The 102,573-nt window shown below is 46.7% G+C and overlaps 2 protein-coding genes and 1 long non-coding RNA gene across 4 annotated transcripts; 1 reads left to right on the top strand and 2 right to left on the bottom strand.

The window, feature by feature from the left end:
• Positions 1 to 13,847: 13,847 nt before the first annotated feature.
• Positions 13,848 to 81,837, top strand: LOC112120556 (acyl-coenzyme A thioesterase 11). The gene is made up of 16 exons (XM_024219680.3): positions 13,848 to 13,925; positions 38,557 to 38,746; positions 42,537 to 42,606; positions 51,924 to 51,984; positions 52,572 to 52,673; positions 55,274 to 55,409; positions 56,568 to 56,724; positions 59,181 to 59,300; positions 60,781 to 60,925; positions 64,079 to 64,134; positions 71,098 to 71,164; positions 71,510 to 71,593; positions 72,297 to 72,430; positions 77,186 to 77,317; positions 79,139 to 79,265; positions 80,444 to 81,837. Exons 2-16 carry the CDS (start codon positions 38,608 to 38,610, stop codon positions 80,597 to 80,599), a joined length of 1,686 nt encoding a protein of 561 aa, XP_024075448.1. The 5' UTR covers positions 13,848 to 13,925; positions 38,557 to 38,607; the 3' UTR covers positions 80,600 to 81,837.
• Positions 18,670 to 21,840, bottom strand: LOC113406545. The gene is made up of 3 exons (XR_003369792.2): positions 21,754 to 21,840; positions 19,494 to 19,623; positions 18,670 to 18,898 (listed from the first exon to the last, which is right to left on the bottom strand). It is a non-coding gene; the product is annotated as an uncharacterized LOC113406545 (long non-coding RNA).
• On the bottom strand, positions 48,825 to 95,802 carry LOC113406544 (protein FAM151A-like). 2 transcript variants are annotated; one of them, XM_026651831.1, is made up of 9 exons: positions 95,664 to 95,802; positions 92,517 to 92,663; positions 90,549 to 90,701; positions 90,071 to 90,230; positions 88,008 to 88,232; positions 86,957 to 87,096; positions 85,226 to 85,369; positions 82,999 to 83,684; positions 48,825 to 49,016 (listed from the first exon to the last, which is right to left on the bottom strand). In XM_026651831.1, exons 1-8 carry the CDS (start codon positions 95,797 to 95,799, stop codon positions 83,017 to 83,019), a joined length of 1,773 nt encoding a protein of 590 aa, XP_026507616.1. In that variant the 5' UTR covers positions 95,800 to 95,802; the 3' UTR covers positions 48,825 to 49,016; positions 82,999 to 83,016. The 2 variants fall into 2 exon arrangements, with proteins under 2 accessions (XP_026507616.1, XP_026507615.1); XM_026651830.1 differs by lacking the exon at positions 48,825 to 49,016 and having other exon boundaries at positions 82,440 to 83,684.
• Positions 95,803 to 102,573: the final 6,771 nt, after the last annotated feature.

The raw sequence follows: 102,573 nt of genomic DNA, 5'->3' as shown, positions 1-102,573 counted from the left end.
GGGGGGGGGGGGGGGGGGGGGGGGGGGGGGGGGGGGGGAGGCGCAAGCACCCACCGGGAACTGAGGAAGTTGGCGCCCATGCTCACTGGTGCACAGAAAACAGGAAGGCTCCCAGCACACAGGAGGGGAGCGGGACTGGCACTAGGACCCAGGAGGCGGTGTTCAGCTGCAGCAGAGCTGAGACTAGCCTCCTTCAGGGGGGCAGCTCTGCACTTTCAGATATGCGGGTGGGGGGGCGGGTGGGTAGTGGCAGGTAACCCTGTGTACCCCCCACCATGCCTCACCTCTGGGGAGCAGTCCCCCCACAAACTGAGCCATGGTCGTCCCCCCACCTCTTGTGGCTTTCCTTTGCTTCCCTGCCGTTTTCTGCAGGGAAGCACAGGAATTCTGCAGGGGGTGGGGGGCATTTTCTGCAGGCACGCAGTCCCGCAGAATTTCCCCAGGAGTATCCCTAGGAGAAACAGTGTGTTCAGAACTCGCGTTGGCTTAGCTAACACGAGGGAAAATCCTTGTGAAGACAAGGCCGCTTGCAACTTTTGAATGGGTTAGCAAGTCGAGTTAGGCTAGACTCCTCATAGTCACCTTAACTCTGTTTGTAGTGGGGGAGCCTAGTCCTGCTGGTAGCGAACTCACGTTACGAGCACACCCTCTTCTGGCTTTTCTCAGATGTACTGAGGACCCTGGCTCCTATTGGAACAAGTGGGCTACCTTCAGCATTATGCAAAGAATCAGCTAAATGAAACTTCTCTGTGAATCCCATTGTTTCCTGACCTTGCAGCATCTAGGCACACAAGCCAGTGGCTTCAGTGCGTTGTATCTCTGCAAATCAGGCCACTTAGTGAGATGCTACAGGTGGAGTTAGTTGCGTGTTTTGAGTACTCACAATTGAAATGCTTTGGCCTGGCTGGCTCCTGCAGTTCTGGTCAGCTTCCAGTGAGCGTATCTGAGTAGATTCCATCCAATGAACGCAGATGTGCCTTGATTCTAAACTGTGCTGAAAAGGCCAACTTGTGTTTCTCTTGATGGGACCTTTTCCCGAGGCTGCAGCTCTGTGTGAAGGATGAGGATGGCTGCGCTTGGTTCTGCTGCATATAACCTATGCTAGTTCCGGAAGAGTGTCTTTTGGCCTGGTCTACACTGGGCGGGGGGGAGATCGACCTAAGATGCTCAACTTCAGCTACGAGAATAGCGTAGCTGAAGTCGACGTATTTTAGGTCGATTTGCCTCGCATCCTCATGGCGCAGGGTCGACTGCCACCGCTCCCCATAGACTCCGCTTCCGCCTCTCGCCGCGGTGGAGTACAGGAGTCGACAGCAGAGCGTTCGGGGATCAATTTATCGCATCTACGTAAATCGATCACTACCCACGGATCCGGCGGGTAGTGTAGACATACCCTTTGTCTGCCTCTAGTGGCTGATCCATATAAAAGTTTTGTGTGTGTTGCTGCTTCCAGCTGATGGACTTAGTTTAGCCTAAGCCGTAAAGGCTCACACTTTTCGGTCCTGGGTTCAAAGCCTGCAGTCAGCCCATGTGGGTTAGGTAACGTGTATATAGTTGGGATGATGAGTGCAGGCAGCAATCAGTGTGGTGCTTGGCTGGGTGGGGAGTTGAGAATGGAGAGAATTTACTTTGTCTTGCTTGCTGAAGGTTATGTTGAGATTTTCATTAAAGATCTGAATGTCTGTTCAACTATGTTCACCTTCTACTGAGCCAATGAACGTGACTTAAAACAAAAAAAAGTTCTTGTTTAACATACTCTAAGAAGCAATGAAACTGCCGATCGGTCAGAGTCTTCGCTCAAAAGTAATTAATAATTTTAATCAGTAGTGTCATGACATCATTAAATTTCGATTTCTTTGCACGAGAAGCCCACTGACGAATGATACCATGGAAGAACCAGCACATCTGGGAAGTAATGATCATTTTTCACAAGAGCACAAAATCCAATATTTTGCCCTGTAGTTAGTACCGCGCCAACACTTGCAATGAAGGAGTTTTAATTTATGCAGAGTAATCGGCTTTAGTCACAAGTAACTTGTGAGTATCAGAGATCCTGACCTTTTTGGGTATTTTTCAAATAAAGTTGTTCAGTCAGCTCTTCCCTCTTGCAAAAAGAGAGAACAAAACAAGCTGTGGCTTGTATAGACCCATCAGTGGCTGGAGGAGTAATGCCACATACAGTGGTTCTGATGTAGGGGGTCAGAAACATTTGCAGGCAGCTTTTTAAAAGGGTAATCTAACAGTAGTTGTGCCTGGTTGGAAGTAGAGATGTTCTGGACAAGACTTAAATTTTGGCTTTTTTTAATCTTAAAAAAAAATCTTGGTATAAAGTGCTGGATTAACGACACCAGAGACTTTTATTATGAGCATTGCTGCGGGGGCAGCGTGTGGAGCCCCTTGGTTGCCCCTACGCGTAGGAGCCGGAGGGGGGACGTGCTGCTGATTCCAAGAGCCGTGCAGAGTGGGGCAAACCCCCGAGCCCGCTCCCCGGCGGGAGCTCAAGGGCCAGATTAAAATGTCCGAAGGGCCAGATGCGGCCCCCGGGCTGTGGTTTGCCCACCCCTGCTCTAGGTCACTTGGACTAGGTGCCCTTTCCACTATACCATGCTGCTTCGCGGAGGCTCCAGTGTTCCCTCTTCATCTGCAGAATGGAGGCAGCAGCACAAGCTTCTTGTGTTATCCTACTAAAAACTCAAGTAAGCCTAGTTCTGCAGAGACTAGTGGTGGCTAGTTCTTTGGCCTCTCTACTGAGACTGCCAACGCAGGCCAGTGGGATATGGACATGTGTTCACGAGACAGTCTCACTTCGCAGACACCAGGGACAGCCACCTGATAGCAATGGCCTTTGTTCATGATATAGCTTCACGCTGGTGACTCTGGGGCTTGGAATCCTACTGCATGTCCTGGAGCCAGCTGCTCTTTTGTAGCGTTCATCACTAAACAGTCCTTGAGCTGCTCCTGGCTCCACAGATTCCCTCTGTGAGAGTCTTTCCATGCTTGGTTCCAGAGAGCAATACGAAGCTTCCGTTGTAAAGTCACCTTGCCCCATGGGCTGGTTTCACACAACTCCATGCTCAAAAGGAAATGAGAAGCCAGTTGGTGCCCCTTCCTGCACCTTCTAGTGTCTGGCAATGGCCTCAGCAATTAAAAACAGTTAGCTGCTTTTAGATCAGAAATATCCCACTCTCTCCTCTTTCTTTTCCCGGAGTGACTCAGTTCCAGGATTCATTCTCTCCTCCTCCCTCACTCCGGGCCAGCAGAGCTGGAGCTCATGTTTCCATCTGCAAAGTCATGATCACAACCCTCCAAAAGTCTTGCCAAAGCTACCCAATCAGGACCTGCAAATTGCGAATGTAAAAACCCAAACACAACTTGGAGTTGTTTTTTACTATTCCTCTGGGATGTATAAAGAGCTCTAAGAAAACATTTTTGGATTTTTGTTTGTTCTTTGCAGTTCATATTTTTTTTTCCAAGTCAAAGACCTTCTAATGTGAGAGCTCATTCCCACTTGGGGAAACGTTCTTACTAGTGCTCCTGGTCATTGATTAGAGATGCAAATGTTTTTGCAAGCTGCATTTTTTTTTTTTTTTACCTTGGATCAAACACATGCAGTTGGCTTGTTTGCTAGTAGTTCACCTTCACTGAGGATGAGATGGAATTGGATTTTCTAGTTCTGGAAGTCCTTGGTCAAATTTTTCATTAAAGCCAGGTAAATCCGCACTAACAACATTTGACTTTAATGTAGAACCACCAGGATCAGTCCCAAATACCTCCACTGAAGGCCAGTGGTGTTACTTCACAGGCAGAATTTGGGACCAGTCCTTCCAGAGTCTTTAGAATTCCGATTTGGAAGTTGCTTCTGTTACCCTCCACAAGTGATTATTCTGTAACTGGAGTGCTCCGTTGAACCTTGTCTGCTTTAATGTTTAGGAGCATTCGGATGTGGGAGGAGGGAAGGAAGACTGCATTAGTGTGTGTGATTTTTTTTTTTTCTTTGAACACTGTATTAGAGATTCCTTCTGAAAAACCGTTCTTGTCCTGTTCTAATAGAAAACTTTAATCTCATTGAGCATGAGTTGATCGGGTTTAGTAGAAAACGCGCAGTTCTTTGTCCTGTGACTTTCAGAGAGCAGGAGGAAGAATCAATTTTTTTTTTGATCTCCTAACACATCCCCTTTAATGCATCACAGTTAATTTTGCACACCAACTTGTAATGCTGATTTCCCTTTTGAGACTCTTGCACTAATTTGTCATGTCGTCTTGGGCAGCAAACAGGCTTATTTTTTTTTTGAGGTGTTGCTTTTCCTATTGGCTTGTTTCATGCTTTCCCCCCCCCCCAAGATGCCATGTAAAAACATAAAGCAAAATTACAGCTCCTAACCTTCCACTTTAACTTTTACATCTCTTTGGAATTAGGCTTGTGAGGGACTTATTTTTCCTTGTTAGGCTGTTTGTTTGAGCGACAAGTAATTATTTTCGAGAGGTTTGCTAAATGCAATAGAAAACAGTTTTCCCCCCCCACACACACGTTGAAAGCAGCAGCACAATTAGAAACACTTTAGATGCTTGACCTATGCTCAAGTCTCCAAACAAAAGTTGCAAAGATAGGTTTGATGCTTTTCAGGCACAATTAGCATAATGCTGTAATTATGGTTTATAGCAGTTGTATTCCCCTAGCTATTACACTGACTAAATACATTCATCTGGGGTGTTCTGGCATGCTAACTAAACATACACGTGTCCCCCCAGTCTACTGGATGAATACACAGACACACACACTATGTTCTTGTTTCCAATCTATCACCATATGCCTGTCTTTTACAGTTCTTTGGTGCATGATGCTCATAGAGTGGATAATTAGCTAAATGAATTAATTGACATTCATACTTGTAATTAGCAAATGGTTACAAGCAGCTATTCTCCTTGGGACAACTAAAATTTCTCTGGGACTAATGTTAAAATACTGTAAAATCATTAAGAGTAAATAATGAGGGTTGATGGTAATGCATGATTGTGGAGGTTCTTTTCTTTCCCCAGTCATAAAGCCGTCCACATTGTAAACAAGCCTGTGCAAAAGACAAGCATGCCATAAAATGTTCTCGAAACGGCACCTCTCAGGAGATGCAGCGGGGCTGAAGGATGCGTACTCCAGATGAAACCCGAGCCAGATGGATGGCATGCGATCAATAGCATGTTGATAGCTACTGCGAGCACTTGTCTGTCTGCTATGACAAAATAAGGGTAGCGCTAGTTTTTGCTAACAGTTCTTTTTTTTCCCCAATATTTACCACAGAGCTCTGGCAAATAAGAAATCTACTAAACAAAGGTACCGTGAAACCTGCACAGCTAATCTCTGGTTTTACGGCATTGGATGTGGTGCCGAAGAGCCCATGCCATCTTAGGGTGCGGGTCAGAGGCATCTCTGCTGGATAGAGCATGCAGAGACCCTGATGTCTCCAGTATGATGTACTGCATCAGCTCTGTGCCCCGTCTTGGAGTTAATGATTGCCTGAGTAACACATCACCTGTCCCCTGCTACCGGAAGCCATGATAAGAATGGCTTGTGCGTGATGTTGCACTGTATCTACTACTATTCTTGGATACTCTCTTCATACACAGGGCTTGCTTGATATCCCTCGTCCTGTCCGTTCAGGAACGCTGCACCTTTGGGAGCAGACGTGTTTGGGGAGGATTTGATCCAGAGGAGGGAGGAGGTGTCTGCATTGAGGGGCTTAGCTGAGGCTGCGCTGCTTTGATTTGTGGCCAGGGCTCCATAGCTGCACTGCCAGAGGCTGCCCAGTCTGCCGGGTTTGGATGTGCTGAATCATTGCATCTTCTGGCTCCTTTTCATAGTCTCCTGGCTGACCTTATCCGCTCTTGTGGCGGCTCTCAGGAGAGCCGAGATTGCAGGGACCTTGTGCGGAGAAACTTCTTCTCGGTGGGCTTTCTGGGGCTGGGAACCCTTGTGCCAGTGGGGGCTGATGTAACTTGGCACTGTGTCAGATAGGAGGGATGTCTTCGTCTCAAAGAGCCACTTGCAACTGGCTCCTGAGTAGCTCCGAGTCCCTTCCACTGCTTCCCACGGGATGAGGCTCTGTGAGAATCTGTGGGGTGGGTTTTGAGGCTTGGCTGAGCAGATGAGATGGAGAACGGGAGCAGGCTCATAGCCCCAGCCAACTTGGTGGTGTGGGGGTCAGAAGAGCTGTATCGGAGTTTTGCATTGGACAGGTGAAGCTCACCTGGCTCTAATTTCACATGGAGCATGACTTGGTAGCAGCTGCTTTGCTTCCCTACCCCAAAGGCTCCTGCCTGGCACTGTGGATATGGGAGGAGGAGTCAGTTTCTTTGCACTCCTTGGAAATTCCCTGTGCAAACCTTGTCTACTTGGGCTTCGTGCAGGGGGCCACGGTGTGACACTGAGCTCAGGCTCCTCATTAAACAGCTGGTGAGTAGAAGCAGGTTTTGGTTGCCTCAAGTTTCTTGGGACTCCCACCCTGGGAATCCCAGTACACAATAGGGCCCCGGTCCTGCACTGATGCAGGCACAGGATCCTCGGATGTGGCACTTGATGTGGCTTCAGGGCTGGTGCGGTGTTTGTACAATGTGTGATGCACCGGGAAGGATATTCTCATTATTGGCTTCTAGCTACATGAAACAAAGAGCAGGAATCGGTTCAAATCTGGTTGGAAGGTAGTTCTGCTTTAAATGCAAAACCAGTCCAGTGAGAGGGGCTTGGTTTATGACTACTGTTTGCTTATGTCTCTACAGTGTGCTTGATGTTCAATCTAATGTAATTTCTCTGGTAGCTTCCCAAGACTACTAAAAGAAGAGGTTTAGAACACAATAGAAAAAGTTTTTTGCATTGAATTATTGTTATGAAACTTTCTTTTCCCTGTGTCTTCAGCCAGGAATGTGCCTGACGTGAAAGCAAGTGGAAACATCACACCAATTGGCTTATCTGTTTATAAGGGCTGTGAGATGCTGGAAAATCAGCGCAAACTCCATTGCTTGGGACACTTTTAAAACTAGACTTGTCAAAGTGCAAGGAGATTGGTCTAACACTTCTGGAAGAGGGAGCCTGGGGTCATAGACAGGATCACTGGTTGGTCGGTCATCTCGTTAATGCTTAAATTGCAGTAGCACCCAAAGCCCTCAGCCCGGATGGGCCTTATTGTTTCGTGTGTGCACATAATAAATGACAGTCCTTGCCCCAAAGCGCTTAGCCTGGAAGAAAGAGACACTGGGATGGAGGCGCCTAACAAGCAGGCAGCGATGGGGAAACAACTAGAGTTCTTAGTAGTGAACAGAACCTCTCCCCAGTAGAGATCCCAGCATGCCGTTGCGCGGCTTTGAAAAGAAGCAGCTCCAGGGGTGGAGTTGTGGATGAATCAACTGCGGGGAGGTGGGGCGAGTGGCGTTTAACAGCGGACAGCCAACACACGTTGGGGGTCCGGGAGAGGAGGAGGGCAGGCTGTGATCTCACCTGAATTCCTGCTTGGGACTGTTTGAAACACTGAACGCAAAACAAGGCAAAAGCCAGTCTGTATCTTGGACTCCTAGTGGCTTGTCCAGTAATAAACAATGGCAACAGCTCGTGGGGTGGAGGGAGATCTCGGATGACTCAAGGGTCTAGAACAGGTCCCTCCCACTTCCTGCCCCTTTCAGAAACCTCCCCCCCCACTCCCTGTCCCGTGACTGCCCCGACCCCTATTCACACCTCTGCCCCCGACAGGCCCCTTGGGACTCCCACACCTATTCAACTGCCCCCTGTCCCCTGACTGCCCCTGGGGACTCCCCTGCACCTTATCCAACCCCCCCTGCTCCCAACCCCTTTACCATGCCACTCAGGGCAGCGTGTCTGGCAGCAGCACCGCCTGGCCGGAGCCCGCCTTGCTGCCCGGCAGGAGCTCGCAATCCCGCCGCCCAGAGTGCTGATGGCATAGCAAGCTGAGGCTGTGGGAGAGGGGGGACAGCAGGGGACGGGCCAGGGGCTAGCCTCCACAGCTGGGAGCTGAAGGGCCGGGCAGGACCGTCCTGCGGGCCGGATGTGGCCCGTGGCTTGTAGTTTGCCCACCTCTGGTCTAGAACATGTCTTCCTAACCCTGAAAGAGCCGTTCCGTAGGGAACCAGCCTGCAGATGCAGGGAGGTAGACTAGCTGACCCTACAGGACTTCCCTCCCTCAGTCTCTAACGTCTGCTTTCTGTGGTTCTGTGGAAGAGGGAAAGTAGGACAAGTGCTGCTGAGTTGCCTTGGGCTGATATGAGACTACTAAAGCCTTGTCTGTGCTAAGAAAATATCCCTGATGGCCAGGGCCGGCTCTGGCTTTTGGCCGCCCCAAGCAAAAAAACCAAACAAAAACGGGGCGGCCAGAACGGCAAAGCAAAAAAAAACCAAAAACCTGCGGCGCGGCCAGAGCGTGGGTGCAGGGGGACTGGCTAGCAGGGGGGTGGAGGGAGCGGGAGGAGAGAGAGAAGGGGGGTGGCCAGGGCTACAGCGGGGCACTGCCACACGGCCCCTCCTGCCGCACCACCTGCCCCCTGCCGGGAGGGCTCCGCTCCGGTCGGCGGGGAGGGAAGGACGAGGACTGCCCTGCCGGGCTTGCTGCAGGGCGCTCCCGTCCTCCGCGCCGCCGCCCCCTACATGGCGGCCGGAGCGGAACAAACAAAAAAAAGCGGCCGTGCCGCCCTAGGATTGGGCGGAATGCCGCCTCGTTCAATCTGCCGCCCCAAGCACCAGCTTGCTCGGCTGGTGCCTGGAGCCGGCCCTGCTGACGGCTGCCGCTGAGCCTGTGCTGAACACAGGTTCGTGCATAGACCAGGATGAACGACATGCCCAGCCCCATTTCAGAAGCTGTGATGACAACCTGTGGTGCTCACTGGTTGAGCTGCCCCTGTTGTGCACAGCCATTGTCAGCAGTGGGTAGCTTAGCCTAGACAAGGCTGATTGTGCGGTGCTTAGAGCACTTGGGTGAGGAGTCCCATGGACCTGAGCAATACTACTCCGTGAGTAGGGGCTAATCAATATAACAGATGCAACATAATGCCCCCCCCTCCGTGGCTTTAGAAATGGCTGATGAGGGTTATCCTAGATACCGAGGGCAAGTTCTCGGGTGGTGAGTGGCTTCCTCCAACTGAGAGCCTGAAAGATCTGCACAGAATGAGAGCGATCCAAAGGTTGCTCCTTAAGCTTGGGACCCACCTTTGTATTTGTTTGGCAAGTCATCAAGTTGTTTTACCGACCAAGGCTTTCTAAACGCTGACACTCAGTGGATCCGAAACGCCATCCGGTGCGAAGTTCTGTCAAAGGGGCTAGGGATTTCTTGGTCTACCTTAACGTCTTTGTTCACCGGCGGGTAGTGTTAGGTTCTTCAATACACTTCAAAGATCAGAAGCTCAGTTCTTCATTTCATAGTGTCATTAGCTAAAACTGGATTAATGGGCTTGTTAGGATTTAAGCATAATATATGAAAGCGTCTATGCTCGGAGATTGCTCCATGCCTGAAAACATGCCTTTTAAATGCTACCTGATAGAACATTGTTTTGGTTTTCAACATCTTGAAGGTGCTGCAGAAAAGATGTCTGACTGGTGGTCATTTATCTTAATAACCTGAGGAAGACCGTAAAAGCCATCCTATAGCATGTTGGGACACTTAATACCTCTTATGTAGCACTCTTCATCAGTAGATCTCAAAGCACTTTACAAAGCAACAGCATCCCCATTTTATAGGTAGGGAAAATGTAGCACAAAGGGGGGGTGACTTGACCAAGGTCACCCAGCAGGCCAGTGGCAGAGCAGGGAATAGAAGCCAGGTCTCCTGGGTCTCAGTCCAGTGCTCTGTCCACTAGGTCACACTGCCTACACATTTCAGTGCAAGAACAATGCCCTGGTGCTAAGGGGTGGGATAGGCAGGGACTAGTGCTCGATTCCTGTTCACCATTGCTTACACCAGTGCAGAATGGGTGTAAAATGCTCCCGTTCTGATTTCCTAGTGTTTGGTGTCCATGTGGCACAGGTGGTGATGCTAGGTGCACTGCAGTGGAGAATCAGGCCCACAGCATATAAAGAGACAGACCAACCTATGGCCCTCCCCACCCTTCAGGAACAGCCAGGTTAGTGCTGCAAAACAGGGTTGATTGGAAGAAAGCACGTTGATCCTGGGCGATGGCTGCTTCCTGTTTTGTTGTAAACCTGGTTCTTACTCGGCTTCCGTCTCCTGGATACAAACGTGCCGCAGGCTCCCCCAATCGTGGCTTGTTACGGAGACTTCTTGCTGACCACCAAAGCAATGATGCAAACACAGCCGTGAAGGCAAAACAGCACTCCCCTGCCCCTTTCCCAAGGCGAGCGTTCAGACGAACCATTTCAGCACAGGGCTGGGTCCAAGCAGGTGTGACCTGTCTTATGTTCTTCCCTTTGTACTGTTTGCCACCTAATGTTCCCTTTGCAGACTGGCGTGGAAAAGCAGAAAGCAACAAAAGTCCTAAAGTGAGTCTGCGCGAGGGGAGTGGCCTGTGAAGAGAATATGGAGGTTGAACTCAGGCAGGGACTTGCAGAGTAAGATTGGGGGGAGGGATAGCTCAGTGGTTTGAGCGTTGGCCTGCTAAACGCAGGGTTGTGAGTTCAATCCTTGAGGGGGCCATTTGGGGATTTAGTTGGGGATTGATCCTGCTTTGAGCAGGGGGTTGGACTAGATGATCTCCTGAGGTCCCTTCCAACCCTAATAATCTATGATTAGATGGTGTGGGGTAAAATGGCTGAGTCCAGTGACACACGACACTGGCAAAATAATCAGACACTTTCTGCTAACACTGAACAAGGAACTCTAATGGAATTAGACTAAGGAAAACGGTGCTGTTCCTAAAACCAGTCTCTGCTTCTCTGTAATCTCTTCTGCCTAGAACCTACCTCAGCCTCACTCCTGCTTGGCTTCTGGTGCCAGACTTAAAGAAACAGTACATATCCCCGGAGCACGTTAAGTCTAGAAAACACGGTGGTGAAAACTCTGGTGGCTGGGGTATTTCAGCACTCCCACCCCTGTTAGCACAGATGGCGGTGTAATGGTGGGAGAATTCTTTAAAATCCTCACTCTGGACGCACCCCAAAACTTTGCCTGTTACAGGGGTAGGGATAGCTCAGCAGTTTGAGCATTGGCCTGCTAAACCCAGGGTTGAGAGTTCAATCCTTGAGGGGGCCATTTAGGGATCTGGAGCAAAAATCTGTCTAGGAATTGGCCCTGCTTTGAGCAGGGGGTTGGACTAGATGACCTCCTGAGGTTCCTTCCAACCCTGATATTCTATGATCTTAGGGGACGCAATGGCCACACAGTGTGCTCTGACCATGTTTATAAGATGTGGCTTTGCCTGGGGAGACCAGACCATCTTAAATCTAGTTACAACTGCACTGAAACTGGGGTCCCTAAGATAGCTAATTGTAGCATACACGAATGGCTGTGGATCAGAACCTAATCACTCAGATCTCAAGTCAATAGGAGTCTTTCCATTGACTTGCATCCTGTGTGGAGTCCATTGGGACCTGATCCAGGGGAAACCATGACTAGTCAAAGGGCTATTAAATGCACAAAATAAACTGAAAAGGCAACCCACTATTTCCCTCTGATTATTGTTACGGTAACCGTAAGAGTGAATTGTTAGAACTCGACTTCAGTCTGATTTTATTTTTAAATCACTGATGTCCCTTTACAAACGGGACCAAGCAAAATCGAAAGCACAGAGTAATTCCTGTGGAGATTTTAACACAATTCCCCTGCTGAGTTTTGTCCCTGGTTATAAAATGCTCTGATCGCTCTTTCTTTAAGCCCTGGCAAAAGATCTGCAGTCAGGCAACACCCGACAAAAAGCCCCAACCGCTCAAGAGTAAACGACATCTAAGTAGAAAACCCCCCAGCACCCTCTAAGCAGGCTAAACGTGAACACATTTACTTAGTAGCCAGCTTTGGCCTCTCTGGATCATGTCCGGGAGGTTAGTGCTGTTCAGCTTCTCGAACCTCTGAACGGCGACAACTTTAAAAAATGAAACCGCGGGTGAATGTTCATTCATAAACTGTGCTTCCTGGGCAGCCAGATGGGACCATTGATCACCAAGTCTGGTCTCCAGCACAGCACGAGCCACGCAACTTCTCCAAGTGATTCCTGTCTCCAGCCCAATAATCTATAGTTGAACAGACTATTGCTTTTAGGCCCCAAACCTGCAAACACGTGCATAAGTGTCTGCAGCATCAGGGCCTTAGTCATTAATTCAATCTTGATTTAAAGATGCCTAGTGACAGTGATTCCCCCCACATCTCGTGGGAAGATGCTCCAATGGGTAATTACCCTCACTGTGTATTTTTTATTTATTTTTTTTTAAAGGGTGCATTTATTTCCAGTTTGAATTTAACATCTGCATTAGAAATCACATGGTAAAAATTAAGTAGCATGTGTGTATAAAAGTGTAGATGTTTTAATTTTCTTATTTCCAAGGCTCCTTATAAAGGAGTGTAAGAATACGGCTCAATATATATTTGTATAAAGCTGATTTGACTTCTAGAGAGGCGGTATGGTGTGTTACAAAAAGGGCCATTCTCCTCTTCCTTGTAAGCTCCATTGATTCTTTCTACCTCTCTTGCAATGGCACTGTGAAAAGAGTATATCCTTTATCACTTGTATCTTTTGTTTTTAATAATCAATATTGATCTATTTAGCCCAATAATAATAATAGGGCCAGATTCTCAGCTAGTAAATTGGCATAACTCCATTGAAGCCAATGAAGCTGTGTGGATTTGTACCCCTTAAATTAATTTACCTCTGGCATCTATCTCAATATATTTATCTTTTTAAATTGCAGAAAACACCAGTTCAGGCCTGCTAAAGTCTGCACCCATTCAGGTTTCCCACCCACCTTACAAACGTAATCAGAACAAACTGACATTGCTAGGCAACAGTGGACCACCCTCAAGATAGCTGATGAAGCAGTTTCTCAAAGCCGGCATTTACAAGTTAACACTTTCAGTGGGGTCACATACACTACATGTATAAGGAATCCCGAGCTAACTTGGAATAACCCACTGAATTTTTTTTTTTTTTTAATTCAAGGTGGGAGATGGAATAAAAACTCCACTACAAATGCACAGTGTGTTACAAACTTGTCATACCTGTGTGTAAGTAGGTCTTAAACCCAAAGCTGAGGAACAGGTGGAAAAACATTAGGATTCACTGACTAGCTGCTTCCTGAAAAAAAGATGAAAAGAAAATCAATTCCCGAAAGTCTGCTCAACCTTTTCTCTTAATACTTCTGTCAAATGACACATGTAGGTGTTAGATCTGGGTATTTCTGTGTCATACCTGTGGAAGCCTTGTCTGACAACCATTTCCTTTTATAATTTTACTTGTACTCGGTGATTTAATTTTGAAACTGGTAGTTTTGTTCCTAATCACATTTGTAGCAGTTTCTCATGAATATTGTGTCTGACTGAAGGTCCAATAGAAGTAAGTGTGTGTGTGTGTGTGTGTGTGTGTGTGAGATTTTTTTTTTTTTAAGAAGAAAAAGACTAGGGGAAGCAAACAGCTAAGCTGGAAAGTAGAGACAGCAAGTCAAAGAATTGGCCAGTGAACAAAGCAAAGTAGCTATCTGGAAGGCGAGAACTTGTAGGTGCCACCTTAAGAAAACTTCATCTGACTGTTTTTAAGGAACTAAGGGGAGTGCCGCTTCCTCTGATCCAAAGGACAGTTCTGGCAGGGGCTCTGCCTGAAAGGCCCGGAGAGGGAAAAGAGGGAGAGAGAGAATGGGGGTGAAAAGTACAAGCAGGTGGTCTGGTATTCCTCCTTCACGGCAGGTCACTGCCTGATCCTGTTGTTACAATTCTGGCCTGTCGCAGAGGAACCTTTCTCTGGCCTGTTCAGCAAATGCGAAGCTCCTTCTGGCTAAGGTGAGATTGGGAGGCTAAAACTGTTAGGCAGTTTTGCTGGGAAGTGAGAAGCCTGTTAAAGGGGGCAGCTGCTGATCTTGGGGCGCACCTGGTTTTGGTGAGGCGGCTGAGAGCGCGCTGCCAGCGGGATGGACACGTGTTCAGTGCTAAATCCTTTTTGCACTGACCCAGCTGCCTCCATGCAGAACTTTACACAGCTTTCTCTTTTGGCTGCGGCTGGTGTTTGCCTTGGGAAGGAAAGCGACCAAACCTTTCAAACATTTCCTAGATGAGGCAGCAACTTAGGGTGGCTTTTAGTTCTAGTGAAACTAATGAACTTTTTAAACTTGCCTTGCGTGGAGCAGAAAGCTCTGGGTTTAGGGTGTGTTGTGTGGCACAGTGCAGTGCCCTGGAGGAGGATGTAACCTGAAACCCTGGCAGCCTGTATACATGCCGCACGTCCCATCCAGCACGCTTCTGATCTATATTGGTTAATTTCATAAATCGCCAGGGGAAGCCACTTGTGTGGATGCAGGATGAGGATTTACAATTCGGTAGCATTAATCTACGGCATGGGCACCAGAGGAAGATGCCAGACCCAGATGTTTGCAGCTAACTAACTATTCCAGCAGGGTGTATTACTCCTAATTGTGCTATTAGCATTGCAGAAATGAGAGCGCTTAAGTGGGTGACATTCTGGACGAAATCTTAAACCTTTCATTAAATGGAGGCTGTATTTTTCAGAAGAACTCCGCACATATGGAAACGCGTGAATGGCGAGCCTTTATTTTGGTGCCTCAGTGGGAGCTGAGCTGTTCTGAAAATCTGGCCCAGCTGTGGGAGCTAAGTGCTCGAAAAATCTGGCCTGGAGCTGCTCTTGAAAATCTGCTCCTTTTTGTTTCAACCTCACAAGCTACTGGAGACCGTTAATTATCAAACGCCAGTACACTACTAGCGTGCGAGGTTCTTGCAGTGCTGAGGAGCTTACAATCTCAGGCCATGATCCTCCTGACAGTGGTGCAGGACTGGGCTTTAATTAAACCACCCACCATAGAGATGAGGGATGGGGAACATGCAACAGGCAGTGGCTGACTGAGTGGAGTTGTCTAGCAGGCATCATGTGTGTTCTTTAACCCTTTCAGGTGTTTTTTTTAAAAATACCCCTTTGGGGGAAGGACTAGAATTTATAGGCCTTTTGAAAGAAGCAGGTTTTTTTTTTAAGGAGGACCAGGGAGATGGCAGAGGCATGACAGACTCTGGGTTTTGTGTGCAAATTAAAACCGTAACCTACACAAATGTCAAGCATTAACTTGCTGCTGTTGAGCAGTTGTATAGTGTTCCTGTGTGTGGTTTAAACCCATACTTTGCTCTGCCCCAGCAATGCCTGCCTGTCAGTCAGGTTTACCAACAGGTTCCCACAATGCTTTGGAATCCTTCTAGATGAAAGCTGCTAGAACACACGTGAGAATAGTATTCTGACCTTTGCGTTCAGAGCCCGCTGTGTTAAGGCCATTTTTGCACAAAGTAATCAGTGGGGACTTTGGAGTCCTCAGTGGGACGGCTGTATAATGAAACCTTCCATCTCTGCACAAACCCCAGCAGGCAAGTGCTCCTTTTTTATTATCCTGATGCTTCTCAACTTGTTTTCAAGTGACTTGACAAGCTGATTTTCATTTCAGCTTTTGTGGGCATGCTTTGGTGATGTGATCTTAAGAAATTAACGAGCACAGGGGCAGTAACCATAGTCCGTTGGAAACCAATAAAATTACTCTTGGAATCGCAACGCTAGGAGGAAGAGTTACCTCTTGCACATGATCGCAACAGGCTTGCAATAAGCCAGGTGGTTACCTGTCGTGCTATTGACCCTATTGTTTATTGCTATTTGGTGGGTTATTTAAGTGGGTCCCTGAAGATGGAGAGAGGAGGACGGGAATCTGACCCAGATGAGGCTGGGGAAAAAGGGGATCTGACACAGACCAGAAACCCATGTTTGTCAGCGGTAAAGGTTTCTCGTGTGGCTTGGGCCGTCCATTTCCAATGAGTCATTCAGCTGACAAATGAAGCTGATTCACTTACACCAGGGTTGGATTTGGCCCCACCTTTCTCCTGCTTCCCTAGAACACCGCATGACTCAAATGCTCAACAAAATCCTAGTTAAGCATTGTACGCGCTGCCAGAGAACACTCAAAATCCAGCTTGTCCAGAGCCAAATTGGACTTCGTTCTAGTCCACTCATTTTTCTGGTTTGTGTCCTTGCTATGTGACTCAGCTTGTCTCTCTTAGTGGCTCCTACGCTGCGAATTGCATGGGGTCAGTGTGTGGTGCCTTAGCAGGCTTATGCCTCCGAACAATGCCCTACGTCATTTCACGGGCCGAGCGTTGGAGTGTAGTGAAAGCAATGCATTCAGGCAGGCAGCAGTGTGCGGGAAGGTCTTGGAAGGCATTGGATTTGCACACTGATTTCTTTCTTCCAAGCTGGCAAGACCTTTTTGAAAACCGTAAACAAGCCCTGATGCCTAACAGGCCCTAAGGGAACCAGTTCCCATGGGCGTGTCGGTTAAGCCACAACAGATTCTGAAAAGAATCCGATGTTTGTCTGAGCTAATATACTCGGCATGGAGCGGGAAGAGAGAAGTCATTCTCTACCGAATGAAAGACAGAGGGTTACCTTCTGATAGTGCCCTACAATGGTATCTTTCGTTGGCACCCATCTGCAGGGGTTATCCTTGTGATGGGTGGGGGGTTCTCCAAAGGCTGATGAATCTTTGCAAGATGTCCCTGGTTTTGCCCTTATGTGGGGCAGTCTAGCCGCTAACTACCAGACTCGCTACCTTCAGGCAGATGCTCCTCTTCTCAGCCTTCAGGAGGGAGTGTAGTAGGCTTTGCTTCCCTAACCTAGTCTGGGATCAGTCTGCTAATCCTGTTCTCCTTACCCTCTTCAGCTAGTGTCCTCATGGGCAGGGCCGGCTCCAGGCACCAGCCGAGCAAGCTGGTGCTTGGGGTGGCAGATTGAACGAGGCGGCATTCGGCCCAATCCTAGGGCGGCACGGCCGCTTTTTGTTGTTGTTGTTGTTCTGATCCGGCCGCCCTGTAGGGGGCGGTGGCGCAGAGGACGGGAGCGCCCTGCAGCAAGCCCGGCAGGGCAGTCCTCGTCCTTCCCTCCCCGCCGACCGGAGCGGAGCCCTCCTGGCAGGCGGTGAGGTGTGGTGGGCCGCGTGGCAGCATCCCGCTGTAGCCCTGGCCGCCCCCCTTCTCTCTCTCTCCCACCCGCTCCCTCTCCCCCGCTAGCCGGTCCCCCTGCACCCGCGCTCCGGCCATGCCGCAGGGATTGTGGATGCCCCGTGTTTTTGATTGGGGCGGCCAAAAAGCCAGAGCCAGCCCTGCTCATGGGGTCCCTTGCCAGGTCTACAAAAATCAGGAGGAGCCATGGTATTAGCTTTTAATTTAACAAACAAATTCTATCCCTCTCGCTTGCTGAGTCATCCTTGGATGTGAAAACTGATCCAACCCAGTGTAAATGGATTGCTCGGGTTCTTTGAAGATCAGGAGCACTGCCTGATGCCCAAGACTAACCTCCGAAGATCAGCACAAATTACAGTCCTGAAATGACCTGTAAGGGCTTGAATTTGCTCTGCTCTTGGTAGTGTGAGAGTGGTTTCATGGCAGGTAACTGTACGTTTGAAAAACTTTTATTTGCTTGTGCTTTATTTCATTAACTTTTTACAAGGAGCAAGTCAATTAGGAGCCCTAACTTCTAATGCCTGTTTCTTGGCCAGGCAGCTCCACTAGTTCAACAAAACAACATCAAAAAGCAGCATTCAAAGATTCAGTTAAGAGGAAAAAAAAAAGGGGGGGGGGGGCGGCAGGGACTATGGGGCACTTGTGATGTGTTTGTATGTTGCATGGGGGTGGGGCAGCCTGCGTGTTGCCATCGGCGGCTACTGCAATATACATGTTTAACAATAATAAAATACCAGGTACCAATAAAATACAAATATTAGGGTCTCAGACAATCAAGTCCATTACGAACTTCGCTGCCACTCATGATTTTTTTTTTTACATGGCAGGAGCTCAGATACTATGGTAAACTGCAGCCGTGTAAAACCCATAAATAGAGGCCAAATATTACAATGATGGCCTCTCTAGAAAGGGAGGGGAAGGGAAAAACCTCTCTGAACTGCTGAGTGTATCAATATATCTCCTGACCCCAGTTGCTACGTCTGCTGGATATTCTGCGTTTTTCCTGTTTCTCATGGTGACAGTCTTTAAACTTTCACAACCTCTTTAAACTTCATCTGCTCCGGAGCAAGGCTTGGTGACCAAACGGTGAGTGTACCTCTTTGTTCTGGCAGCAAAACTGGCTGTTCTGTTTCTCTCTCCACTGAGGAGCCTTGTGATGTGATGTGTAAAATGTCAGGAATCATTAGGTGACTTGACTCGCTGAACCACCATCCTTCCCCCTTTCCCTCCCCCCCCCTCTTTCTGACCCTCCTCCTTTGCTGCAGAGAATTTATTTAAAGCTCCTTCTCCTCAGAACAGGGCCCTTTGTTGGCACTGGTGAATTTCTGGGGAAACATGATGCATTGTTGAGTCGCTAGAATTTCTCAAACTAGGTCAAGTTAATTTTTTAACACATCCATAGTAACAAGCAAATCTGCATATTGCTTAATTACACACCAATAATCCCCCATGAGATCTACATTGTCACTGCTCATTCTCTCCCCCCCCCATTTTTAAATATCCCCAGGAGCTGGGGGTACAATGAGGAGTAACAGGATGAAGCTGAACAAAGGAAAATGCAGGTTAAATATCCGGTCAAAGGCATGCATTCTGTAAGATGGTGGGATGGTCTCCCAAAGGAAGTAGTGCGTTGCTTGTGTCGTCTAAAACTGCTGCACAGAGCACGTGAGATCTTATTCATCTGACATCTTCCCGCCAGTGCATGGTTGACAGAGGAGATGATCATGAACGTCTCTTCCACTTCTAATTTCCAGCTGTTTGGAGATGGCAAGAACAGCGTTCACTAAGATTCTAAATGGCAGTTCAGCCATGTACATATTTCCTCCCTCCCCCTCCATTTTATTTGCCTGGCATGAATGTGTCCTTTGTGATCAAGGCATTTGTGTGTGGATGAGAGCATCCACGGTTTGTTTAATTGCTAATACCTAGCTCTCCTTCTATAGGTCTTAAAGTGCTTTACAAAGTAAGTCAGTATCATTATCCCCATCTTACAGATGGGCAAACTGAGGCATGATGTGAAGTGATTTTTTTGCCCAAGGTCACCCAGTGGTAGAACTGGGGATAGAACCTAAGTCTTCTGAATTCCAGTCCAGTGCCCTGTTCGCTAGGTAACACTGCCTTCCATTTATTGGCCCCCCTACTCAAGTTTCAGTCATTTAAACAGGGAGCAGAAAGGTTGCCATGTGGTGATGTGTCATTGGTCATCTACATGAATAAGCAAAGTGACCTAGCTGGGAGTGGAAGGTGCTTGGCTATATTGGTGCAAAACCTGTGTCAGGATTATGGAGCTGGTTGCATCTCTGGCCTCTCTTCGTGCACCCCCTCAGCTGTCAGCCCTCATGCCTTTACCTGTCTTGGGAGTGAGACTTTGCACTTCTTCCACTCTTAGACCAGGATCTGGATCCAGCATCCTGCCTGTGCTAGCCACTTATCCACTCAGGCCTGTGCAGTACTATCTGTCCCTCTTCCCTTCAGGAGCCTGTGACCATGAGATAGCAACCAACCACTTTTTAAAAACAAGCAGGTTTATTCGTAAACGGAACAAAGAGTTGGAGAAACTGCGGTGAAAACAACAAACAGCCATGCTTAGCTAGCGGAGACTAACCTTACACTTAACTACACACTATGGCGGGGTGGGCAAACTACAGGCCGACCATCCTGCCCGGCCCCCGAGCTCCTGGCCTGGAGGCTTGCCCCTGGCCCCACCCTTGCTGTCTCTTCTCCCCCCTTCCCCCCCAGCCTCAACTCACTCGCTCCGCCGCTGGCGCAATGCTCTGGGTGGCAGGGCTGTGAGCTCCTGGGGCAGCACAGCTGTAGAGCCTGGCCTGACCCGGAGCTCTGTGCTGCGTGGTGGTGGCAGCAGCGTGGCCCAGCTCTAGCCGGGCAGCAGCTGTAGCACCGCCAGCCACCGGTGCTCCAGGCAGCGCAGTAAGGGGGAGCAGGGGGGTTGGATAGAGGGCAGGGGAGTTTGGGGTGGTGGGCAGGGGTGTGGATAGGGGTTGGGGGGTGGGGAAGAGGGGGTTGAATAGGGGCGGGGGTCCCGGGGGGGAAGCCAGGAAGGGGGATTCAATGGGGTGGCAGGAGTCTGGGGGCAGTCATGGGACAGGGAGCGAGGGTGTGTGGATGGGGCGGGGGTCCCAGAGGGGCCGTCAGGGAATGGGGGGGTTGGATGGGGCAGGAGTCCCGGGGGGGGGGACCCTCTCCCCTAACTGGCCCTCCATACAGTTTACTAAACCTGATGCGGCCCTCAGGCCAAAAAGTTTGCCCGTCCCTGCACTATGGGTATGTCTACAGTACAGCTGTGCAACTGCAGCTGTGCCGATGTAGCCCCATAGTGGAGACACTTCCTACATTGACAGAAGGTGTTTTTTCCATTGATGTAGTTAATCCACTTCTTTTGAGAAGCAGTAGCTTGATTGACGGAAGAATTCTTCCATCAATCTACTTTCAGCACAGTGGGGCTTGGCTTAGGTCACCTTAACGATGGCACAATTTTCATTGCCCTGAGCAATGTAGCTAGTTGATCTAACTTTGAAATGTAGCCCAGGCCTTAGTTAGATGGGCTTCCTTCTGCAGTTGCAGGAAAAGAACAGACCGAACTTAAGTTCTTTTAGGAGGCCAACGTGCTCTTGGAATCCAGCCTTGTCTTCGCTGCAGAAAAAAATGGTGTTAACTCAATTGTAAGAGCACATTTTTTGTTCGTTTGCTAGTGAGGTCTGTGTCTTCCTACCTGTCTTCTTATCCTCTGCGCCCCTCAGTAAGGAAATTCCCTTTTCTCAAAGCCCTGCCCCCTCAGTGTGCCTGAGGCCAATTACCCTAGTATTCACTGGCTTTTGTTACAGGGCCTAGGTGTGAAGTCTTTTAGTCTTTTGCCATGCCAAAAAAAAAATTGACAAGTTAGGCTGCTGGTGTGCTGAGACCTCGCCTGTCATGCTGACTCCCTGGACTCCCCTCTCTGACTGTGTCTATCTGTTGTCTCTTGTCTTACACTCTCTGTACACGTCTCTTCTGTTTGTACAGCGCCTAGCACAATAGGTCCTGGTCCATGACTGGGCTCCTCGGGGCAGTGATAACACAGATAAATAACAAACCAAAAAGGCCCCTTATTTCAGATGTCTACACGGGGAGTTACACCAGGATAACTACATATAGCATTAAAATTCCATCACCTAGTATTGCTGGTGAACTTCCCCAGGTAGACAAGCCCTAAGAGAGTGCCCCCATGATGCTTTGCTGTTTGCCAGTTTAGACCCATTCAGCTTTACTGGCTTGCAGTCACTGCTCTCCTGCCTGGGAATAGGGTGACCACATGTCCTGATTTTATAGGGACAGTCCTGATATTTGGGGCTTTTTCTTATATAGGCTCCTATTACCTCCCACCCACCCCCTGTCCCAATTTTTCACACTTGCTGTCTGGTCACCCTACCTGGGAGGGAGTCTGCTGGGTCTGTCTGCACTGCTCTGACATTCCACCGTCTCTGAAATCCTCTGCATAAACCTCACCTCGGGGTACAGATCAACAGTCCCCGCCTAGCGCCCCCATGCTCACCACACCCTGTTTCTCAATCTCCGCTCTGCCTCTGCACCGGTCTCTCCTGAGTGCCATTACCTTGAACTAGGCTGCGTAGAAAGGAGCCAAGAAGGGACAATTCTGTGGCAGTAAGAGACCAGCCTGGAAACGTGCAGTTCATAGAAGCCCGGCCACTTTTATATTGAGCACTTGGCAGTCTGAGGATAGTTCCTTCTTAGGGTCTGGTATGTGGGTGTGGCCTCACTCTGGAATGGATCTGCGTGCCCGCGATCATGTTGCAGTCTGCTTAGAACTCCTTAAGCTAGGCAGGACTGGACCTGCTCGGAATTTGGATGGGAGACTTCAAAGAAAATCCCAGGGTGCGGTAGGAAAGAGTTTGACTTTGTAGGTGGCACTCTTCCTTCTGGCTTGCCCCGGCAAGGCCGGACGAGCAGCTGGAAGGGAGTTCTCCTGAGTGATAGGAGAGAGCCCCGGTGGGGAGCATTGGCGTGGGGGTTGGGCTAAGGTGAAGAGATGGAGTGTCTTTCAGAAAGGAAGCTGGGAAATGAGGCCAGCCTGTCTCTGGATGTAGTCTATCAAAGGAGGGGGGCCTCCTGTAGTCAGCCGCTTTTGCCTAAGGTTGCCAACCCTCCAGGGTTGTCCTGGAGTCTCCAGGAATTAAAGATTAATCTTTAACTAACGACTGTCATGTGATGAAATCTCCAGGAATTAATCCAACCAAAGATGGCAACCCTAAGTTTTGCCCTTCCTCCTGTCCTGCCTTGCAAGTGACATCATCTGAGCGGCACTCAGGATGGTGGTGTGTCTTCTGCAGGCTGCTCAGCGCCCCCAGAGTCCTGTGTAGCTTCTCTCCCGCTGCCCCAGCAGATTTTCAGTCTGCTCACAGTGGTGGTACAGGGAGACATGAAAGGCAGGACATGATGGGGCGGGGGGTGGGTGGGAGGGGAGGAAGGGCATTTGGACTGAAGGAGGGGACGGACTTCCCTTCTGGGTAGGGTAGCAGTTCAGTCTCTTTGGCCCATGCAGTCTTTCTCAGTTAGTGCAAGGTGGGGTGATCCGTTTGTGGTGAGACCTACCAAACTCCTCTCATATAAGGGTCACCAAACTGCCAATGGATGAGAGAAGAGTGAAATGAGATGAGCTAGAGTAAGATACGTTAGGATTTAGAGCAGTGAGATTAAAAGATGGAGTGGGGCTTGTGACCATGGGGGGGGGGGGGGGGCGGGGGCCGGCCTGAGGGGGGAGGGGGAGGGGGGGGCGGGGGTGGGGGAGGGGCTGGCTCTGGGAGAAAGCCATGAAGGGTGTACGAGAGGGGGAGGGGCGTGTTGTTTCCAGATTCCAGTGAGCCGAATCATGCCTTTTTCAGTCCAGCTGCCATGACTACTTGGAGACGAGCAACAAAAGCGAATGGTCAGCACCGAGATGCTCTTTGTTCACAAGTCACGTCTGACCCACTCTGTTCCTAGCTCAGTCTCCAAGTAACTCAGTGTGAAATACCTGAAACTGACCCCCTTTGGGGTGACCTTGAGCCCCGTCCTCCCAGTGCTAAAAGCACAAGCTCCTAGCACTTCACCTAACTGTGACTCTGCTTCAGAGCAACAAGCAGTACCAGCTCATGATCCTTTTTGGTGGGCCAGCCACAAGAGGAGGACAAAGACCCACATTCTCCTTGTGTGGATTATACATCCAACCAAGAATGATCCAGACCTTAAAGGTACAGTCACCACTGACATGCCGTCCGCACAGTTCTCAAAGCTCTATACATAACAAGGGTTAAACAATGTTTTCTCCTGCACCACTCAGGGTTAAAGGAGGAGCAGGGTGATGGAGCGGTAGTCCCTGTCCTTCTCTGCTAACAGGAGCTCCCACTCTACTCCCTGCTCAGTCGGTAGGTTTTCAAAACAAACAGCAGTCTCATCTCGGTTGGGATTGCGATTGGTCATGTGGTATTCTTTCTGCTTCCTGACTGGGCAACACATTTTTCCAACAGGAAACTAACTAGCGAACTTATGTTGTGAATTTTCAGGCGATGGATCGCGTGTGATAAAACGGCTGATTGGAAAATAGCTTCCCAGGTAGCCAGCTCTCGACTTAGTCACAAATGAGTTGTCACCACCTCCAAATTGCACTTAATCCAGTGTGATCCTTATTTGTGGAGATATTCCGGAATCTTCTCTCCCTCTCTCCCACCAGCTCTCCTGGTTTTGATCTTGCTGGCACGTTGGAGGCATGTAGACTCTCATTACGCCGTCAGCAGCACAGAAAATGAACATGGCAGGAGCCAAGAAAAAATTCCACTTGAAGGTTTTTTTTTTTATGCAAACTTTCTTTTTTTGTAGAACTGGGTCACTCAAGGGGTGACAGCATAAGAGCATCATCGCCTAGGTAATGTATCTTGTTGCCATGGTGACCGCTAAAGGCTGCATCCGTCAACAGCTTTACAAAAATTGACAGTTGAGTGAGAGTGAAGATTTTAATGAGGACAGACACTTCCTTGCTTAGTTTCAATAGCCGAATATTCTAAAAATACCCTTCCATCTTGTTAATATTTCCGGGTCTCCAGAGTGTAAATTAATGTGCATAACCTAGGCACTTTCCTTGCAGTTCTTGACACCCTGGAATATTCTGTCAAAGCTGAGTGCAGCCCAGCTGTTGAGATGATAATAGCACAGTGCAGTTCTCCTGTTCGGATGTTGTGGTTTTGGCATGACCGCCTTTTTTTATTCTCCTTTAATGTGGAACCTCCTGCTCCCTCAGTTTCCCTTCCCACACTTACTGCTGGAATAACTGGGCAATAAGTACTTCTCCAATATCTCCATCTGCTCAGTGCCTGCTGGAGTGTTGATACAACGAAGAATGTTTGCAACTGCTGGGGAAGTAATTTGATTGATAACTCTGTGAGGACTTCAGTTGTGGGTCCTTCATCTCCTCCATCACCCGATGACATGATTTGTTTGTATTATTGACCCAGCACTGGGCTCCGGTTTTCTAGTGTGAATAACAGCCATACAGACCACTCAATGCTGTGGATCTGCTGGCACAAGCTGCTGCTGCTTGCTACGACGGAAGGGTGGCTGGGTCAGATTTGAGTGGCGTTGTGACCCTGTGCATCACTCCTGATCTGTTCTGTTCCCTTAGACCTATTTATGCCTTTGTCAGTATGCAAGTTATGCCAACTTGTATTAAAGTGTTGGGTGACGGGGAAGCTACCTCAGCAGCAGCAGAGCATGAGAAAATGTTTTCCTGCTACACCCCTCTTTTCTGGTTCCTCAGGACGAAAGCCGCAGGTTCTTTTAGACTCAGTAATGTGTAACTTGCACCGCATTATACACCCCCTCTGGATTCAATCCAGAGTCTCTGTCTAGAATAGTGGAAAACAGAACATCCTTTCTAAAGAGATTTAACTCCGAACACTGGTCTCTTGTGTGTGTGAGCTCCAAGCAAGCTCCCAAGACTGAATTACAAGCCCCTGTAAGGAGAGGTTCTTAAACAGCAACGCGCAGAGCTGCTGGAAGACCTGCGACTTTGAGGCATGTTCAGTAGGAAACCCTTGAAGAGCTCAATGGGTGCAACTTGGATTTGTCTGTGCGCTGCGCTCGGAGCAGCCTGGCTTAGTGCTGTACACAAAGGGGGCTGCTCAGCCAGTCGCACAAACACCAGGCCTGGGAATTACTGATGTTCCATGAGCTGAAACTGCTGTTTCCATTTAGTGGCTTCGCAGCTGGTGCCAAAATCTGACAGCCCTGGAGCTTTGAGAGGAGGAAGTGGAGCAATAGCCTATGGCAGCTGTTCCTGGCAAGGGCAGCACTGTCCTGCCTATGGGTTTAGCACCCCCTGGTTTTGCCTCTCTTCCAACCCTCCGTGGCTGACTGCCACTAGGGGAGTTTATTTGTGGTTGGGACTTGGCAGGGGCTTTGTGAAGGCTGGTGCCAATGCTATTATAGGGCTGAATACTGCAGGCAGTTCTGGTTGCCCCATTTCAAAAAATATATTAGAATTGGGAAAAGTACAGAGAAGGACAACAACGATTAGGGGAATGGAACAGCTTCCAGATTGGGGGGGGGGGGGGATTAAAAGACTGGGACTTTTCTGCTTAGAAAGGAGATGCTTCAGGGGGAGGGGGTCTGACAGAGCTATAGAATCATGACTGGTGTGGAGAAAGTGACTAAGGAAGTGTTATTTACCCCTTCACATAACACACGAACTAGGGGTCACCCAGTGGAATTAGCAGGCAGCAGGTTTAAAACAAACAAAAGGAAGGACTTCTTCACACAATGCACCGTCAACCCGTGGAACTCATTGCGAAGGCCAAAACTATAAAAGAGTTTAAAAAAAGAATTAGATGAGTTCAGGGAGGATAGGCCCATCAATGACTATTAACCCTGATGGTCAGGGATCCAATCCCATGTTCTGGGTGTCCCTAAACCTTGGAGTGCCAGAAGCTGGGACTAGATGACGGGCTATGGATCACTTGATAATTGTCCTGTTCTGTTTTATTCCCTCTGAAGCATTGGTCACTGTCGGAAGACCGGATACTAAGCTAGATGGGCCATTAGTCTGACCCAGTAGAGCCATTTGTAAGTCAGCAAAGGGTGAAGTTGAGTGCACTCTCGTCACCTTCCGGTCTCTCCATGGTGGTAGCCCTGGGTTGTTTCTGCTCAGGTGTTTCTTGGCTGACCTGTCTCAGAGCTGGTGCAGCCAAGTGCCTGAAATGGAGTGAGGAGGCCACCTATCGTGTTAACTTAGGACCCTGTCACTTCTCACGAAGTCCCACTGGGACTTGGGCTCCGATGTGACTTAAGTGTTATGAAATGTTACCCTCTTTCCTCAGCCCTGTGGGGAGTCTGCTCAGGAATTAACAGCGCCTTAGATTGGGTTAACTCATGACTATAGGCCTCCTTTGCGATGGGAGACCCTGTAAAATGGAAGCTCTGGGCTCCTCTGCCCACAAGGGCGGTGTGGAGCTGTGCTGGTAGATACCTGAGAGCTGTGGGGCCTGGGTACCAAACCCACTGTTTCTTGGGGGGAAGCAGAGGGAAAGCCTCTCCTCCCCCCCATCCATTGGGGCACCACTGTCACTGCTTTCATTGCTGGACTATTTTTTTTATTGGTGCCAGGAGTCGTGTTTGCGCCCTGGAGGTTGGTGCTCCAAGGACCGGAGGAGATGGCCTTGATACCGGTGCCTTTAGCACATCTAGTGTCCGTGCTTTTTCTCTCCTGCCCTTTTCCAGGACTGAGCATGCTGCCTCGGCCGACCCAGAGTCCAGGGCGCAGCATGTTACTCAAGGCCTATTATAAAATAACAACAATCCCTGCAGGCGCACACTGTGCAGCGACTCCTCAGTGTGTATGGTGAATATTAAATCAATCTCGCACATGCTCAGGATTGCTGGCCTGAACCAGCACGGGCTAGAACTTAGAGATGGTGGGTGGGGGACAATGACGCTCCATTAGCTTATCTAGTTCTTCCCTCTGTTTCTCATACACACACCCCCCCCCACTCCACCTCATCCCTACCGACCTCTTTTTATCAAATGACTGCTACTGAACTATCTGTCTGATTGTGTGCTTTGTTGGAAACTTCTACCTCTTCTGATCACCCCGTCCATCACCCTACCCCTAGGTAGTGCAGGATCCCATCCTCCAGCAGGATCTGTTAATTTTGGGAGCATGGAACTGATAAAGGCAGAGATCCTGTGTTGTGTGTCTCTTTAAAAGATTAAACCTTTTAACAAATGCCTTGTTGGAGACTGGAGCAATAAGCGCGCCTATCCCTTAATTCCTTTCGGTGTGGCTAAATAAATGTGAACGAGGCCAATTTAATATGACAACTGAGGGATGTCAAGTTTCTGTCTTCATTATGTTAAAAAGTATACTTTATTTAAAAGCCTAATTTCCAGTACTTAGACATTTTGCTGTAGCTCCTGATTCCTCCTTTCCTGAGGGGTGGGGGAAAGTCAGCCCCTTGGCATGGTCTTAATTATAGTGCCTGTCTAGTTAACTGCTTGTCACTTTTCTTGCTCTTATTGTTCAGATTGAATAGTCGTTTATTAGTGTCATTATCTTTCCCTTCCTGAAGGGCAAGTAAACAAAAGCCTATCTTCTGAAAACTGATCAAAACCTTGGTTAGAATTAATTCTCAGGCAGGGAAAGGTGCATTTTCTGCAGGTCTTCCTTAAGCCTCCAGTTTCTTTTTTCTAAACATCTTTGAGTGGGTAACTTGGAAGTGCCTTTGCCCCTCTCCAAATTGCCTGGTTCATTTTGGTCTCCACTTGCTTTTCAAGATTTACCTGAGTGCTTTCATAGCATGCCAGCCAAGGCTTTCAGAAGACGCTAGTGGTTTTGGAGTTCCCCTTTTAAATGTGTTTTTGTTTTGTTTTGTTTTTGTTTTTTAAGGGCTGTCGATTAATTGCAGTTAACTCACGTGATTAACCCAAAGAAATTAATCGCTGTTTTAATTGCACGGTTAAACAATAGAATACCAATTGAAATTTATTAAATATTTTAGATGTTTTCCTACATTTTCCTATATATTGTATTCTGTGTTGTAATTGAAATCCAAGTGTATATTATTTTGATTACAAATATTTGCACTGTAAAATGGTAAACAAAAGAAATAGTATTTTTCTATTCACCTCATACAAGTACTGTAGTGCAATCTCTTTGTCATGAAAGTGCAACTTACAAATGTAGATTTTTGTTGTTGTTACATAACTGCACTCAAAAACAAAGTAATGTAAAACTTCTCAGCCTACAAGTCCACTCAGTCCTACTTCTTGTTCAGCCAAATTCTAAGACAAACAAGTTTGTTTACCTTTATGGGAGATAATGCTGCTCTCTTCTTATTTACAATGTCACCAGAAAGTGAGAACAGGCATTTGAATGGCACTTTTGTAGTTGGCATTGCAAGGTATTTGCCTGCCAGATATGCTAAACATTTGTATGCCCCATCATGCTTCGGCCACCATTCCAGAGGACATGCTTCCATGCTGATGATGCTCGTTTAAAAAAATGAGTTAGTTAAATTTGTGACTGAACTCCCTGGGAGAGAATTGTATGTCCCCTGTTCTGTTTTACCCACATTCTGCCATATATTTCATGTTATAGCAGTCTCGGATGATGACCCAGCACATGTTGTTCATTTTAAGAACACTTTTTTGCTGCAGATTTGACAAAATGCAAAGAAGGTACCAATGTGAGATTTCTAAAGATAGTACATCACTCAACTCAAGGCTTAAGAATCTGAAGTGCCTTCCAAAATCTGAGAGCAATGAGGTATAGGGCATGTTTTGAGAAGTCTTAAAAGAGCAACACTCCGATGCGGAAACTACAGAACCTGAACCACCAAAAAAGAAAATCAACCTTCTGCTGGTGGCATCTGAATCAGATGATGAAAGCGAACATGCATTGGTCTGTACTGCTTTGGATCATTATCGAGCAGAACCTGTCATCAGCATGGACGCATGTCCCCTGGAATGGTGGTTGAAACATGAAGGGACATATGAATCTTTAGCGCATCTGGAATGTAAATATCTTCCAACGCTGGCTACAACCGTGCCATGTGAATGCCTGTTCTCACTTTCAGATGACATTGTAAACAAGGAGCGGGCAGCATTATCTCCCGTAAATATAAATAAACTTGTTTGCCTGAGTGATTGGCTGAACAAGAAGTAGGACCGAGTGGACTTGCAGACTCTAAAGTTTTACATTGTTTTATTTTTGAATGCAGTTTTTTTAACATAATTCTACGTTTGTAAGTTGCACTTTCACGATAGAGATTGGACTACAGTACTTGTATTAGGTGAATGAAAAAATACAATTTCTTTAGCGTTTTTTAATGGTGCAAATATTTAATCAAAAATAAATATAAAGTGAGCACTGTGCACTTTGTATTCTGTGTTGTAATTGAAATCAATATATTCGAAAATGTAGAAAACATCCAAAAATATTTAAATAAATGGTATTCTATTGTTTAACGGTGCAATTAAGTGCGATTAATTTTTTTAGTCGCTTGGCAGCCCTAGGGTTATTTTTGGGGTTTTTTTTGTCGGGGGGTTTTCTTCCCCAGAAGGTGCTGAGCCTCCCATGCTCTGAAAATCAGGCCCCTATGTCTCAAGTTGGGCACCCAAAATCACTAGTCCACTTCTGAAAATCTTGGCCCTTTACGCCAAAGCAAAGTAGCTATTGTGGGACAAGCAGTTCAGACCCCTTCAATGAAGAAGCTGCTTGAAAGAAAACTAAATCAAGGCCAGAAAGAAGCACTAAACCCTCCTCTCCTCCCTCCCCTCCCCCCCCCCCCAAAAAAAAAAATCTGGAGGGGGGAACTTGCCACAGATTCATTTTAAACCAGAGATGTCACTTGGGACACTTTGCAAGAGTGAAATGGCTTGAATTTGAGACTAGTCACATGTAGTTAATAGCTTTGTTGGGGAGGGACTGTATACCTTCATGTCTGCAGAACACCTAGCACAAGTTATTTGTGTGTTACAACAGCAGCTCAAGTCTTAATGCCAAAAGTGTTTTGGTATGTGGAGTCAGGAAGAGGGGGTTGGATGTGGTCCAAAGTTTGCTGTGGATATCCCGGGGTGCATCATTCTGGGACCTCTGCACTGAAAGCCCTGCTATTACATGGAACGTAAAGATCTGAGCTTGGTCCAGTTTTCTCATATGTGGTGTGGTTTTTAGATTCCTTATTCCTTTATAACCACGCATGCTGGGTACCTGGTTAGCAGTAACACTGGCTACAGATATCTCTGCTTGGCTCAGTGCTCATGTATCTTTCACAGGTTACCTTTATAACACGGATTGCAAGGAATCTCTTCTACCCTCTCCTCCAAAGAAAACAGCAGTGCAGATTGTTAGTCTCTTTCAAGTATATGAGCAGGGGCTGTTGCTGCTTTTTCTTTCTTGCTGGGTTATTTCCACTTGGGGACTCTTTCAACTTTTTATACTGGTCTGAAGATCACAAACAGCTCTCCTACCAGTTCCTCCACCACCCTGACGTTGCTCATGCCTTCCCTGGCAGAGATCCAACCCCTTGAGTCAGTCTCTGAGTTGGAGAAACGCTGCTCTAAATGCCAGCTTCTGACAGTCGTTTGGGAGCTACAAGAAAGAATGTGGAGATGAGCTGAGCACTCTGTATCCCCCCCCAGCCCAAGGCTCGGCAACTACAGGCTGCCTCGGTTGCGCATCTCCTGCGGGGCTGTAGTAATGTTGCTGAACTCTGTGGACTCAGATTCTTCAGGCACAAGTGATATACATCTCCAGCACTTCACTGGAGATAGTTTTGCCTTGTTCCTTGGTTTGTCATGAGAGCACTTCGCTTTAAAGGAAGCTACTCACTGGATTTTTTTTGTCATGCAATCTCTGGCTCTAGTCCTTATATAATGAAGATCACTCTCTTCCTAGTTGCCCCCTGCTGCCCTAATAAGGGTTAATACCCCGTCACATGGTGGTCCGCTGACTCTAGTGGTAGCCTGCTATCTTACAACAAGGGGAGATGTGCCTTTTGATTCTCATTCTCTGGGGCCATACAGGACTGAGGATTATGTGTATGGAGGCAGCATACTCCCCACTTGTGTGGGGGGAGACGGTGTCTCCATGGCTTAAGAGTAATCTACAGAGTCACTTTTGTGACTCTAAAGTGGGAACCTAAAGCCCCACGCACCATTCCAAATGTTTTCTGTGTCCTACAATGTTTTTCAGGGTCTGATTTCTGGTCACTTTAAGCCTGTGAAAGTGGGGTGTTGGGTTAATAAAAAGCTGCTGTTCAAAGGCACAGTATCCGCCACGCCAGGCCCACTCCACGCATCCCTCCAGCCCCAACCTGCTTCTTGAAATCACTTCCAAGATCATCTCATGAAAGCTGTTTTGGGTCACAAGAAACAATGTATTTTAGGACAGGGCTTCAGACAACTCTCCAGCGACTTCTTGGTTTACCTGGTATTTATCTGAACTTCGCTGATACTTTCCTTCAAACCTCTCCCATCTCTTTAGGGAAACCGCTCATTCCACGCTTTATTGCCACTCATGCAACGATCTGTGTGGTGCCCTGCTTCACCTCTTAGAGGTGTGGCAGCTAGGGTGACCAGACAGCAAATGTGAAAAATCGGGACAGCGGTGGGGGGTAATAGGAGTCTATATAAGATAAAGACCCCAAAATTGGGACTGTCCCTATAAAATCGGGACATCTGGTCACCCTAGTGGCAGCCCACGATGATCGTTGGGGTGAGGATTGCAATAGAGTTTACAACTCTACAGCAGAAATATTGTCGTCTGGTTTTTCCACAACGCTGTGGCAGGGGTAGAATGAATGTCTTGCGTATTTTCGTGGCAGCGAACTTCGATCACAATGAAACTTTACTGGCTTGCCAGTTAGCAGATCTTACCTTTGCTGAAAAGATGTGGTAGGATTTTACACAGATCACCATTTGCACTCTGCTTGCCTTCTGCTGCAAACCTCAGTGTGCTGTCGTGTAGCTCTGCTCTGAAAAGAGGCCCTTGAGGTGGATGTTTCGTGTTCACTATCCCTCAGTAAATCCCACATAAAACATAACTCCTAGCATAAACACAAAGCATAATCCTGTCACTAGTGCCAGTGGTGCTATCCTGGTGCCCAGAAAAGCCAGCAACTCTCACCTGTTCAGTAAGGTGGTACTAAACTCTGAATGTGGTGTCACTGCCTTTCAGATTGAATGGTCAGTAATTTGATCCAATGCCCTCTAAAATCAGTGGGCAACTTTCCATTAAAGGCAGGGACTGATCCAAAGTCCATCACCAGGATAACCGATGTGAGCACAGAGCAAACAAGCCTGTACTCTAATTTCTATAAGCTCTCTTTTGGTGATACATAATTTTGGAGCATGATGGCTTTTGCTGATAACTTTTGTAAAGAGCAGCTCAAGGAAGGTATTTGCAGTGCACAATAAGTTGCCTTGGTCCTACAAATCCAAGGAATAACACTGTGCATTCTTGAGCACCATTTCCCAGCATGTTCTCTAGTAACTCATTTTCATAGATGTAGATAGGAGTACTCTGTAATGAATGAAGCTCCTTCCAGTGAACAAAACCCACATTCCTACTCCCAGGGAGTTCTGGTGCATCCTGCATTTGAAGTTCTTCAGGGGCATGGCACGTTCTTTTGGAGGAATTGTTCTCCCTAGACCACAGATCAGCCTGGCTCTTGCAGCAAGATCCTGGTGACACTGATACAAGATTGGTGACGTGCAGGGCCGGCTCCAACTTTTTTGCCGCCCCAAGTGGCGAAGTGGAAGAAGAAAAAAAAAAAGATAAAGCCGATCGGCAATTCAGCGGCGGGTCCTTTGCTCCCTCTCTTCCTCTTTGGCAGCAGTTCAAAGAGGAAGAGAGGGACTGAGGCACCCGCTGCCAAAGACCCGGACATGCCGCCCCTTTCCATTGGCCGCCCCAAGCACCTGCTTCCTTCGCTGGTGCCTGGAGCCGGCCCTGGTGACGTGCATGAAAGTTTTGTGGGTCATTGCTTTGCTTTTGACTTCTTGTGCTACTAGCTGCACAACCAGACTTAATCAGACCTTGGGTTTAGTGTGTGTGTGTGTGTGACTGACTGACTGACTGACTGACTGACTCGGCCCCAGCACTCTGCCTGTTTTGGGAGGAGGGCATCATTATTTTAGAGAGAGAGAGTTTATTTTTGAGGATTTTCCAGTTGAGAGAGTATGTATCCCTCTAATACAGGGGTTCTCAAACAGGGGGTCGTGACCCATCAGGGGTTCCAAGGTAGTTACATGGGGGTCATGAGCTTCAACTCCATGCGGCTGACAGCCCTGAGCCCCCATTAAATTAAATTACCCCCCCCCCATTTTTAATTTATAAGGGGGGGTGAAACTCAGAGGCTTGCTGTGGGAAAGGAGTCCCCAATACAAAAAGTTTGAAAACCGCTGCTCTAACCTGTCTGTGTCTCTAGCACCGGGACCATACAGCCCTCTAGGGCCATTAGCAGAAAGTAGTCGAGGGTTGGACCAGATAAACCTCTGAAAATGGAATAGCCCTGAGTTATGAAATACTTTGGGGGTAAGAATAGCAGGATGGGTAAAATGAGGGAAGTATGACGCAGATGTTTGTATATTGCCACATTCTGCCTATATATATATATATGTGTGTGTGTGCGTACGTACACACTACTACTCTTCTTCTGCTCGCTTCCTGCTTTTCCCGTTACGCCTTCAGTGTGCTCTTTTCTCATGTACCTTCTGCTGCACTGCTGGAGAGAGCGCGCAGCGACAGGAGTCCGAAAAGTCACAAGCGTTCCTCCAAGCAGGGCATGGTGATGGCTGTGCACAGTAGTCTAGCTAGCATAGTGATGGGAGAGACTTGTCATGTCCCTCCCAGGCAGAAGCAAACTGCCTGCCCCTGAAATCTGCGGCTGCTGTCTTCTTTCCCCAATTCACTTGCACCCGTGTTCTAAATCTGAATCTCGTGTGTGTCTCTTGCATCTTCCAGGCTTCCAGGTTAGCCACTTCATTCTTTAAATGAAAAAGAGGCTGTGTTCTATGCACATCTTAGCTTCCTGCTAAAAGGGGCAAATCTTCTGGCGTTCAAGGAAAGGCCAGCTCAGTTTGCAGTAGCTGTGCGTTATAAAAATCCAACAACCAGAAGACTAGGCTCAAATAGAGCTATGTTGGGGCCCAAAAAGCAAAATGATCTTTTGGGAGATGTGGAGGAGAGGGAGATCTGATTTGTATGTGTAAATATTTGAGGCTTTTAGGGGGAGGGGTTGAAGCCCAGATGCAAGATAGTTTTAGAATGGGACAGTCCTTTTGAAAATCTGTATGTTGCAAATGCTCATACAGGCGAGAAACATTCCGCGGTATAACTTGCCTAAAGAATAGCTTTCTCCATTAGGGTGACCAGATGTCCCGATTTTATAGGGACAGTCCCGATTTTTGGCTCTTCTTCTTGTATAGGCTGCTATTACCCCCCACCCCCTGTCTAGATTTTTCACACTTGCTGTCCGGTCACCCTGTTCTCCATTCAAGTCTAAGGCTGAGTCCATCCAAACCAAAACACGAGGAGTATAAATGATCAAGTAGCAAACTTAAATCCGTATAAACGTTCTGGTCACCAAAGCAGAGCAAAGGTAACTGCTGAGCGAACCTCACAGGCAGCAGTTCGCAGAAGCCCCCAAAAGTTTGCGGGCAGAATTTTCAGAGTTGGGTGCCTAACATTCAGTAGCTGACTCCATATTTAGGCACTTAAATACGTGGGTTAGAGTTTTCAAACTCAAGAGCATAAAGTGAGGCACTGGACTAAGTGGCCTGACTTTCTTTTTCTTCCAAAGGCTCTGAGCACCCATGACTTGCACTGATTTCAAAGGGGAGCTGCGGATACTCAGCATCACTGAAAACCAGGCCACTTATTCCTGTACGTAACTTTAGGCAACTGAGTTTGAAAATTCTGACCTAGATTCTCTTCAAAAAGCTCTTGAGTCTGGAAATCTCCCGTGACCCGGCTGGTTGAGATTCCCAATGCTTCCTGCTTCAGAAGGGCCAGAAATAAAGCAAGAACGACCTTTCTCGTGGCATTTTTTTTGGTGGAACTTTTTGCTTCTGGCACTGGCTGCAGGCCAGGAGTACAGAATGACAAATGGGACTCAAGGGCAGGAGGGAATGTGAACTGAAGTTTGGGAAGGTTTTGAACCTCGGAGTCTGGTTTGAGCTTCCATTCTGCCTGTCTCTAAAGGTCATAAAAATGCTTAATAAATATTGTGTCCACCGAGATGATCTTGTGTTTCTGTTTGCAATGGCATCCAACTTCCCTGCTTACCATTCGAATAATCCTGCAGACTGCCGGGGCTCTGTGGCTACTCATAAACCTTGTCCTGTGCAGCATGCTGTAATTTAATCAGAGGTATTCTTCTCTCCTGGCACAGCAGATAATGCCATGTGATTGTGGATTGCATAGATGTCGGGAACAGAGGCGTTGTCAAGCGGGAGCAGGCCATTGGTCCTAACCTGGTGTCATACTTCTGGCTGTAGCCAATACCAAAGGCATAAATTCTCCATAATATACCTGGCCACTGCTACATCAGTGTGAGGGTTAGTGCGGGACAAGGAAATTCATTCTTGGTACCTATGGGTTTATCAGTTTATTTCCTATAGGTCTAGCAACACAAAGAGCTTGTAAAAAGAAGACGGCTCCGCAGAGACACATACTGCTTACTCTCCATCGCAGGTCTTGAACACCGATTGGCTGGTTTGTAACTTTAAGGCTGACTTCTAAAAATAGTCTTCTGGCATGTTGCCAGCGTGGGGAGGTTGGGAAGTCACAAAATGGACTAGCAGGTTTGATTTCAAAAAGACTCCGCAAGAGTTAACGAAAGCTGAGCTCCTCTTGGCATGTAACACTTGTGGCTTGTGAATTCCAGGGAATGCAGCGATCCTGCAGTGCTCTGTGGCTAGTGGAGGACCTGGACTCCAGCTCACTGGGTGATGGTGTGATCTTTTTAATACAAATGTACTTGACACACATTGTAATCTCTAACCTGAGACTTGAACCATTTCTGGAACGTCGTATAACAGTAGCTATGGAAACGGAGCTCTCCTATTAGAAATGCAGGAGAGGAGGATAGAGCTGCTTCGAGCGACTGCGCTGTGCTCAGCTGTGCCCAGCCCAAAGGACAGGGACGTTTCAACAGAAACCAAACCATTTAAATGTTGTCTGCAGGCTGTACGAAAGAGACGCTGCTGCAACAAGGACTTTGTATAAAGAGAGATGCTGCTAGCTCAGAAAGAAGAGGAAAGTTCAGGAACAAAATCTAGACTGCTGTGTCTGGTCAGTTACTCATCGGGGGTCAAGTTCATCCCTGGTGTAACGTCACTGATCTAAAAGGACACAGCACGGTTGTCTAGTCTGTTTAAAAAATGAGGTTTTTGAACCCGTCCCTGCTGTTTTTTTGTGGCTTTACAATCACAATTGTATTTGGTTGTCTTTTTTGGTTGTCTTCCCCCCCCCCCCCCCTTGTTGCTTTGTGAAAGACTCAAACGGGAAACTGACTTTGCAGAGGAAGGTATGAAGCTGGGTAGATACAAACTACTGTGCATCTACAAAGCAAAGTAAAATACATATGCTTTTTTCCCTCTCTCTCAACTTTTTATTTATTGATGAGGTTCGTGTCCCTTTACTTGGAGTTCCACTCAGGAACAAATTTGGCTTCATGAGTCAGAGACCTTCAATTTGCATAAAGCCAAAGGAACCAAACAAATGGGGAAGTAGAAAGGTCCAGATCTATGGATAATCTGGCTAGTAAAACACAGAGTTCTGAGAAGTAGATTAGTGTGTTGCTGTTTTCTATTTTATTTATTAAAGATGTGGAATGTATCATGTTTTAAAGAGCCTAAGGCTCAACTATGGTACATAGTAAGTAGAATAAACTACTGCGTGAGTTGCTGCTGTTCCTATCAGTCTGACTATACACAGGCATGGCAATGTAGGGTCTGTAGTTGATCTGATAGTGTTCAGGGAGTACTGGAGTGGCCAGCCCTGCAAACAGCCTGTGAGCTGAAAACCATGCTCTGCTTTCTGATTTAAAGGCAGGTTGGTGGAAAACTTTCCATCTAAACTGTTTTTAACAGAAAATTGGGTCTTTGACTAAATGATTTTTTCTTTTGAAAAGTGTCAGCTTTCTGTGGAGAATTTATATTTCATGCTATACTGAAAACTGAAATATTTTGGCTGGTAACTGAAATATTTTGATTAAAAAATGGCATTGCGGTGCCTCATGGGAGTTGTAGTCCCGGCTGCCCTATGCTCCCATTCTCTTTCATGGGATAAGCTCTCTGGCTGGACTATACCTTCCACAATGCACCACTTTCTCCATTCTTGGTGAGGGGAGGAAGTGTCAGGAGCCCCTGGCCCTGGCCTACCATGGGACTACAGCAGCCATAAGGTGCCATTTTTGAATCAAAATATTTTGGTTTTCATTGTTGAGATTTTCCAAGGGAGAAAAGAAGGGAGTATTTTCTGCCCAGCACTACTTCCAATTCCTGCCTGGTAACTAGAGGTGGACCAGAACCAAAACCTCACTGGTCACCGCCACACCCCAAACTTTGGGGCAGTCTGGGTCCAGACCCAGTTTGTGGTCTGACAATTCTGCGAGCTCGTTGGGGCCCTCCCTCCTTTTTTTTTTTTGCTCCCCCCGCCCCAACCCCCCCCCCCCCCATGTGTCCCGATATTTTCTCCCTCTCATCTGGTCACCCTACCTCTTTCTCGGTGCTATATAGATGATAAATAATGATGCCTAAGGCAGAACTGTGCTAATCAGAAAGGAGAAACTGCTTTTTTGCCAGTCAGGTAAGTGATACACATGTAAGAAGGTGCCACTTTTACACAGGCGTTCTCCTGATTACAGCCATGCTCTGGGAGGGATTTTACGAATTGGATGCTCAGTTCCATGGAATTTCAGTGTCACTGGGGAATTGGGGACTTGCTGCCCTGGGGCTCCTTTGACACTCCCCATCTTTGCATTCTAGCTGAGCAAAGTGTGGTTTTCTTCTCCCCCGAAGCTAATGGGAAAAGGGAATCTTGCTTTAAAAAAATGGTTTGTTTGTTTGTTTGTTTTAACCTGGACTGTTGCACTTAGAACAGGGGGTTATTTCTTAGCCACAAGCCTTGCAAGCTGATGGCACGGGGCCTTTTCAGTCCTGAGCCTTAAGGGGGCAAGCAGATGCTGCTTCTCTCAATGGGGTGCGGGAGAGAGTCCCTCTCTCCAAAGCACTTCGTCTGAGATGGCCCGAGCCCTTCCTGCCCCTCTGCAAACCTGTGCAGGGCTGTGGCGTGGGGCAGGCTGCAGCCGGGCCCCTGCTCGCTGCCGCAGGGGCTGAGTTCCAGGTCTGTTCTCCCCAATAGGGCTCAGCGTCCGCACTTCCCGCCGGGGCCCTGGCCGATCCGGCACTGGGCATGGAGAGAGGGGAGCGATACCGCAATCCCACCGAGGTGCAGATGAGCCAGCTGGTGCTGCCGTGCCACACAAACCACCGCGGCGAGCTGAGCATCGGGCAGCTGCTGAAGTGGATTGACACCACAGCCTGCCTCTCTGGTAAGCGGAGCTGCGCCGCGGAGTTTGGCCACCCACCCGCTGCACAGAAGCAACGCCCGAGGGCTGCCAACTTTCTACTTTCTGAAAACCGGACCCTGCAGCAGGAGAGCCGGAACCTCTCCCCGGCCCCTGCTCCGCCTCTTCCCCCGAGGCCCTGTCCCCATCACTCGCTGCTCTCTCCCCTCCCCTCTGCTCCAGGGCTAGGACAGGAGCCTGCCTGCCCACCAGATGCAGGTGGGAGGTGGCATGGGTTGGTGACTTAGCCCCTCCCCTCCCCCCAACTGTGGTAGCTGGACTTTTGGTGTCCAGTCAGTACATGTGGTCGGACACTGTACAGGTCCCCTTTCAATTGGACTTTCTGATCGAAAACTGGACATCTGGCAACGCTAACATCCGCTGGGCTAGCTCAGGGCTTCAGGGCTGCTTGTAAGGTGGGCCAGGATGGTTTTGAGCCAAACTATCTTTTGTGCACTGTCTGCCCCTTGTTTTCTTTCACTCACTTCCATTCTCCATAGAGCTCATCAGCCTTCCTGTTGGCCATGAAATCAGCTGGTGTACCTCCTCATTTCTCTACAGAGACTAGAGAACAATTATGGTCCTGAATAAAGGATGTAACCTTTTAATAACTGGTCAGATTTCTACTCCCAGGTACCTCAATACTGATCTGTTCAGTGCTTGGTCTGAACATCTATGGGACACCACCATGGTACCATCTCCCTGGCTTGTCTTCAAATGAGTCATGGGGTTCCCCATTCTGTGGGATCGTCTCCCCTCCCCTCCCCCCAGCTCCCTCTCCTCTCTGCCCATCTGATGAGCTCATAAGAGCTCAATCTATAGGGATGGAAGTTGTTGTGGACAGGATACCTCTGAGAATGGACAGCCTAAAATATAATAGAGAGCTAAAAGTACAGCCTTTGCTACAGGACTTTTGTCTGATCAAGTGTTAACAGAGGAAACGTGAGAATATGCAGGAACAGCATTGATTTAAAAACAAGTGAGCAGATTTGTTCTTGCTATTAGAAAGTTCCAGTCCATTTCCTGGCTAATACAGGAGTGTGCTTGTCAAGCAGCCTGTAGTGACTCAAGAGCATGAGTGCCAACCTCAGGGCAGACGCCTGTTCTAACCACGAGGCGTGACTGCCTGCATCCCAGTCATATGACACCAATTCAGCAAAACAGTTAAGTGTGTGCCATTAAAATCAGGGGACTTGCTCTTAAAGTTTAGCACATGCTAGTGCTTTGCTGGAGAGGGATGGGATTACTCTCATCTGCTGAAATGTTTTGCTGAACTGGGGCCAAAGGGAGGACGCTAAACTAGATGAACCAATAATCTTGTCAGATACAGCAGTTCTGTCCCAGTAGAACAGGGTGGTGTGTATGAGTGTGTTCAGACTATGGGACATATTGTTCAAGAGTTCTGTATCTTAACATGACTGCGAAAGGGGAAAACAAACAGGAAAACTTATATGTGGAGGGGAAGCAGATAAAAGGGGATGGCTGATCTAGTCCTTAAATGAACGGGGTTTTCAGATTATTGGGGCATCAGATATGAAGGAGACCTGGGGGTGCAATTCAGAACAAAGCATCAGTGAGATGGTGAGGGAACTCCTGGCAAACCGCTCTCATGGGAGTTCCCCAGAAACAGAAGAAGTGAGATCCCAGTAGGATTAGCATGGAAGAGGATCCTGCTTCTTAAGAGGTGGATGGGTAGATCTGAGAGCTCTCCCAAAGATAAGACAATTGTGCAATCTACTGTAACAAAACTCTGCTCTAGGATTAAGACTCTGATGCCATAGTTTTAGAATTTGTCTTTATGGTCTGGGAGGTGGGTCCATGGAAGGCTCCTATGAAGTGGTCCACAGAAGGAAAAGATTGGAGAACCCCCTCTTAGAAAATGTAATGCTGGCAGGGCCGAAATGGTGACGTTGTTTCCCTGTGTGTATGAGAGACTCAGATGTCACTGTAATAGTCCTGTAGGTTAGCTGGCTGCAGTGTCCGGCTGTTGGTGCTGTCACAGCATGGTGTTCATGCGGTGCTTGCTAAGGCTGTGTCAGCACTCGCAGTACCATGTTTTCAAGGGTTATCTGTCAGTTACATACAGCATAGCTACCAAATTCACAGTCCATTTTGGTCAATGTTGTAGTCATAGGATTTTAAAAATAGTAAATTTCATGATTTCAGCTATTTAAATCTGAAATTTCACGGTGTTGTAATTGTAGGGGTCCTCACCCAAAAAGGAGTCGGGGGAGGGGGGTCACAAGATTATTCTAGGGGGGGGTTGCGGCACTGCTACCTTTACTTCTGTGCTGCTGCTAACGCCGACGCTGCCTTCAGAGCTGGGCAGCTGGAGAGCAGCGGCTGCTGGCCGGGATCCCAGCAGAGCTGCCACCAGCACCAGTGCAGAAGTAAGGATGGCATGATATGGTATTGCCACCCTTACTACTGCACTGCTGACTGCAAAGCTGGGCGCTAGCCAACAGCCACTGCTCTCCGGCCACCCAGCTCTGAAGGCAGCGCAGAAGTAAGGGTGGCAATACCACAACCCCCCCCCTTAAAATAACCTTGCGGACCCCCCCGCCCCCGCAACTTCCTTTTGGGTCAGGACCCCCAATTTGAGAAATCGTGGCCTCCCCCACAAAATCTGTATAGTATAGGGTAAAAACACACAAGACCAGATTTCATGGGGGGAGACCAGATGTCACGGTCCGTGACACATTTTTCATGGCTGTGAATTTGGTAGGGACCTAAGCATCGCTTCTAGCTGAAACTTGGCACCCAGGGCCTTTGCCTGCTGTCATGCTTCCTTATCAAATGAGATTGTAAAAACTGAATGGGCATTGGGATTTTAAGTAAAATGTTGGCAAGAGCTTGATACATGATGCTGTCCTTAACTGGGTTTCCACTTCGGGGATTGCACTTCCACAAAAGCTTTAGAGGGAGGATGGGGCAGTGATTAGGGTGCTAGGCTAGGATTTGGGAGCCCAGCTTCAATTCACTGTTCTGCCACAGACTTTCTGTGTGACCTTAGGCGAGTCACTTAATCTCTCTGTGCTGCAGTTCCCCATCTGTAAAAATGGGGATAACGGCACTTCCCTACCTCACAAGGCTGTTTTGAGGCTAAATACACTCACGCTTGTGAAGCTCTTTAAGGTCTGCTGATGAAAAGCACTATATAAGAGGCTGGTATTCGTATTTTTAGAACCCACGCTCTTGGAGATCTTCTAGCCACAGGAGATAACGAGATAGTTTCCAATGTATAGCTAGGATGTCTTTAAAATATAAACTACCCACCAATTGCTTACAAGATAAATACACATCCTAGCAACAGACAAGAATGTGGAGGGAGACTGGAGAACACACTGATATAATTTTTAAACATGTAATCTAATTTATCTCTGTTTGGTAGAATGTACAATTGGTTTAACTGTTACAATATGTTTGACAGATTTAGGGGGAAAATCAGCTAAGAAAACTGCTCCATTAACTTGAGCAGTATGTCTGTCTGACTGGAAAGATCAGACAGGTAATCTGTATGCTGGCTAATGTTAAACACATACAGCCTTTGATTAAGGGAAGTACAAATGGGCATCTTCTCCGTGGAACCTGTGGAGACCCTCAACAGAGAGGGAATCCAGTGTCCTACACACACTGGACAATGTGGATCTGCAGAGACGAGAGTTACTTGTGTCTGTTCAAAGTCTGCAACTAGAGTTGCAAGAACAGAAAAAGTCCGCTTGTTTGGTGCACTGATTGTCTGAAGGTAACTGATGTGGTTTGTTCTCCTTTTTAGCTGAGAGACATGCTGGCTGCCCCTGCGTCACGGCTTCTGTGGATGATATCTATTTTGAGCACACGATTAGGTAAATGCCTTGCTTTCCTCTCTTGCAGTTTGCTGGCTTTGAAAAAAGTCTCTTCTTTGGCATGCAGCAAATATTGAAGAACTGGAGTTTGTACACCATGTTAATTATCCCTTCTATTCTGGACAAATAAACCACACCTCCTCAACCCAATCCACAGGAAAGGGGAGGGAGTGTAAGACACAGTGGCTTTGAACCCAGGGTCTGAGATGGGCTCTGCAATATACCTACACATTAAGGGCTAGAATCCCTCTGGGATCTGACAACAAACAGCCTCATGTTACTTCTCTAATAATATTGATGTTTAGTTCGTTTGGGAGGCTCTTGCTTGGTTATCCTCCTGGTTTTTCCTCATAATCTAGCTGCTCTTTTATTTGTTCAAGAAACCCCCTCTGATTTAGGTTATATCTACACTGCCAAAAACTTGCCTCAGTAACTGTGGCAGTGAGTCTTAAAGCTAGCTCAACTGACTTGTGCTCATGCCCTGGAGCTAAAAAGAGCAGCGTAGATGTTCCCGCTTGGGCTGGAGCCTGGGCTCTGAGACTCATCCCCCTCACAGGGTTGCTGAGTCCAGGCTCGCGCCTGTGTGGGAATGTTTGACACTGATATTTTTAGCCTCACAGCGGGAGCCCGAGTCACTTGACCCTGGCTTTGAACCTTGCCGCCGCCTCAGGGATGGCTTTTTTTCGTTTGTGTTTTGCGGTGTAGACGTAGTGTTTATAGCCCAGGAGACAAGTCTGTCTGTAAATACCTCTGTAGCACCTTTTCATGCAAGGATCTCCCTTGACAACCATCAACTAAACCCGATAACACTCCAGGAAGAGTAGGTAAGGAGATACAGGGATCGTTGCTTCACCCACAGCTGAAATGCAGCCAGCTCTGGGGTGGAACACAGAAGTTGTCTAATGGCGTGCGGTAATGTAACATTTTAGTGTGCAGCCAGAAGTGAAGAAATACTTTTAATTCTAAAATCCTTGCTGTCTCCATAAGCTTTGTTGAATGAAATACTGTACTGCACTGCATGTGGACTTATTCATTATCTTACTGGCCTACAAGATCTAATGCCTCCTACAGTGTGAGAGTTGTGTGTGGCTCTGTGAAGAACTGAATGTATAACTTCAGATCCAGCGAAGTTTCTGAACTTTGAGTGCAAGCAATCCAAGATAGCACTTCCCTGAAAATGTTAATGCTGCATTAAAGGCTACCTGTGATTTGCAGGTATTGTATTATTAAAGGGACACACACAGTCCGTGAGCTCAGGCCAACATTTGTCTATCAGCAGGTTTGAGAGCTGTAGATACAAGATATCTTAATGTCCTCAAGCCCTTTTACAATTTAGAAAAGGTCAGTTAGTTCATTGCATATTTTCCTTTCTTCTAATTTCCATGGCATGACTAGGAGCTACTATCCCAGTTAAGGTGGACAAACCCAGGGCCGGCTCTAGGATTTGTGCCACCCAAGGCAAAAACAATTTTGGCCGCCCCCCGGCCCTGCCTCAACTCCGCCCCTTCCCCAAATCCCCAGCCCTGCCTCCTCCCCCCAGGCTCTCAAGTCTGGGAGCAGCAGCGCACGAAACGGCCGCTCGGGATCTCCCCCGCCCTCCCAGGTTTGAGAGCCTGGGAGGGAGGGGGAGACTCCGAGTGGCCGCGGCGCGGGCGCCGCTCCTCCCCCTCCCTCCCAGGCTTGAGAGCCTGGGAGGGAGGGAGGGAGGGGGAGCAGCAGCGCGCGAAACAGCTGTTTCGCGCGCCGCGGCCGCTTGGGATCTCCCCCTCCCTCCCAGGCAGCAGCAGCGGAGGTGAGCGAGGGCGGCCGCGGCACATTTTTAGGGGTGGCATTCTGGCGCCGGCCATGCCGCCCCTAAAAATGTGCCGCCCCAAGCACCAGCTTGTTTGGCTGGTGCCCAGAGCCGGCCCTGGACAAACCCTTTATTTTAGGTGCACAGAACTGTTGGCCAGTTGGTTGGTTACACTGACATAGTTACCGTTATAAACCATCCTTATGGCTCTAAATGCACGGCTGCTCCTGAAGGTAGTGGCTGCATCCACCAGTCATGCATCTTCTGTCCTGTCAGACCTCCTAGGAAAATCCTGATGGTGCATTAAGTGCTAATGGACAGTCCCTTAATGGGTAACTGATTCAGATAGGAGAGCTGACCTGAACCTTGACCCAAACCTGAAGCCAAACCTTATTGGAGGCTTATTTTTATTTTTTTAATGCATTCCATTTATTTTACATCTGATTCTTGTCCCAGTCAGACCCAGGAAGGCAGAGGATAGGTGGTACCTGTATCTCTAACCTGACAGGAAGTAGAAGGCACAGCATCAGAAATTTTGCACCAGTCTGTGCTCAGGAGACAAGCAGCCAGCTGTTGAGCCTTGAGAGCTTGAGATGAGCATTCAGTCACTTGTTTGGATTGTTTTCTAAACCAAACCTTGACGTACGTGCGTGTGTGTGTGTGTGTGTGTGTGTGTGTGTGTGTGTGTGTCAGCACTAACTTGTAGCGGCTGGAATAGGAAATCTAGCAGCAAACTTAGTGAAGTAATAATAAGCTAGATCAAACCCCTCTCTTCTGTTTGAAAGAGACCCAGAAGACAGCTAGTTCAATAAAGTAGTGGCTTAGGATTAATTACAGGCATACCAGTCATGTACTGCATGAAAAATCCTCTGACAAAACCTCTTCAGTGTTGCAATGCCCCAGACAGAACATTAACATATCATATGTTCAACTGTACTTTTGTTGCTCTATCAGTATATAAAATATAGACAAATGACATCTAGATGGCTCAGGAATTGGGAGTAGCTGTGGAGCCGTCCTTGGGCAATAGTGCAAATCTGTCCTAGGCCGGTGGTGATAAAAGTTCTCACTTTGGCTACTGATAGGTGGCCTGTGCGAAATGATTTGGGTATTTTGGTCCATTTCCTAGACCATCTTTGTGTGAGATTGACTAGATGAGAAACAGAGCCCTGTTTCTAGAAGTAGGCACTGCTTCTGCTCATGCTGCTAACTTTTGTGGATGAATGGAGAGCTGTCTCACGTGCTATTACTTTGATGTCTCTCACCAATCCTCCGTTTAGTTTAAAATCTATAGCAAAATCACAAAGGGAATCCAAGATAGTCACCAATATAAGTAAAAATCAAATTAATAAAGGGAAATGTTAATTTGTGAGAAGCTTTAAAAAAGAATGATTGGTGGTTTTGGAATCTCCCACTAATCTTTTGCTAATTGTGTTAATAGACTTTGATTTTATTTGATGAGATAAAGTGAAAAATGGCCAGGTGATTGTTTAAAATAATTTCATCTTGAAGACCAATTCCGCTGCATTCTGTCTGTGCTCCAAAGATGGAGACACCATCATTTAATGTGCCACCTTTATGTGTTAGGAATTTATGGCCCTAGTTATGTGGACAGCTGATAAATAGAATGCCGTGGGAATGTACAGCCTTACCAGTATGTCTTAGAGAGTGCTCTGAGGTGGCTTAAAGTTAAAGTAACTAAATCAATCCTCTGGATTCAACCATTTACTTTAAATAAGCTTTAAACACAGGTATTTGTGACCCTCTTGTTTTAACATTTTCCTTTTAATTTTGTAGTCTATGGGTGCTGAAGCTAGGTAGCAGTTGGACCCAGTTGCAATAGATGGTATGGAGAGATCTTAGCTAGCTAGCTAGATACCTTCAACTCCCACCAGCCACTGGGAGCTGGCTTCAAGCTCAAACCTGTTTTAAACCTGCCAGCCCCAGTGGCTGATGGGAGTTGGCCACCTTTCTCCAGGGTAACCGTTGAGCTGGCTACTCCGCATGCAGTAGGACTGAACAAGATCCAAACCCAAGAGGGGCGGGGAGAGATTCCCCTCTTTCCTGAAAGGTATCTTGTGTTTGTATTTGTTTCCAGGCTCAGGCCTGGCATTACTTGTGAGCTAGGTGGAAAGGCAGATTGCCATCTAATAGATCAGAGCTCACTAGCAGTCCTCCCAATGAGAGTTTCTGCAAATGTTCAGGGAAAACCCATCCAGTTTGGACCTATATAGATTTGGACTCCATGGTGAACACCCTGTAATCCCGCTGACTTGCCCTTGCTGCTTCTCCACTGTGGTGCAGGGAAAAGATCCCTATATGAAAAATTAATTTGCTGAAAATGAGTGAAATCTCCAAAAGCTGGTAGTTTTGTTTTGGGAATCTCCTTTGCCGCCCAGTATGATGATAGTTAGATGCCTGACGTAGCAAATTCACGAGTGTGAGAGAATTTGACATTCTCCTAGAAGAGTTAGAGTCCAAACTAGATCTTCCAAGTAGAGATCACAAAACTTTCCAGAGGCATTTGGGGTGGAGAGGGGGCTGAGAGGTTCTTGGGAATTCACCTGCATAGAAACCAGGAATCGAGGCTAATCCTTGCTATTCCTCCATTAGGCAGATGTGAGGGGGGGCAGCTGAGTCCTGCTAAACTGAGTGGGATGGGAGCAGGATTACAAGTGGTCCTGCACAGGGCTCTAGTTGGTACCACTCCAGTGATTGGCCGTGATAGAGAGCCAGAATTCTCCTTTTCCAAGGTCATGGTGCTGTCATAGAATCATAGAATGTCAGGGTTGGAAGGGACCTCAGGAGGTCATCTAGTCCAACCCCCTGCTCAAAGCAGGACCAATCCCCAGACAGATTTTTACCCCAGTTCCCTAAATGGCCCCCTCAAGGATTGAACACTCAACCCTGGGTTTAGCAGGCCAATGCTCAAACCACTGAGCTATCCCTCCCCCCCATTACCAGCTTGTCCTGGGCTGGAAGCTTGACATTGCTCTAAGGTCTCATCCTCTTCACAAAGAAACCTTTTAATGAAGCCTAAAATCCTGGTTTTTAACAATTGAGTCAGGGGACTTGATGTGGACTAGTCACATTGAGCTTCATGCTAGGAGCAGGGTTTACCCCTGACTAGCTGACACAATGCTGATCCTGACTTGTCCTCTTCGACACTGTCCTGTCACCAAACGCGCTGTGGAGAATCGCGTTCAGTCGTGTTCAGATCTCCTAGTGAAGATGGGCCAGGGCTGCGCTTTCCTGCACGGTGGTGTGCTGAACAATCTGGAGAAAGCAGTTAGCCGAGGAGTTATTTTCCTAGAACACTTTTCCCACTCTTCTCTAGAGCTCACTGGTATGCACGACTGGTGTCACTCAGGAGTCCAATCTCAGCTTAGAACAAAAGAGGTAAAAACATCTCAGCCCGTGTTTTTGGGCTTCCAGGCTGGGGCGGCCCTCGGGGAACAATGGCTTTCTGCTACTTTGACTTCCATGCAGACCAAGACCTTGTACAGTACTTGGAACTGTCTGGCAGAGAAATCCAGCTCGCTGGGACTCCTCCCTAGTCGGGGGAGTCAACGGGGCCTAGTGATCTCACTAAATCAGTGTGTGCTGTACTGTTTGGTTTCTGCAGCCCTTCTGTGTCTCGGGATGATCGGGAGCACTGTAGAGGTCAGGATGTCTGCCCTCTGCTTCCCCCTCCCTCATCTCTTCAGGTCTTTGCTCCACACCTGCCCTGTTACCCTCTTCTCCCTGCTCCTCTTCCCTTCTGTGTCCCCTCTCCCTTTGCTTTTCTTTCCATTTAGCTGATCCCCTCATAACTAAACCCAGCCCCCCAAAATTTACGGGAACTAGTGTGCTGTTCATCACATTGGTCACTCTGCTTGTGTGTTCTGCCCTGTCCCTCACCCAGTGTCTGTCTTGTCTAGTTGGACTGTCATCTCTTTGGGGTGGGGACTACCTGCTATTTTGTGTTGTGTACCACGCCAATCACCTCCTTGGTTGGCCCTTAAGCATCACCATAATAAACAGGATTAATAATAAACATAATCTGAGGGTCAGAGGCCAAAGGATGAGGGGGGAATTCTGGCCTAATAACCTGGGTAGCCCTTTCGGCATTAGTGCCGCAGGCTCATGGGAATCGGTGCCTGAGCCTCTGTTGTCAGGTTAACGGGCTCCTGTTGCAGACAGAGGGATTGGAACATTTAGAAGTGATCGTTACAATTGGTGCTATCCGGCCTTGTGTGGTCACTGCCTCGGGGCGGTGTCTGCTTTGCTTAAAGAGCCAGCAGTGGCCACTTGCATACACACACCCCTTGGTCATGGATGGAGAGAGAACTCCAGTAATAAAGCATGTGCCCCTCCCACTTGAGACAAGGAGAGAGTCTGGAAGCCATATGTAATTAGCAGTTTGCTACAGACCTTGTAGCCAGCCACTAGGACACCTGATTACATGTGCTGTGCCAGTGTGTGTTCACGTCCTTGCCAGGACTTGTGGGCCAGCCATGTGTATCTTTGGAGAAGATCCATCATGTAAAACACGGTGAGGTGGGAGGGAACGCAGGCAGCAGGGTCTCTACTTGAACGATGTAGAGCTCTTCTGCCGAAAAGCTGTAGCCATCTTTATCTGTGGAGGAATTACATGAAACATGAGGTCCTGTTTCAATAAGCTCCTCTAGTTTGATTTCACTGGTACCTTTAAAGCAGGTTTGAACCCTGCTGTTGTCTGTGCCATAATGTTCCTGCCTTTAGTCACTGCTACTGCAGGAGTGTTGGAATTGCTGAGCACACACAGCTCCGGAGAAGTTCTGAAACTTCCTTGGGCCAATAACCTGCCCCCTTGGAAAGCTTTGTATGGTCACCGCTCCAGGGGTGCGCTGCGTGGGCCATGGGCTCACCTGCAGGGATCCATTAAGGGACTCTGGGGTAGAACCTGGAACTGACCCCAGATTTCCTAAGCCCTAGTTCAGGGCCTTCCTCCCAGGGTGGACCTCATCCAAAGTCCACTGAAGCCAGTGGGAGCCTTTATATTAATTCCAATGGGCTTTGGATCAGTTCTATAGTTTCTCTTTGTTTCCTCTGTGTGCATGGGGTGTTTTATTTCCCCCTCAATACACCCCAAACTGGGAAGAGAAACGCATTAAAAACCAGGAAAATGTGATTTGTAAAACCACAGATATTGACAGTGGGTAGTTGCCGTTCCTGAAACTACTCACTTAGCTTTTAAAAAGAACTGACTAGATTTCAAATTGACAGTGTCCCTTTAAGCGTGTGCTGGCATGTGTGTAAGAGGGCTTGTCTGTGGGTTTATCTCAAGAGACCTGTGAGTGAGTTCCTGTACCCTTCAGTAATAAAGCATGTGCCCCTCCCACTTGAGACAAGGAGAGAGTCTGGAAGCCATACCCTTTGATTCAGCCCAGTGCTAGAAAAGCTGTCAATGAGGTGCAAGAAGTGAAGAGAGAGCTGATTGGGTCTCATGGGGCTAGGGGAGTGCTAAGGCCAGAGGTCTGTCCCACTAAGGCTTTGACTTCCTGACTCCACTTCTGTCCATTCTAATGTAGTCTGCAGCAAAAATCAACATGAGCAAATGGAAAACTACTTCTAGAAATGCACAGTATTGGATAAACAGAGAACACTAGGCTAGGCAGGGGGCAATCTGGGGCTACTTTCTACCATGCAAAGTGGGAATGTGTTACCACTTCTTCCTAGTCTCCTCCCACATCCCCTCCCTTTGTCTTCTGAGTCTAGTCCATTCACCTTCTGCATCTGATCGTAAACTTAAAGTGTGAGCTCTCTGGGGCAGGAATTGTAATCTTGTTACCCTGTTTGTATAGCTCTTACCACATTGGGACCCTGATCCCCAGAGTTCCCAGTCAGGGTGACAGCAGCAGAAATAATCCATGAATCCAACAAAATCAAAGCTTATTCCTAAAATGTGGTGAAGTGAGTTCTGTAGATGATGTACAATACACCGAGAGAGGACAACATCCTTGGTACCCAAACCCTCCTTTTCTTTTGTATCAGACAGATTCAGATAATGCCTCCCTGGCAGCAGCAGCATGGGAAGAACAATGTCTGGTATGAATACGGAAAGTTACAATAGTAGACTAGATTTAGCAGCTGGCCTAACCTAGTGGTGGTGTGTTATAGTAGCATTAACCTGATTGACACCAGTATTCCGTACCTACTGGCTTTGACATGCACGGAGGCCATTCTCTTAAACTTTGCATTTTTTCTGAAATCAGAGATCACTTTTATGCCAACACCAAGCCAACCTCCACTGGAATTGAGAAGAGCCGGCATTCCCAAGGAGGTGTGATTGATTGCGAGAGCCGTGCATGTAAAATGTACCGTTAGCTGGCCGTTCCCTGCTCTGGCTTCTAGAAAACATAACTAATGATATGCAACGTCTTCTCTTGGACCAAGGGCTCATGTCTGTGCCTAAAAACTCTCAGGGTGGCTCCCAAAAACTAGGGTGTTCTGCACCTTGTAGGATTGGGCCTCCAATGTGCACTGTATCAGAGATAGATGGCTTTCCTCACTAAGTGGCCATAGGTATGGCATGTGTCACGCTCAGCTGGAATGAAATTTGAGTGAAACTTTACACGACATCCACTTCCATACTCACAAGTTTGCTGCAGTGATTGCAAATGGGAATCACAATAATACGTCAGCTTTTTGCAAACTGTTTTTTCTTATTAGAGCCAGCTGACGCAGCAACACTGATCATGTTATACAAGAGTGCCCGGACTGTTCTACAGTAGTGCCTATTACATGCTGCTTCTTACCTAAGATGGCTAAAACTGAAATAGATCTGAAGGAAGGAAAATACTTCTCTATTTTTGCATCTTGTTTAGTCAGTTTCCTTGTTTTCTCCGTAGAATCAGTCCATCAGTTTCCATGGGTCTTTCACTTGGGGGACAGAAACATTTTGAAAAACAAGAAAATGGGATTTTAAATCCCCCAAAACTAGTAAAGATACTTGGTGGCAGAAGTGGGATCTGAAATTACTTTGAATCCAGCTCTTTTAAAAACTGACTAGATTTCAAGTTAACTTTGTCTTTTAATAGGCTGATTTACTTAACTTTTATATTTCCTGACTTTTGAGGGATTACCTGTGCTGTGTTGCAGTAGCATTAACATTGTTTTTTTGCCTTTAAAAAACAAACTAGAAATTAAAGGAGATGGGAGGATGTTCGGTTTTATATCACATTAATTGGCAAAGTCTAGCTGGTGTCTAGCAGTATCCTAAATCAAGAAATGCAATTTTCTGACCAGGGATTGGTCTGATTTCTTTAGGTTGGAAGGGTGTATACTTTTATAGTTCATTTAAGGCCAATATGATAGCTCTGCACAAAAGCTGTTGCATTTGTTATCAATAGAAGAAGGTACCTGCAATGCTGCTCCTGATAGTCAATCTGTGAAAGGTGCTGCTTTCTGTTGTAGCACTGTCGGTTTCCAACTTGTGTTTTATGTCTCTAGCAAGGCCGATTGGCATCTTCCACTGACACCTTATTGTATTTTTTTTTTCCAGTGTTGGGCAAGTTGTTAACATCAAAGCCAAAGTAAACCGAGCCTTTAACTCTAGCATGGAGGTTTGTATGCTTTAACCCGCTATCTTGTGGGGCTTCCTACTCTCCAGCTTTACTGTGACCCTGCATGCCTGTGCTACTGTGGACCCAGCTCTATGGGATTCTTCTCTTCTCTTTCCTTAACTTTGATCATTTTAATAATCGAGTAATAACCCCTCGAGGGTGATTCTATTCTGCTAGTCTTTGTGTGTTTTGGTCGCCTTTGTTCGGGGGAGTGACCGTATGATCTGGGATGTGTGGTTTTCATTGTGGTGACCAGGGAACTAGCCTTGTGATCTGTTCACTAGACAACCGTGTAACTTGCAATGCAGTCGTTGCTCTCACTGTTCCCGTGCAAAGAGAATCAAAATTATCAATTGCTAAACTGGGACCAAGCACCAGGACGGTGTGTAGGGCTAGCCTACAAACATGACCTCTTCCTCTCCCAAATAATTCTACATTGGATTTGAATCCTCAGACTTTCTTCTCACGTGGTGCCTTGTCAGGTTGTTCACACTGTCTTTTCCCCCCAATAGAAATAATTCAAACTGAACAAGTCTCCCCTATCTATCACATTCTGTTCAATGCCTTTCTATTGTGACCCCCTCCAGGTTGGCATACAGGTCAGCTATGAAGATCTGTGCAGCGGGAAGCAGTGGAATGTGTGTAAGGCCTATGCTACTTTTGTTGCACAAGGCAAAGCAACTGGCAAGGTAGGAACAGATCCTGCAGAAATCAGGCTGGTGTAATTTGTACCTGTTGGTTCTTGGCACTGACAAGAACCTGCTTTTGGGATCTGATCCAGCATCTATTGGAAAGACATCCAGTGCTTCAAAGGGCACTGGATTAGGCCCATAAAACCAAGTGAAGATTATTTTTTATGTGACACCACTGATATCTGCTGGAACCTTAAGTCTGACACAATGTAATTCTTAGTTGTATTTTTGTAGCATTTATGACCATTCTTTGGCATATGTATGAAGACAGTGGTCATTTTGTATTGACTGTGTTTGTATATGTTTTAGCAAAATGGGGCCCTGATCTGACGGGCCTCAAAGTGCTACCACAGTGTTAATGTGTGATAATAACTTACTCTATATTGCAGGGTTTGTTGAACATCTGTATAAACTGTTTTTTGATTAGCTACCTGCCTAGCTGGTTCTCTTCATAAAAGGGACTAGATTTCTCAAAGGGTTGGTAGGTAGGTTTATAAACATTAACAAATAAATGGCATTCCTATTCATTTACTCAATTTTTTTTTAAGCTGATACTTTATGGTTATTAAAAATCCCACAGTGTGCTGGAAGCTAGTCCCAGAGTCCTAGCCAAACTCCCATTTGGGTAATTGCCTTTCACCTAAAACATCCTCTGTAGCCTCAATTGAATATGGTAGCCTTCACCCCACATCTTACACCACTGTATAGTAATGAAGTGTGCTGCTAAGCTGTTTGCATATTTTACTTAACGACAGGGTGCATTGATTTAAATCACCAATTTTAATCATGACTTTAACCATCAAGCAGAAAACCTTGACTTTAAATTTTATCTTTTTTTTTTTTTTTTTTTTTTTTTTTTAAAACAATAATGTTTTGCATTTGTACTTTGTAGTTCTTTTCCTAAAGATAGGTTGATTCTCAGTGGCTGGTAACCATTAAAACATGTTGCATTTCAACCAGATATACTCTCTATACTAAATTTTGTGCTTCTTTTTGCTAACCAGGAGGATCTGTATATGCTGATTTAAGCAATTAGATAGCTTAGCTTAACTTACATTTATTCAGATTTTTTTTTTACATTTTTATGTTAGAAAAAGGTGAACGTTGAATTTTTTTTTAATTTACCTAGATTAATTTTTACTTGAAATTTTGTATTTGGATGGAAATTAAATTAAAAATGCACAAAACCAGCATTTTAATTTATTTACTAAATAAAACTGCCTTAAGTGTGCTGGATACATAAAAGAGAGAGCTTATCAGAACACATTTTTCATTGTAAAACCAATTTATGAAGTTTAGATGATAAACTCTTCATCGTCAGTTAGCAAAGTGAACAGATTGTTTCTGGTCACCATGTCCTTCAAGATTTTAGATCTAGTATATCTCATCCTTTCACACCTAGTTTTTATTCACATTTTGGAAGAGAGAAATCAAGCTTTCCTGCTTTTTCAACTCCCAGTTCGTTTCTTCTCCTTGAATGAACTAGTCATTGAACAGAACTAGCTGAATACACTGAAATGAAGCAAATATTCTCTGTGCACCTGCAGAAGAGGTTACAGCTGTCTAAAGCTAGTTTAGCACTTCCACAAACTCTGACTCCAGGTGCTTCTCTGCCAGTTCACTGGGCTGACTTTCTTTAAAACTGGGTAGCAAACATATACGGCGTAATGTTAGTCCTGTTAGTCTTAAAGGTGCCACAGGACCCTCTGTTGCTTTATACGGCGTAATGTATTTTGTACTTAATTTAAAATATTTTAATAGATTATAGCAAATTTAAACCTTGGCATAGGTTGTCAATTCAAATTTTATTTAAATAGGCATGAGGTAGTTGTTAGAGCAAACTGCTGGGAGTCAGGCAATCAGTATTCTATTCATGGCTCTGACAAAGTCCCTACCCTTCCTTTCACCTTTATGCCAGTTTCCCCATCTGTCAAGTCAGGTTAATACTTGCCTACCTCAGATAAAGGGACCTCGTCCACTGGACTGGGAGTGAAAACACCTGGGTTGAATGCCCAGCTCTAGCACTGACCTGCTGTATGAGGGCTAGTCACGTCCATTTCTGCGTTTCTATTTCCCCACTCACTTTTTGTCTTGTTTTTTGTAGATAGTCCTTGCCCCAAAGAACTTACAATCTTTGGCTGCATGTTTGTACGGGGCTTAGTCCCAGGAGGTCCTGATCTCAGCTGAGGTCTGCAGGTGCTGCTGTAAAGCAAATAGTCATTCCTGTTAGTAAAGTGCTTTGAGATTTCCTGATGGAAGGTGCTTTGGATGCAAAGGACTCCTTTGTGTGGAGAGTAAAGTGCTTTGGGATTGTTTGGGAAGAAAGGCACAAGGAGGATCTCGGTCTTGTGGAGAAGCAGCACCTCTAAAAGCGAGCAGAAGAATTCAGTCCCCTAAGGAATCAGATTTTCTCCATTCATACTAACGCTGGAGTTTATCACTGGAGGTGCCAGTTAGAATACAAAAGTCCTGCAGATAAATAGGAACATCCTCACTCCTTGATGTCCCCTTTGATCAATGAACCGCATCCCCATGGGACCGGCGTGGAGATGGGGAAAGAGCTAAACACAGTCACTCTGTCTTCTCTTGGCATGTAGATGAAGCTAAAGCCGCTGACTCCTCAGACCGAGGAGGAGAAAATGGAACACAGCATTGCTGCTGAGCGCCGCCGAATGCGCCTGGCCCACACCGACACCCTCAAGGATCTCCTCACCAACAGCACCATGCAGACTGGTAAGCTGCCCTGCGGACCCTGCCCCTGAACAAAAGCAAACCTTGAAACTGTGCCCGGTGCTTGCCTGACTGCTTTGAGCTGGGGTCCGAAAACAGTCGGTCATGTCTGTGTCAGGAAAATAATTCCACAACTTGGTGTAGGGTTACCGGGTAGCAATATTCAGAGTGCTATACGAGTATTCACTATTCCTTGCTAGATCCCTGCCAGGTAGGTAAGTAAATACTCTTCCCATTTTACAGGTGGGAGAAATTGAGGCAGAGAGAGAGAGAGAGAGACCGTGACTTTGCCAGGGCCACACAGTGAGTTGCTGGCAGAGATGGGTTAAAAGACAGCATTTCCTAGCTCCTAGTCCTGTGCTGTCCTCCAGACTGTGCTGCCTCTGATCTCTATCCTAGAAGCCTGGCCTCCACTATGAGGTTCTAGCCACCCAAAATACACTCCCCATGTATCGCTGCTTCTTGCCTTGGCTCATTGCTTTTGGAAAAAGCCCCTTATTCCGGTGGGCTAGTAGAAGGGTGATGCTGTGCCTGCAGCACAGGACTGGTGGGGAAGGAGATCAGGGTCCTGTTTCAGCCTCTGCCACAGATTTGATCTTGGGCAGCGCTGAACCTCTCTGCCACTGTGAAACGGAGATAATCTCTACTTCACGACAGTTGTGAGGCAATTGCATGAATGTCTGCACCATGCTCAGAGTTCATCTGATGGAAGGTGCTATCCAGGCAAAACACTTGGTGGTAATGTTCTGCAAAGCCACAGAGACCAGCTGGATCTGACCCCTCATCTCGTACTCCATAGGCTTTCAGGGACTGAGCTTGCTGAGAAGAAGGCTCCTAGCCTCTTTTGGGGAAGAGCACCTTGCACTGCTCCCCAGTGAACGCTCTCCTCCATTGAGCAGGGACAATGAACTGCTCTCAAAGCCGCCTCACTTGGATGGCTGGTGACTGTGGCGTAGGTGTAATGGGGGAATCCTTCTGCAGTCAGCAAGGCAGTGGACAGTCCCCTGGGCAGGAAGGGGCCAGGGCATGGTGGTGGATGAGAAAACGGGGTTTGTTTTTTGTTTTGTAGCAATTAGTTGAGTGATGACTTGTGCAAATAGCCCAGTGGGGTGAGTCCTTTCCACACACCACTCTGGTAAACGCGTGTTTCTTTCATGCCAGAGCGTGAGAACGGAGACTGCAACACCGTGGTGCCTGCTGAAAAGACCAGGGTGGAGAGCGTGGAACTGGTGCTGCCCCCTCATGCCAATCATCAGGGGAACACGTTTGGAGGCCAGATCATGGCATGGATGGAAAACGTGGCCACGATAGCAGCAAGGTGCAGTTCTGAGCTTCTCCTCCCCAAGGCTGGAGACGCCTCTGTCACAGGAGAGGTTCTGATTGCATGTGCTGTTAGCATCTTCTGCTCCTTCATTACCTAGTCCGGTGGTGAGGCACAGCAAGACGGTACAGCAGACAGGGAGGAAGAATATTGTGCAAGTGAAGTGACATGGGGGAGGGGGGTGCCAGGTAATTATCTGCCCACGACTCAAGGGGTTAGTTCCTCTGTTCTTGGCAAGAACAGACCCTCTGAACTTTAATGACCACTATGGTCAGGACCTAAACTTTCTTTCCAGTCAGGCCACTGGGCCTACAACCGCCCAGCACTCCAATGCCCTGCTTGGGCATGGGTTTGGCATTGACGCTAAGGGAAAAGTGCCACCACTGAGACGCCAAGAGCACTTTCTCTCTTGAGCAATGTAGCCTTGCGGATCTCCTCCCCGCATACTGACTAGGCCCAGTCCTCACAGCCTGAGATGGGGTGGACTCAAACTGCCTTTTCCATGTTGATGATTCTCCTCCCGAGCGCTACTCTTGGGGAGCCAGCTTTGACTAGCCTACCCGACTAAGGGATGCCATTTTTGGAGTTTGCTTAGTGGGACAAATTCCTATGTCACGATGTCGTCATTGCATCACACCACAAGGTTTTACCACGGTGGGTCCGGTCCGGAAGATGACCTGGGGGATGGGGGCATGTCTCTGAGTCCCATGAGCGAGGTGGGAAACACACCATTGAAATAGATCCCACAGAATCAGCTTCACCCCTTGACTGAGGCTGCACGGTCTCACGTGCGCCTTCCTTCTGGTGAGGCAGCTCCGTTGTCGGCCCTTGGCCTGACTGTAGCAGTACGTTTCCCCTGTGAGGGGGCTTTCCCTGTGTGTGTGTTTGGAAGCAGCTCTTCTGCAAAGCCGGCCAGTGTTTCTGTTCACGTACAAATACATAGTCTGGTGCGATGTCGTGACCAGGGACAGATTTCTAGTGTACTGTTGTGATCCTGGAAACACTTCTTCATGACCTGGGGCAAGTCACTTCATCGCTCTGCGCCACTGGAGAGGGGGGATAGCGGTGATTCCCGCCTTTGTAAAGCGCGTTGAGAGTGCCTGGTGAAAAGAGCTATATAAGAACTGGGCGATATTTGTTCTAAACCTTGAAGGACGTCCAGGACTGATGTATTTTGTCATAGATAAATCAGCAGTTGTCCATTAGATGGTGCTCTGTATGCATGAATTATGGGCATTCTGAATCCTCTGCGTGTGATGTGATGTGATGGGAAGGGAGGTAGTGAAGGAGTTAAATGTCTCATCCCATTTTTCACCATCTACCTTTTCGGGGTTTAGTTTTTTGATCTTCAGAGACTAACTTTGAGTTCTCAGGTTGACTCGTACTGAACAAGGAGTAGTCTCTGTGTTCTGATTTTACAGTGGAGTGGGAACAATAGCCCCAGAACAGCTGCACTTGAAGGGCACTGGTAGAGATTCAGAGCAAATTTTTCTCTTTCTCTTTCTCTCTCTCTCTCTCCCCCTTCCACACCCTCCCCCTCCCCCCTGTTTTTTATTATTTAATCATAAAATGTACATCGCGCTCCAGACGCACTTGGGTTGGCTGTCGGTATCCTTGCACTGCCTGTATGACTGTTGCATTCTTGCTTCTCTGCCAAAATAAATGTGGGCCCAAGTCCCACACCAACATTTGGGCGCCTACCAAATGCTAACACTGCAGTGCGGTAGCAGGAGGAAGACGCACTGTGAAGGACTCTGTTCTTTGGATGACGTTTTTTAAACCAAGCTTCTTTCTCTCTAGCTCTAGTGACGAAGGGGGAGGTAAAGAAGGGCCACAGGATCCTTGAGTGGAAAGGGAGTATAACCAGTGACCTGGCTACAGAGACTGGCTTGTAATGAGCTGATCTGGTGGTGGCTACTGGCAGAGTGTTGCCCTGCCGCATGGGAAACGCAGAGTGTGGTCCCAGTCGTTTGTGCTCTCAGTTGGCTAGGAAAAGGGTGCTTCTCTCTGCACAAGTGACCCTCAGAGCTTGGAGAATGATTAGTCACAACATGGGGAATCAGGGCCAAGAGGCTTGGGCCTGAGGCAAAAGACACATTCTCAGGGGAATACAGACCTCAATGGCTGCCTTTCTGAGGGCAGCAAATAGGCCCAAATATCTCAGGCTGGCTGAGTGTTGCTGGGGACTGTGTAATGGTGATAGCTGGGCCAGCATCAAAGTTTTTGCTTTGGGGTGGCTGCATATACCTGTGTCACCTGACAAGAACCTGCCTCCTATCCTGTTCTCAGGGCTCTCTGGCTTGAGTGGTTTCCCTTTTGTGCACGAACACTTGCGCAGGTCTGCTATTTTGTCCAGCAGCGGGGCATGCACACTGGTTGATATGTTGGCTTGGCGAAATAGTTTCCTCATTTTGAGTGCATTTTGCAAATCAAATCTCTCTCCCTTCCCACAGCCGGCTGTGCCATGCCCACCCCACTCTGAAGACCATTGAAATGTTCCATTTCAGGGGACCATCACAAGTTGGGGACCGCCTCTTGTTAAAAGCTATTGTTAATAATGCATTCAAAAACAGGTACATCTTTCTCTGGTTCAGGGTTTTGAATGGATTTTGATAAGAAAGTTAAACAGAAGCTTGCACTTTTGTCTTTGAAAACAAAACCGTGCAAATTATTGGCTGCTGGATTTACACAAACGAAGAAAAATAATTGAACAGGAAGGAATTGCCAATGTTCAATATCTGTTGTAAAACGAGTTCAATATCTGGTTCTATATAAAGGGATCAGCTATGTTAACAGAGCAGTGTTTTCCCCTTGAATTACAGAATGCATTACTGCAGGGATTCTCAAACTGGGGGTCGGGACCCCTCAGGGGGTCGCGAGGTTATTACATGGGGGGTCACGAGCTGTCAGCCTCCACCCCAAACCCCACTCTGCATCCAGCATTTCTAATGGTGTTAAATATATTAAGTGGCTTGCTATTTGAAAGGGGTCACCAGTACAAAAATTTGAGAACCACTGCATTACTGACTGTAAAATCAAGTTGATTCAGAAGTTCGGGTTGTAGATTGTTCTGAGAATAAATCTGAATTGGCTCAAATAGCTTGAAATGGGTTCAAATAAAAATAAATTCACAATCAATAAATTAATAGAAATAAAAGATAAAAAAGACCCCTTAAATCATCTAGTCTATTGCAGCCAATCACTGTGTGTCTTTATTTACTTCCTTTTATTCTACTTCCTACCTAGATCAGGTCAGGTCTAAACATCAGGCAGGAAAAAATGTGTTTTTTACTGTAGGTTTTCAAAATCAACCTCCTTAATTCTCCCATGAGAAGCAGTGAATTTTCAAAATAGACTTTTAGGCCCTAAATCTGCTCTCAGACAAAGTACATGCAACATCCATTAAAATCCATGGGAGCTGTGTGTCTGTGGGCAAAATTTGCTTGACGTAATAGAGTGGTGCGTCCAGTCCAAGTGACCAGATTTAGTCAAAAAAACGGAGGGGAAAATTTCAGATTTCATTGCAAAGATTTCTCCTTTTTGTTGACATTTCAAATTTTGTTGAAAACTTGCATCAAGATTTGAAAAGTTGCGCGCACTCTGCTTGAGTCAGTGCCTTTTTCATGTCCTAGGGCAGGTCTACACTTACTTCCTGGTTCGGCGGCAGGCAATCGATCTTCTGGGATCGATCCCGGAAGTGCTCGCTGTCGACGCCGGTACTCCAGCTCGGCGAGAGCAGTACGCGGCATCGACGGGGGAGCCTGCCTGCCGCGTCTGGACCCGCGGTAAGTTCGGACTAAGGTACTTCGAATTCAGCTACGTTATTAACGTAGCTGAATTTGCGTACCTTAGTTCGAAGTGGGGGGTTAGCGTGGACCAGGCCCTACTGATTGAGCTGGACTGATCTAGTAGGTCCACTCTTAGGCTCCTCTGCTTTTTTATTGGTAGATAAGCAATGAAATGTATGGCACGCTGGGTTCCTTTAGCTAGGTAGTAGCGTTGCTTTACGCCCCAGGCACCTAGCGATGATCTGCTTCCATTCTTTCTTTCCAGCATGGAGGTTGGCGTTTGCGTCGAGGCCTATCGGCAGGAAATGGAAGTTAGTCGAAGACACATCAACAGTGCCTTTATGACATTTGTTGTCTTGGATCAAGAGGGTCAGCCCAGTACCATTCCGATGGTGAAACCAGAAGCTGGGGTAAGAATGGAAACCATAATCAGGGCCTACAAAGTGACATTGCCCACATCGGTGGTCTTGTGCAGTGATGTAAGAATCTGGGGAAGTAGGATGCAGCTGAATCTTGTTTTGCCCCAAGCTTGACAGCCTTTAATAGTATTGCATTTATCTGATTCGCTGCAAAACAAATGCAGCTTGCTATAATGGAAATCAGATTGCTCAATAGAGAGTGAATTTACATTATTATTAATAATATGAAATAATCAATAAAAAATTTCCTATGTAGAGACTGAAATGTATTAGCCAGGCAAGACTTAAGAGTATTGCTTACTCTTTTGAACTCCTCTTTCTTGCAATTTATTGGAAAGAATGCGAATCTTAAACTGTTTAGCTTCTAAAGCATATTTTACTTGCATAGCCGTATGTCGGAGGGCATATCACAAAAGGAGGGCTAGTACGAGCATCCACTGAAGTCAATGGTAAAGCTCCCATTGATTTCAATGAGCAATGGGACCATATTTAGAGCCCTGCAAATCTGCGGATATCCGCCTTCTATCTGCAGATATCTGCATCCGTGGACCATGTATTTCGAATCGCAGATCAGATGAGGATACAAATTTTGTATCCACACAGTGCTCTAGACATGGTTTTTAAAAGATATGTAGGCACCTAGAGGTGTAGATAAGCATCTAATGGGATTTTTAATCACATCTACGCACCTAACTCCATTGAAATCAAATACTTTTAAAAATCTGACCCTAGGGGTGTAAGTGTTGAGGATCAGGGCTGAAGACTTCTAACCTCTCTGCCTTCAGTTAGTTCTAATAAGACAGACGGCACTTGGTATATGTAAGCTGTAAAAAAGTTCCAGATTTAAACATCGAAAGCCAGGAAAGTGTGTTTAAGGTAAATTTATTCCTCATTTTTAGGAGTAAATCTTTTCGTATTTTCAAAAAAAAATCTTTTCCTATTTTTAAAAAACACTTTTTTCCTATTTATCTTTTCCTATTTTTAACCCTGTACGTGTGACTGATGGGGAGGGATAGCTCAGTGGTTTGAGCATTGGCCTGCTAAACCCGGGGTTGTGAGTTCAATCCTTGAGGAGCCCATTTAGGGACCTGGGGCAAAAATCTGTTTGGGGATTGGTCTAGATGACCTCCTGAGGTCCCTTCCAATCCTGATATTCTATGAATGTCGGACCTGCTCAAGTGCGCAGGACCACGGCACCCCTCCAGCTGTCCATCTTCTTTGGCTTATGAGGCTATAAGCCCTTGTGCTATTACATATAACCGAAATTCTCCTTTAATCCAAGGGTTGGGGTGGAAGGTCCTGAATCCTATGCAGCCAATGTATGTAAAATAAATGATGACTGGAGTCAGTCCATGCAGCCACAGATTAATTAGGAGAGAATGTCTTTGCTGCCCCTCCCGCTAGGATTTACCCTAGGGTACAGAGAGGTTTCTCAGTGTTGCCAATTTAGTTGTTTGTCTTTGCTCTCCCCCCCTATAAATCCAACCCCCTTCTCTAATTTCAGTTCCTGTGGAAAACACCGAGAGAATATTAATTAAAAAAGCCAATGTTATGCTGATATTCATGGGCTTGGCAATGCCTGGTACAAAGAACAATGTAAACAAATTAGAACCATGAAGTATTGAGCTCCATCAGAACGAAGCAAGCAGGGAAGGAAGGAAGGAAGGAAGGAAGAGAAATTAGGGTTTTCAAATAAAGAGGAAAAACTGATCTTTTCCCTTCTAAAGAGAGAATGAGAATGTTTTTTGAAGTGTTTTAGAAGCACGAGTGCATCCCATGTTCCTTGAGGACTTCAGTGATTCAAAACTGATGAACTAAATCAAAGTGTCTCTCTATGATCATATGAGGGCTGGTATATATTTCCAGTGCTTTGCTAACAGCTGAATGTACTTCACTACACAAGTTGCTTCCAGGATTGGGGCCTTGCTGAGCACTTACTTGCTTAAAGCCAGAGCATGAGAAGTTCCATTGAAGGGGGTGAGGGCTTCAGCTGAAGTTCAAGTGAGGGGTGTAGGGAAATCCCCAGTGGTTGGCTGGCTCTGGAGCAGCAGATCTCAGATACCGTGCAATGCTGAGACAACTGTAATGAATTTCTCAGTAACAGTGGTGGATTCCGAAGGAGGCTGACTCGTGTTTAAAAAGTTCTTGTGAATTAGTGACTTGAATGTTAATGCAAATGGCAGTAAAACGGAAATATTTGCTGTAAATCAAGTGGTGCTATATCAGCCCATTTGGAAAATCAGAGGAAATTCACAGCCCGTATAGTAACTGGCAAGCAGCAGCATTGCCCAGCAGCGTGCGGCAAGGGAGCCTGGAAGTTAATGCAACACAAGCATTTAACCAGTATCTTCTATACTAAGTCAAATAGCTGTACAATGCTAACTTGCCTTCAGCCAGTGGCCCCGTCTACATAACAAGTACAACCAAATTTTTGTTACCAGTTTGGGACTCACGTGTGTCCTGGCTACAACAAACACAACTGAGTTGTCTGCACAGCAGGTTCTCCACACGCCTCCCCACCCCGCTCTCCCACACAGCACAAATGCATTGGCTGTTAGCCATCCACTTCTACCACATTGCATAGCTCTGTTGCGTTGGTACATTCTGGGGAAAAACCTGATCAACTCCCCTATTCTGACTCCTCTGGGGTAGGATTCCCAGAGGCCAGGCACCTACACAGAGTAGCACCAGCAGCATGTGAGGCAATGCATGCTGGGATGGCTTGCTGAGAGGAATGATTGGTGGGAGAATTAGCCAGCCTGGGTGCACAGGCACAGTTGGGAGGCTCTGTCCATACTCTTAAAAACAGGAAGACAGTCCTAGCCTAGGCTGCTGGTGGGGGCAACACACTGATAACTGCTAGGGTTGCCTGCCATGTGTTAACCATAGTGTGTGCAAACAATAGCCCTGGTTAGAGCTAACCAAGAACCAACCTAACAGCCAGAGCATGGACAAGATCCGCGTCGTGTTTCCATTCACATCCCAGGCATTTCCCTAGCCATGGCTGTTACCGAGACCAGCAGAGGCTGTGGGATTGGTTCGCGCATACGCTTTCTTAATGTTGAAAAACCTTTTTTTCCGGTCAATAAATTTTTTATTATTTTTCCAAAACTTTAACCTCACAAACATGTTTCCATTTCACAGGATGGAGAGAGACGGTACAGAGAAGCCAGTGCTAGAAAAAAAATTAGATTGGACAGGTGAGTGAAAAGGATCAGCCTCAAACTAAGAAGGAAAAAATAACCGGGGGGCTATAGCGTTTTAAATAGAACAGTGTGGTTTTTATTCCAGTCCACGTTCTGCTCTGAATGATCACATGCAGGTAACTCAGTAAAGGCTGGGATAATTGGAGGTAACCCATGGCTTTCTGTACCATGGAAGGTGTGTGTGTGTGTGTGTGGGGGGGGGGGGGACCTAGGCACCAACTCGTGGGTGCTCCGGGGCTGGAGCACCCATGGGGGAAAAAATATATAGTGGGTGCTCAGCACCCACCGGCAGCCTTGCGGATCAGCTCATTCCCCTCCCCTCAGCACCTCCCACCCGCCATCAGGCGCCACTGATCAGCTCCTCCCCCTTCCTCCCAGCGCCTCCCACCTGCCATCAGGCCCCACTGATCAGCTCCTCCCAGCGCAGTCAGCTGTTTAGAGGCATGCGGAAGGTGCGGGGAGGGGGAGGAGCGGGGCCGGGAAGGGACGGGGCTGGGGCCTTGGGGGAAGGGGTGGAGTGGGGGCAGGGGCTGGGGCAGAGCGCGGGTGGAGCACCCCCTGGAAACGCAGGAAGTCAGCGCCTATGTGTGGGGGAGGGGTTGCACGCCATGGCTGTGATAATATTTGGCACTTACATAGCACCTTCCATGTGAGGATTTCTCAAAGACTGGAGGAACTTAACCTTCCAGCGCTCCAGGAGTTCAGTTGGGACCAGAGTTCAAGTGGTTTCTTCACAGCGCGTCAGTGTTGGAAACAGGATTTGAATTCAGGCCGGACTCCCAGTTGCCTTTCTAGCCCAACCTATTCGGTGCTGAGCTCAGCTTGAAGCAGAAAGACACTCAAAAGAGCTCAGGAGAGGTGGCAGTTGGTCAAAGAGACAGTAGTAAGGTGCAACCCAACTCTCCCAATGTGAAGGAAAGATAGGAAGAATAGTCAGAGGTCAGTATGGCTCCATCAGGAACTCTTTAAGGATCTGAAAATCCGAAAGGAATCTATCAAAAAGTGCAGACGTGGACAAGCTGCTAAGGATGAGTACACCAGAATCACACCAGCATGGAGGGACAATCGGAAAGTCTGAGGCACAAATGAGTTTCAGCTAGCAAGTGACATAAAAGGCAATCAGAAATGGGCTTATAAATCCATTAGGAAGAAGAGAAAGATGAAGGCAAGTGTAGGCCCCTATTTAACAGGGAAGAAGAGCTAATAATGGACATCAAGAAGGATGACGTGTTTAATGCCTACTTTGTCTTCACTAAGAATGTAAATTGTGACCAGATACTTAACACAATATTAGCAACAAAGAGAAAGGAACGCAAGGTAAAATAGAGAGAAAACAGGTTCAAGAATATGTAGATAAATTAGATGCATTCAAGCTGGCAGGTCCTGATGAAATGTACCCTAGGATATTTAAGGAACAAGCTGATACAATCTCAGACCTATTAGCCAATTGTCTTCAGGAACTCATGGAGGATGTGAGGTCCTAGAGGACTGGAGAAGGATAAACATAGTACTTATCTTTTAAAAAGGGGAACACAGAGGACCCAGGGAATTATAGACCAGTCAGCCTAACTTCAATACCTGGAAAGATATGGAACAAATTATTAAACAATCTCTTTGTAAGCACCTAGAGGATTATAGGGTTATAAGAAATAGACACCATGGATTTGTCAAGCCCGAGTAACAAATCAAGCCAAACCAACCTGATTTCCTTCTTTGACAGGGTTATTGGCCAGCTGAATGGGGGGAAGCAGTAGACATGATCTACCTTGATATATATATTTTTTTAAGTAAGGAAAATGTCATTGCCACATGACATTTTCATAAGTAAACTAAGGAGATGCATTCCAGATGAAATGGCTAGGACGGGTGTACAACTGGCTGAATGATTGTACTCAGAGTAATTGTCAGAAGGTTGCTGTCAAACTGGAGGTATTCGTGAGGGGTCCTCTAGAGGTCTGTCCTGTGTCAGGTACTAGTCAATATTTTCATGAATGAGTTGGATAATGGAGTGAAAAGTGTGCTTATGGTGGAACCAAGCTGGGAGGGGGTTGCAAGTACTTTGGAGAACAGGATTAGAATGCAAAATGACTTTGACAAATTAGAGAATTGGTCTGAAATCAAAAGACGAAATCCAATAAAGACAAGTGCAAAGTACTTTACGTAGGAAGGAAAAATCAAATGCACTTCACAATGGGGTATAGCTGGCTAGGTGGTAGTACTGCTGAAGAGGATCTGGGGGTTCTAGTGGATCACAAACAGAGTATGAATCAACAGTGTGATGCAGTTGCTAAAGAGGCATCAGTCTGCCGTGTATTAACAGGCATTGTAGGTAGGACACAGGAGGTAATTTGTCCCACTCTACTCTGCACTGGTGAGGCCTCAGCTGGAGTACTGTGTCCAGTTCTGGGTGCCACACTTTAGGAAAAATATGAGAGAGTCCAGAGGAGAGCAACAAAAATGATTAAAAGGTATAGAAAGCCTGATGTATGAGGAAAGGTTAAAGACAGGCGTGTTTAGTCTCGAGAAAAGAAGTCTGAGGGGGGACCCAATAACAATCTTCAAATATGTTAAGGGCTGTTATAAAGATGATGATGATCCATTGTTTTCCATGTTCACTGAAAGCAGGACAAGCAGTAATGGGCTTAATCTGCAGCAAGGAAGATTTAAGAAAAACTATTTAGGATATTAGGAGAAAACTTAACTATTCGGATAGTTGAGCACTGGAATAGGCGGGCTTCCAAGGGAGACTGTGGAATCCATGTCATTCATTGGAGGTTTTTAAGAACAAATTGGACAAACACTTGTCAAGGTTGGTCTAGATGAACTTGGTCCTGCTTCAGCACAGGGGGCTGGACCAGATGACCTCTCGAGATCCCATTCCTACATTTCTATGATTCTGTGAAAAGGTACTTGAGGGCTAAGTGATGTAGTGCCAAACCATGGAACGTTAGGAAGACCGACATATGTAGGGGAGCTGGAGAGAGAGAAGATGGTAGGGACAGCACAGGAAAAACTGTCTAAATTCAGAAGTAGAAACTGTGTATAAAACAAAGCATCACAGGGCTATGCTTATTTTATACATCTGTTATTGTCAAAACACACTCTAATATCCAGATACCTTGGTGATTAATGCACTATAATATCTGCATAGACTGAGAACACAAAAATACATAGCTAGACAAGATCAATCTGTAATAATCATAATGATTAGCCCTCTTCTAGTGCTATGCATCTTAGAGGTGCTTTGTAATCGTTCAGTTTTATCTCCCTCCTGTGGGGCATGAAAGGAAGAATTTATTAACCTCACTCTATTCTTGGGGAAACTGAGGCAGAGCGAAGTGATTTGCCCAAGACTTCCAAGCATTTGTCGAGAGCCAGGATTAGAGATCTTGAATGTTTGGTGCTCTCGGAGCACAAGAGAAGCAGTATGGTTTAGTGCAGAGGGGGGCAAACTACAGCCTGCGGACCACATCCACCCCACAGGACCCTTCCCTCTGGCCCCTGAGCTCCTGCCAGAGAGCGGGGTCAGGACAGGCTTGCGGAGGAGCCAGCCCAACTCCCCGACCGCACGGAGCATGGGGGGTTGGGTGGGGGTTCTGGGGAGCTGGATAGGGGGCGGAGGCCAGGCCACTCCTCACTGTTTGGGGAGGCATAGCCTCCCCCAGCCTTCCCTACCTGGCCCTCCATACAATTTCTGTACCCGATGTGGCCCTAGGGCCACAAAGTTTGCCCACCTCTGGTTTAGTGGGTAAGATATGGAATGAATAAACAACTTGAGCCTGAGAGTTGGTACATCTATCGTGTTCCATTTGTGTATTGCTCCTTGTTTTCTTGCTGTCCTTATTCCTGGCTCTGCTGTGAGAGTTGGACAAATCATTGAATTTCTGTGCCTTAGTTTCCCCTTCAGTAAAACAGGGATAATGATACTCGCCTGCCTCTGTAAAACTCTTTTAGAACTATGGGTAAAAAGTGCTAAATATTATTATTATTATTATTTATTACAAGAGTGCACACATCTCTTATGCCGTCCCCTCAAGCAGTGAAAAAGTAACTTATTGGATAGTCAGTTTTTTTTTCCCCTGGAAGCTGCTATTTTTGGCTTAATGGAGTATCTGCAGAACCTCGATATAAAGCCCTAGTTGCATCCAAGACCAGTAATTGACTGGGTTTTGGAGAATCCTAGAATTGTAGGACTGGAAGGAACCTCGAGAGGTCATCTAGTCCAGTCCCCTGCACTCATGGCAGGACTAAGTATTATCTAGACCATCCCTGACAGATGTCTGTCTAACCTGTTCTTAAAAATCTCCAATGTTGGAGATTCCACAACCTCCTTAGGCAATTTATTCCAGTGCTTAACCACCCTTACAGTTAGGAAGTTTTTCCTAATGTCCAACCTAAAATGCCCTGGCTGTTTTATCCTGAAAGGTTAAGGAGAACGATTTTTCTCCCTCCTCCTTGTAACAACCTTTTATGTATTTGAAAACTGTTATCATGTTCCCCCTCAGTCTTCTCTTCTCCAGACTAAACAAACCCAGTTTTTTTCAATCTTCCCTCATAGGTCGTGTTTTCTAGATCTTTAATGGCTCTTCTCTGGACTGGAGTTGTCCTCACCCTAACAGGTATCTTACTGCTGCCCCTGATCTGTAGAAAAATGGGAAGCTGGTCTCTGGTTAGTTTTACATCTGTTACGAACACTATTTTCCCCCCCCCCCCAATCTCTCCACTTGTTTTATCTGCATGTGCAATTGGAGTCCTGTCTTCCCCACCCATTGTGAATCACTATTCCTGGAGTCCTCTCTGGTCATGTGGTTGCAATGAAGCTTGCAAAAGAGACAGCTGCTTTATTTTGTTACTTTTCAACTCTTCACCTTGGTTATATCATGTCTCTGATTACAGATCTGGTGTTATCAGACAAATTATACCCCAGTATCTCCGTTCCCGAGAATAAGATTGTAGTGAAGTGTGGCAATTAAGCAGTGAAAATATTTTCTTCCTGGAATGTCTTGCGGCATCTGCCTTCCTGCTTCCAGGAGTTTCAGAACTTTCCCTTGAGTCCAAGGCCAATATGAGAACAAACGCATGGTCCCTCAGAAGTGCAGTATCTGTCTGAGTCTAGCATCAGCTGTTCACTCATTACAACGGTCCCGGGATAAATTCTGATCCTTTCTGTTACAGTAAAGGCTTCCATCAAATGACCCTAAATAAACAGCATCCTGCAAATTTGACTTGCTGTTGTGCATAGTTCAAATATAGTGTTTGCTCCGGTGATAAAACCCAAACTCTTCTAATCCAAGCTTGGGATGCTGTGCACCTCCAAACAGAGACTTGCCCGACTTCAGATTTTGTTACAAACCGAATGACGAACTCTTCAGTAACACGTCAGCTGTGGCTCTCAAAGCACTTTGTAAAGGTGGATAAGTACCATCCCCATTTAACAGACTGGGAAACTGGAATGGAGAAGCTAAGGGCCAGATTTCAGAAGCAGCCTGTTTTGGGCACCCTGCTTTAGACCCTAGGGCCTGGGCAGATGTGGTTCCCATTGATTTGATTTGGAGTTGGTGGGTGTTCAGCACTTCTGAAAACCAGGTCCTGGATTGTGGGCACCCAAAACCATTTCCACGAGAGGCTCTCCGGGACTTGCTAAAGAGGTTATCCAGTAAGTTAGAGGAAGAGCTGGGAACAGAACCCAGATCTCCTGGCTCCTAGTTTGGGGTCCGGTCTGCTTGTGTAACAGGGTAGCTGGCCTATTAAATGAAAGTAGGCTCAGCTCTCCTGTTCCCGTCCAAGTGTGCCCTGGCTTGGTGTAAGGAGGGGGGTGGGGTGCCCGGGGGAGTTATAACCGAGAGGGGAGTTCAGAACCCAGAGTTCAGGACAGGGGTGAGTCCACAGTAAAGCGAGCTCGGCGAAGAGCTGTAGGGAGGGGATTCCCCTGGAGGACAGCGTGGTAAGAGTTCCCTGGTTGAGCAGCGGCACTAGATCAGGCTGGTGAAAGAGGAGGGCGGCCAGAGGGTCTTCTACAAATGTCCCCAGGCCAGAGAGCGCTGAAGGCTGAGAGCAGCCCAGGGAGATGCCTGCTGGCTAGAGAGGGCCAAAGTCTGGGGTATGATGGAGACGTGAGCCTGCTGATGTGTCCGGGCAAGAGCTGGAACCGTAGCTGGGAAGGAAACCGGGCAGAGAAACACCCCAGCTAGAGTGGTGGGGTGGGGTGGGAAACGCCAGAGCTGTACCTGGGGGTCGGGGGAGAGATGCTGGAGTTGGACTGTTTGTTTGCACTGTGCTGAGGGGATGCTGGTTCATGGTAGTGGACTGTTGGTAATAAATTAAATTCAGTAGAGCCTTCAGAGTCCATGGGTTATTTGAGAAATCAAGGGGAAATGAGGCCAAGGGCTGCCGTGAGGGGGTGCCCGGGTGGAAGCCATGCATTTACAGCTTGCCTATGCCACTCCCTGACCACCCGCAGAGATTGGCCTGCCTGACCAGAAAGGCCAGATAGGAGCACTTCCTGTTCAAATCCAGCCCCATCCCTGACTAACAGAAGTGTTAGTGTAGACCAGGCCTTAGTCTTGCCCCGTCCAGATCACTGCCTGGCCTTTGTTAGAAGTAATCCTTAAAGGTTCTTTTCACCCTGGGCCAAAATCTGATTCCTCTCCCTTCCGCCTGCAAATGATGTGCAGGATTTCTGAGGCTTTTGTTGCTCTGAGCTCCCTCAATTTGAGCCAAGAAGAAATGGCTCTTTCAATCCACTGGGATCCTGGTCCCAAGATATTCATAAGATGACCGTGTTTTCCCCCACTCCTTTTGTAGATCATTGCTGGAGAAGATGTTGAAGTCAAAAACACTGCTGCTAACTTTACTGTCTCTCTCTTTCACCAGCATGTGTTTGAGATGTCCTTTTCCCTGTCACGTGCTGAAGATCAGTATTGCTGTAACTAAAGCCATTCTCTTTGTTTTCCCTAGAAAATACATCATTTCCTGTGAACAGACAAAAGTGCCATTGTCGGTGCCCTGGGACCAAAGTAACAAGGTAAAATAACTGTCTCCGTAGGTACTGGCCAGAGCCTCCCCTGGCACCTAAGCCCCATGTGCTGTAGGAAGGCCCAGGAGCCGGTACTAAGTAGCAGCTAGAAGTTTATACATGAATCAATATGGTCTATGGAAACAAGAAGGATGAAACCTTACCTAAAACAGCAGGCATTAGAGAGATCTTAACGGGAAGAATAAATTCCTTCTTATCCCCTGATTTATTCTGATTAATTCAGTATCTGAGCAGCTGCAGGCTTTGCTATAGTATCCCATGAGTTTAGATACAGGAAAACCTAACCGAAGGTCAACGTGATTTCTACTGTATTTTCTTATGTTTTTGATGTAGGTTTATCTGAGCTACAACAATGTTTCTGCACTGAAGACTCTTGTAGCGAAAACCAATTGGGTACTCGCCACAGAAATAGACAAGGTACTTAACCCTGCCGCACCCCCAAGTCAACACTGCCTTCTTTAGTCTCCTGGACTGCCTACAGTTAGTGGAAACCACTTGTGTTAAGATCAGAGGACATGCGTCAGTCCTTTCCCGCCCCCAGTTCTTTGAGTGTATCCAAAAGCGTTTGATGTCCCCAAAACACTTTGGATAAATGGGATTGTACTACATGTATTCAGTGACTGTGTGTCTATACGATCAACATTCTATGTACGTCCAAATGTACACTGCATACACACACTTACGTACATGTAAAATATATGGCTTCCAGTGATGCCGTACTACCTGTGCTATAGTAAAATCCCACTGAACCCACCAACCAGAGCTGTTTCCAGTTTCACCCATTTCCATTCAACACCCATGCTAGCTATCCGGTAACTTTCTCTTGGACAACTGTTTTGTGATTTACTCATGGGGCTCAATGGTGTCGTCAGAACCAGCTCATAAAACAGAGGCCTCATGTACCACCAGGTATATGTGATTCTTCATGCTAATGTAATGAAAAGTGTGTGTGTGTGTGTGTGTGTGAGAGAGAGAGAGAGAGAGAGAGAGATCAAAGCTGTTTGGTTATATTATAATAAGGTAAAAATATGAATGAATCTTATTGGGGAAAATCAAATGTCATTTTAACGAAGACAGCAGGCTGTGCCTCTCACCTGTTCTGTCTGTCTCCCTCTCAAAGGTCAGGATGTACACGCTGGAGGAAGACAAGTACCTCTCCTTCCGAATAGAGATGAGCCTCTGCATTGATGCAACACAGGCCTTCTTCCTTCTGTCAGACTTAAGACAGAGGCACGAATGGGACAGACATTATGCGTGAGTACTTGGAGGACAGCTAAAATGTTAGGATTGATGGTCCCTGTTTTATCGGGAATAATGGGGGGGGGGAGAAGGTCCCCAATTTCTTTTCTTTGGCTTTCCTCCTTCAAAGCAACTTCCTAATCCAAAAAGGTTCTTCATTCAAGCCGTGCAAAGTGCTTTTTCCCCTCCATCATCCACCCCACTCCAAAAGCAGGAGTGTACAGTCTATGCAGTCTGTGGCTGGATATGTACCGACATCGGAGTTGGCTGCCACACTGCTCGTGTGTCGTACAGCGGAATAGAATCCGGGACCTTTACCTCCTGAAGCACATGTTTCTGCCACTTGAGCAAAAGAAGACGCCCCGTTAGCCGTTGGTGACAGTAGCAAAGCTTTTATCTTCTGGAGACCAGCCACGTGTACAAGCTAGTCAACTGTTCTGCCTGCATGCTGATGACACCTCTAGACTTGTTAGCCTAGGATTGCAGCTGAGACTCTTAGCTGGCAGAGGCATGTAACCACAACAGTGAGCTGGCGCGTAGCTTTAACATTCTATGTTCCTGTCCCATATAAGGGGTCTAACTTCCTATAAAGTGTGCCGTGCTATAAAGCTGTGCTGCTCTTCCCAACTCCATGAAGTGGCTGGACTGTGACTGGTTTCAGAGTAGCAGCCGTGTTAGTCTGTATCCGCAAAAAGAACAGGAGTACTTGTGGCACCTTAGACACTAACAAATTTATTAGAGCATAAGCTTTCGTGGGCTACAACCCACTTCTTCGGATGCATATTGAGTGAAACATATCGAGGAGATATATATATACACACATACAGAGAGCATGAACAGGTGGGAGTTGTCTTACCAACTCTGAGAGGCCAATTAAGTAAGAGAAAAAAAACTTTTGAAGTGATAATCAAGGTAGCCAAGTACAGACACTTTGATAAGAAGCAAGTGTGAGAATACTTACAAGGGGAGATAGATTCAATGTTTGTAATGGCTCAGCCATTCCCAATCCCTGTTTAGCCCTGAGTTGATTGTGTCTAGTTTGCATATCAATTCCAGCTCAGCAGTCTCTCGTTGGAGTCTGTTTTTGAAGTTTTTCTGTTTTAAGATAGCCACCCGCAGGTCTGTCATAGAATGGCCAGACAGGTTAAAGTGTTCTCCCACTGGTTTTTGAGTATTATGATTCCTGATGTCAGATTTGTGTCCATTAATTCTTTTGCGTAGAGACTGTCCGGTTTGGCCAATGTACATGGCAGAGGGGCATTGCTGGCACATGATGGCATATATCACATTGGTAGATGTGCAGGTGAACGAGCCCCTGATGGTATGGCTGATGTGATTAGGCCCTATGATGGTGTCACTTGAATAGATATGTGGACAGAGTTGGCATCGGGCTTTGTTACAAGGATAGGTTCCTGGGTCAGTGTTTTTGTTCAGTGATGTGTGGTTGCTGGTGAGTATTTGCTTTAGGTTGGGGGGTTGTCTGTAAGCAAGGACAGGTCTGTCTCCCAAAAGAATTAATGGACACAAATCTGACATCAGGAATCATAATACTCAAAAACCAGTGGGAGAACACTTTAACCTGTCTGGCCATTCTATGACAGACCTGCGGGTGGCTATCTTAAAACAGAAAAACTTCAAAAACAGACTCCAACGAGAGACTGCTGAGCTGGAATTGATATGCAAACTAGACACAATCAACTCAGGGCTAAACAGGGATTGGGAATGGCTGAGCCATTACAAACATTGAATCTATCTCCCCTTGTAAGTATTCTCACACTTGCTTCTTATCAAAGTGTCTGTACTTGGCTACCTTGATTATCACTTCAAAAGTTTTTTTTCTCTTACTTAATTGGCCTCTCAGAGTTGGTAAGACAACTCCCACCTGTTCATGCTCTCTGTATGTGTGTATATATATCTCCTCGATATGTTTCACTCAATATGCATCTGAAGAAGTGGGTTGTAGCCCACGAAAGCTTATGCTCTAATAAATTTGTTAGTCTCTAAGGTGCCACAAGTACTCCTGTTCTTTTTGTGGACTGTGACTATACACTATGACCAGCATATGCTCTTTGCTCTCCCATGGCCTTGGGTGGTAATTAGAATTGGTTTTACTGAGAGGGGGTGGAATCTTGTGCCAGGATCATACGCCTGTCCAACCTGCCTTTATTTTAAAGCTGCCACATCGACAGACACCCAGTCAGAGGCAGAAGGAACTCTGGTTTAAAATCTCCTTTGCAGGAGGGTGTCACAGTTCCCAAAATAACTGCACCTCTGATCCCTGTGTGGCCTTCTTGAGATTTCGCCTCTCCTTGGGGCAGCATCCTGCCATCCATTCTCTCCAGGCTGGGGATTGTAGACTGCAATTCACCTCAGCAGATCTATCTGTAGGCCAAGCCCTGTTCTCTCTGGGGCAATGGCAGGGTTAACCAGCGACCAGCCAGCCTCCATAAATCAAGTACTAGTTATTCAGAAGAAAAGTATTACAGAGAGAATGTTTTTAAAAACAATGAACAGCTTACGTGCAAGTGTTCGCTCAGCAGGCAGTCACCCGTCTTCAGCATAGAGACCCTGGCAGGCTTCAGGGTCCTTGGCAGGGCCTATGTGTCTGGGTCACTGTCTCATGTCCTGCAGTTCTTGGAAACCGTGCGTGTGGCCCCTCTCCCTACGTCAAAGTGGTCACTTGATACAGTTTTCAGTTCTTTGTTTGCCAGGCCTCATGAGCCACATCAAACCAGTCTATGCAATTTCCCCCAGGGGATGAGGCTTCTCCAGGCTTAGCTGCATGGGGATTTGCATGAATTATCCCCCAATGGTTTTCGTTCCTGCAGGAAACCCTGTAACTCCCCCATGGAGCCAGAATACAATCCTTAGCCCATTCAGATACATAACACACTTCTAAACTGGAGACTGGAGTCTTCGGAGTATCCGTCACAGAGGACACCTCTGTCAGGGCCCCTTGTTCTTCCCGTACCACAGCCTCAGGTGAGCGGCCTGTCCTGTTCATTTGCACTGAATCCAGGACTTCTCCACTCGTAGGAGCAGCCTGGGAAGTTTAAGGAGCTGTAACTTATTATCCCAGGGACGGTCGGCTCCGGGGGGGGGGAGGGTTGGTTATGTGTGCGCTTCAGTGACAGTGTACTGGACTTCCTTACTCATTTTATTCCTGGGTTGACTGAGCTACAAGAAGGTGAAATGGTCACACAGTGAGTCGGTGATCTTTGTGGCTCTGATCCCAGCCACGAACCTCATGTCCTCCATCAAAACCAAAATATCCCAGTGAAAGGCTCAGAAACCACCTCTAATTTCAGGCCAATCCCATCCTTCAAAAATAAACAAAACCAGACCGAGAAGGCACAGGAGGTGCCACGTCACAATGCGTGAAAAGGATTTGCAACCTACTTGACAATACAATTGAAACGTTTGGGGTCAGATGCAGAAGAACTCAGGGCTTGATCCAAAGCCTGTTGACACCAGTGGGGTTTGGCTCAGACTCTTGCCCAGGGAGAGCCAAGTATGAACTCCCACAGAAGGCAACTGATCTTTAGCCTAAGCAAGGATTTCAGGGTGTGTCCAAAAGAGAATTGTTTGGAGCAATTAATTTTGTTAAGAAAATGCTCTACTACAGGGTAGTCAAATTGGAAATCTGGCTCTAAGAGGCAGGTAGGCGCCCGGTGGGATTTTCATGACCTGCATCTTTGGGTGCCTAGATGTGTTTAAAAATCTGGCCCGTAGTCCATGGGAGAGCGGATATATCTGGGAAGGTGGCTCTACTTCAGCAGAGAAAGCTTTTCTTCCTCCTTCCTCTGACTGATTGTAAGTTAGCCAAACCAAAAGCCAGTTAGACAGTTGTTTCTCTGGCTTTGAACTGCTTCTGTCTGGAGTCTGAGTTACTGCTGAGTAACACCGTATGGTTAGGGCCCTATCAAACTCATGGCCCGTTTTTGGTCAATTTCACAGCCAGGGGGGTTAAAATGAGTCAGTTTCAGGTTTTCAAATGTTTACATCTAAACTATTACAGTATGGTAACCCAGGGGGGCCTGAGCCAAAAGGTGGTCCGAGTGGGAGGGTCACAAGGCTATTGTAGGGGGGTCATGGGATTGCCACCCTCACTTCTGCCCTGCTGCTGGCAGGGGTGCTACCTTCAGAGCTGTGCAGCCAGAGAGGAAGGCTGCTGGCCAGGTGCCCAGCTCTAAAGTCAACACCACTGCCAGCAGCAGCATAGAAGTGAGGGTCACAGGGTATGGGGGGGCAGGTTACCATAGGCCTGTTTTTTTCCGGCTGTCTCTTGTCTGAGTTGGGGGGCGGGGCTGACAGCTGGAGCCACAGCTGCCCGCACGGAGAGGTGACGACAGCTGGAGCTACTGGGTCCCCGCGTGGGGGTGGGGGGTAATGACAGCTGGAGCCATGGAGCTTCCTCCAGACTGGGGAGGTTACCTGAGGTGGGTCTGACCTGCCCTGGGAGCAGTCTTTGCAGGGGAAGAGGATGTCTGGTCCTTCCCCATCCCTGGCTGGGACTAGCAGCCGGACCCACGCACAGGTTAGGAGCCCCCGGCTGGGCACCAGATTTCACGGGAGAGATCAGATTTCACAGTCTCTGTTTTTTTCATGGCTGTGAATTTGGTAGGGCCCTATGTATGATGAAACTCTATTGAGAGAGAGGGAGGACATCTTTTAAGGGAAGGTGTCTGGTGTCATGGTGCTGGGAAGATGACCTCATCTTTCGGAAGTCAGCCTGAATCCTTTCTGGAATGTCCTTCTGCCTCTTTCCAGGAGTGCTGAGCTCGTCCAGCAAGTTGATGAAGACGACACGATCTACCACGTGCTTAGTCAGACGGTTAGTCAAGAAAACAAGCCTCAGGACTTTGTCATCCTGGCGTCAAGAAGAAAACCTTGTGATGAAGGGTACGTAGATTAGCATGGCTCCAGTGGCATGTTGGGTCTAGCCCTGTGCAGTGCTTGCTGGCAGCCGGTGCACAAAATAGGGACAACAGTGCTGGGTCTAGCCCATGGGGCTGGAAATGTCTAGTGTTTGGTTAGCGTGGTGTTTGCTTTCAGTGCTACAAAGTCCGTGCTTAGTATTAGCTTAGTATTTCCGCTCTCTCAAATCCCCACAGATGGTGCTTTCTCTCCTGTTTTAATATGTCTGGGATTCCCTCTTGTGCCAGGCTGTCTTTCAGTGCCTGTGGTATTCAAGTGCAGTGTGTCGAACAGTTGCTGGAACCCCATACTTATGTCCAATGATGCACAGCCCTTGAGAGATGGTTGGTTTATGACATGCTAAAGAATGTAAACATTTGCCATGAAAATGATCCTATCAGCCAGCGAGTGAAAAATATGTTACAATGAAAATAGTTAATTCATAGCCTCATCTCTGTGGATCCGAAAAGGCTGCACAAAGGAGCAATTGGCACTGCTACACAACTTCCTTTTCACTGCACAATTATTTTTTTTTGGCTGCAAGAGGGATCTAAAGTAACTTGTATATAGAACATGGGTGTGTTTCAGTATGTAGCTTTTTGTATTGCATGTAGAAATCTAGACTGATATACCAAGCGATCTAGAGCGCTCTAAGCTGGGTGTAAGCAAGTGTGGATTTCAGTATGGCTAAATGTAAGATTGTACAGCTAGGAACAAAGAATGTCCGCCTACTTCCAGAAATGGGGGACTCTCTCCTGGGAAGCAGTGACTCTGAAAAAGACTGGTATCCTGGGGGACAATCAGCTGAATATGCGTCCCCAGTGCCATGTTGTGGCCAGAAGGGCTGGTGTGGTCCTTAGATCTATTTAAAAAAGAGACTATCAAGTGGGAGTAGGCAGGTTTTATTACCTCTGTATTTGGCACTGGTGCGACTGCTACTGGAATCCTGTGCCCAGTTCTGGGGCCTGTGAGTCAAGAAGGATTTTGTATTGGAGATGGTTCTGAGAAGAACCACAAGAATGATCCAAGGACTGGACATCATGCCTTGGGGAGCTCATTCGAGTTACCCCTTCCTAGAGAAGGGTGAGCTTCGGCATGCAGTTTAGGAGATGAATACTTGTCACATGCTGCTCCTGACCATTCTCACCCCAGCCTTCTTTTTAGCCCGGTTCTTCGGCTGGGAATTTCAGAGGAGTCTCAGGGAGACTGAATTTCAGTAGGAGCTGGTTGCCTGACTCCCTTAGGCTCCTATGAATATCCAAGTCTCCAATCCCTTGGCACTAAGTGGATTGGGAGCACCCACTCTGACTGCAATGTATTTGCCTTAGTGTGCCTGGGGAAAGGGATACCTCACCTGCTTTCGGTACCCAATATGATAAAAACACAGGGGACACTGGAGCCACTGTGATGAGATTTGTAGATAGAGGCCAGATCGTAGTCAGCCTTCCCCTCCCCCATACCTTCTTTCCGCATTGTTTTCAGTTGATTTGATTTAAAAAAAAAAAAAATCACTCCAAGATATCTTGGCTGTAATTTTAAGTAACTTATTTTGAAGTCAATACAAGAAGAAATGCAGAAGCAGAAGGTGGACTGTGACCGCGTAGTGCTGTGTTTCCATGCACGAATACCTAGGCAGAGGTGATTTCCAGTCTGTCACTGAGCATGTGTTGGGGCAGTTCTGCCACCTGCATTTCCTGGCCTTGATCTGAGCTGGGTTAATTTGAGAGCTGGCATAAAATCCTGCTCCTTTCTCACCTTTTCAATCCACTTGTGAACTGCTCCTAAGCAGACTTCCTTCTCTTCCAGTGACCCATATGTCGTCGCGTTCAGGTCGGTCACGCTGCCCACCCGTCCACCAAACCCCGAGTACACCCGAGGGGAGACGATGTGTTCCGGCTTCTGTATTTGGCAGGAGACAGCCGAGCTAACCAAGGTGAGGCTTTCAGCTCTCTGGAAGATAGCTGTGTCCCCCAGCGACAATCACCGTGGCCTTTACCCACATTCCATAACCAAGAACTCGCGCATGCTGACCTGTGGTTGGTACTAGTGCTTTAGTTCAGATCCCCAGTGCCCAGTTCAGAGGGGGAAAACCGAAGGGCCTGCAAGTCTGGTGCTGCACATCCCTGTCTGTGCTGGGTTGGGGATTTGGGAGAATTTCTGGAGTCCTTCAATTTCCAACCCCCCCTCCTTTTTAAAAAAACAAACAAACCTCTTCCCCGCCCCCCCACAACACCTCCGTTCCTACTCTCACATAACACCTCGCCTTTATGTGCACACATTTGTCCATGTTGCTTAGGTGGATAAGTTATGCTATCCCCATTTTACAGGTGGGGAAACCGAGGCACGGCATGATTCCATGACTTGCCCAAGGGAGCATTGAATTGAAAATGGAACCCAGGTTTTCTGACTCCCAGCCCTGTCCCAATAACTCTCCCTTGCCAAAGGGCTGCATGTCCCAGGCTGTCCCCTGCCGAGTGGATGCAGCAGTGTGGTCTGAGTGTGAACTCAGAGGAAATGTTAATACTATGGACAGTTCAAGTAATGGAGGCCTAATAGTTGAACTGCATTTAAACTATTGTAGTCTGGACTAAAAGGTCTTTCAAATTCTAAAAACCTTTTCAAAACATCCCCTTTCCAGGCTATAAGAACAGTCAGGGCCACTATATCTGTGTCCAACCCAAACTTTTCCAAGCCCCTCGCATGCTGGCTTTGCTTTCAGCACTTAGGTTGGAATTCACCCTTGCCCACACAAAGCCAGAGGAATTTGTGGTGGGAACTAAGCGAGGAGCTGGGTATTCATTGCCCTCAAGCCGGGGAGGAACCTTTACACAGCTGCTATTCCAAGTTATGGGCTGGGATAGTGGCTACTGCCCTTCGGCACCCCACTGTGTGGGGGTTCACAGCCACTGGATCAGGGGAACTGGCAGTTCTACGGTCTGTACATCCCAAAACCTCTGAGCAATTCAGAGCCACTGGGGAGACCCGTGCTGAACCACGGGGAGAGGAAGCCAGTACCGCCGCTGCTGCTGTACATATTAGAAAATGACTCCTGTAGGTTTCAGCCTGTGGATGTCCTCTTAGCTGTCTTAATGAATGTGTTGTGGATTTCAGGTGTCCTATTACAACCAGGCAGCTCCAGGATACCTAGCTTACGTCACGACTAACGTTGCAGGACTGTCCTCGGACTTCTATGTTACCTTCAAAGCCTGTGAGAGATTCCTGCAGAAGAACAAAGATGAGATCACAGTCGGGCTTCAGAATCTGTAACTGTTGGCCCTTTTTGCACAGTGCTGTGTGAATATCTTGTACATATTGAAGCGATTGGTCTGTGTCGGTGAGCGCACCATGGAGAGTAATTACTTAGATAATGTTAGTGGCATTGCTAGGAGCACAATGACTTGAAATCCATCCATTGTAGCGTGACTAGAATCAGCTCTTCTCTCTAGTGTGCTTGATGATGATGAGAAATGTAATGGCTGGAGCCAATCTGCCTAATCAGGGAGAGGGATTATTAGGGCCAAACTCTGTCGCAACTGTAGGGGCTTCTATTATGGTTTATCTGAGGGCAAAATTTGGCCTGGGATGGGATGGGGAGAGAGGTCTAGGTGGTCCCTACATGGCCAGTGTTTCATTGCGAAGTCAGTCAGATCACTCTAAGGTCTAGTGCTAGAGCAGCATGTAATCTGCTGAAAAGCACTAGCCTTATTTTATTTTTATTCAATCTTGTAACCTCATGTTCAGGAATTGACTTTCTGACAGCATCACCCGCGCTTGAACCTTTGTACAAGAGTAACGGTTACTAAATGGATTATTTTTTTTCACCAGTTCTTGTAATTCAATGGAGGAATTGTCCATCTTTAATCCACTGAAGTAAATCAGGACAAGATTTGGGGGAGAGAAGGCCAGCCTTGTCTCCTGTAACACAGTACTGTTGTGTTTGACACACTAGGCATTATGATGCAGGATACCTCATTGATGTGCTGCAATTTCATGTTCTGTCTTTCACACACCATACAAAGAATGGGAGTGGTAATAAAGAAGCCCGTTCACCTTATGACCTCAGTAGTTCTTCTCGCCTGGTTTTCTTTAGTTAGCTGAGTATTTTTCTTGATCAGCCCAAGAGTAAGGGAAATTGGACTGTTTTCTGTGGGAAATTGATTCATCTTGTTTAAGAATTTTTAAACTGCTGTCTGAAGAATTTCCCCCCCTTTGTTGGTAACTAAAGCACAACTAAGGGGACGGATTTCCAGTCTTCCTGCTTTGTGGGCCTTTATTCTATGATGTTCAACTGTGCAACTCAAATATCTGATTAAAATATTAGTCATCCCAGCCAGGCGTCTCCGGGATTCGTGGCTGAGTTCTAGATCTCTTCAGGCAGGCTCAAGACGTCTTGCTGCTGACCATGGCCATAGGTGTGTATGGAGAAGTGACAATTAAAGCACATCCAAAAATACACTGTGCCCGCACTCTTGATACATATGCTTTTCTGAAAGGTCCTGGCAGATCCTAGCTGGGAAGAAGAAATATGTCCCTCCGCACCACTTCATTACTTTGTAGTTGAGGTTGATTACAAATTATACAGTGCCTGTGAAACTGGTATGGGAGCAAGCTGGATGCTGAAAGTTAGAGTCAGAGGCGTAGCGAGCGCCCTCCGTACCCTCTGACCGGAGGGGGCCCCGCAAGGAAGGGGGCCCCTAAAAGTGGCAAAATAAATACCGCATTCCAGTTTCTGCATTGTAAGGGGCCCCGCCCGGACATATGTTCGGAGGGGGCCACGTTCTTTGTTGCTACGGCCCTGGTTAGAGTATGTGCTGGGGGTAACCTGAAGCAAATTACTGTAAAGAAAATGTCCCTCCAAGGAGACGGGGGAGAAACTGGGCTACGTGGAGAGTTCCACCTTAGCAACAACTAGCCGTAGATAAAACTCCACAACCGAACTGTGTCCAGCAAAACAGGCCTCCAGCTCAAGCAGATGAAATGACATTTATTTAAAACAATTATTTGTCTGACAGCGGCTCCTAGAGGTTATACCTACCTGCAGCAAGACAATCCTTGCCCCCAAGAGCTTACAATCTGCTAAAATGGACAAAAGGTAGGAGAGAGGAAATACTATCCCCATTTTACAGATGGGAAAACGGAGGCACAGATATTAAGGACTGATTTTTTTCAAAAGGGCTCTCGGTATGCTGGGTGCTGAGATCCCAAAAGTCTAGTCAGAAGCATCCCAATGGGAGCTGTGGGGGTTTGAGCTTCTTTTGATAATCTAGCCCCATAGGATTTGCTCAGGGTCACTGTGTGTGGTAGCAGAGCCAGGATTTAAACCCAGATTGCCTGAGTCCAAGTGCACTGCCTTAACCACAAACCAACCATGCTTAAAGAGAGAAGACCGTCCCTTCTGCCCCGCCAGTATGTGAACCACTGAGCAGGCTGATGCTACAAACCAAAAGGAACGGGGGTAGGGGATCTGTTTGGGAGACCTGTTCAAAGCAAAAAGTACAACCAAATAAATTAAACTCTACTCAAAGAATAGTTCTCACGCCCGTCCCCCATGTGCAGGAGTCAGTGACAGCCCTACCACGACTGTGATTGCCAGAGTAATGCTTGTCAAGGCTGATCACTCAGAAGTTTGCCTAACAATGGGCCCTGGAAAAACTTGGGTCACTTACCAGGCTCTCAGGGAAGTTCTAAGAAGTTAAGACATCCGCCATCAAAGCATTTCTGCATTGTCTCGGTATCTTATAATAGACCCCCTTCTGTATGTGTGTTCGGATAGACCGGAGTCCTGGGAAGCCATCGCAGTAGCTACCCTCTGAGTAACTGTGTTGCACAGTGATGGTGTAGCTGGGTGAAATCTCCAACAGCTTTGTAGTTGCCAGCCATGATCTACTCAGCGGCACAGCCTCCAGCTGAAATGACACTTGTTGCCAGAGATCCTTACAGAGTGTGAGCATATCGTCTATCAATGGGTCAGTGTAACCAGCAGTTATCACTTCCCTGGGCCAGCCAGGGGCTACGGTAACATATGGGAAAATGCTGTTGATGGCTGTTAGGAATTCTTCACCTTGCATGTATCCTGGTGTCTCAAAGCTTCCAAAGGAGAGCGCCATGCTTATCCAGATGGGGTTCCATAAGAGATTCTGGGCATATAGCTTACTAAGGAGCTCCAGTGTAGGGCGAAGTGCTCCGGATTCTGTTATGTTCAGGTATATACCCCAAGGATTGAGATGTCTGGAAACCGTAATCAGACACTGTTCCAGGGGAAGGCCTGCTGATGGAGACAGTGCAACGGGAATGAGATTTCCAATGGTGCTATTCTGTAATGCAATGTCCAGGGCAATCATGCCCCTCTTATCTGGAGAACAAAGCAAAGGGAGATGGTTCATAACAGCCTGAGCCTCAGTGACCCCTTTAATGTATCAATGTATTTGTTATGTGTAATTAGCACGAAGATTTAAAGGGAGGAAATGAACTATGTCTCCATTATATGTCTTTGGCTAGAAACAATTCAACAGCTAATTTTCATTGGACTATATGATATTTAATTAATATACAACAAAATGATAGATACACTGATTGTGTAATTGATTCAAAGTGTATTCTTAACTGCAGATAACAAGCGCTTTCACTCCTCTATGCATCATCCACCAGTTCCCAGTGTATCCTCTCCAGATAATTAGTTAGGGAGAATAATTGATTAATATCTGGTAGCATTGTGAGATCCATGGTAGGGTAAGAGGTAATCTTCCACCTTTTGGCCTTTTGACCAGTAGTACTAGATAATCTTAATCCTGCTTCTGACCTAACCTAGGATTGTTCCTCATATAGATTCTCCATTGCCTGAAACAGTCTGGTTTTCTATTACTCCAGCAATAGGTCTTCTCCTACTGCTTTCATAGACCATTTCATAGATAGGGCCCTACCAAATTTACAGCCATGCAAAACATATCACGGACCGTGAAATCTGGTCTCTTGTGTGCTTTTACCCTATACTATACAGATTTCACGGGGAGACCAGCGTTTCTCAAATTGGGGGTCCTGACCCAAAAGGGAGTTGCAGTATTGCCACCCTTATTTGAGCGTTGCTTTTGGAGCTGGGCGGCCAGAGAGCAGCCACTATTGGCCAGGTGCCCAGCTCTCAAGGCAGTGCCCCGCCAGCAGCAGCGCAGAAGTAAGGGTGGCAATACCATACTATGCCATTCTTACTTCTGCGCTGCTGCTGGCGGCAGCTCTGCCTTCAGCGCTGGGCTCCCGGCCACCAGCCACCGCTCTCCAGCTGCCCAGCGCTGAAGGCAGCGCCACCGCCTGCAGCAGTAACGGTAGCAGTACTGCAATCCCCCCTACAATAACCTTGCGACACCCCCTCCCCGCTCCACAACTCCTTTTTGGGTCAGGATCCCTACAATTACAACTCCATGAAATTTCAGATTTAAATAGCTGAAATCATGAAATTTATGATTTTTAAAATCCCTTGACCGTGAATTTGGTAGGGCCCTGTTCATAGATCTTAGTGTTGGCACTTTTCTCCTGATAGTCCATTTAAATATGCTTTTGCTCAATTTAATCCTATTTATATCCCCATGTTTCACCCTCTCTCCTTGCACTATTCTCGTTATTGTGGTGTTTTTTGCAACACGTTCTGCAGGCTTTGTTCTAGGAGATGCATAGACTACTCCTCTTATCCATTCCCAAGCTCTCAATTACCTAACCTGCCTCACTGCTCTGTCTGTAAATTGGGTTTACAGGCAAACAGAAATGTTCGCCGGGACTTACTGACCCTAGTCTGAGAACTATAGCATGAGCTACAACTCTTAGGAACTGCCAAGTCTGTGACAACGTATGAAAACCCCTCCAGTTGTGTTAGATCGGTACATGGGGGAAAGACGTGTTACTCACCTTTAAGAATTGACAGTGTTTCCAGCCTGTTCTCATAGTGATCCATCCCATACCACTCTATCCATAGTTCATCGGAGTCTGCTGGGTGAAAGTAATCTAGCAAATTGCCTCCAGGATAGTAGAATCTCTTTCTTGTTGAGTTCACTGTTGGGTTGAGAGGGGGAAAAATGCTGAGTAAAATCATTCCCTTTCAGGGTACTGTGTGGGCTTTTGTCTTTAGGGCTATGGCTACAGTAGGATACGATGTAGGAGCCATAACTTGCCATCATTACAGCTGTACCAACTATGGTAACAGTTGAGACTAGTGTAGACCGTGTTTACCCCTTTCTCATCTGATCCTGCTCAAACTAGATGACAGCCTAGAATGTCACATATAGTTAAACACTGTTTAGTCCCTTGACCTAGCTTGAATGTGTCCCCAATAAGCAGCAATTTAGCTAGTAGTCTTAAATAGTATACACAATGGTTAAACTACATTGGGTCTCTGGAATAGAGCCAATAAAACCCCATCTTGACTAAGTAGAGTACAGTTGTTTATCCTTCTTGTACCAGAGGGGAAGCAACTACACTTCTGAGAAAAAGGTGCCTACTAGTTCGGGAGGCGGTAGAGAGAATCACTGCTCCCAAACTGAAAGGGTCAGCCTCAAATTCTGCCAATCCCATGTGTTGTACAGCGCGACCTGAGAGCAGAACTTGGGAGCAATACTTCCTGACTCTACAGGATGACTAACCTGCAAAAGGCAGGGGAGAAAATGAATTCTTGTCTCTCTAATGATTCCTTGTTTGTTTCTTTGATGTGTAATGGAAACCTTGAATTTATTTTTTAATTCTTTTCTACTTAATTTTATGACTTTAGAAATGTAGGTCTGCTTCACCTTGGAAGAACCCAGAGATCTAATGAAATTATGACTCACAAAGGACTAGCTTAGGAGCGATTGAAGGAGGAAGACCTTTTTTTAGCCCAGACTGTTTCAAACTCTGGGAATTTGTTTTGGTTAACACCTACTTAACTCTACTGGGTAATGGATGCTTGGGAGAAAGGATGCCTTTGTTCTAGATTCAACACCTGTGCCTCTTCAGTCAGAGTGCGCCATCAGTCAGCCATCCTTTATGGCCCCAACAAGTCTTCCGGCAACACTAACTGGAAACCAGACTTATGATATCTTCAAGGTAAAACAACTAGCAGAAGAAACCTTTTAAACAATCTTTCAGGCCTCCGGTGTATCGAAAAAAGAGCACAACCCCTTTCTTTAAAACAAACAAAATTCTTTACAGGGCCCAGAGCATGTGCCTATTTACAGTATTTAGCACCTTCACTGCACAAGTGCACTTCAAAATAGAGCCAGGACATTTTCTCTGCCTTTCATGATGGTTCTTTGAAGTGGGCTCAAGTTAGCTGCTGGCCAAGGCGCACGTAGCGGGTCTCACCACCATGGGTCTGAGCCCCTTTGAAAGTGGTGTAGCGTTAGGAGGCAGTGTGGCATAGGGGACAGGCAATGGAATGGGCGTCAGGAGCCCTGGCTTCTTTTCCCAGCTCTGCCACTGAGCTGCTGTCATCTTACACAAGTCACTTCACCTCTCTAAGCCTCGGTTTCTTCTCTTTGTCTTGTCTATTTAGATAAGCTTTTTTGGAGCGGGGACTCTCTCCTCCTATGTGTATGTACAGCACCTAGCACAATGAGGTCCCAATCTCATTGGGGGCCTCTGGGCACTACTGTAATACAAACATACACGCTGCTTCCTTGAACTGAGCCAGAACAGGATCATAAATGTCATAATAGATTTGTTCAGCACGGCTATTGTCCCGGATGAACAGGAGATCTTCCACTCTGATCGGATCCGTCTTCCCCTGCCACAGAGTCAGGCTATACCTGTGGAGAAGAGAAAGTGTTGAGCTGGCCTGGGGTTCTCGCAGGCTCTCTGGCTGGCTTTTCAATAGTTGGAGATACAGTGGTCTAATTAGCCATCGCTAGTTTGGTCCCTTTCAAATGGAAGGGTTTAGTTCTGAAAATAAGTGATGATCTGGAAAGACAATACTGTCCAGCACCCTAAGCAGTTCTCTTTTAACGAGAGACACTGTAGGAGGGTTATTCGTTTGCAAGTGTCTGACTATATAGAAAGGTTTCTGCAACATGGGAATAATTTGTACTTGGAGGCCCGACCACTTGGAGCTACAGTGTAGGCAAGGTGCTGGTGGCCGGTACTGTTCTTTAAGTCAGCGGTTCTCAACCAGGGGTACATCTTCTAGGGGGTACTCAACTCCTCTAGATCAGTGTTTCTCGACCTGGGGCTTGCAGCCCCCAGAGTGGTCATGGGACAGGTTTAGGGGGGTCGCAGCTGCAGGGCTGGCATTAGGAGGTGGCAAGCAGAACAATTGCCTGGGGACCCACGCCGTAGAGTCCCCCCAAGAAACAGTTACATGCTCCAGCTCTGGACGGCAGGGCTTGGGCTTCAGACCAGGCTCACCAGTGAAAAGTAGGCTCAAGCATCACAGGGACATGGAAGTACAATGCTTATATTCCAATGGAGGTATTTTATAATTCTATGGTAAAAAGGAGAAAGTCGGCAATTTTTCAGTACTAGTGTGGCTGTGCCACTTTTGTATTTTTAGTTCTGAATTTGTTTGCAAGTCGTTTTTGAGTGAGGCGATACCAAGAGTACTCAAGCCAAATCAGACTCCTGAAAGGTCATCTGGAAATGTTGAGAACCAACCACCGCTTTAAGTGGTTTAGTTAATCCTGCTCGAAGGACTAAAGATGAACGTGTGCTGTTCACTCCTTACCTGTCAGACTGAGCCAGCAGCCAGCTGAAATGAGGCCAAGCCAATCTCACCATGACGGCCCTGACAGGGAAGGTGACTCTTTGGGGCAGCGTCCCCACGATGCTGTGCATCTTTTGAATCATTTTCTGAGTGTAGGTTTTGTTGGGGAACAGAAATGAGTAGAGGGTCGTCCACCCCAGAGAGAGAGTGCAGTTTGGGTACTTCTCCTGGATGAGTGAGAGGAATCTAAAGGAACCATGTACAGAGCAACAGTTACTGTTAAGAGCTGCAGACAAGAAGCCAGTAAACAACAACTTTATTAAACCTACAAACATAAGAACACACCAGATGCCACTAGATGGCACTCTTTTTATATATACTGTACTACACACGCTACTTTCTATAGACAACTCTCTGAACAGCTCCAACAGCAAGCACTCCCTCCCCTCCACCCCCCTTGGGAAACAGAGGAGAGTCTGGGCAGAACATGGTAGAAACTCATCACAGTGATGCATATTGACTGGGAAATTTGCTGTGGACAGGTAGATTTTACTGTAGCTCAACGCTAACCCATTAGATCCTTGGCTTGCTCCTCATATGAAGCAGAACTGGCCTCTATATTGATTCACATAAGACTGCAAATGGTGCTGAGTGAAAATACCTGTCTGGTGACAGAATTCTGAATAAAAAGGTGAACTTTACCCCAGCCCATGCTGTGATTCCCATGTACTGTGAGCGATGCAGTAAAAGACTTTAGTAATTGGGAAAAACTGTACAAAAATGTAGAGCGTAGGTGTTGGTGAACCTCTAAAAGTTTGGACTTTGGGCTGGGCTAGCCATTCCAACTAATTTAAAAAAAAAAAAAAAAAAAAAAAAAGACAGTGGGGTATTAAAATCCTGGGTTAAAATGCCAGACGTTGATTTAACAATTGTATAGAAAATAGAAACTCTGTAGGGTTTTAGAGTAATTTCTATAGGACCCCATTGGTTTGATTCCTATTAAACTGTACAGGTTTTTTTTTTTTCCTTAATAGAGGAAAAAGTTCAGAGCTGAGGTTAAAAGTCCATTCTGTTGCTCCTACTTTAACTCACCTTCTGGTGGTGTTTGCTTCTTCCAAAAGAGTCTGAGCTAAATTTGGGATGGAAACCCCAGATTTTCAGTGTTAACTCTGTAACTCCTGGCTTTTTTGTGGGCTTAAAGGTGTAGCTTTTAATTTTTTAAATACAGTCTGAGCTCCTATTAATAACAGTATGTGCATTGAGAAATTTGAACAGATCACTTTAAACCCAACAGAGTTCAAAAATCAGTTTCTCCCTTTACTTACCTGCCAAGATCTGCTCAGTTTCAGGTGCACAGCTGGTTATAAAAGGGTCCTGGGAGAAACAGTCCAGCAAGAGAGCCCAGCCCATAGAGGAGAATGGGGGCAGGAGACCGCCAAGCTACAACTCCCAGGAGGCATCATGGCGGTGTTCCCAGATCAGAATTTTTTTTTTTTCCCCAAGGGTTCATTTTTTTTTTTTATGAAAAGTCAAAATTCTCTATGGAAAGCTGAGACTTTTTGCCAAGAAAATTGTTTTAGGTTTAAAAACATAAATTTCTGCTAAAAACAGTTTCAATGGAAAATTTTCGAGTGGCTCTGGCTAACAGGGTTACTGGCTGCTACAGGGTAACCAAGGATTAGTAAACTCAAGGCTCCAGCAGGCAACTGGAGGAAGGAGTGATTTCTGGAACCTAAATATGTTCTCCAGGGGCTTGATCCAAAGCCTATTGAAAGCCTCCCACTCACATGAATAGCCACTGGATCAGGCACTCAGTGACCTGGGATCTTAAATGGTTGGTTTTCTTCTTGTTTTTACCTATATAAACTTTTTTTTGCCCACCTTTGTCAGCTCTTTAGCTGAACTCTATTCTTGGCGCTTCTTGGGGTCACAGAGTTCTTACTGCGGTAGAGGATTGTTGCTAGTGTATAACAGACTATTTTGTTCCAAAGCTATGGACGTGATCAGTCCAGGCTGGGATATAAGTAACTGAAAAGCGCAAAATAAGCCCTGAAAGTGATTTAAGAAAAACGTGTTTTACTCACAAACTTGCGTTAACTGCAGTGTTTATGGGGACATTGGGACCCATTAGAATATCTGCGTTTAACCACAGCGGTCTATTGAGCTTCACTTCTGAGGATTTCTTTAGTAAAATATCCAGAGATGGGCCAACTGCCTTGATGCTTTTGAAATCCAGCTTGATACCTGTCCGAGAAAGAATCCGTTGAGAAATTCCATTAGTATTGAATAGTAGCAGCTGGTCAATTATGCACAAATGAAAATAGGAGGCCTGTTTGTACAGCACCCAGCACCGTGGGGTCCTGGTCCAGGACTAGGGCTCCTTGGCACTATGGTCCTACAATGACGATATCTTTAACATTGCCTACTGCTAGTCCCCAGCACTGCCCCATTATTCCCTGCCAAATGGGGTGTGAAGAACATGCTTCTGAATTCCGTATGTTCATAGACCACTCGGGCAAAGGGTTACATCAGCTTGTTTAAAGATATAGCACTTTAGATTACCTTTGCTAGATGAGTTAAGGACGACATCCAGCCATTCCTGAAAAGAGTTGTCACTGTAAATAGTGGGGGGATGGGCCATGATGGGCTTGTCGGTCTCATTACGAGTGTTATGTCCTTCTATGTTGACATCTGCTTCCAGGACCATAGCATCACCTGTATGCACAGTGAATTCACAGTCTGAATCCTTGACTGGAGTCTGTGTACGTAAATTACACCCTCCACACTTGTCAGTGTCTTCACAACATAGGAAGGCAGCTCCCTATGGGCTGCGCACTCTGTTCATTACCCAGCAACGCATTTAAGCGTGTGCATGGTCATACTGAAGTTGATGAATTACTCAGGTGCTTAAAGTTAAGCATGTGCTTCAGTGCTTTGCTGGATAGGGGCCACGGTGCTTAGCTCTTGGAGGCTCAAGCCCTGTGTCTCTCAGAGATACATATGCGATGTTTCCTGCCTGTGCTAGACCAAGGAGCCGCAATGTCTTTCTTTAAGCGGGATGGTCACCTACAAGGCAGCCAGCGGCTTCACCAACAGCTCTGGGCTAATAGTTCCTGCTCTGATCATAAATATGGCCAGGGAACAGATGAGCCCCTATAGTCCATTAAATGATTAGAGAGATGATAACAAAAGACCTGATCCACTGCCCCTTAAAGTCAATGGGAGTCTTTCTATTAATCCCATCTGGGGTGAAAAACTACTTTCGGATTTAGCTGGGGATTGGTCCTGCTTTGAGCAGGGGGTTGGACTAGATGACCTCCTGAGCTCCCTTCCAACCCTGATATTCTATGATTCTAATTTAACTGGGTTTCAGATCAGTCCCCAAAACACCCCAAAAAGGGGGGTTCTTCTAAGCCTGGTGCTACCCACCGATTCCTGGGTAGAGCTATTACTGCGATTCCTCTCTTCCAGCTGTAACTAGTCCCTGGCCATTCCAGGTGAGTGATACCAGACTGGAAAGTTCCAGTTTTTCTTTCTGGAATGATTCCAAATGCTCCATGATGACCCTGAGTTAGCAGATAAACCTCTAATCTGCGATGTATCTCATAAGATCAGAAAAAGCTGATTTTTTTTTTTGGTACTGTCTTGCATCACCATGGAGCTTTCTGTACTTTCCTCTTGTACGTTATCACCACAAGATAAAACTGCTTCAGGTGAATGTGGCACAAAACAGTCAACTTTTACAGAGTAGCTTTATCTCATGAAGCTGTAAGCAAGCCCTGCTTATCACTTCAGGTGAGCCCGCCTTTCAACGTATCCGGGATTTCTGCTGCTTGATTCAGTGTGTAGAACGATGTTCCGATCTGAACATTAAACTTGAGCAGACCTCTTCTCTTCCTAAAGTATTCTACTTTTTGCTAGTACAAAGCCCAGTTTCAAACCATTTAGTTTTATCTTAAATGTCAGATAACCCCCTCAGCATTGTCTTCTGGGTAGGACGTATCTTTTTTGCCCCAATCAGATAAACTGATAAATGAATCACTACAGAAACTTTACATATGCTCAGCTGCCACTATTTTGATCAAATCATGCCAGAATCTAATATGCTCAGTGTTTGCCTGAGCTCCCTACATTGTGTGCTGGCAGCTAACTCTCCTGAGTGAAATTCTGGCCCCACTGACGTCAACTGGGAGTTTTGCCATTGACATCAATGGAACCAGGGTTTGACCCTATGGCTTTCCAATAGCATGTAACTAGAAACATAAAGGACAGGGAATAAGATTTGCCAGAGTTGGCAAGACCACTGATACATGTAGTCCGGCATCCTGCCTTTGGCCATGCTTCAAAGGAAGGAAAACTCGCCACTAAATCAATTGTTCAGTGTTGTACCCGGTGAGAAAGGGGGGAAAAATTCCTTTCTGCCTCCTGTAGGTGATCTGATTACACCCTGAAGTATGAGAACCAACTCCCCTTGTTATCTTAGCTTTCCTAGCTACACAGGTTATTACAGATGGAAAAAATATATTTTACTCTTCAAGGCAGCTGCCAGCTCGCTCTTTTTGTTTGCAGAATGATACCAGGTGACCAGCAATCCATCCTTCCTGTCAATGCTCCCCAGATTTAGCAGGTATTCTAACAGGTCTCCGTCTGTCTCAAAGGCTGGTTTGGGTGCAGAGTCTGAAATATCAAGGAAGATTCGTAATAAGTAATTTTTAGGGCTGCTGATTAATCGCAGTTAACTCACGTGCTTACCTAAAAAAAATTAATCGCAATTACAAAAATTAATCGTGATTAATCGTAGTTTTAATCCCACTGTTAAACAATAGAATACCACTTGACGTTTATTTTTGGATGTTTTTCTACATTTTCAATTATATTGATTTCAATTACAGCACAATACAAAATGTACAGTGCTCACTTTATATTATTTTTATTACAAATATTTGCACTGTAAAAATAAAAGAAATAGTATTTTTCAATTCACCTCCTACAAGTACCATAATGCAATCTCTTTATCGGGAAAGTGCAATTTACAAATGTAGATTTTGTTTGTTTTGATTTTGAGTGCAGTTATGTAACAAAAAATGTAAAACTTTAGAGCCTGCAAGACCATCAGTCCTACTTCTTGTTCAGCCAATCGCTAAGACAAACAAATTTGTTTACATTTACAGGAGATAATGCTGCCCACTTCTCACTCTCAGGTGCCATTGTAAATAAGAACAGGCATTCACATGGCACTTTTGTAGCCAGCATTGCAAGGTATTTACATGCCAGATATGCTAAATATTCTTATGCCCCTTTGTACTTCGGCCACCATTCCAGAGGACATGCTTCCATGCTGATGATGCTCGTTTTAAAAAAAAAAAAAAAAAGTGTTAATTAAATTTGTGACTGACCTCTCTGGGGGAGAACTATATGTCTCCTGCTCTGTTTTACCCGCATGCTGCCATATATTTCAGTAGCAGTCTCGGATGATGACCCAGCACATATTGTTCATTTTAAGGACACTTTCACAGCAGATTTGACAAAACACAAAGAAGGTACCAATGTGAGATTTCTAAGGATAGCTACAGCACTTGGCCCAAGGTTTAAGAATCTGAAGTGCCTTCCAAAATCTGAGAGGGACGAGGTGTGGAGCATGCTTTCAGAAGTCTTAAAAAGAGCAATACTCAGATGCGGAAACTACAAAACCCAAACCACCAAAAAAGAAAATCAACCTTCTACTGGTGGCATCTGACTCAGATGATGAAAATGAACATACATTGCTCCACAATGCTTTGGCTTGTTATCGAGCAGAACCCGCCATCAGCATGGATGCATGTTGTCTGGAGTGGTGGCTGAAGCATGAAGGGGGGGGAGGGATAGCTCAGTGGTTTGAGCGTTGGCCTGCTAAACCCAGGGTTGTGAGCTCAATACTTGAGGGGGCCACTTAGGGATCTGGGGCAAAATCGGTACTTGGTCCTGCTAGTGAAGGCAGGGGGCTGGACTCGATGACCTTTCAAGGTCCCTTCCAGATCTAGGAGGTAGGCTATCTCCATTAATTTAATTTAAATGAATCTTTAGCGCATCTGTCACATAAATATCTTGTGATGCGGGCTACAACAGTGCCATGCGAATGCCTGTTCTCACTTTCAGGTGACATTGTAAGCAAGAAGTGGGCAGCATTATCTCCTGTAAATGTAAACAAACTTGTTTTCGAGTGATTGGCTGAACAAGAAGTAGGACTGAGTGGACTTGTAGGCTCTAAAGCTTTACATTATTTAATTTTTATTGCAGTGATCTGTAAGTTCAACTTTCATGATAAAGAGATAGTGTAACCCACACACCTGCTGTCCCATCTAGTGGGGGGGGGAGAGAGAGAGAGAGAAAAAAGAGTCTGCTCAACAGCCAGTTGTTTTTTTAGCTCATGCAGTAGAGGCTCATGCATTTAGCTCCAGAGATTCCCCGGTTCGATCCTGCACGCTGACATTACAATAGCACTACTGTAGTGCTATTAGGTGAATTGAAAAATATTGTTTCTTTTTTTACAGTGCAAATATTGGTAATCAAAAATAAATATCAAGTGAGCACTGTACACTTTGTATTCTGTGTTGTAATTGAAATCAATATATTTGAAAATATAGGAAACCTCCAAAAATATTTGAAATAAATGGTATTCTATTCTTGTTTAAAAGTGCAATTAATCGCAATTAATTTTGGGAAACAAATGTGAAACTAACCCAAGCACTAGCTGGGTTTTTGAAGAGTGGGACCCGAAGGGAAGTAATAGAACTGCCTGACTGCTCCCAAACGTAGGACATATTCTGTAGCACAGCAGGTTTCCTCTCTCATTTTGCTGATTTCAAGGGAAAGCTGCAGCAGAGCGGGGGTGGGGAAAGGGTTAACACCTGTTGACTTTTTGGCTGTGACACAATGGCGTTAGTGCCAGGAGTGACTGTAACTGTCCTGTGCCTCATTGTGTTCGCACCTGCAGTAAGAACGAGGAGAGTCTCAGCAGAGACTCACATGAACGGTGCTGGTAAGATGACAATGCAGTGAAGAGCCCCCTGGGATACATGCAATACCCAATTTTGATCTCCATATGCATAACAATGTAGACACTGATCCCTGCTAGGGCAGTGGTTAAAAATCTAATTAAAAAACTCCTTGCTCTGTGTAGTCCCCCAGTTCTAAATATTATGTCAGTAACAGACGGTTACAGGCAGACAAACAAAATATAAATCCCCTCTCCAGGCTGACAAATTGTATATTAAGTTTACCTTAATGCAGTTTGAAAGGCCAGCTATCGCACCTGACAGAGGCTTGGGATGGCATTTATATTCTCACTGAAGTGTCACTTCTGGGGAAGCTCTCCATACATATCCTTTCTGCAGACAGACTCCAGGTACGCCATTTATTTTTAATGAATGAAGCCTGTTCCTCCACAATGAATGGTGTGAGAGATTCTTCTTGATCCACAAAGCCACCACACAATCATCATTACATCTATCACACCTCAGTGTCTTCACTTTCTCTCTCCCCCCCCCCCCCACCCCCCCTTTTAGCACAGCTGGCTCCCATCTTGTTTCTGCTTCTTTTTCCCATGCAAATAATTTAGCCACTTTCCCCAAATGCACCCTCTGGAGCCAATCCGCCAGAATCTAAGGTCAAGAAGCATGAACTGGTTTGGCTTTGTACCTTGCGGGGGATTCCTGTTAACCGTCAGACACACAGCCAGAGCGATGCAGGTAGAAATCACCGCAACAACGCAGACACCAATCACTGCTGCTCCTGTCGCTCCTATGGAAGGACACCTCCTCTGACTGGAAACCATGACAGTCCTCTGAGTGCACCCACTCTTGGGCAGCTGCGTTACGAAACTCCAGCTACCTCCAAAAGAAAACTGAGCGCACGAGGGCTGGCTGGCTGAGGCTGGGGAAGTTTATAATGATTAAACTCTTGCCGAAGGCTGACAGTGTCTAAAGCTCAAACACGCTCCAAAGGCAGGAGCTGATACATACATCGGCCTGATTCTTGGACAGCTTCTTTCTAACAGCTCTGCCTTGGAGGGCTCCCCATCTACCAGCCCAGCACTGCCTGTGGGGACTGTACCATAGGGAGGCCTTTATGGAAGTGCCTCAATGTAGGCGTCAGCCCCTCCTTTCTTCAGCTGTCATGTGGGCATGGCTGGATTGTAAGGGCCAAGTTCCAGTCCCTCGCTCCCTCCCTCTGGGAGCTGCTCTGTTAATGTCATGCCTTCGGTTTCCTGAGCCAGCACCAGACAAGTGCTCAGCTAAGGTTACACTGGGAGAATGCTAGGATGTGGCCAGTGCAGGCTGAGAATAGCGCGCCTGCGGGTTTGAAAAGAACAAGTACAAAGCCACGTGGCTGGGATCCCTGCCTGACGGCACTGAGACAAATGCAGCCAGTCAATACAGTAACCTGAACAGCTTAGCTTAAGGTTACAGTTTGAAATGCACAGAAATCAGGAACTGCAAATGGGCGGCTACAGGAACCTTATCTCACCACATTGCACACAGCAGTGTCAATTTCGACCTCCGGTACATCTGTGAAAACCTCACTGAAGTCAATCAGATTTGGGTTTTCCTCTCAGGGCAGGATGGGGCCCACAGTGCATTGATGTTGGCCCATGTAACTCCACTGAAGTCAATTGGAGCTGGGTCTATTTTCACTGGGTGAAGAACTGGCCAGTTATATTTAACAGTGTAACTAGGAACCTACCCTACACCCTGCATGCAGTGGGGCTAGTTAATCCCTCTGTGAGAACCTTATTCTTTATTTAAAACCAAAGACCGACACCAGCCTGACGGTTGCAAACCTCTGTGTAACTAACCCACCACTACAAATGTAATCCCCCATTTGGCACTGGCTTAGTACCTGTATGATGTGCGAACAGATGGGGACTTCACGGTCTTTGGACAGTCCCCAAGTTTCTGTTGCCTGGGCTAGTTTCATGCTGCTGCTGGTAGGTGTCCGACACTTCCTCTGCTTGGTGTGCTGAAGACTAAAGCTACTTGGTGGTGCCCCCAGTGAGACAAGGGATTAATCATACTAAGGCAGTGGCTACCCCGCATGAACTCACAAATAATTCAAACTCACCCAAGCAAACAAATTTAAAAACAATAACTATAAACTTTATGTGAGGATTTGATTAAAGAGAACTAGACAATAAAAATATTAAATGATTAAAATGCTTAAAGAGATTTAATAATGCTTTTTAATTACTAAAGGCTACGCCGGCAAGCAGCCGAGGTCAGGTGATCACACATTTCCCCAATGTTCCTAAACAATAGAGTCTCCCCCCTCTCTGTTCCCATGTCTCAGGTACCCGGGTGTTGCACATAGAGACATGTTGCAGGCCTGCAAGGAGATGGTGTTAGAAACACACTTCATTACACTGAGAACTGGCAATGCAGGGCTTGCCGCTCCAGGTAGCTAAAAGCCCTTTTGCACACACAATGTGTATTAATGGTGCGACATTAAACCCTACCTATCTATCTAACTATAATACAGGGGACTCACTCAGGGTCCTTTTCTGGCTGAGCAGGCAGGAGACTCATGCAGACAAGCAGGTCCTCCCTGGGGATTGTTGGAGAGGGACCCGTTCCCTCCTGGAATGGTTCTTTAAAGCTTTGAACCCCTGGGTTCAGTTGTAGTTAGGTCTCTGGAGCCCAAATCCCAGCTCTGGTGTGGGCTGGCAGGCTGCAGATGGCGGCAGGAGAACTGGACTCTCTCTGCCTGTTGCCGGCAGGCTAGGGGAAGGAGAAGCAGATTGTCTTCTCCTGAGGCTTTTCTGTAGGCTGAGGTTACAGATAGGCCAGTTGCTGGGCCTTGAAGTGCTGTCAAGGGAGGAGGGTCACCAGGGTGGCTGGGGGGTTGCATTCCCCCTCCTCTTCCTTCCTGCTGCCTGGGAAATCAGCACTGTAGGACTCTGTCGGGGACCCCAGGGAAGCCCGAAAGGTGAGTCTCTTCTCTTGGGGCACAGCCTCCTCACTAAGAGGGTTGGGGGGGCTACATCCTTTCTCTCCTGCAATCTTGATGCCCCCATCAAGATTTGGACTCTACCTGTTCAAAAGTCCAAGGTGTCCAATGTCCAAATCTGCAAGGTCTGCAAGTCACTTATCTAAACAGTGCTATCTGGTTACACATAATTCCTGCTGAACCACATCATAACATTTATCTTCTACTTTATATAGTATGAACCTTCACAGAGAACTCATGAGGCATCACCTGACAAAATTAGCCAGAGCTGATATGAATCTTTGCACCACACTCAACAGAAAATCATCGAGCACAGCGGAGGAATTGTAGGTGAGTCTGCACACTGGCTTTATCAGTCTCTGAGGCCTTGCTTCCTCTGAAAATCCTTCTTCTGTGTCCGCTGTAGTCTTCACGACTTCAGGGGTAAAGTCAGGTGGTTGTGTGATGTGAGGAACTGTGCTAGCGTCTGTAATCTCACTTTCTTGTGCTCTATGTACTTCTACCGTGCCTTCCTGGTGGGGCTGTGCTCCAGGAACGGGTGCTGTGACTGCTTCCTCTGCAGCCGAAGAAGGGTGCCTGTCAAATACAGTGGTGTCAAAATGCATCGGCGATGGATAAACATACTGTCTCTCATCATCTGAGGCTGACTTGCACTCTCCCTTTAGAGGAGCGAGATTACTTCCTTCAGATGACTTGGGTTCCTGATTTCTAGTCACTGGGTGAATCACAGGGGGTTTCACTGTGGGTGCTTCAAGAAAATGAACTAACTAACTGTCCTATTGTCAGCAGCTGGTTTCTGTGCAAAACTTTTATGTTTCTTGGTCCACTTTCTCACTTCAAGCGGCACGCTGGAATGTCTGGTAGCATCTGAACTATGATGTACGGGTCAGGCCTCCAATCGCTGCTGAAATTGTGCTCTCCAGGGATACTGAGATTTTTGTATGAGTCCATGGTCTTCAGGTAGCAAATCCTGTTCAATTACTTGTCTGTCGTAGCTGTACTTATTACTGGAGTTCCCTTTCTCTGCAGCATTCCTTAGTAACTTGTAGGCCGTACTCAGTTGTTCTTTAAGTTGTATTACATATTGCACGTAGAATTCTTGACTGGTGCCATCTGGAGATACTCCAAAGCACATGTCCACAGGCAGACGAGTTTCCCTACCAAGCATTAGGTAGTAGGGTGAGAATCTGGTAGACTCATTCTTGGTGAAGTTCTAGGCATACACAAGATGGCTTAAGTGATGACTCCGATGGGGCTTTTGAGCAGGATCAAGCATTCCCAACACATTTAGCAATGTTCTATTGAATCTCTCCTGCTGAGGGTCACCCTGCAGAAGCTATGGCATGGAGTGGGACTTCTTAACACCTGCCAACTGCAGCAATTTCCTTTATTAAACTACTCTTGAAGTCTCTGCCTTGGTCAGAATGTATTCGTGCAGGCAGGCCATAATGATGGAAATACTGTTTCCAGAGTACCTTTGCCACGTTGGTCCTTGGTCAGGAAAACTTGTGCATACTGAGTGAAGTGTTCAGTGATGACCAATAGATTGGTGGTGTTGCTCCGGTTCAAAAGATAAAAAGTCCACACAGACCAGATCCATGAGCCCTTTACTGTGAACTAACTCAGCTGTGAACTAACAGCTGAGTGTTTGGGCGATGTCTTCCTGGCAATGCAGAGAACAGCTTTTGCAGTATTGTTCAAAGTCCCGTGCAATATGTGGCCAGTAGAATCTGGTTCTCAAAAGGTCTGTAGTTCTATCTATTCCCAAGTGGCCTCCATCATCATGAAGTGACTTCAGCACTACACTTCAGGAAGTACCAGCTGTCGCCGAGGATGCCCCAAGGGGGTCACAAATCATTCTATATAGCAACCCTCCCTGACTGATCAGCTTATCCCATTCCCTGAGCATTAACAAGGTGTTGAGGTGTTTGCTCTTCACCCATGGTCACAGCTTCCCTTGTAGCTTGACCAGGACTATGTCTCTGATGCAGGAGTCAGTTAACCAAATTTTCTTCAACTCCTCACAATTCAACTGAGGCAGTGATGTCAAATCTAAGTTCACCAAGAGGGAAAGACTTTGGGAAAGGCTTTAGGTGACACTCCCAAAACATCTCTCCAGGTTAGCAATAGTCAGGTTGGGTTTTGCCTTGGCAATTTTACACATTGCTCTCACTACAGGGGTGGCTATCTTTATCCATTCATCATCTGGAGGATAGTGATCATGTGGTCATTGAGACAAGACATCACTGTCAATATTAGTCTTTCCAGAGTGATATGTGGCTAGATCGGCTAACCACTGGTGTCCAGCTCCGTCATGCTTTGCAGATGTCAGGATGCAAGTCAGGGGACTGATATCAGTCCTGACTACAAACTTTGCACCTTTGAGGTAATCATGGAACTCTTCCACGATGGTCTACGTCTGTGCAAGGAACTCTAACTTATGCACTGGGTAGTTTTTCTGAGGCAGTCAGACTTTGGCTGGCATAGGCCACAGGTTGATATCCATCTGGGTGCTCTTGATATGGGATTGCAAACCAACTGTCCATGCTGGAATCTATATGTAGCAAGTAGGTCTTGTTGGGATCTGCAAAGGCAAGAACGGACCTTCGCCAAACTGTCGAAGTATGGAAAGCACATTCATAGGCTCAAGTATCAGAGGGGTAGCAATGTTAGTCTGGATCTGTAAAAAGCGACAAAGAGTCCTGTGGCACCTTATAGACTAACAGACGTATTGGAGCATAAGCTTTCGTGGGTGAATACCCACTTCGTCAGACACATGTTCATAGGCTGCAGTCCACCTGTCTCCAAAAAGTTCAGACACCTTATGGTAAGGCACTTCTGGCTTACAAGGGCTCCTATTGTTTTGATACAAAGAGTCAGGGCATTCATTGATTCAGGGCATTCAGTGGATGGGCAATGATTGAATATCCCTTCACAAAACATCTGTAATACCCACAGAATCCTAGGAAACTCTGGAGCTCTTTCAGATTTCTTGGTCGTGGCCAGGTCTTGAAAGCTTCTATCTTATCTGGGTCTGCTACTGCTCCTTGTGAGACAATGTGCCCAACGTATTTCACACTTGATTGGCAAAACTGGCACCTGTCTAAGGACAGCTTGAATCCACAGGTGCTGACATGATCAAGCACTTAAGAAGATGCTCATGTTCCTTGAAAGTCTTCCTGAAAACAATAAGGTCATCCAGGTAAATCAACACCTCCAGCAAGTTCATGTCTCTGTCTTCTCCTTTAATCTCTGGAAAATTGCTGGGACTCCAAATATATCCTGGGGCTTCCTTCTAAACTCGTAAAAACCCAATGGACAAATAAAAGCTGTCTTCTCACAACCTTCAGGAGCCCTAGGGATTTGGCAATACCCACTTCTCAGATCAAGGACCGAAAACCACTTGCTTCTGGTAAGGCAATTCAAGACATCTTCCACCCATGGCAAAATGTACTGATCGGGTAATGTTTCTCTACTCAGGGTACGGTAGTCCACACACATGCCGATGTCATGATTCTTCTTATAGGCTACCACAATGGGAGATGCAAATGGGCTTCTGGATTAGTCCAGCAGCTTTGAGCTCCAACAGATGCTTTCTCATGTCCTTGACATTTACAAGTGCAAGTAACCGGGATCTCTCCCAGAAGGGCTTCTTATCACTCATCCAGATTCAGTGTTTGAGCCAATATCCCATTTGTGTTGCTAGAATAGGTCTGCTTTCTGGGCCAACTCCTGTCTCAGGCACTCTTTCTGGACCTTGGTCACAGGGAGTTTCCAAAGTTCAGGCCGTTGGATTAGTCTCAGGACAATGAAAGAGTCCACTGACAGTCTCAGCTCTGTAGACATGGGCTATCATAGTCCTCAGCTTGAGAATCCAGGTAAATGAAAGCCCTTTTGTATATGCAATGTGCATTAATGGTGAGAATTAAACCCTACCTATCTGTGTGACTATAACACAAGGGACTCACTCAGGGTCCTTTTGCGGCTGAGTAGGCAGGAGACTGATGCAGGCAAGCAGGTCCTCCCTGGGGATTGCTGGAGAGGGCCTAACCGCCCGCTCCCTCCTGGAACGATTCTTTAAAGCTTGGAACCCCCGGGTTCAGTTGTAGTCAGGTCGGGTATCTGGGTCTCTAATATTGGATCCGGCGTGGGCTGGCTGCAAGGCAAGCAGGCTGCAGGTTGGGGCAGGAGAGCTGGGCTGTCTCCTGTTGCTGGCAGGCTGGGGGCGGGAGGAGCGGATTGTCCCCCCCCTTTCTGCAGGCTTAGGGTTACCATATTTAACAAATAAAAAAAGAGGACCCTCCATGGGCCCTGGCCCCGCCCATTTCCCATCCCAGCCCCGCCCCTTCCCCGCCCTAACTCCGCCCCTCCTCCCTCCCACGCGAAAAGGGCTGCCCGAGCGCTACCGGCTTCACGGTTTGCTGGGCAGCCCCCAGACCCTGCGCCCCCGGCCGGCGCTTCCCCAGCGCAGCTGGAGCCCGGGAGGGGAAGCGCCCAGCCGGGGGCGCAGGGTCTGGAGGCTGCCCGGCAAACCGTGAAGCCGGTAGCGCTCGGGCTTTGGGCAGCCCCCATGCCTCTGGACCCTGCGCCCCCGGCCAGGCACTTC

This window comes from Terrapene carolina, unplaced genomic scaffold, assembly GCF_002925995.2.
Source record: "Terrapene carolina triunguis isolate 2854851 unplaced genomic scaffold, T_m_triunguis-2.0 Scaffold103, whole genome shotgun sequence".
Classification (NCBI taxonomy): domain Eukaryota; kingdom Metazoa; phylum Chordata; order Testudines; family Emydidae; genus Terrapene; species Terrapene triunguis.
Note: the sequence above shows the minus strand (reverse complement) of the source record. Positions and strands in the feature narration are given on the sequence as shown.

Bases quoted from the DNA above. Each gene is read 5' to 3' on its own strand.
- LOC112120556 (XM_024219680.3), top strand. From the start codon at position 38,608: ATGGAGAGAGGGGAGCGATACCGCAATCCCACCGAGGTGCAGATGAGC. The intron at 56,725-59,180 runs GTGCAGTTCTGA...CCCTTCCCACAG, and splicing joins GTGGCCACGATAGCAGCAAG to CCGGCTGTGCCATGCCCACC. The intron at 71,594-72,296 runs GTACTTAACCCT...TCCCTCTCAAAG, and splicing joins TCGCCACAGAAATAGACAAG to GTCAGGATGTACACGCTGGA.
- LOC113406544 (XM_026651831.1), bottom strand. From the start codon at position 95,799: ATGGTTTCCAGTCAGAGGAGGTGTCCTTCCATAGGAGCGACAGGAGCA. The intron at 88,233-90,070 runs GTGAGTAAAACA...TGGTTCCTTTAG, and splicing joins ACTGCAGTTAACGCAAGTTT to ATTCCTCTCACTCATCCAGG. The intron at 87,097-88,007 runs GTAAGGAGTGAA...TCTTCTCCACAG, and splicing joins CTGCTGGCTCAGTCTGACAG to GTATAGCCTGACTCTGTGGC.